We start from the raw sequence: 144,179 nt of genomic DNA, 5'->3' as shown, positions 1-144,179 counted from the left end.
GCAATTTGATGGAGCAGTTTTTGGCCATGTGGTAGCTAGAGTAAATAGGCTACATGAAGGAAACGTGGCAAGACCCTTGATGATACTCAATCCCATTGGGCATGTGGCACTACCATCTAAGTACCACCTGGAAACTCACAAATAAGGAAGTAGTGAGTGGTCCCCAATTAGATAGATGTCACATATTTTACCTAAAAAGTAGAACATACCCAAGCACCTAAAGGTGAGGCTTAGCTACTCACAAAAACTTGTGACAATGAGTGGGCATTTTATTGGAAAGCAACATGGAGTGATTTGCACATGAATATCCAACATTAGACATGTGATTTCTAGATTAAATAACTAAACAATAGGAGACGATATGCACATCATCACTTGAGCCTAGTTGCCTTCTCAAGGATGGTTGTTAGACCTTCGATGTACAAATCTATTAGCAATATGCCAACAACAAATGACAAACTACTTGGAACTTCTATCAATTGGAAAGTTATGTATAGGTTACCTAGGACCAGCAATCAAACAGGGTGTATAGATCATTAGGTTCATCCTTAAAAACTTGTTGACAAACAATGATGCAACCAATAAACCAAGAATCAACGGAGCTCCATGCATCCATTGATAGTAATGGGCCTATCATTATTGATTCTAATCATGGTGATCTTTAGAGAGAGCACACATCAAACGTTAAGCTAGTAGCTTAGATGTTGATGAGATAGAAATGGTCGGAGTGCCCAAGGGTGATGACCCTATTGGGGGAGGTGGACCCCATTTTCTTATCTCTTTGTGGAAAAAAAATGATATTGTTGTAAGTTTAGATTCTTGTCGTTGTAGGATAGTTTTGATTTTTCCTTCTTAAGGGTATGTGGAGGTTGATAAACATGGCGGTTGATTAACCTTGAAGAAGTGGTCATCCCCGCCGTTAGGATGAGGGGTCGCTTTGGCTTCATGGTTGCATCTTTGAAGAGAAGGTGATTTATTACCTAGAGAAAATTTCTTTAGCTACTTGGTCAACCATTGGTGAGCAACTTGGTTTGCCTCAGTGTAATGAGGTGGCCTAAGATAGCTTGCCTAGGATGACCAATTTGTTTGAACCATCCAGAACCCTCCCCTAAAGAGAGTGCAGTTTGTTTATTAAAATGTGTGGATTACTGTCTCGCCTGATTATTGTAAGGCAAGTATGAAGTGTTGATTGGAAAATTTGCCTCCTGGGGTATGTCCCTGAAAGATGTGAAATTTTGAAATCATTCATTACCGGCCTTCTGATGCTCTAATGCTTGATGCTTGCCTTATTCAATATGTTAAAAACTAAGATACGCATATTCAACACTCAAATGCTTTTGATGAATTAAAATCATTGATTATGGTCTTTCAATGAATGCATTATATGTGTCTTCACACAACCTTTTGCTACTCTAAAAAGTATATGCAGAAGCAATGTATGAAATCTCAAAAATTTACATGGTTTTAGATGCCACGATGTTTCAGCAAATATGGAGAAAGTATTGATGACCTGGTTGCTTATTTTGGAGCTTCATGGGGACTCTACAAAGTCCATAAATAAAAAAACAAAGTAAGCTCAGTAAGGTGTTGTAATAGTTGGCCGACAAAAGCAAAGCTCGAGAAGGGGCATCATCATCCCTCCAACCTTGGAGCAAGATTGTGAAACTTTGAAGGGTGTCCAGCTAATTTAGAGACTTTGATCTCCAAAGACATTGCTTGGACCGCCATGCTATTGCTCACCATGGAGGCAAGCTCGTACATCAAAATGCAGACAGAGTTGTATTCTCGATTCAAAACACTCTCCCTCTCTTTTTGTCTTTCTCTAGATGTAAAGCATTCATTTGTAATTTTGCCAACCTAGAATGGAAATTTTTGTTGAAACAGCAAAAAGGGCACTCGTTTAACAATAGATGGACACCAAAATGGACAGAAAAAAGAGGAGGTTTAGTACCAAGCATAGGAGGAGCCATGCGTAACCCGAACCAAAATTGCTGGATTAGGAGAGGAAGAGCACACTGTCATTAAGCTCCATGCCCTGATGGGAAATCGCTGGGCTCGCATTGCCTCGCATGTAGGAATTCTCGTCCTCTCTCTGCCTTGGTTTTCATCGAATCATCATTGCAATCACATGCCTTTTTCCCTTTATCTTTTGATTCTTTGCTCGTAACTAACTTTGCCATGTGGCACAAAGGAGCAACCCTTTGCACGACATATGGCACAACCCTTGATCGACACCTTAAACTCTAAAATAAGGAATATCTCCATTATTCACCACCACCACTGCCACCACCACCAGACATCGATTGCAAATGAAATAGCTTATGCACGACGTCTCTTGCTCCACGATGGCAAGAGCTGTTGCCTGCAACAATGGACAAACCACCTTAAGCCTAATCTCAAGAAAGACTCGCTCTTGCTCGAGGAAGGTCGCACTGTCATCGAGCTCCATGCCTTGATGGGAAATTGTTGGGCTCGCATTTCTTGGCATGTTGGAATTCTGGTCCTCTTCGTCTTCATTTTTGTCAAATGGTCATTGCAATTACATGCCTCTTTCCCTTCGCATTTCGATTCCTTGCTCGTAACTAACTTTGCTATGTGGCATAAAGGAGCAACACTTTGCATGAACATGACACAATCCTTGATCAACTCCTCAAATTCTAAGAAGTCATGGTAGACCATTAAATTATCATTACTAGCAAGGAGTTGCAAAGATCTAAATCTCACAAAATGTAATAAATTAAAGAATAAAATGCACACCAAGTAAAGCTACCCCATTTGAACCAATGAGACCTCTTCTATTCCACATGGATGCGTAAAAACAAATTTGAAGTCTCAACTCATATAGATTATATCATACTATATGAAATTTATATTAAAGTCACTCTATGCAAAACAAAGAATGAAAAATTATAAATCAAATGCAAAGCAATAATTAATGACTAGCTTTAAAATGAGGATCCTTTAGTCCTCCATCTTTAGACCACCATATTGTTGTCACTCTCCATACCCACACGCTCTGTAGATCAATTGGCCTTTCAAAATGAATTGAAACAACATTATAAGAATTCTAAGCATTCATATACCATTTAAGGCTCTCAACAAGATTTAGAATCAATGAAAGTTCATGACTAGTAGAGTCAGAAAGTTTATATAAACCATTGTCATGATAAAGCTATAGACCAAAGACATAAATCCTACATCATCTAATTATACTCTGATACTATTGTGAAGAAAGGAAAAAGGCACTAAGATTCTATATATAATAAAGAAGCATACCCGCCATGTAAAACTAACTAAGTTGAAACCATGAGAAATCTTCTATAACACGACATAGAAAACATTAATAACTAAAGACTACTAAAAAATATTATAAAGAAATTTATATATCAATGAAAATCTTTAAGAAGACATAACAATGGCACATGATATAAGCGGGGGGAAAAAGGGCAATTATCTATATATGAGCATGACTATATAATCTTCTATCCACCAACAAAAACACAACTCACACACACACACACACACACACATAGACACAGACATAGAGACACACACACACACACACACACACACACACATGCACATGCACACATGCACATGCACACATGTGCATGCATGCGCACGCGCACACACACACTCCTCCCCTCGGGGACCCTTGTGATCCTAGGGTGTGCCTTGTGATTGGTGGCATCATATATAAAGGACCACCATATGTTTTAGAAAGGAGTTCATGAGAGAATGAACCTTTATACGTACGGCACATGTCGAGTGCAAGGACTACCTTGCCCACTAAAAAGGGATAATGGCCCCTAGTAACAATAGAAAATGTGGTTAATGGGATAGTGGACCACGAAGTGGATGAGTACCATTGGAGCACCATGTTTTTAGGCTAGTAATACAATAATGGGGAAGATAGCCAATGAGTGGCCAATTAAGATTTGGGGACAGAGTACTCTTTTCCCTCAAGCATAGGAGGGAAAAATGGCTCTCTTTTACTCTAGAGAAGAAAAACGAAGCATTTGAAGGACTAAGTAGATTGACTTACACGAAGCCATCACGGGAGGGCATTTGCATGGCAAGAGAATAGTAGAAATGTGGAGAAGATGAAGCAAATCCCCTCGACTAGACATCAAGATCAATTGAGTTATAATTCAAGTTTTCTCTATTTATTTGAAAAAAAGATGCTTGATACAAATGTTAAAAGAAAACAAACTCTTGCATAGGGCTCAATTTAAACATCTAATTCATGTCTAATTCTCATGAGGATTGCTCTCTAATAATGGATCTTGTCAAAAAAATTGGACATTAGTATCTTGCGATGCATGTATCGGATTGATACTATTTGAAAAGGAGAGAATTTTGGAAAAATATAATAAGTGGTTGTGTGAATTTTAGTTCAAAGATTTACATTCAGTTCATCTTATTGCATCATGTGAATCTGCCATGTTGAATCTGTCAACGTAATTCTCAATTTTGCCCATACATAACGGCGTGTATATCTCATTTGAGAGTGTATGGATTATTTAGTTGGTTCATAATGATTATGTAGCATATTTGCTTGTAACCTCCCTTTTTGCATGTTTGCAGTTTATGCTCTAGGCTTATGAATAGCCAAGGTTATGACTTGCATCTAGGATTGTCCAATTGCCTTAAATACTTGTGAATATCATCTAAAGATACGCATGTTGTGATCTTACTAAATGTGTAGATTTTAAATTGGCCCGTCTTAGCATTTGAAAGATGTCCCTATCGTGGGTTCCTCAAATTTGTGGATGGCATGAGGTTTGGTCTTTTGAACATATGCAGTCTCTACACACTTGCAATCCCAAGCTAGAAGATGCATGTATTCTAACATAACCTTCTCTTGGATGGATGCAGGTAATAGTCCCCAACATTGGAGTATGTTTCCAGTACAGTTGCCAATATGATCAACTCCTTCATTGCTCATGTTGCTCTTCATCTCTCCAAATGGAGAGTATGATTGCTAAGAATTTTCTACTTTATATATTTCGTACTTCATTCCATTCCACATACAATGGGCTCTTCTTTCCTGTTGCACCCAATGGCAACATAGTCTACAACAATTGCATAGCACTTCTACTCTCCACAAAGGGGAGCATCGACATATATATGGTCCATCACAAAAATGAAAAAGGAAGCTCTTCTCAATGTTGGTTTGCCCATCACCACTGCAAGGAGTCTACAAAGTTTATTTAAACTGATACAAAACATAAAATTTTTAGTCAAAACAGTTTTAATGTACTCACCTTGCCACCTAACATAGAGTCTCCAAAAACATACTCATTTGAAGAGAATGCGCCCTTGTTAATGTTATGCATGCTACTTGAAAGATCATTTTCTAAATTTACAAATGGAAAACCAGGAAAGGGAAAACAACACCATAGAAGCCAAAATGTAGCATTGCTAAACCTGTAATGTGAGGAACACTTGTCCTTTTAGGCACTGTGCTCTTGCATCTGCCTTTGGTTCCTTATTGGACTTGACCATGCTTTGTGTAGTTACCTTGGAGTGCTTACGCTTACCTTGGTTCCTTATTGGACTTGACCATGCTTTGTGTAGTTACCTTGGAGTGCTTACGTAAATCTTGTGTAGTTACCTTGGAGTGCTTACGTAAATCATCCACAAATTTCGTACTTCATTCCATTCCACATACAATGGGCTCTTCTTTCCTGTTGCACCCAATGGCAACATAGTCTACAACAATTGCATAGCACTTCTACTCTCCACAAAGGGGAGCATCGACATATATATGGTCCATCACAAAAATGAAAAAGGAAGCTCTTCTCAATGTTGGTTTGCCCATCACCACTGCAAGGAGTCTACAAAGTTTATTTAAACTGATACAAAACATAAAATTTTTAGTCAAAACAGTTTTAATGTACTCACCTTGCCACCTAACATAGAGTCTCCAAAAACATACTCATTTGAAGAGAATGAGCCCTTGTTAATGTTATGCATGCTACTTGAAAGATCATTTTCTAAATTTACAAATGGAAAACCAGGAAAGGGAAAACAACACCATAGAAGCCAAAATGTAGCATTGCTAAACCTGCAATGTGAGGAACACTTGTCCTTTTAGGCACTGTGCTCTTGCATCTGCCTTTGGTTCCTTATTGGACTTGACCATGCTTTGTGTAGTTACCTTGGAGTGCTTACGTAAATCATTCTCCCTCTCAAGAATGTATTCAGGCTCCATGTTCATCCATCAAGGACAATTATCCATCTCATGCTTATTGAGACCATGCATAACGGGTGGATACATGCAAGTGTCCTCTTTGCCCAAAACCACCAGTTCTTAGCAAGTAGGGGATGGATGCTACATGACCCTCTTCCCTCAAATAAATAAAAAACCTACATAGAAGCATATAGCCCATAGAAGTTTTCAAATTCCCATAAAACAAAAACATGAAAGCACATACTAGATCCAGTACAAACTAGATTCCTACAAGAGGGTTGAACTTACATGAACTCCATCCTCTAGGAAACTAGCTAAATTAAGCCTAACTTTTTCAAGGTTAACATCTCATCACTCTATTTGTTTTTCTCCGCTCTACTCTCAAGAGGAAATATATATTTCCTGGCCTCTATCTTCACCTCCTTGAAGCAATCATACAATGTACAATCAAGAAGGACAACTACACATTTAGGGACCTCTACAAAATCCTAAAGAAGTTGTTGGGCTCTTTGCCATACTTTGTCCAGGAAGCCCTCCCTTCTTAGACAACTAGGATGCATGGCATCCAAATCAAAATAAACACTAGAAGAAATTATTCATTACATGCAAAATTACATTTCTTTAAAACCACAAGTACTCATTGCTTGTGGACATGATCTCACCCAACACGGTCAAACAATCTCTTTGTTGCCTTGTTTGCCTCTAATATGGAGAGCCATAATAGCTTGATCAATTCCTCAGAGCTAGATATATCACTTTGGAGTGGTCTATACATAAAGTGTGAGTTGAGGAATTAAGTTTCAGATTGGACTGATGCAAAGCTGGGTAGGTAGCTGGACAAAATGTTATTTAAAGCACTATCTTTTGGGTCAGGCTTTGTTGTAAGAATCATACCAAACCTTAAGTGCATGTATGAGAAGCAATGTGTGCGACCAACAAACAATTCCTTGCAGTCAGAATTTGCCAAATTATAGTTCACAATGTAACTCACTAGAGCGTTGAATTATCAATTCAGCAGACCAACTTAGATCTATTTCAACAGGGACTAAGTTGCCAATTTAGCGGGGCACTAACTTAGCCTTAACTCACTGTGATGGATATAATCTCCTAGTGATGACATCCCAAGACAAAATTTTCAAGTTTTGATGATTTTATAAGTGATTCCATTGAATTTTGGAAAATTTGGAAGCACTTGGGGGCAATCTCTATCTCAACTTCTTGGAAATAATCATCACTGCATTGAAATAGGGTTTCAGATGCATTTGAAAAGAACACTGCCTTAGCAATCACATTACCTACCTTTCCCTATGATTTGACAAGTAAAACACTTCAAAAACACCCAAACTCACTCAAAAACACTCCAAAATAACTATTTTCAATCACATGCTATACTCCAAAATAACTATTTTCAATCACACACTTGCTATACTCCAAAAGCAATAGCTATTTCTTAAGCTACTAAGCATTGGGAAATGGGTACATAATGAGAAGTAAGTGCTAGCAAAAGCACACCTTGAGACTCCCTAGCAACTATGCATAAAATGTATAGTCCTTGGCGGTGGTAACTCACGTATCATGGGGATCATATCAGAATTTTGTTGAAGAGCTTACCTCCAACCAAACCTCATCGAGAGCAATGTGAGCAAAGACTATCCACATGTGTCATTCTTGTAGCTCTCAAGTTGCTGCAATCATGAATGCACAATGGGAAGAACGAGGAGACGGGAGGGGAGATGAGAGGGAGAGGGAGATAGTGAACCCTAGAAGAGCAAATAGGAATGTGGCATTCACAAGAGGCAAGAGAGGGAAACAAGTGCAAAACTCATGTAAGAAGAAGAGACCTTGTATTCCTCAAACCTTGCATATAGCAACTGAACACTAAATACAAATATCTTCCCTTTTATACATGCCACCTTTTGAAAGGAGGACCAACCCTCCCTTTTATAAGTGCCATCTTTTGAAGGGAGGGCCAACCCTAAGCTCTGTTCCTAATTTCTACACTCCTACTTCTAGTCTCACAATTTTCCTGGGCCTAATGGGCTCCAAGGCAAAATCCTAATGCTATCTAGCTACTCAAATATATCAACATGTCAAAATGTGGTGATGCTAACCAATGTGATTAACATCCATAGGAAGGTGTGGCATACACCATATGTTGGGGACGAATCTACATGCTCCTTTATTTTGTTTTTTTCGTAGAAATGAGCTACATTTGACTCTATGTCAAGGTATGCCATTTGCAAATATGTTCTTTAAAAAAATCAAATATTTTCAAAAATTCTCCTTGCTTTAATTTGGTATTTTTAAAGAAATATGATACATCTAAAGAAAAGTATAGATTTTGAATCTTTTCTAAAAAACAAGGGTTCCTTATGTAGTAGATTAGTTAGTAAGTATTTAGTCTAGTATGTGACTAAATTAGTTAGTAAGAAGTTAGTCTAGTTACAACCCACATGTGGCATGCAACACATGTGGGATTTAGCTAGTTTAATAGTTTGTAGTAGTTAGTAAGTAGTCTAATTATAACTCACGTGTGGTGCTCACCACATGTGGTATTTAATTAGTTTTTAAAATTAGTCCTTAGTTACAAAGAACAGGTTTTTAAAATTAGACCCTAAGTACTTAAAACATATTTTAAAAATATTATTTTACTAGGCATTTGAATAATAAATAATATTGTGTTATATGGGCCTTTCAATAGTATTATGCTTTATAAAATTATAGCATTTTTTATAAAAAAATAAAAAGGTATTCTTATGAAACATGGTAGTTTGATAATGACATTCACCTTAGTGGCAAAGTGTCACACACAGACATTTTTTTTAAAGAGAGGAAAAGTATGTCCCATTCCTTTCAAAGAGATGGATTAGACCATCCTGATACATGTAGGTTCCCACCAGCAATAGGTAAGGGTCATTGCACTAGGCAATGCCTATGGTGGTACAAATATTTTAAACAACAATCTAACCTTGCTATCCTTGTTAATGAAAAGAATATATCAACAAAACTCATCCCAACCCCTGGGATAAAGACCATCTTGGTATATCTAGGTTCCTACCATCATGGTGGGTAGGGGTCATTACACTAGGCAATGCCCATCATGGCCCAAATGTTTTAGACAACCACAATCCAACCAATTACCCTTGTTGATGGACACCATCTATCAATGAAACTCATCCCAACCCTTGGGATAAAGACCATCCAGGAACATCTGGATTCCCACCACCACAAGGTAGGGGTCATTGCACTAGGAAATGCTCTTGATGGTCCAAATATTTTAGACAGCCACAATCCAACATCCTTTATCTTATTGAGGGACACCATTTATCAACAAAACTCATCCCAACCCTTGGGATAAAGACCATCTTGGTATGTCTAGATAGGTACCCCACCATAATCCAACTCTTGTTACTCTTATTACCCTTGGGATGAAGACCACCTTAGTACATCTCGAATCAAATAGTTTAGACAACCACAATCGAACCCTTGTTACCCTTATTTATGGACACCATCTATCAATGAAACTCATCCAACCCTTGGGATAAAGAACATCCTAGTACTATGTCAGGGTTCTCACCACCATGAGATAGGATGAAGCAATGCTAGTGGTGGTTCAAATATTCAAGACAGCCACAATCCAACCTTGTTACCTTGTTGATGGACACCATTTGTCAATGAAAGTCATACAAATCCTTGGGATAATGAACATCCTGATATGTCTAGGTTCCACTACCATGGGGTAGGGGTCATTGCACTAGGTAATGCCCATGCTGGTACAAATATTTGATGCAACCACAATCCAGCCCTTCTATTGATAGACACTCTCTGTCAACAAAAAATCACACCACCCCTTGGAAACAAATACCATCCTAGTATGTCTCAATCCTTAGTAGAATGTAGTTCCCACTACCACTGGGTAGGAATCACTACCCTAGGAAATGCATATGGTGGTTCAATCTAAATTTGAGTTTTTAAAAAAAGAATTAATAAGAAATTTGAAATGGCCTTCTATTAAGGGGGACTCCAAGAACCTTAAATGTATTATTTAATGCTTTTTAAAATTTTAGGAATTTGCAATGGCCATTGAAAAATAACATTACATGTGCCCATAGATGGGTTCATGAAAGCCTTATGCAATCATAACATGAAAGGCAAACAAGCACTAAAGTTGTGGATAGGTGACAATAAAATTTGGTAGAGTATTTAGAAATAGGTGATGCCTTATGTTCCTTGAAGTCTATATGGGATGAAATTCCAGATATCTACACTTGGAGCATCTATTGAAGGTTTTATAGAACCTTCACTTTTGCTGCAACTATCCAAATGAAGGTGCAACACTCATTCTCAAAGATCTAATCAAAGAGTAACCAATCACAACAAGGTAAGAGGGTGGATAGTGGTAATGATAATGACAGATAGGACGATGAAGAATCTATAGAAGCTGTAGTTATAGAATCACTTCTATGACTACAGCTTCTATAACTATAGTTAAGAGGGTGGATAGTGATAATGATAATGACACTGAGGAGGATGAAGAATCTATAGAAGCTATAGTTATAGAATCACTTCTTGTAGATGCTTTTAGAACCACATAGTTACACTTTGAAGGAGATGAGGGGTACAAATGGGAAAAATCACAATATTATGTGCTGTTAGTGCATATCGATCGAGCTTCTTTATTTACCAATCAAAGAAATCTTGATGAGTAGTTTACATGGAAGATATATGAGGATGCAAGACAAACCAAGACTCGAGCTCCTAGTAGTACCACTTTACACTTGATTGTCATTCAAGAGTCTTCCAAGTGATGATCCAGTGCTGCATGATATGACTTTTTGAAAATGTGCAAACTTCTTTGCAGCATTTGATGAGTTCAGATGGATCGAAATAGTTTGTGAAGTAGCACTTTATGAGATCTAATACAAGGATGATGAAGAAAAAAAGTACAGCTCTCCCTAGTTTGAGCCCATTGATGGTTGGGCAACACTTCCATGAAGCATGCAAATTGCATGTCGATGAAGTAGAAAAGGAAACTTGCCATTTGAGAAATACATGAAGAAGCTTGCACGAGTCATAGCTCAAAATGTCTATTTGAAGATGGCTTAAATACATATTTGAATCTAAGATGCTCACTAATAAACCATTTCAAAATAATAAGAAGTCAACTCTTTTAGAGTTTCTCATCAAAGGAAGGCACTTATGTTTCGAGTGTGGGAAGCCACAAATCTCAAATGGTAAGAGTCCCATTGCAGAGCTGTGGAAATGTGGACGCAATTTTACAAATGCTTGACAGGTGTTGTGAATGATGTTTAGCTAGGCCCCAAAGATTTAAAAAGAGCCACTATGAGATACATGGATTACACATACATCACGTTTCATGATGAACAATTCTTTTGATGTATTCTAGATCTATGCATTGTATATGAGTCACCTGAACATAAGGTGGGTAAGAGGCAAAAAATTGCAAGGGTTATGCCTATTATCTGGTGGAGGCCATTGAGATATTATATTGGTAAGATAGTAAAGATGGTCTAACAGAAGTTATTAAGGGGTGAATGCTTCTTTAAAAAGAAGAAGAACAAGCAAGGGAGCCTCAAAGAAACAGTCAACCAAGTAGTGCAGGTTGAAACAATGTCCAAGGCATAATGTTTTGTAGCATTTAGATGAAGAGTTGGTGGACCAAGAATATAAAGTGGGATAGCAATGTGGCACCAATGAAGGATGTATAAGCAAAGATGCCTATATGCATGGAGTTAATGTATGTAGAGGAAAAGTTAAATTCGCTAAAAAATAGAATGCAACTTGGAGCCCACCACTAGAATTTCAGGTTTTCCTATGACAATGGTTTATTAGAGGATAGCCAAAAGTAGTATTGTCAAGGGAATTGATACATAAAAATTTGAGGCAATGGGCATTGATGCTTGGGAGAACTCATGTGTGTTATTCTTTGATGAACTACAGGAGCGTCCAATGTTAGGTATTGTTGAGCTTATACTAGTTGTGATACAACCTCGTATGGCACGACCAAAAAGAGCAACATTGGTATTGTTTATCATAAATACACAATAGGATGCATTGTTTGCTAGTTTGGCATCTACATTATGGGGAGTGATTGGAAAGGTGCTACATGGTATGATGTTGTAGCATGAGCATAATTATGTGGGCATTGGCATCTAGATCTTGCAACCCATGATAGTTTCATTTGTGCATAGGGGTGATGGTCCACCATTCAAGGTTCCCCAAAAGACTCTTGGGCTCTTTTTCCTATAGAAAGAAACATTAAATGTGAATCCTCTTCTCTTGATTATTGACATCCAAAGCATCCTTCCTTGATAGAAGGAGGATAGAAGACATGGTAGAAGCTTACTTGATGAAAGGTTGGAATGTGGTATTGTTTGGAATGGGATTAATTGTAGAAGGGTATAATGCAATTACCATCGCCAACTCTACATCTAATTGAGTACTTTGATATCTACTTCAATGCATACCTACATTCAACGATGAAGAGGAAGTGAGCTCACACGTGGACTCAAGCTAAAATGTCACAAAGGACTTGGCCCTCTCTTGATCCTAAGGAATGTAGCTCTAGATCTAGTAAATCTAAGGATGGTAGCTCTGCATTAGAGGACACACATCTAGAGTGACACACAAGGATGCTAATGGATTACATAAGGAAAGGAAGCAACTAAAAGTGTTGCAGTAGAAGGTCCAATCTAGATCATCAAACCACAAAAGGAGGTACTTTTCAAGGGACGAGGAAGTGGAGTAGTGAAGGCTATAGTATCACCAGGCAGTGATGAGCCTGCACCTTAAACCTTGCAAGCTATTCCAAAAGAACCTATAAATGGAGAAGGTAGGTTAAATAGTTTGCTTTAATATTTTGATGGTGAATATTAACATCAAGATTGTTTTTCAATTATGTGTATGAAGAGGTGTATGAATACTATTCAATAGTTTGTTTTAATAATTTAATCATGAATATTAACAATAATCTGTTGCCTATGTAAAGATAGCTTGGTTTAACATTTTAACAGTGAATAGTAACTTGCAAGATGGTATATATATACAGAGAAACTTATCTTCTCATGTGCCTAAGGATCAAAATTACTCTATGTAAGTGGGTGTTTAAAGTATTGGTTTAATAATTTTGTTTTTATATTTTAATGGTGAATATCTCTATGCAAGTGAGTGTGTAAAATATTTACTTGATTTTTTGGTTTCAATACTTTAATGTTGAATATCGGCTTGCAAGACAATGTATAGATACACCCACCTCTCTTAAGGACACATCATCTCATGTGTCTAATGGTAAACATTACTCTATGCAAGTGGGGGTGTAAAGTTTCAAGCCATCTTGTAATATATTTTTGGAAATATATGGAAAAAAGCCCATGGGACTATGATATTCAAAAAAATTGAACGTTTATTTACTCCAATTCTATTTGACTTTACTAAAGTCCAAAAATGGTGAATACAATGTTCCTATAAAGAAGGGGTAAGAATGCACCACATTGATATTTATTTGTTTGTTCATTTACTATAAAGGACAATGTATGTAAAGTGTCCAACATGACTTTTTGGTGTAAAACATGATTAGAATTTATAGTTGTAATTATACTAGAATTAAAATACTATAAGTTCAAAAATACAAAATTGAGTTTTTAAACTTTCTTATGTAATAAAGAAAATCATAAATCGTATATGTCAAGCCAATAATTTGGTACTTTCATAAACTCTTATTAATGCATTTTTAATAATTTTGTTTCATAGTTTACACTCATAGTATGCATTGTAGGTGAAGCAGTTTTTTGGAAATTATGTTTGATTAATCTTACAGTTTGCACTTTTAGCATGAGAAATTTGTTTTTCTTTCATTATTTCCTTGATTTGAGAGGTTGTAAATGTGAAACCTAGATTTTTACCTTGGTTAATGGGTGTGACTAGCATGTGGTGGGGCAGACTGATTCAAAATAAGGAATGGATGTGGCATGTATTGGATGTTTTACCCTTTTCATCCAATGTTAATAGGACTATTAACAATTAGAGTTTGAATGGTTTAAGAACAAGGAAGATTTGTGTCAAGGTCATTGCAAGTGGGTATTGATAAATCTTATTCAATCAAAACTAGCAACTTCATACATTTTATATCTTTTGCATATCGATATTTGATTAAAACGTCCCATTTTGGTGATTGCGTGTGTGTGTCATTGTGCAAGTTGCATTGTTGTGCTAATTTGCCTAGCATGCTCTCATTTTGTATTTAAAGGACAAGTGGAACACATCCCAACACAAAAAGATTCCATAAATTTCTAATGTTACAATTTATTTTTAAAGTACTAATTGCAACATTTATATGATTGAATGAAAGTGACCACACCTATTCTTGAATATGATAAAAATATTAATACTAAATTACTAAAATAATTACATTGATAATATTATTGCATGTGTGCATGCATGCATGTGTGTGTGTGTGTGTGTGTGTGTGTGTGTGTGTGTGACATTATGATTAGGATGATAGGACATGAGGAGCGAGAGGGGTTGGAGTGTGTTACATTGTGTGAGGGGAGGCATTTTGAATTGTGATTACTAAGTTGCACAGGAAATGTAACAAAGTGGCAATAGAATGCTCTCTCAATGACATGCATTATTTATTCAAATCAAGCTCTTTATATTATGCTTTATGGCTAGTAATGGAAATTGGTCTCCAAAGTTTGCAATCCTTTGCTTTACTTACTTGTGTGCTTATAACATTTTTATAGATACTGAATTCATTGGTTGGTATCCTAAGCACCATCTCTTCACATTATGGTCAACCTTGAGTGTTTTAGGGTTGTGGTGGGGCGCATATACCTTCTTATACTCTAAGGAGGCATAGCATGGCATGTTAATCAACAAATAATATCCATGGAGTTATCCTAGGGTGTAAAAGGAAGATAAAAGGTGGAAAGGCGGGTGTGTAGTGTTTATGATACCCTCTTATTCTCTTAGAAGGCATGGGGGGTATACCTTAAAGCATTCTTGGGAGCCATTAGAGGTGTCGACACCCTTAGGGCCTTAGCACATGGATGGGGCTAGCATGGGTTTAGGATGGGAATATTTTTGTCATCATTACTCCCATCCTAGACCAAGTGGTCTAGGATGGATTTAAAATGGGAGTATCCACTTTTTCTCCCATCCTTGATCACAGCCTCTAGGCCCTTGTAACCAGAATGGGTTCCCCTTTTTCAGGGATTCAAAAACAAGGAAGGATGACATGTGTCCTTGTCCCCACATGGTCCCCACCTCCTAAACACATGAAATGATGCCATGTGTCCTCTTCCACCTAAGCCCATCCCTAGTTCTTTTTTTGTTAGCACATGGTGGGATGGCAATAGGACAGAAATATGCATGAGACCACTTGGGACCACCTTTTCCCATTCCCATACTATTTCTTCCCATGTGCTAAGTCCCTTAGTCATATGCTTGCATGATGTATAGTAGCCCTTTGATATGATTCTCAAGGGTTTCTTGGTCTTTATTAGTGCCCCTTAGGGTGCATGGAGAAATGTCATATGATGGTAGAACCTTGTGATCATAATGTTCACCATATGGTAAAGTGGTTAAAAATTTAAAAAGCATGTGGTCATCGTAATTCCCTTGTTTAGAGGAAGGGACTTTCACCTAGTCATTTGGTATTAGAGGTGAAAGAACTTTGTATATGAGTATTTAAAGATTCTACATTCTAAGGTTCAGAATCTACATATATTCTAGGAAAAGAACTATTTTAAAAAGGTTATTTTTCATTTGTGCCTACAATCAATCAGATGTGCGATTTTGACTCTAAATTTTGGCTCTCAGCAACAAGTGCAACTATGAAGGAATCACAAGAGGAAGTGCACCGATCAGGGGAGTAGTTGCTGCTCAATGCGATGAATCTATGTGGTTCCCTGGATAGAGTGTGATTCACATATTTCTGCGTAACTGAGAATCTTGACAAGAAACAATGCATTGAACCCAACTTTGCCTATAGTTAATGGCGAAATTGAATCAAAGTAGACATACTCACACTACCCCAATTGAACATCATGCCAACACAACAGTTTCTGGCCCTCATGGGTAGCCTTAGTTAAGATTCTGATTGACTCCTTCTCTTTTTGGAATAAGCAATGCACCAATTGCTTTTTTTTTCATTTTTTTACTGTCTCTCTCTCTCCCCCCCCTCTCTCTTCCACTTATTTCTCTCTCTCTCATTTTCTCTCACACAACTTTCAATTCATCATCTCGAGCAGGCCTTCTGAATGATTTATTATGTAAAAAAAAGACCTTACAAGAGATTATGGGCAACTTGCCATGAGCCAGCACTATAAGCAACTCGTATGTACAAACTAACACTACCTTTTAGAAAGATACATCCCTACTTCAGTTAAGTACCTACTTACAAAGGAGTTTTTGAGCTCATCACCCAGCTTAGGCTTAGTGCACATGCCAAGGAGATGGCCTAAATTCATTCACAAGTACAAAGTGATCAACTCATTTGAAGCATTTAATGAAGGTCTCTCTCCTTTGACATAAAGCTCATGAGTTGTGTGAGTTTGATTGGCTTGCCTGTCTAAGTCTATACTAGCTCGTGAGCGTTGAAGGCATTGTAGTCCAATGCCAGCACTAGATGGTAGCTTTCTATTGGCTCCATGGGAAATGACGCTCTGGTGCTGGAAATGGCATCCTCCATTTTCAAGTTGCAAATTGGAGGATCAATGGCACTTCATCCCACCCTCAAAAACTGTGCACGTGTTAAAAATCCTCCACCAGTCGCACACCCATGGCATCGTGTGCTAGTACTAACCCTTAGGTCTCTAAGGTTGGCCTTTACTAGCACTAAGATAGCCGCACTAAGAGTTCCCACACTGCTAAGAATACCACGGCCTGCAACAAGTGTGGCTAGTATGCCGTTAAAGCAGAGGGGAACCCCTTCCATTAAAACTATGTTCACGATCTAACATTACTTTCCCATCACTAAGAGCAAACTAATTGATCTTGATATTGTACCAAATTGGCGGCACAATTGCATTAAGAGAGCCCCCCCTATTGGCTTGGGTGGGAGGCATTTTTCTTCATCTCTACCCAATAAGGGGAAAAATGTATTAGGGAATGCTTTACTACATGGAACCAACCAACTACTACACTTTATTTAATGTCTACTATGTCACCTATGGCTTTTGCTTTCTTCTTGATGATGCTTCATGCATAAGAGAAGAGCTTAGAGCATTGGTTATATGCTAAATAGCAGTTTAGAGCTAAGGCCACATGAAGGTTTGAATGAACCACATTTTTCTCCATTCGAACAATGAATGGAAGGGCCAAATCACCCCCTCAATCACTCCTTCCACTTGAGATTCCTTTTCTAAGCTATACTAGTAGCTTGCCTCTTTTAGGTTGATAGAGAGTCTCCTTTTAGGTTTAGCGACGACCCACATATTGAAGATGTAAGAGAGACCTATGAGAGTCTTGAGAGAACTCTTCTAGAGGTAAGTTAGTTGCTAGCAAAGGTGAACACCTTTAGATTGTGACCCATAGTTAGGTCTTCTGTTTTGAATTTGAAAGGGTGACATGGGGCTCTGGAATGTTGGTTTGGCATGCAATCTTAAGATGATGAAAGCAAGTGATTTGACCATGCCCAAGGGTGAGGGCCGACAACTTGTTATAAGGGACTTCTACTACCACTAGTTCTTGGTTTGTAGAGGAAATCCCCACGGAGGAGTTGTTCACCGACTACATCCAATGCGAAGTGTCTTCCTTAAGTAAAGGAGTCTTGTTGGTTAGACGCGAGGGGCTGCCCCAACCCAATCCTTGCGGAAAATACAAGCCATGGTCTTGGAATATCCATCGTTATGCATGGGGAGTCGCGACGGGAATAAAGCCATGTGAGATCATGCTTTCTCGAGAGCCAAAGAATCGAGCTATTTGACTCGACAATGGAATATTCAAAGGATATGAATATTCAAGGATATGCATGTGACCGCCCTTGGAAATAAAATAACAATCATCGTTATATAAATATCGTCGTCTTCCTCGATCACCGTCTTCCTCGTAAGCTTCACAGCTTCTCTCGAGCCGGGCTCTTCTCCCTCCCTCTCATACGTCCACCTCGCATTCCCCTCTCTCTGTCGGATCATCTCGCTCATGCAGTCATGGATTCCGCTTGCCCCTGGCGTTTCTTCCTCTCCTACTTGCTTTTCGCCGTCTCTGCATTCTCCCCCCGTGAGTATCCTCGTCTGATTAGACGTCCCTGGTGTCTCCCGTTGTTGCTTTTACATACTTTTTTTTTTGGAAACCAGACCGTAGAAAGAGATTACAAACGAAGTTCTATTGTTCACGTACTTCCGGCAGTTCGGTTGTTGTATGTCCTGCACATGCATCGTTTGGGGTTCTTACATTGCTTGATTCCTAATAGAGACCAAAGAAGGAATTCTCAATTTCATCAGGCTTTAGGTCCTGCCGGTCGACGTGCAGGTCCCTGCTTTCCTTGCTAAATTAGCGTGCGCAGCTTACAACATTCGGAGCTTTTCTCAAGTGCGTTCTGGCGTTTGGATGAACAGAGGCATCTGGAGCTACTTTCAGTTTTGTGAATAGCTGTACCTACACCGTCTGGCCTGGTGTGTTGTCCAATGCTGGATGGTCGCTGCTTGCGAATGGTGGTTTCCAGCTAGAGCCCGGTCAATCCACAAATCTCAACGCTCCCGCGGGCTGGTCAGGCCGATTTTGGGGAAGAACTGGTTGTTCTTTCTCTTCCTCTGGTCAAGGCACTTGCGCATCTGGCGATTGCGGTGGCGAGCTCCAATGCAGCGGGGCTGGAGCTGTAACGCCGGCCACTCTCGCGGAATTCACCTTGGCGGGAATCCAGAGTAACATCAAGCAAGACTTCTACGACGTTAGTTTAGTCGATGGTTTCAACCTTCCGATCGCAGTGACTCCCATTGGAGGCTCCGGCACTTGTGGAATAGCAGGCTGCAGCAACAACTTGAATGCCAACTGTCCCAGCGCTCTGCAGGTATTGGACGATGGAGGCGTAGTGGGTTGTAAGAGCGCGTGCGATGCTTTCCAAACCGCAGAGTATTGCTGCCAGGGTGCCTACGGCAATCCTTCCACTTGCAAGCCCACTGCGTACTCAGAGTTGTTCAAGGCAGCCTGCCCCAACGCCTACAGCTATGCGTATGATGATCCAACAAGCACGTTTACTTGCACGGGGGCAGATTACAGCATCACGTTCTGCCCCAGCTCTATAAGGTGAGAATCCGTGGACCGTGATTGGTTTTTGTTGCTGCAACCTTAGGGAGCATGTTGATCGTTCGTGAATGGCATTCTGACGTCTTCGTCTTGTATGAGGGTAGTAACCGCGATTTTATAGAGACACAGCGGCATTTTGTTTTTGTTTGCTTCTGTGCGCCTTTCCTCCTGTCGCTTCATTGTGCCCAGGCTGACGCCAATTCGCTCGCTACTGTGCCTGCTGCAGCCAGAAGAGCACGATGGGGATGCAGCCAGGGAGCAATTCAACGACCTACTCGAGTTCAGGACCAAAACAGAGGTGGAAAGGCGAGAAGCACGTGGGTATGGAGCCGATATCATACACAACGCTGCTAGTCGTGGCTGTGTATGCAGCAGCAAGAGCATGGAATTGTTGAAGCGGAAGTAGCAGGTGGACACGCGATTGCCAAGACAGAAAAAAGATGAAAGAATAGAGAAGACAAGTATCATCTCTGTTCTATCCTCTTTTTCCCGACCTTTTTTTGCCTTCCTGAAAGGTAGCCGTAGTGATGAAACTATTCTATTCCCCACACTTAAAAGTCTAGGTTTGGACATATTCCAATGCAATTACATGCAAGACATAATCCTTCACTCTCTCTTTTCCTTAGAAATCCTCCTATTTTTGGGGTGCCCTCTTGGTAACCTTAGCAACGATGCAATTTTGGGAAAGCAGAAATTAGGCATTTCTTGAATTTTTTGGAATTGCATTTTTCCTAGTGGCTCTTCTTCATTGGACTTCAATGAAGACTTTAAAGTGGTTGACTCTCTCTCTCTCTCTTCCCTTCTTTATCTCCTCAAGTTTTCTAGAAGATCTCCACCTTTTCTCCCCCCCCCCCCCCTCTCTCTCTCTCTCTCTCTCTCTCCCCTTTATCTCTCTCCTTTATCTCCTCCTCCACACCATTTTGAGTGGATTCCTTTTTTATTTACTTTTTTGATCTTGGACATGCCTTATGAATGATTGAATATCATTCACCTTGTTTGTCCTCTCTCTCTCTCTCTCTCTCTCTCTCTCTCTCTCTCTCTCTCTCTCTCTCTCTCTCTCTCTCTCTTCCCTCCTCTCTCAACATTCCGTCCTATTTTCCACGTTGCACATCTGAGGCAGGCCTTATGAATGATTTATGAGCATTCACCTTGTTGTCCTTTTTTGGTATATGCCAAAGGCAAAGCCACAGCGTTTTCTCTTATTATGGGAATTGTGCAAGGGCTTAAAAGAATGCTATGAAAGAAGGATAGCTTTAAGGGTTGTCATAATCTAAGGATGAGATGTGAAAAGAGGTTGTCACACCTCATGGCCTTTGGCAGGCCGCTTACTGAAATTTTCGCCTTGTTTATTGGAACTCCATTTTTTGGTCTCCACTAAATATAATCCTCATATAATCATACTCCTTAGAGATATGCTATGGATTGTTAGAGGGCTGCCTCCCCTCAATCGATCATTTTTTCGCCAATTAGGATATTATATTAATTTGAATGTATTCAATGGTCAGCGGTCATTCTTTCCATAGACTAACATTTTCTTATGTTCATGAGGATGTTACATTAATTTGAATATTTCCTATGATCAACAATTAGTTTTCTTACTTCTTTTATAAATTTCGTGATGCTTGAGTTTGGAGTCACGTTTATTATCTTAAGGATAGGTTCAAACACTCTTCATATAATATGAATGGAAGGGGGTAATATTATCATTTATAGCTAGTGGGGAACCGATTGAATGATTGTTTGATCAAATAACATTAGTAGAGAACTATATATATATGTGTGGGGGGTGTGTGTGTGTGTGTGTTTGTGTGTGTATTTGTGCCTACATGTATATGCTTAAATAATATTAGTAGAGAACTATTTATATATGTGTTATGTGTGTGTATTTGTGCCCGAATGTGTATGCTTATGCACATTGTGCATATGCACCTATGTGTGTGTGTGTGTGTGTGTGTGTGTGTGTGTGTGTAAAGTCTTACTAACAAAAGTATGTGTTTATGCATCTATCTACATGTGTGACAGTGTGTGCATTTACACACATACTTGCATGTGTGTATAAGTGTATGATTGAGTGTTTGTGCTTGCATGTGCGTATGTATTGTTGTGCACCTAGGTCCTGCACCCCTATCTATGTGTGTGTTATATACACGTGCTTGTGGATGTATGTGCTTCTACGCTCATGTGTGTGTGTGTGTGTGTGTGTGTGTGTGTGTGTGTATGTGTACACCTTGTGCCTATATTCACACATGCATATGCATACTTCTATGTGTGGTGTGTGCATGTGCCTCGCATGTGCATGTGCATGTGTATGTGTATGTGTATGTGTATGTGAGCATGCATGTGTGTGTTTTTGTATGCATGCACAAATGTTTTTTATGTTTGTTATGTATATGTATGCAAGCATGTGCTTATGTAAATGTGGTTCGTTGGTAGTCCAAGAGTCCAAGGGTGGTATTACAAGAGCCCATGGTGGTCTAAGAGTCCAAGGGTAGAGCTTGTGGTAGTTCTAGTGATAGTGGTAGTTCATGAGTTTGTAAAAGTCCAAGAGCCCAAGGGGTAATCCAAGACGTGATGATAGTGAAAGAGTCCAAGGGTGGCACCTTCTCCTCCAAAGTTGCCAAATGGAAAAAGTTGGTAATGGCAAAATAGATAGAACAAATATATAGTAGGCAACATAGTGGCCAATGTTAGAACTCTTCATTATGTTAGAAATAGAGTGGTTACTAGACTATATATAATATAAGGATATGGGTGATAGGAAAAGATGGGTTGGTAACTCTAAATGGGTTTATATACACGAGTTCACACTTTGTCGATGAGAAAACGTCTCTCCTCCTCATCCTCTCCCACCCTTGTATACTTATATCCTTGCTTGTCTATAGATTTTTTTTCCTAGTCTTTGATATGGTTTCAATAAAATGTTGTTCTACCTAGACTTCGTTGCTAGTTGAAGTTGTGGTGTGTGAAAAAACCTCTTTGGAAGACTGAAGTGTGTGGGTGGGCTAACAACCCATTAGAAGGGGATATAATTTTAGAGAATTAGAGTATATATTGAGACTCTTGGTGCTTCTAGCGACCCATCATCAAAATACCTCACGTAAAATGTTGGGAGGATGGGTGGCCAAACAATCCCATGGCCATGTCATCTACATACTCTCGAATGATGTCTTTTGCACATTATTCTCAGTTTTGCGATGGTGTTCCATGCCTACTCATCCATTCCCTCGCATCTTTGCAAACTGTAATGGCACATCACCATGGCGGGGCTTAACAAAATATCAAGAGGAGAGCTAGTCGGTGTTTCTCGAAAAACTCTTTACTGAGTAGTTTGGTAAAGATGTCTGCAACATTCTCTTTGCTATCACAAAACTGCAGTGTGATGCCACCAAGTAACACTCTTTCTCTGATGAAGTGCTCTCTAACATCAATGTGCTTTGTCCTAGAGTGATATACTAGATTCTTGGCCAATGCTTGAGCTGATTGATTATCACAGTATATTGTTGTTGGCTTTGACTCATCAAAGTAATCTGTTTCTAACAATAGTCTTCTGAGCCATATAGCCTCACATGCACCTATAGTGAGTGCCCTATATTTTGCTTCAATCGAACACAAAGAAACAGTTGGTTGTTTATTTAACAACCATGATATAGCACCTTGACCAAGGAAAAATGCATATCCCTGTGTTGATCTCTGACATAGTCACTATTATAGTATCCATACAACCGTGGACGACTTTCCCCTGTATTCTATCCCAAACTGTCTTGTACCTCTGATGTATCCCAAGACTCTTTTGGCTGCATTCTAGCGAGACTGTTTTGGATTTGCCATAAACTGTGTTAGTGGCATAACAAATATCTGGCCATGTGATAGTTAGATATATAAGAGATCCGATGAGCTGCATGTAGTATTTGTCATTGGCTATAGGCTTTTCTAAATCTTGTTAAGTTTCAAACTCTATTCCATGGGAGTGGCTGCAATCTTGCAATTTGCCATATGAAACTTCTTTAGGAAACTGTCAACATACTTGAGCTGACTCATGAATGTGCTATCTGAATCTCTCCATAACTCAATTCCAAGACAATAGTGCATAAGTCCAAGATCTGTCATGTTGAACTCTGTAGCAGATAAGTCTTGTTTCAGCTTTCCTATGAAGCTATCCTTGCTTAGAAGGTCACAATCAGATCATCTACATACAAAAGTGTAATAGTAATGTCTTCCCCTTGAACTTTGTAGTAGAGAGTATGATCTGCATTGGACTTCATGTATCCCAAATCAGTAAAATACTTGTGAATTCTGATGTACCAACTTTTGGGTGCTTGCTTTAAGCCATAGAGACTTTTCTTAAGATGGCAAACCTTATTCTCCTTTCCTGGTTCAACATAACCTGCTAGTTGTTGCATGTAGACTTCCTCGTCTAGGTAACCATTGAGAAAAGCATTCTTAATATCGAGTTGATACACATTCCATCTGTTGAGTGTCACTAGTGATATCAAGAACTGTATGGAATCCATGTTTGCTACTGGAGCATAAGTCTCATCATAATCCTAACCATATTGCTGTGCAAAGCCTTTTCCACAACTAGTCTAACTTTGTATCTTTGAATTCTTCCATCTAGATTGTACTTCACTTTGTATACCCATTTGTTTGATATGGCCTCCTTTTCTTGGTGGAAGGTCGCATAATTCCCAAGTATTATTCTTATACAAAGCAGCTATTTCTTCATTCATAGCAGTTTGCCATTCTAGCTTGTCTCCTGCATCTTTGAAGTACACTGGCTCTTCTGTGGCCATGATGGTTGTCATAAGAGCATAGTTGGTAGTTTCAACCTGAGTCGCTTTGCCTTTCTGAGCATGTGTCAATCTGGCTAGAGGTCTGCTTTCCCTAGTAGACCATCTGAGTTGTTGTGGCTCTGCTTGGGGTGTTTCTGGCAATTCTTGCTCTTCTTCATCAACTTGGTCTATAGATAACTATGAAGTCGATGCTTCCATCTCCTGTGTATTTGAGGTTTTCCATTCTAATTCCTCATCAAAGATTACATCTTTGGAGATAATGACCTTGCGGTTGATGGGGTCATACAACTTGTATGCCTTGCTTTCTTCATTGTAGCCAACCATAATGCATTTGCATGATTTCGCATCCAATTTCCTGTGATGATCATCATGTATGTGGGGCATATGCTATGCAACCAAATATGCGGAGATGCCCAATGTGTGGCTTGTGTATAGTGAATGCTTCATAAGGAGTCATACCTTGAATCGGTTTGGTCGGAAGCCGATTAAGCAAATAGTTTGCAGTGGCTATTGCTTCTCCCAATACTAATTCGGAAGATACTTTTCACTAAGCATTTCTCTAGCACTGTCTGCTAAAGTACCATTCTTCCTTTTAGCTCTTACATTCTGCTGAGGAGTATCTCCACATGTGAATTGTCTTCAAATGCCGTGGTTTCTGCAAAAGTTCATGAATGCTGAAGATATGTATTCACCTCCTCTATCTGATCTCATGACTTTGATCTTTCTGCTTGTCTAGTTGCTTTGAATTCTTAAAATCTAGAAAACACTTCAGATTTATCTTTCAAAAAGTAGACCCAACAATATCTGTTGTAGTCATCGATGAAAGTCAAGTAGTAAAGTGAACCATTGATGTTGCATGTTTGGAGATAACCCCATACATCTATATGTATTAAATCAAGAATACCTCGTGCTTGAGAGGTGCTTCTGCCAAAGTTGATTCACTTTTGTTTGCTGAAGCAGCATGCTTTACAAACTTTTCTAAGAAATTGTAGCTTCAGAATCCTGATTGCCATATTCTGATTCCTGAGATCTAACAAGTACTTGAAATTGACATGACCACATCTCTTATGCCATTTTGCAGATAGTGGCATCTGGTGCGGTTGAGCTGACATGGCATGCTTTTCTGGTAATGTAGTTAGCATTTTGTGCAAGCGTCCTTCTTTGACACCTTTTGCTACTAGGCTGACATCTTTTGGATTTATCTTTGATAGTGAATTCATCTCCATCGAAGATGACTCGAGGAGATTCCATCCGTCAATTTCATCTATAGCTTTGTTGGTGTCCATTGGGGCTATTGTGCTATGAGCAGGTCACGGCCATTGATGGAGGCCCGTTTGGAGAAGGCACTGCTGCAAGTCCACTATGGGTGTTGATCCATAGGAATAGGTAGTAGAGATGATTGCTAAGGTGTGTATGTAGTCCAAATCCACAAAAATGACTAAGACATGAAGTCACAAGTAAATTTCAAAGTAGTTTGAAGTGTGTTGATAGTCACTCTATGGAAAACATCTCAGTTTACACTCTTAAGTTGTTGTTTTTTGTTATTTTTTGCTTTCTGTAGGTAGAATAGGTAGAGTAGTGTTCCATATAGCCTCCAACCCCTGCACAAAAAAATCAAAAATCTAAAAAATTAATAAAAACTAGTCAACAGATGGATTCTATTTTTGTCAACTCCTTCCAAGTCCTGATTTCTGTCTCAATCTAGCAAATATCATAGAAAGACAGATTTTTAGCAGTGCTGAATAGATGCAAATGCTGAATAGATGCAAAACTTTGTGTATCTTGTTGGAGATGCCAAAACTCGTGAAGCTGTGGTCGTGGATGCAGCATGGGATGTGATAGCTACTTGTGTATAGGGGCTTGTTGCAGAGCCGTGGAAGTGAAGGGCCCTTGCTAGCACTAGCTAAGGTTGGCTATGCGTGATGTAAGGATTTCAGGAGCTTAGAACATGGAGCCATGGATGGAGCAACCTAGAACTTTGCCAAAGGCTTAGAGCCTTAGAAGTGCAAGGCTACAGGAGTCTGAGTTGATGAAGGTGGCTAGGCTTGCAGTAGTAGATTACAAAAGACCAAACTTCATTGTCGAAGCTTGACAAAGGGAAAGTAGACACTTGTTGCCTAGTCTTGGGAACCAACAAAGGGTAGAGAGTTGCAAAAATTCTCATCTCTTTCTCTCAAAACACTCTCTCTCTCAAACAATAGGATCTCTCTCAGAACTCAAGAAACACTCAAATGAACTCTCTCTCAAATGACGGAAATCTCTCAAGAACAAATGAGAGAAATTTCTTTCAAGAGCAATGAAATGAATGGAGGGAGATTAACGGAAATCTCTCAAACTCTCACGGACGGAATTCTCTCATCATTGGAATGAAAGAATGAAAACACTCAATCTCTCAATCACTTTCTCACACTCTCATAAGCCAATCACAATGCCTCAACGGAAGGCAAAGGAGCTCTGATACCATGACAAAATATGAGGAGGGGAGAGGAGAAGAGTGGAGATGAGGAGAGAGGGCACAGCTAGAGAGCACACCACAAATGACTAGCTGTACACTAGATTTAGTTGAAAATGTAGAATATATACAAACCCATTTAGGGTTAGGGTTAGGGCATTAACCCTTTCCTTTATAGCACTCTATTGGGTTAGTGCTATGCACATATGATCACATGATGGTGCTATGCACACATGATCACATGATGTTGAGCATGAACTCTCAATAGGGCTCTCTACCATATACATCAAGTTAGACTTTGAGTGGTAAGAGTTTCCACTCTTCCATGTCTGGTGATGCTCAACCAGTTGAGTTGGTTGAGTTCCCCATCCTCCTTAGGGCTGCAAGATAGAAGTCTTGTGCTGATGTCTGATTTGACTTCCCTCTATAGCATCCTAAGATCTCATCTTTTGACACCAAGTGAACCTTGATGTCTTTCTAATACATGCTAGTAGGATCCATGCATTCTGAGGTCCATTGGATCGTGTTTGGCAGAGATTGTGAGGCTATGATAGCAATACTATAGAGATGCTCAAAGCATGCACACACTACCCAAGCATGGCTCCCTTTCTCTATGGTCTCCTATTGAATCATAGTCTCTTTCCTACCCTTTGTGCTCAACTATTCTTATGGCATGCTATTGATGGTATCTAACCTCGAATAAAGCATGAGTAAGGCGCTTGCGTAAACATGTGAGTGGGGGGCAACAAGTAAGCAAAGTATTCTGTATGCATGAATATAAACATATCGATGTTTTAATTTCAATGCATCAAGCATATTATATTTTAGGTTTTAAAGTTTTTATTCAAAAAAATATCCAGCTTGTATTATAAGGTGGTTAGCTAAAAAAGAAAGACCAATTACAAAATTTTGCTAATGACTAAGGGGTAGCTACATTGCATAGCAATCTAGTCAATATAGAGAAAGGAAGTAACTAATGCCAACGATGGATGAGCATGTTAGGGAGTGTTTCTACTTGAAAATTGTCATAAACTCTTAAGTAAGATTTTCAACACTTGCAGTATCTTATGGTCTCATCAATATACACTAGCCTGCCTTTGAATATCAACTTATTCTGCACTCCTCAAGTTGATAGAAATGCTGCCACTCTCAACTATGACTAGTAGGTAGCTAGGGCTAAGGTGAGTTCTGTGAACCCTCCTATAAATCTATCTTCAAAGAAAATCCCATCATCACTCTCAAAGTTTTGATGACCGTTCCAAACATCTCCACATTGCACTAGCAATTTGACATTGCTAGAATAGGTTTCAAATATCCTCAATGGCACATGCACGCAGTGGGCACACTAGATTAACTTGCAAGCATTTAAATAATCAACAATCTCACATGGAAATATTGCATGCATGTAAATTTTATTATTCTAACATTAGGTATTAGAGCAAAGTTTCTTGAGAATCTATAAGCCTTGGTCAAGAGAAGTGAGGTCCTCATGCACTTGAGAGCTCAAGAGTCCCATTATGAAAGATATACAAAAGATGGTAAGGCTTGTACCTGGTATGCTCAATTGCATCTTGGATTGATAGCCAATTGGCAAAATTTCAAAGATAATTCAAAGAGAAATTTGGTACAACTATAATTGTGCAAGGCTTGTTTTCACATTGGCACACTTTGAAATAGGGGCCTATGGAACATATGGAGGATTATTTCCACAAGGTTCAAGAGTTAATTTGCTAGAGTGCTAGACAAAGGGTGCCTTTTAGCAGCCTTTGTCTTAGTGTTATGCACATTATGAACACATGATATTGAGGTGAGCCCTCAACACCCTTTGCTAAATATAAACAATTATGCACATTTTGAACACATGATATTGAGATGAGCCCTCAACCCCCTTTGCTAAATATAATGAATTATCAGGTGACTATGCACTAAGGTTTCACTTAGAGAGGTCTCATTCTAACATAGAAATATGTTACCACCAAGTTTCACTAAAGCCTATGGTAGATATAAGGTCATAAGGAATTAAGAAACATAATAAAGGGTCATTTAAGTCATATCAAAATATTTAGATCCTTCGAGACTTTAGGTTCCATCAACAAAGTAGATGTAGGGATCACACATCTTGATAGTCAACCAACTTGTTCTAGAGATAAGGGTCAATTTTTTAGCATATAGGCTATTCAACTCTTTGAGGAAGCCTCAAATGACCACTTAGAAGTGCTCATGTCAATTTTCCGTAGTGGTCTCCAAAAAGTTAGACTACGTGTCAATCAACATGAGTCTAATTAGTTCATGAATGGTATTTTGCTTAGGTCTATAAGTGTTTAAGCCTGCTAATGGAGAGTGTAACCTTTGCAAGGCTTTTAAATCCTACATGAGAGCAATTGGCTTAAATGAGATTCAAAGCAAGCTACATGATAAAGAAAAAGAAGGCAACAATGTAGAGGCTACTTTACTTGCCCTTCAAAGGCATATAAGGCCTAAAGCAGGCTTTAAAAGCCCACAAGAGTAGCAAGGAAATATGCACAAAGATAATGCAAGGCCATAAGAAGCTCTATGGCATATGAAGAGTAAGTGTAAAGCTTATGAAAAAGAAAGGAGATTAAGGGTGCTATGATACATGGAAAAATAAGGAAGGATGATATGACATGGGAGCAAGAAATATTATGGAAGAAGAAAGAAGGATCTATGACATGTGGTAGTTTCTACAAATTAATATTTTTTACCATGTAAACCCAACAAGGGTTCATTGTTCCAAGGTTGAGTCTTTCATGCGGTTTGGAAACAACTTGCCACGTGGCTTGCCCTTGCTAATGTGTGGTGAAATAAAAGATGGTATTTTGGAATAAAGGCTTGCATATCAACATCATTCATGGCCCACAGTAGTGACACCTTGTCAACCTCCATGCTAATATCATGTCTACTATGATTGCCACATCATCAACATTGACATTCCATATAATCAAGTGATGCATGGAGTTTTGGAAAATAAGACATCACATGTGGCACACCATGTGAGTAGGGGCCATTGATAATTTGGCATCTAGCATCATGAACTAAATCAAAGAAAACCAAGGTATTAAATCCCCAAGGGTTTTTTTACGTAAATTGACATGTGGTAGACCTAGGAACCCAAGGTTCACCAAAGGGTAAATTAACATAAATTTCTAGTTAGGTCACCCCAAGGTGACATGTGGCCTTTGACCAAACCATAAAGCAAAACTAAGGCCTTAAATTGGTCCAAGTACATAGATTGGTGCTAGGTAAGGTCAAACCTATATTTTGTTCAAGTACATAGATTGACCCTAGGTAAGGTCAAACCTATATTTTGGGAAATTTGCAATTTCATTGTGCCAAAATTTTGAAAATTCAAGCCTTCTAAAGGCTTAGAAACGTGTCTATTTTCAAAAAAGCATAACTCCTAGCCATCTTATCATAATTGAAATCTATAAACATAGCATTTACTATAGGAGTTGCTCCTCTTGTTCCCATCGCTCCCTTGCCATAGCTCTCTTCTATCTTAGCTCCATTGCCTTCCCCTCCACTTTGCCTCTTCCCTCCACCCCCTTCCTTCTCCTTCATCCACCTTTCTCCTAGATTCTCTCCTTCGCCTTTGCCTCACCATTTTGCCTTGGTTGCTACATCCCTAGCCTACTATTTAATTCAAGGTTTCTAGGACCCTTTTTGCACCCCCTATGTCTTCTTTGGAATTTAGAGCCCCCCTTTCTAGTTCATAGTAGTTTCTTGAAGGCGAACTAGAGTTGAGGTCCTACAATTCTACTTGCACCCAATCTACAAAGTCTCCTTGCAAGTCGCAATGGTCCTAGCTGCCTGTAGGATTGTTCTTTTAGGGTGCATTCTCACATCATTATTTTGGGAGCCCCAGACTCTCTCTATAGCATGGTTGTTTTGAGCCATGTTGAGGCTTTCTCTTGAGCCTAGATGCCTCTTCTTGTAGTCATTTGGAAAGATTTTCTCTAGGCCCCCCTTTGCAGCTTGCTATTACAACTTTGAGTGGTGCCTTTTAGCCCTTTTTTGCTAGACTTCTCTAAAGTGCTTTGGAGCAGCATCTCTACCCAAAATGGTGGCTGGCCCTTCCTTCTGTTTCTTTACCATTTTCTTTCTTTTACACTCCCTGTTTTCCCTCTTTGTAGCACTTTGTTTATTACCTTGACTCAAAGAGGAAGTTTCTTGGTGGTGACCCTTAGTTTTTGGCCAGAGTGGCTTTCATGGCAGCTGCCTTGACTCCCCAGTAGCAGTTAAGGTCATTCTCTCTCCATTAGACAAGCAACAGGTGAAGCAAGCAGCTCACTCACTCCAAGATGAAGTAGTGGTAGGCAAGATTGTGGGTCTCATTGCTACGAGGCATCAATTACATGATTGGGATCTTAGCATTAGAAGGTGATCACATCTAGGATGTCACCATCTATAGGAGAGGTGTCTTCTTCCTCTAGTTAAGGCCTTGTGGAGAAGAGTCCCCTTTTCCCCATCCTACACCTTGTGTACTTCATTTCTTGTTACCACAACTTCGCAGTAGATGACATGGACTTGACTCATCACTCATCATGTCTCCCACTTGTCGAGGCTCCCTAGGGAGTATTGTCCCATCCTTCATTTCATTGGGAGGACTTTTGGAATGATGCTTGAATCCAAACCCCAGAAAATAGTGTCAACAATAGTAGAGGATGGTGTTCCTTGTATTAGGTTGATAGATGAGTGCTCGGAGACTCTACTAGATGAGATCATTCTAGAGACTCTTAAGGGTAGGGAGCTCAAGGAGTGCATTGAGATCTCTAGGCTACCAGCCTACAAACAAATGGGGCACCTGGCATGACATTGTCAAAGGAGTTTGGAAAGGGCTTCTTATTAGCTCTTCTAGGACCAAAGGGAAACATGCTTGGAGAGCTGCCAACACATAGCTAGACATTAGATGGAGTCCAAAACTCCCTGAGTAGATCCTTTTGAATGGACTTGGTTGAAGGTAGAGTCTAACAAGCCTAGCAAGAAGACTTTGAAGAATTGCATGTCTTTGCTAAGATTAATATTTACCATTATTATCTAGTGTCTTGATGTATTTGCTATTTTGTTTTTGTTTCTTGATAAGGGATTTAAAAGCTTAAAAGTATCAAAAGATTTAGTTTCTCTCTATGAAATAAATCCGAGTCTTCCTTTAGTAGTCATTGATAAAAGTGATATAATACCACTTTTTTCCAAGTGATTAATTATGGGCTTTTGCCCAAATATTGATGTGAACTAACAAACATCCATGATTTTGATAGTTGGAAAAGACTTTACTTGCCCATGCAATAGTATTCACATACTTCATTGCAATGGTAGTAGTCCTTGAGCTATGTTATTTTGCTTCATGAAGATGAGTATTATAGTTAAAATGTCCATTTTATTTGTGTCAAAGAATCATTATCACATTTTATCTATGTGCCCTTCATAATTGGCCTGATATTAATTACCTAATATGAAGGCAAAGTAGTGGCAACTCACTACCTAGGGGATATTTGAAACAAGGGAGGGGGACTATACAACCATGAATCCCTCATGACATGAAAATATAAAATAACTTGTAGGCCAAGCCTTGTAGGAATGATCTTGTATTTTGGTGGTTGCTCTACATTTGATGTGCCACACTCCCATGTGTTGTGCAAGGTGTAGATAATATCATATAAAATGGAGACTACAGTGGTCATGAGTGGAATAACGTGCTTGCCTATTATCAGGCTATAATGCACAACCATGCCATAAAGCTTGCTATTGTCTCCCTCTGGGGAAGGGAGGGGATGATGTTGAGATGGTTGGATCAACTCATGTAGCTCAATGTCCATGTATCTTATAGGCTAGGGACACCTCAACGATTGAAAGGAATGGCCCCCTTTGGGTCAACTAGGCGACCATGCCCCAAGTGAGGTCCCTTTAAATCCTCTATGCATGAGCTATAATTTGAAGGGGTCCCAATCATATCCTTTGTGCATGAGGGTGGCTCCATATGTAGAACCACATGCTCTAGCAACTTAATATCACTATCTTTTAGTGATAATCAAAATAGAACTTTCACTAATCTTTAAAGAATATTAACAAAATTCTTTTCTTTAAAAAAGTAGTAAAAGAGCGGGTTATACTAAAGATTCCATGTTATTCTTCCTCCTGGGTTCCATAGGAAGTAGTTTTAGACTAAATATTATTTAAAAGATAAAGTAAAGAATAGATCCATTCACTTTGATGTGTGTATATGTTAGACATCTTCTATAACATTAGAAGTAATAGAGGGCCATAAACCAACGAGTATGAACACATAGGAGAAGGTCTCCACCAACTATGTTAAAGACCAAAAAATTTTGCGATATACCTATAAAGTGTAGAGTATAAGCTTGAGATTGAAAATATTTCCCATTCCTATCATTCTATACAAAGAAGACACTTAAGAACACTTACTAGCATCTTGAAAGGATCCATATGTGATGTCCAAATCGCACTAGCAAATGCAAAATAAAATGATCCTATAGGAAAACTTATGGTGCAGATAAATATGCAAATTTTGGTCAATTAAACCCCTAAACTTGATAGATAACATATTAAGTTAAGAGTATCTTTTAGATATAAAAAGTATACATCCTTTCCAATTGGAAACATCCATTTAAGTGGGATAAAAAGTGCCTACACTAAGAGTGTTAAATAAGAACACTTGGTATTAGCCTTTTACCAAACAAAGGATAATTAAAATAAAATCCCTAAGGGCCAATATCAGCCAAATCAATTTTCTTATGTTAAGGCATTCTTCTTGTGACCATCACATCATTTGTAACTTATAGCATTTAGTATCCATAGACCACTATGGGATGGTTATACATAGTAGGAGAAATTATATTGAGTGTGTTTTAAAGGGGATTATCCATACATATCTAGGGCACCAAAAAGATGGCTAGCCAATGCTAAATTTATAAAGTAATTAATCTCTAGATTCCATCACAAATTCAGTCATCATCTCCAAGAGAAACCACAAAAATTCACTCCCACAACCTGCCATTACAATAGACCATTGAACTAATGACAAAATCTAGAATACCCATATCACTTAAGGGAAACCAAATGTAGCTATTATGAAAATACACTCAAAGAAGTGTACTAATAGAACAAAATCATTATGAAAAGGTTATAGGACTATAAAGCACTCAAACGATTAATTGGTTGTATACTAAAATATTTAAAAAGGATACCTTTTAAAGGGGAGAGTAGCGACACTTAGACAAGTAGCATACACCCACAATGTTGAGTTCTAATAAAAGCACAAGCTAATAAAATAGTACCCAAATTTAAAGCCTAGTTAGTGCTTTGGATGGGTCTATGATACACTAAGGGAAGAATCTAGAAGTATAGAGAAACAACATACCATTTTGTTGGTATGAGTGTAGATAGCAAGGGAGGAATTGTAGGTATCAAATTGAGCATGCATAAGTAGACAATTCAAGTGGCATCATGTCATATGGAAGTGGGCTTCCTGCAATATTATAATGCTTCATCTTCTTCTTGTTAGTAGGAGAAGATGATGATGAGATGCCAAATGAAGGTTAGGCTTACTATAAAATTTACCCCCTTTACCTTTTCCCCTATGATTAATGGCTAAGGCTTAATCAACATGAGTAGAAATCCTTGGTATGAGTCAAGGAGCCCATCAACTGTTGTGGACACAACTTTGAATCTAGGACAGTGTCATCAATATTGATGAGCTTCTCTCTAAAATCCTTAACTTATGTAAGGTAGGCATCCATGCCACCCCCTTTGTCATCTTCATGCCATCTAATTGCTTGTGGAAATAGGCAACGTTAGCCTCATTCTGAATCTTATAAAGATTGGCCAAAGTGTTCCAACATCTTTGGTTGTCTTGCAAGACCAAATGTGAGGTATAACAACCCTCTTGCTATTCGTAGCTAAGAAAACTTAGCCTAATTCCAAATCTAATAGAGATTGGCTAAAGTGTCCCTGTAGCCTTGGTTGTCTTGCAAGACCAAATATGAGGTATAACAACCCTCTTGCTTTTAGCAATGATTGCATGTGCCTGTGCATTTCTCTAATCTCAACCAATCTACTCAAGTGTAGGAGGCAATGTAGCAGCAACAACAGGCACTACGGGAGCACTAGCAGATCAACTAGAAGTGCTAGTAATAGTGGTTGCAAGGGCAATAAATTTCTATGCTCGAGAGACAGTCTAGTCTTAGATCCATATACAATATGCCAGAAATTCTTGGAGACCAATGGGTGGCACATTAAGAACTACCACATGGGATGGTCACTACCATCAAGCTTCTCCTCAATAGCAAGCATTCCAAATGACTCATTGGTTGCCATTGCAAATGGAAATCTCTAAAAGAAGAGTGCCATGCAAGTGTTAAAGGCTCAAGGCTACAATGCAATGAGCTAGCTACTCCAAAGCTACAAATGCAAACCCAAAAATGATAGCAAAATCTTTACAACCCATAATAAATGCCAAGTAGGCTACTCAAATAGTGAGCAAAAATGCACAAGTCTCTTCCTTAAGTCTACCTACAAAAATCACCCCCCTGAAAGGGTTGTCCTACAAAAGTGCTGCACAAATTTGCCCCAATGTATGCACAAATCTACTCTAATAAACCCTAAAATTGATGTCCCCAAAGCATGAGAGCCAATGCAAGATAACGAGAGAAAAAGTCATAAATTATTGCAAGTTGAGTGTGTAAATTTGAGAGGACAATGTCTTACTAGGCAATCTAAGAGTTGAAAAAGGAATTTTGGCAAAAGCCCCAATTTTTGAAGAGGGCAAATCTAAAACATCTCGAAAATGTACCAAATAATCCCAATGTCACTGCAAACTTGAGCAAATGTGACTCAAAAGCCACAAATGTCATTTGTACTAGACAAGCCCAATTCAAAAATTTACAAATCTGGTAAAATCCCAAATTTTAGAAAGGTTAAATATGCCAAAAATAGGAAAAATCTACAAAATCCACAAATTTCATTGCAATTTTGCACATGACTACAATGTGCTATAAATATGCAATTTTGCTACAATGTACTTATAAATGTGACATGAAAGTCCACAAAATTGGCCTGAGGTAGGCAACTGACTACAAGTGCAAGTTGTATAGTAGAGTTTGGGAGGTTGTATGCCAATTTTTGCAGGTTGTACATCAAATCTGGGTGGTTGTATGGACAAATTTTGCAAACTACATGGACAAATTTGGGAGTAATTTTTGACAGTCACATGGATGACTTTGAAAAGACATGTGCACTAGTTTTATATAGTTGTATGGGCAAAATTTATACAAACATACAACTTGATAGTAGATGTACAGATGTAGCACAAATGTATGGATTGCATGGCATTAACATCGATTGTGTACGGTATTGATGCAAGCTATATATGATACTGTCATAGGTTATGTACGCACAAGGCTGTATGCATGTATAGTGAACCACATGCTAAGTATACAAACATAATGACGTACACTCTGACTATACAAACATTAATGATTGTACAATGCTAGAGTGTCATTGTATGGTGATGGTCTTGTTCAACTCTATAGCAAAATATAGTAGCCCTAGCTAATCAAAGTGGCAACAAATACTAAATCTGGTCACCAGGGAACTATTAGATATCAATGCTCCACTCTCATGTAACTATGCGGAAACCAGCTAACTCTACTTGTAAGCCCCCCATATGAGAAGAAGGCATTTGAGTAGCTCGGTTATTTGGTAGGTCCTAGTTTGGACACTAGATGGGGGCCATGTGTGGCCTGATGGCTAGACGGCTCCAGATAGAGTTGGCACACTACCCACTAGGCTACATGCAAGTGCAGGAAGGCATCCCTTGACTAACCGCACTGAGGGTAGACAGAGCATTTTCTGGGGCAGCCCACTCTCGGGTTGCGAGGCCCGTTTGGAGCCTCAGATGATCCCAGATAGCTCTGGGCCGAATGGTGACCATAGGTCAGTTGCTCTATTTTGCACAATGGTTTTATCATATGATCGGTGGCCTATTTCGAGACCAACCCCCAGTCGACTGTTTTGGGCGAACTGGATCGGTCACCCAATTGACGACTGGTGGCTATATAAGAGCAAGCCCGTGAAGCCCATTTCATCACTAGCTATAGAAACTCTGATTCCTTAGCATCCAACCTCCGTCTTCTACTGTTTCCAGCATGCCATCGAAGCTTCTTTCACAAGACGCATGGTTGGGAGGCAGCGCCATCTATTGTATCAGTTCTACAGTAACCAATTTTTTTATTCTCCATACTATCTTGTTTTCTCTCTTGCGTAGAGATCATGTTATTTGTTGAGCATAGACGTATTATTTTCTTACATGGTATCAGAGCTTGGACTCTAGCAAGAAGATTTGGTAGTGTGTTTTCTATTTGTGAGCAGATTGTGAGAGATGGCCCAGCCTGCAAGATTGCGAATCCCACTGTTCGGCAAAAGCGAAAAGTTGGACGGCTCTAACTATCCACTCTGGAAGTTCAAGATGAAGACCATCCTAAGCACATACAAGCTTTGGGACAGTGCTACTGGGGTGGACGTGAGGCCGGTTGCAAGACCGGATCCAGCCAATGCAAGACAATAGATAGTACCAACTGCGGATGAGATTCTCGCATGGACAAGAAGAAATGCAGATGCACTGTGTTCTATTATTTGCAGTGTTAGTGATTCCATCATGGCGTTAATTCAACATGTCACCACAGCAGAGGAGGCATGGACCGTCTTGAAAAATCAGTACAAAACCACGAATCACACACGAATTCAGAATGTGGAGACTCAACTCATGAACGAGAAGTTGTCTGAGTATGAAGCGGCAGAGAAGTTCATCACTAGGGTGAAGAATCTGCGCGATCAGATGACTGCGATTGGCATCACCATCACCAGCGAGAATCTAGCACGAAGGTGCATACAGATTCTCCCACCAAAGTACGATGGTCTTGTTACAGCATTGAATACGTAGAACAGAATTCCACCCCTCAACTTTGAGGATTTCAGCGCGATGCTTCTGAAGGAGGAGATGTGTCAAAAGACGAGGACTGGAGAAGATTCGGCTTTCTAGACCGGGGATCAAAGAAAGGTAAGGGTAAGGACTCTGGTAACCCATCTTCTTCTGATGATAAAAAGAGAAAGAAGAAGATCAAGTGCTTCTATTGCAATAAGGCAAGGCACAAGCAAAATGAGTACCAAAAGAAGATTGTAGATGAGAAGAACAGAGTAAAGAAAGAGTCCAGCAACAGTGCGCAGGTAGTACTAGTAGAGCTGTTTGTCGCAATTGAGGAGATTTGCACGGAGACAGTTCATGTACATATGGATGAATCGTGGATCATTGACAGTGATGCATCACGCCACATGACCAGTCGGAAGGATTTGTATACTTCTCTACAGCCGGTAGGGAATGACATCCTGGTAGCAGTTGGCAATGATGCAAAATGTCTAGCAAAAGGGAAAGGTACGATTGCTCTCAAGATGGAGTTGTAAAATAGTTGTTCGATGTTCTTTATGTGCTAGATATCAAGAGGAACTTGTTGTCCATTTTTGCAATCACAGATCGGGACCTCAAAGTTCAATTCGATAAGAATGGTGCACAGATTTTGGATCTTCAAGGGAAGGTCATTGGTAAAGGTACACGGCGCAACAACATTTACGAACTCTCAGCTTTTATTTCTCGAGCAGATGTGAAGAACACTAAGCTATGGCATGAGAGGTTTGGTCATCTAAACCTTAGTTCTTTAAAGGAGATGCATAAAAGTGGAATGATTGTAGACCTACCAAAAATTTCAGATCTGCCCGATGTATGTGAAGCTTGCATGATGGGCAAGCAGCATCGGCATCCCTTTCCTAAAGAGGCCAGCAGGGCAAAGGCTCCTCTAAAGCTCATTCACACGGACCTCTGCGGAAAGATGGAGATGAAAGCTTTGGGTGGTTCCTACTTCCTCATGATGCTGATCAACGACTATAGTAGAAGGATATGGATATACTTCCTAAAGACTAAAGACGAGGCTTTTAGTAGGTTCAAGGAATGGCATGTAATGGTCAAGAAAGAAACAGGGAAGAAGGTGAAGAATTTGAGATCAGATAGAGATGGAGAGTTCACATCAACTAAATTCGAAAGTTCTCGCAAAAGTCACGGAATCAAGAGGCAAAAACCCCCGCCACATACATCACAGCAAAATGGAGTAGCAGAATGCAAGATGCGCATCATCTGCGAAATGGGCCGGAGCATGATGAAAGGGAAAGATTTGCCAAAGCTTTCTGGGGTGAAGCATGTAACACTACAGTTTACATCCTGAATCGTAGCTACACGAAGGCTGTGAACGGGATGACTCCATTGCAAGCATATTCTAGTAAGAAAGCTTTAGCTGCACATTTCAAAGTTTTTGAATGTGACTGTTTTGTGCATGTCCCTAATGCTACCAGGACCAAATGAGAACCGAAGAGCCGGAAGTGTATTTTCTTGGGCTACAATGAAGAGACGAAGGGTTACCATCTCTATAACCCTGTTACCAAGAATGTAATTGTAAGTCACGATGTGGTCTTCTCAAAACAGCCGCATCAATTGGAGGAGGATGCTTTCTTCCCAGACAACCAGGACTAGGATATCCATCCAATACTGCCACCAGTAGGAGACCGAACTCCCCCAATGGTGCTTGGGAGGATTCAAGACAAAGAAGATGAAGAAGAGCCTACAAAACCACAATGGCAATGGCCATTCCCAAAGTGGGTAAAGCAGCTTTTGGACGGTAGAGAATCTCTAGCCATTGAGGAGGAACCATCCGAACACCGCCGGTCCAAGAGATTAGAGGAGCAAAGAAGGGCATAGGAACACTTGGTCAACTATGCTTTGATGACAGAAGTGATCCGTGCTGACGAACCCAAGTGTCTTGAAGAGGCATATGGCAATGATAGGTGGATGGAGGCTATGCAGTCAGAGTATGGCTCCATAATGAAGAACAACACTTGGGACCTTGTGGATCGACCACCAAAATGCAAGGTAATTGAAACCAAGTGGGTGTACAAGACCAAGTACAAGTCTGATGGCACGTTGGATAAGTAGTGGCTTCCTCAACCAAACTATCTCACATGCTGCCATTGCTTGTGTACTCAGCCTCAGGACTAGAAAATGCAACTGTTGGTTGCTTCTTACTGCTCCAAATCACCATGCCACTACCAAAATTGAATCCATAGCCCCACTAGTGAACCTTTGTCATAAGAGCTACTTGCCCAATCTACATTGGTGTATCCAAACACCTCTATGGATGTTCCATATCCATAAAATAGCTCATAACTTAGTGTATCCTTTGCATATCATAGAATCCTCCATGTTGCATGCAAATGTAGCTTCCTTGGGTGCTAAAAACTGACTCAACACTCCTATATCATGACACATATCTAGCCTAGTCAATGTGGCATACAGGCAACTTCCAATCAAATTCTTGTACATGGTTGGATCCTCCAACTCTTCTCAAACATGAGGCCATAACTTCAACTAGCTTACATGTTGTCATCCCAAACTTGTGGAGCATATCCAACATATACTTTTGTTGTAGTATCCATATCCCATGAGGAGTATGGATCACTTTGATTCCCAAGAAGTACCTTAGCTCACCAAGGTCCATGTTAAATTCCACACAAAGCATGTTCTTTGCATGTGCAATCTTAACTGCATCACTTCTTGTAATTATCAAATCATCCACATAGATGACTATCACCACCATTCCTACACTTGTCTTTTGTACATATAAAGAATGATCGGCCTCACTAATCACAAAGTCTACATCCTTTAAGAACTTACTTATCCTATCTGTCCAAGCCCTTGGTGCTTGGTTCAGCCCATAAAATGCTCTCTTTAACTTTCAACACATAGTGTGGTACATTCGGGTGCACATGCCCTTCTAGTTGCTCCATATACACTTCCTCTTGCAAGTCTCCATTCAATAAGGCATTCTTAACATCAATTCGTTGGAGGCTGAAAACAGTTTTTTCTTTCTTAGTTGTGAAAGCCAAAAGAACTCTAAGTACAAAAGAATAGGTGAACCCTATAATTTCCATCCTTTTGATGTAGCCAATGATATCATAGCTCTCACAATAGCCATTTTGGCAACTAGGGTGAATGTCTTCTCATAATCAATGCGATATGTTTGTGCATGTCCTTTGGCGCAAGAAGCCTTGCCTTATACCTCTACTAATTGTACCATCAGCATGATGCTTCACTATATACATCCATTTATAGCCAATAGGTATATTTCCCTTTGGCAATGGCACTAGATCCTGAGTACCATATTCAAGCCAAGTGCACCCATCTCTTCATCCATTTTGTTGATTCCCATACAGCATGACCATGAGCCTCTTTATAGCATGGAGGCTCAACACTTTGCATTACTTTTATCATGTATGCATAATGATGTGTTGCATAATTCTCAAATCCAAATCTACACTAGATATTTCACCCTACTTGATCTACGTATAGGTTGCTCATTTGTAGGCCTCATGTTCCGCACACCAAGTGTTCTTACTTTTGGTATGCCAAACTCATTGCCTGAGGACTCTTCACCACTAGATTCATCATTCACAAAATTGTGACCAACATTATTCTTAGGATTTGCATGTCCTTCATCAATCTTTACTTTCCCTTGTTGAATTTTCACAACTGACAAATCAACACCTGCTCTCAACCTCCCTAACCAAGGGTTCACTTTATAGCATTACTAGAGGACTCTCCTGGTCCCACTCAAGCTGTATGATTCCTACTATACACTAGTTCCAACAACATCCTTTCCATTCATCATTTCACAACTCCATTAGGCGGTGCATACCAAGGTTCCCCTATTTGCATACAACATCCCTGCTCACTCTACACTTTCGTGTGATAAGGTTGTAAGAACGATACCCCTTTTGCTCTATTGAGTATCCCAATAGAATGCATGTTTGAGCTTTGTCCCCAACTCATCTGGTATATGCACATATGCAACATATCCAAAAACTTTGAAGTGTGACATATCTAGTTTTCTACCAGTATACTTCTCCTCTAGTTTCATATCATGTATCGCTACAGTGGAGGTTCTATTCATAATATATACAAATTTGTAAACTGCCTCAACCTAATAACAGTTGGGCATATTTCTCTCATTTATTAGCATGGCTCTTGCAACCTCAGCCGTGTCTTTATTCTTTCTTTTAGCAACCAGATTTTGTTGTGGGGTGTACCTGCATGAAAACCTTCTTATGCCATGATTCTTCAAGTAATTGTCAAACTCATGTGAGAAATATTCACCTCCACTATCTAATCTTAGGCATTTTATCTTCCTACCACATTCGTTTTCAACCATGGCTTTAAAAGATTTAAAATGATAAAAACCTTCATAATTTTGCTTCATAAAGTATACCCAAATCTTCCTTGAGTAATCATCAATAAAGGTCACATAAAGCCTACTCCCACTCAATGGTTATGTATTTGTGGGACCCCATACATCTGTATGTATTAAATCAAGTGGCTTTAACATTATATGTCTTTCTTGTGGAAAGGATTTCTTTGCTTGCTTCACGAGCTGACAAGCTTCACACACCTTGTCCATGTTTTCAACTATGAACTTAGGCAAAATTGCAACTATACCTTTGGACTACATTGACTTCAACTGCTACACATTCACATGGCCAATTTGCTTATGCCATATCTCAATGTCTACAACAACTCCCGGTGCTTTTGCAAACATTGTAGTATTCAACAAACACATGCTCTTTGCTAAACTTGACAAACTTGACTTGCAAACCTTGCTCCAACATTTGACCAGTAGAAACAATGTTCATAGTAATACTTCGCACATGTAATACATTAGCCAAATACTTTGTTTGCCCATTTTGCATGTTCAAAGGAACTCTACCAACATGCTCAATTGAATGACAAGTATCCTCTCCTGTCTCAATAAAGCCAAGCCTCTCAGGCTACTACAAATCAACAAGCCACTCTCCATGATAGCTCATGTGGTTTAATGCACCTAAGTCCACATATCATATATATGTGACCCTTTCCTTATGCAAAATGGGATTCAACATATGTTGCATTACAAATAGATTTTTTTTCTCTTCATTTTGCCTATTGGATGATGAATAATTGCCCTAATGTTATCTACATTTATTTGCATCTTCTTGTTCTTGTAACAAAACTTTTCAATGTGATATGGGTTCCACCACAATAATAGCATCCACTTTGATTTCCACTATATCTATTATTATGCCATCCACCTCGGCCTCTATTGCTCCCCCTGCCTCTATAGTTTCCTCTTCCTTGACCTAGAGACCTCTCAATATAGTAATACTGACCTTTGTAGTTTTGTTGGTGTCCACCACTACCAGATCTTCCGACACCATGACCTCTCTGTGATCTCCCCTTGCCTCTACCAGATCTGAGTAGAAAGCACTAGCATGTTCTCTCTCATTATTTCTTCATCCACCTTGAACCAACTCTTCAGTAATCATGAGAGATGTTAGCTCCTCAACATCGGGAGATTTCCTCATACATAAACTGAAGTTACAAATGACTTCCACTTCTCGTCTTCATTTAAACCATTCAAGGCTACATACACTAAGTCATCATCATCTTGTTCTTCTCCATTAAATCCCAAGGCATCGGGAATCTTTTAATTCTCAACACATAGTCATTCACAAACACATTTTTATTCTTGAGATTATTGAGCTCATTCTTTAATTGTATTTGCCTTGCCTTTGTATTGCTACTGTACATCTTTTCCAACATGTCCCATGCATCTTGTGCAATCTCCAAGTCTTGTATGTGGCCAATCATGCCATCTATTACATTTGTAGAAATCAAATACATAAATTTCTCATTCTTTTCATTCCCGTCTTCCCAAGCCTTGTGTTGATCTATAGAAACCTCTCCTTTAGGGAGCACGGGTTGCTCTATCTCTCCACTTACATAACCCCAAAGACCTTTGCCGGTCAAGTAGTTGAGCATTCTAAACTTCTAGGGCTGATTGTTGGTCATAGTCAACTTCTCAATGCCTATTTTCTCAGCCATTATTAACCAAAAAACCTTGGGTAGCAAGCACCAAAAAACAACCGAACACAATCTCACTATTCACAGAGCAAATGCCTCAATGTGGGCATGAAATTGCCCCAAAATGCATAATAATGAGAACATGGCAAAAACTGAGCAAAACTGAGTTGAAGCCATCACAATGCAATCTAGGGCCCTAACGCAGTATCGACACCCCTCTTTGGGTTGTAGTGATTTGCTCATGTTCTTCTCAAAAACTATACTCCTGAGCATACAAAGTGCATATTAAAAAATAATAGTATAAACAAGGCAAAAAATATGAGTAAGGAGCTTGAAAAATAAATAAGGGGCTCAAATTATCACATCATGATACAGGCTCTTGGGATAGATCTAAGAGTCCCTCCTCACGTTGTAGTGATTTTTCAACACTTCTTCCAGAGACTATAGCTTTTGCTCTTGGCCTTAATGTAAAAACAAAAAATGTAGATGTTAATCTTCTCTACAATGTTCTTCAATAAGAAATCCAAGATTCATCACATATCTTTAGATATTTACCAAAATTCTTATAGATCTCTAGGGGCTATACTTTCCTTCTGCCTTTTGACATAGAGTGGCCTTCAACTTTTAAAAATGCAATAGAGAAACTTGTACAGCCTTGAAAATGCAAAGCAAACTTCTCTTGAGGGAATGTGACTACTTGCAATATAAAAATCCTTTCAACACTCCACACTGTCTGTGGATCTAAGCTTTTAAACACTCCACACATTGACTGTGGAGTCCTTTATATTGGCGGTGGATGAAATATCAATCTCCACAACACTATGGACAAAAAATATTTACCTCTTGATTGAGGAAGACGTGCAATTTTCACTTGTGCTAGATGTCTAGCCATGTATGCTCTGATATCATGTCACAAAAGATGCAAGCACATGTAGTACTAGGAAACAAAATAAGACAACAACAATGATGCAGTGGAAGAGGGGGGAGCTTGGAGCTCTACAATCGCTCTAGTATTCACACAAGAGAGGAGTTCTTCATTCACAAGAGAGGCGGAGGCATACATAGCTCTTTGGTCACAATGCAGTTGCTCAACATTGGCTCCTCTACACACACAACCACTCCACAAAAATACACCACCTCAACACAACAACAACTCCCCCTCTACACCAAACAATTGTGAATGACTAACTATGTAGCTGGCTATTAGGTTTATGGATAACATCAATCACACTGCAACCACTTAACCTATCATGCCAATGGCTATAGGGTCCACTACCCAAGTGGGCAATCATTTGGTGAGCTCGCTATTTCAATAGTAAGTAGTAAACTGCCTAGCATAGATAGAAGATAGATGCAAAACCGTTGTTGCTAGAGCAAACGAGATGTCATTCAATGTTTAAAGTGGAGATACTAATGCCTTAGAGTAGTCGACTATTGTTGAAACTTTGATGCCTAAAGGGGTTGTGACAAAGGCTAAGCAACCTACAAAATAAGACACCTAACAACTAAGGAGAGTGGTTTTATTCCAATGCTTGTGATGAATCCCAACCATTTTATGCCTCTTGCTAGAATGCAACTAAGATATGCTTCAAGGACATGTGAGGATGCCTCTGTATGCAAGAAAAAAATATAGTTTATGTTGAGCTAAATTCAAAAGGTTTTTGTGAGGATAGGTGCTCAAATATAAAACCAACCTCGATGATGGAAATGCATATAGACAGAAAGAGAAGGAGGTCTATTATGCTTTAGGATACCAATATAAGAAATGCATCTACACAAATTGGTGGAGCAAATTACATAAAAGTGACACTGAAGCAGGCCTAGTGGGTGAAAAGATAGTTGATGACAAGTAAAGCAACGATGAACAAATTTACGATAGAAATCAAGATGGAATTGTTGACCAACAAGATAAGGATTTGGATGTGCTCACCCTTGAAGCTTTCAATCATGTGTGAATAAAGTTATAGACTAGGACAAAAATCAAGATGGAATTGTTGACCAATAATGAGATGACAATTTGGATGTGCTCACCCTTGAAGCTTTCAAGCATGTAAAATTTGAGAACAAAGTTTTAGACTAAGATATTATAAGAACTAGTCACAATGCATGAACTAGTCATGATAAATGTTGATCACATGCCTATTGTAAGATTCCTATTTAAATGCTTTGAGACTAATGACTCCCATGGTGCATACCACAAGGTTACATCTATCAAAAGCCATAAATTCTCATAGATTGCCTTCCCCTCTTTGTAATCTCTTTAATGTTCATCGTCCTTGGGAGACTTTGCATACCCAAGACCCCTATTCTCCCACTCTTCTATTGACCTTGCTCGAAGGTCAATCTATGAAATTTCAAGTTGAGATAGAAGAATCAAACTTTTTGAATATTATAAAGGAATCAAATTCAAAAGTCCACCATTTGCTATTAGGATAGAGGGACTCTCAAAATAGGTCCTCCTCTGATTAAGCCTATTTTTATTTTTCTTCAAAAATGGCTCCTCATGCTACAAATTGATGATCATTTTTTTGGCTTTCTCTTTGCATCCCTTGGATCCTCTATTGGTGTTTCTTGTTGAGCCTCAAGGTTATCTAGCTGGTACAACCACCACCTTTTAAGAAGGAAATCCTTAGTATTCTCTTGGTTGCAAATGATGTCCTCAAAGACCCCTTATAGAGAGTTAGGTCGATAACTTTGTTCTAAACCTCCATTGAAATGCCACTTGGATAGTTTTTGTACTTCCATATGCCACAATTTGGTAGCCAAAAACCTTATGGCTTAATAAATATAATTAGATTGTAGTAGGCAAAGAAATAAAAAACAATATGTTCATTTAACTTCCAACCTCCCAATGGCTATGATATCCCTCCTCAGTCATTTATTTTGGCTACTAGGACCATGTATTTGATTGTTGCCTTATCTATTTAGGTTGTCCCACTAAGACACAGGAACATGGTGACACCTTGAGTTGAGATGCTAAGCATACATGGAATAACAACACTATTGTGGATGAAGTGAGAAATTTGCAAGGGTTCTCCAAAAAAAAAAAATGCAAGGGTTCTCAAAAAAACATTCCATTCAAAATCTTAAGATTATTGCCATCTTTTTAAAAGTAGTCTACATTTTCAAAGGTCTATCTCCACAAATGATTGGTTCTACAAAAGATCACAAATCTATGTAATGCAGCTTTTCAAAGTGAACTAAAAATATACATAGTTTAGTCTTGATACTTAGCTACACATGGATGTTGTCTTCAAAACACGTGCTATGATTATCTATTTTGGATTGCAATAAATATTTTACATCCTCAAAATTACCCTAAGATTCCATCATTGTCAATGGCATAGAAAATATTTGTTCATGAGTCTATCTACAAAAACAATTGATTCTAAAAGAGAGCACAAATTTATGTATTGCACCTTTTCAAAGTGGTTTAAATACAGCAAGTTAGGTCATACTTAACTGCACATGATTGTTGTCTTCAAAAAACACACCAAATTTACGTGTTATTTTTTGGATTACAATGAATATTTTACATCCACAAAAGTAGACTAAGATTCCATCATTGCAGATGGTATAGAAATTTGTTTGAAAGCAAATTAGCATGAAATAGATTTTTGTTTAATAACACAATGATGATAACCGCTTCCTTCATTTGCCAATGCTTAACTCATATGCACTTGATTAGCTAAAACCTTCTACCGTGAGTGATTTCGTGATGATTGAGTAGTTGGAGACTTTGCATCGGTAGATATCCAACAATTCAAGTATTTAGCAAGAGTTTTTGGGAGATGCATGAGGTTGTTATGGTTCCGTAGAGTGTTGCATCAATTGAGCTTGCTCAAACCTTTGAAAATCATAAATCCTCTCATTATTTTATCATAATTATGACATAATTTGATGTTGTTATCGAGTTGTGTCATAAGTTTGCCAAAAAATAAACTTTTTTCTCCCCCCCCCCAAAAAAAAGGCAAATTCTGCCCCCCCTCCCCAATAACATCATGATGCAGCTCGATAACACCAACAAGTTGCATCATCACTGCACACACACAAAAAAAGGTACATTAATGATGCAACTCAATGCTATTATCAAGTTGCATCATAATTTTGATGCTTTGGGAAGGGCCAAAGGGGTGGGGGTTTGTCGAATTTTTTTAATAGAGAAAAAGTTTTTTTTATAAAAACTTATACAACTTGATAATAGCATCGACTTATGTCATGTGTTTATGATCAAATAATGAGTGGTTTTTTTTTTGGATAGTGGATGCAACTCGATGTTGTTATCGAGCCACATCATAATTTTGATGTTTTTGGGGGCATTTGTTTGAAACTTATGACAAAACTTGATAACAGCATCAAATTGTGTCATATGTTGCTTTTTTAAATATAAAAAAAGATACGATGCAATGCAAAGTTGTTATTGAGGTGTGTCATAGGTTTCTATTGTTTTCCTTTTTTTGAAAACTTGTGACACAACTCGATAACAACATTGAGCTGTGTCATATGTTTATGATAAAAAAATGAAAGGTTGTACAATTTCCAAAGGTAATAATTGTGGATAGACAAAGATGTGTTGATGCAATGTCTCTAATTGCTCATCGGTCATCACCAAACCATGGGTGATTGAGTTTGACAAAGGTCATTGTATGCAAGTGGTTGAGCAAGTGTATCTATGTCAAGCATTGATAGTGATGAAAGCACCAACTATAGCCACAATACATGCCATGGCTGTGCTACCTAGGATTACTCTATTGTCTAACCTGGTTGAGGCTCACATTGTAAGCAAGTAGGGAGTAACCCAATCTATTTGTGTCTTAGAATTGTGCTTGATTTTACTTGGTATGGATTTGCTTGTTAATTCTATGCCATGTTTTTGAAGCTTTCAGAGGATTTTGTAACAACATTCGGGAAGTACAAAGAGAAATGAGGACAATGTGATTGTCAATTATATCAAAGAGGATGGATAAACTACTTCATCTCCTAGTGATCATGATGTTAACTAGGAGCTTAGGGGTGCTAATATATATAAGGATGTTACACATTATGATTTCTAAGATCTTTCGGGTAATTGAGTCGTAATTGTTAAACTAGAAATATACACAAGTGCTTCTTTTATTTTGATATGAGGGTGTATAAGAAACTAAGATCATTTTACCTTTTTCCCATGTGCATATCATGCTTCAATGGAAAATATGCTTTTTTAATTATAAATTTATAGATTCACTAGAATAAAAAACTTGAATTTTTTTAGGTTTTTCTATTTGGACTTATGATAGGAAGCCATGTTTCTTAAAATGATTTAAAAATTGGCACTTTTTAACGATATAAAATGAATATCCCATTTAGTTCTCGTTTTTACCAATAGTTCTTACTTCATCTACAATAGTGTTTAAGATGTTAGAGATTAGGTATTGACCTTCTTAGACCACATATATGGCTTATTCTCTACTTTTCACCTTTGTAAAATGAATATCCCATTTAGTTCTCATTTTTACCAATAGTTCTTACTTCATCTACAATAGTGTTTAAGATGTTAGAGATAGAGTATTGACCTTCTTAGACCACATATATGGCTTATTCTCTACTTCTCACCTGTGCTCCCTGCACATGCCATAGGTTGGTTTGCAAAGGGAACACTCTTTGCTCTTCAAGCAATAACAAACACTGTAATACCTAATTCCTTTGTATGCCGTGAGAGGGAGGGGTGGGCGCCTTGAGTAGGAATTAGGGAATCGGTAACCCCTTGGCAACACCCATAAGATACAAGTGATGAAGTCCCATGGTGTTGATGCTCTTGTTTGCTCAAATCCCAACATGTTCTCATAGGCACTTGGTGCTCATGAATAGACCCAAACCCTATGCAATGCTCGAGTGAAGATGCTCACTCTTGCAATTCTTAAGTGTTGATTGTGCGTGGTTGGGGGTGACGAAACAAATCTCAACACGATAACTCGAAGGATGGGGTTGCTGTTGAAGGGAAAATCATGTGGGACCGAGCTCTTAACAGCTAGAAGTATAGCACCACAGTATGCATTCACAATATAGACAAATGGAAGGAAAACCAAAATTTTTATTAAAGAAATCTGTTACAACCAAGCCGCCTTGGCTTACAGTGCACAATTAGTAAAAGCGAAATTCCTAACCTAGCAAGCTAGGTGAGAGGGAGAGGGTGAAGTACACAATATCACTCTCTCTCCCTGCTCCATGTTATAATGCTTTCTAAAGTCTACTCAACTTCCTTCTGTAGTTGCCTCGTCGGACTACTACTCACCATTAGTCTACCACACTTAGTCTCTGGTTACCTTTACTTTAAATGCAAGGTCACCACCCATGCTCGCTATTCAAAAGTTAACAAACACATGGGTCATTGTTACTCACCCAGTCAAATTGGAGGGGGTTTCTAAGTTTGTAAGCAATTATAAATAGAACACATGTGTGAGGTAGTGGCATGGAACTGGGAGCTGAGAAAGTTATTGTATATGATGGTGGTGCATCAATGGTTATAGATGGATGCCAAGCTTGTGCACTAGTATCTGTAGGAGAGAGTAGAAGCAATACCAAAAAAGTTTCTCAATAGGAGAGTTGATAATAACTATACAAACCCCTTACCCCATTGTGCTAGTTTAGGTAGGGATGATACCTTGAACTAGAAGAGGAAATGAAAATTTAAGTGATAAGTCCTATGCTGAAATATGGGAAACAAGATTATCTTAAAGAAGATAATCTTGGGAAGCGAAAAGCAATAGGTGGGAAAAAACAAAGCTCCCATGAGAAGATAGAATATGCAAGATATGCCCAGTAGGTCAAGTAGAAAGTGAAGAACACACACTTTTCTATTGTCAAGCTTATTTTCACATCAAGGAGAAACACGGTACAACTAACAATAACTTTTCTGGTAAACTTACCAAACAACTAGAATCATGTTTTGGGGCATTGACACAAAATCTTGGACATGGTAGAGATGCTAGCCACACAAGTATATAATCCTAGAACATCTAACAGATTATTGGAGTAGTTCCTAGTGGATTATTGGATCTATTTGCCTTGCATCTTGGTGGGTTTCCGGTGGTGGACAATAATCTAATTGCCATGTACCACCCTTGGACTCTTGGTTACTATCTCTTGGATTTTAAGGGACTCATGAACTACCACCAGCTCTTGGACTACCACCCTAAGACTCTTAAACTACCATGGGCTACCATCCTTGGACTCACACACACACACACACACACACACACATTCCCTTGTTAGATTCTCTCACATGATGTGGCTATGGAAATGATTGTCTAAGATGCCTCTTTCTCTTACTCCATCATCATTAACCTTGGCTATGGCTTCTTAACTACAATAACATGCCTCTCCATAAGGTTGACTCTAAAGGTTGGTTATATTTCTATCTCTCCCCATCCCCTTTGGTACCTCATGACTAATGTGATCTAGCTAGATAAAAGGCCAAAAAATGCCCTTAAGATTGGATATCTCCTAACCTTGGATTTTCAGTTATCATTTGGCAAGCCTTGTCCTTCGGCACCAATTTATCATATGTCCTTATGTTGTATTTCCCTTAGAGTAGGGATAAGGCGTCATTTTCATCCTTGGGGTCATTTTACCATAGGTCCACTAAAGGGACTATGGTAATATAGTTGTTACTTTGAAATTAATACGTTTCATGCTTACAGGGGCCCTATGTTGAACAAAGGACCTCACATTTCTTTTGGACCACTCACTTAATTATACCCTTAAGAGTACATAGTCCTATTTGTGGCACTTATGAGGAAATCGGTTGTAACAGCAAAGCCTAGATTCCATTACATGTCATGTAAGGACACTCGCCACCTTACATCTCTCACAAGCATGCAATGCCTCTACCTCCTTGTCGTATGAGCTCGATTCTCTCAGGCTTCTATCTATCTTCTCCTTGCCCCATGTTTTTCCACTTTTCTCCACCTAGCTCCCATATTCTTTCCTTTCCTCTCCCCATCCTCCTCTTGACTCTCCACTATTGAGCTGAACCCTACAAGCATTCTTGGGTTCCTCTTGTCGAGTCGTCCTGTGCCTTAGCTAAGGCTATGCTACCAGCCACTCTTCTTCTCGCAACCAGCAGTGATGCATCCATCTGATGCTAACCTAGCTAGCATTAGCTTTCACGCGGCTCCTATGGCAACCTCTTCCTTCTTGGATAGTTGGGCGATGCCATCATTAGGTTAAAATCTTATGGCTTGCAAAATTGTGCTTGTAACCTCTCTTTTGTATGTCTCTAGTTTGTACCCTGGGCTCACAGATGGACTCTAGGATCGTCCAATTGCCTTAAGTACATGTGTGTAAGTTGGTATATTTCAGCTTGTTTTCATGGTCTGATATCTTTTACTGGGTTCTCCATTTATCTTGGGCTTGCGTAATTATGGGTGGAATTCATGCATGAAATGATCTCTGAACAATCATTGAAAATATGGTTAAGTCCCTCTTTGAATATGGTGGTGTGCATGTTGGTGGCTTTGTAAGTTACCCTTTATGGCATGACTCAAATATTTTGGGTGTACGAACTACTATATATGCAACCCTTATCATGGTTCCCTTGAAGGTGTGGATGGCCTGATGTTTGGACCTCTAAGCATGATAGATTTCGAACTCCATGCTGCTTTTCTATGTTCATGAAATAAGATGTTTATCCCCTTTTCTTTAAATTATTAAGAGAAAGTATCCCTTACATGGTACTAGTCAACTATATTCTTAGTCCTCTAGTTTTTCTTTTTTCTTGTACCTTATCTTAATGGCTCCATTTTTTTTAGGCAATCTAATCTCAGGCTCATGGAATTTAGACTTGTAAGCTTTGCAACTCCCTCTAGCTTAGAACCTTTAGCAATAATTCACTTTTCAAGCTAATTGTGATATAGCTAGGTCTCTTGATTGACTACTGGGTCATATTCCAGACTGTGATAACAAGCAGTTGGGGTCTATGACACTTGCAGTCCCAAGCTAGAAGATGTATGTAGTCTAACATAACCTATGGATGCAGGTCTCAATCCCCGACATTCGAGTGTGTATTTAGTACCGCTGCCAATGAGATCATTACCTTCAATGCTCTTGTGGCTCTTCATCTCTGTAAATGGAGAGTGTAAATGCTAAGGGTTTTATGCCTCTTTATGTTTTTCGTACTTTGTTATGTTGCAAAATTGTGCTTGTAACATCTCGATACCAGTATCAATAATTCCAAGATTTGTTTTCATCAGCAATACCAGGATTGGAACCACTACCTGCTTCCAGGGTGGGTTTCTATAGGCCTATCACACACACACACTCACACATACAAGTAAACATGCACTTGTACATATACGCACACGATGTGCAGACATACACATACACATGCACATGGATACACAACACATGCATAGGTAAATAGAGACAACACACCACACGTGCGGCGGCCACCACACCACAGACGCGCGGGCGCACGCTTACATAAATAGTTCTCTTAACTCTTAAGAGACTCTCAAAACATGCCTATTTGTGAGCTGTGAGGCTCCCCCGATGAACCATGGCTATGCCTCTCAAACAAGATCATGAGCGGCAGCACCGCGTCCTCATGGTGTCCGATTTCTTCTATCCCAACTTCGGAGGCGTGGAGAACCATATCTATTACCTCTCGCAGTGCCTGCTCAGCCGTGGCCACAAGGTTTCATATTTTGCACTGAGTTTTGTGGCTTCGTATCGAACTCTGTGTCCTTGATCCCATGAATCCCGATCGGTTTCCTTTAGAGCGATGTTGATAAAATTCTTCTGCATTCCTCGTTTGTTGACAATTCTTTACCGTGTACCCTTCAAGTCATATCTCCATATGATCACATAATAAGTGAACATAAGTGTTTTTAAGGGTTACCAAAGTGTAGACACGCCTAAAGTCCACAAGGGTCCCCGAGGGGATGTGTGTGTGTGTGAGAGAGAGAGAGAGAGAGAGAGAGAGAGAGAGAGAGAGATTGGCTCATCGACACCTTGCTTATCATTGCTAAGCAATAGTGACTTGCCCATCCATTTTCAACGTCGACCAGAGCCTTGACGGATTGAAATTTACTCAGGTGGCAGTCCTTGCTCTTGCAAAACACACCGCGATGGTCTCCATCGAGAGATCAGTGATGTTTCGTAATGAAACTTCTATAACGTGTCTTGTGAATGACAGGATCCGCTGGATTGAAAAGGACACTCCAAAGCCTGAGATTTAAGGCTTGGAAGTGGGACATGGTAATGAAACTCTACAGATGCCAGGGCTTAAACTCCACCACTTCTATTCTGGACAACTTATTTGTTTGATGGCGTTTTAATATCTATGAATCCGACGCCAAAGAAATAATATATTGTAGCTGCCTCTGCCTTTAGCAGTTGTGTGTTGAAGTTATTGTGCATGGAATGTTGGATACTGTGCTAGAATTCAAAAGAGAGAAAGGATGTGCACTGTATCGGATTGCAATAATCAATGAGGTTAAATTGTGATGGCAGCGTCTTTATGTGCCGTTTTCTTCAATGAATCAGGTAGTTGTGATGACCCATGCCTATGGAAGGCGATGTGGAGTGCGGCATATGACAAATGGATTAAAGGTCTACTATGTACCTAGGCTTGCCTTTTTAATGCAAAACACTCTACCTACAATTTATGGGACTTTCCCAGTTCTCAGAGACATTTTGATACGCGAAGGCATCACGGTGGTGCATGGCCATCAGGCTTTCTCAACTCTTTGCCATGAAGCTCTTCTACATGCAAGAACAATGGGCTATAAAGTTGTTTTTACAGATCATTCACTTTATGGTTTTGCGGACCTTGGCAGCATACACATGAACAAAGTACTGCAATTCACCCTTGCAGATGTACATGAAACCATCTGTGTGTCCCATACTAGCAAGGAAAACACAGTCTTAAGGTCTGGGCTACCTCCACAAAAGGTCTTTGTTATACCAAATGCAGTAGACACAGCCATGTTCAAGCCCAATCCCAGTGCCCGTTCAACAGATGAGGTGGTGATTGTAGTAATAAGCAGGCTTGTTTATCGAAAGGGTGCAGATCTTCTGGTTGAAGTCATTCCAGATGTTTGTCGCTTGTTCCCAAATGTATGTATTTTGACTTTTGGATTTATGTTCCTTTCACTGTTGATAAAATATTTGGTTTGGAATTTATGGCGTTTATAGTGTGAAAAACATATACATATTGTTTGGATTATGTGAAGGTTCGCTTCCTAGTTGGTGGAGATGGACCTAAAAGGGTTCGATTGGAAGAAATGAGGGAAAAGCATTCCCTTCAAGAGCGTGTAGAGATGCTGGGAGCTGTTCCACACACACAGGTGCAATCAGTGCTAGTTCGTGGTCACATTTTTCTGAACAGGTAAATCGAAGCATTCCTCAGACATTTATATTTGGCTTGTTTTTAGTTCTTGTCAAGCTGCTTTTGTACTCTTCATACCTATTAACAAAAATGACATGTTTCAATGTGAGCTGCCAATATAAGGTTGCAAGACACACAACACCAATCAGATATAGTAAGCATGTCAAAGCCGGAGGCTGCTTATGCTTAATTACTAATGGGATCCTAAGGGCAGCATTGCTTTGCTTGCTTAGTTTTGATTTTGCTTGTTGCTCTGTCCTCTCTCTTCTTCTCCCTCTTTCCTCTGTTCCTCTTGTTCTGTGTACTTTGTTGTTCACAGGGTCAGATGTATATGGAGGCATTTATACTACAATGTGCTAATTAATCGTCTTGCTTGATATGTGTTCCCCTGTTATTGCCAGTAGCAATGTGTCTCTCGTGGTATCTTTTCTGAGTAGCTTGCTTGAAATGGTGAATAGGAAATGCTCAACTTTGCTATGGTTGTTCCTTTACAGCTAATGGGATTTGTTTTCTTATCTTTTTGAATCACTGGGTCCAAGGGATAGGCTTCATTATGTGTAAATTTACCTTTTTTGGTCACGATACTCTTTATATGTTGAACGCACGTGACTGATGTGAAGTTTTATTGCATTATATCGTGAGTTGTGAGTACAATGTGTAATACGCATTTGGAAAGGCGATATCTAACCGTACATGTTATTTTCATCTATTTGGAGCTTGTATGGTGTGACTTTGCTGGTATAACGCTTCTTTTTCCCATTTGTAACCTGTTCAGACAATAATCTCAAAATTTCATTTCGACTTTTCCACAAAAGCTGAGGTTTGGTTTTAACAAGTTTTTTTGTGACTGTGCTTTATTTGTACAGCTCTCTTACAGAAGCCTTTTGCATTGCGATATTGGAGGCTGCAAGTTGTGGACTTCTGACTGTCAGCACTCGTGTTGGAGGTGTTCCAGAGGCATGTACGGAGTTACCTGTCTTTACTTTGTGATTTAATAATATTTCTGAAGTCAAGTGTGTGAGGCGGCTTCGCAAGATGCCCCAAAGTCCACTTTGCTACATTAGTCTTTTTAGGCTTGATGTTATTGGATTGATGGTTCTTATGGTTGTTCTCTTTCTTGGGCTTTCTACTGTGTCCGATTGTCGAAGGTCTTGTGAAACTTAAGTCATCTTTTCACAGCATAACTCAGCAACTTAACCACAAACTTCAATCAAACTCTGGGAATCATGTAGTAGGGTTTGGTGCCCAAAGAACTCAATGGAAACTCGAACAACAGCAGCGATTCACTTAGCAATAGATTCGCAAGTGAAGGGGAAAGAGGGAGAGAAGAGCACGCCACACTACGGGCCAGAAGTAAGGGCTGACCCCCCGAAGGTCTTATTGCAATAGAAAATTGTTAACAAGCTTGCTCGCAAAGGAGCATTAAACTGATACAACTCTTGAGTTCTCAAAGAGCTTAGAAGCTCTACTATATATAAACTAGAGCTTTTGGCTTTTCCCTAAAAGGCTGGAGCTTTCAGCCAGGAAAAGATGGCTGAATTAGTCTCTTTAGGAGTGGCGCCCATAAAGCTTGCTGAAACCGGCCTCTAATCACTTAGAGGGCAGTGGAACTAAACCTTTAATCACTTCAGCACTTATTTACAGCTCACAAAGCATATATCACAACCATTAACCATTGCATGATCACCATTTGGCATTTACCCATTTGTTCACAAACAAACCACTGAAAAAGGGATGGAGGCTAGAATGCCCCTGCTCAACAGACATAGACAAGTGCACCCGATTGGCCCCAAACACCGTGGCGCCCCTTTTGGTATTTCTTTATATTTCACAATGAAATGATTACAAGTTGCATCTGGGAGACCTTCCCTGCAACTGAGCACGCAGTTCCAATTCACTAAGCCTTCGCAAGGCTTTCAAGCATAGAACACCATCACATAAGTGCACTTAACCCATAGGCTCAACCCAAAGGCATTCTCTTTTCGGAGTGCAATTCCATTGGAATCACACTGCACCCCAGCTGCACTCTCTTTGAGTGGTTTACAGATGGCATTCACAAAGCTTTTCAAAGCTCCAAAATAAAATCAGCAAAGTACCCAACCAAAGAATGACTCATGTAGCACTGCCTGGGCACCTGTGAGCCAAAAAAAGAGGCGGCACACGAGGCCAACCAATAGCTTATGGCAAAAAGAAATTGTAGTAGCAAAATCACAACTCACCAAGCCGTGAAAACTCGAACCAAGTCCTCAATCGCCAAGAGGACATAGTAGCCAATGCCCAATTGCATTCTCAGCCAAAGAGGAGTGCAAAGACATGAAGAAAGAGCATTTACAAGAGCCAACCAGCAAGAATTCCACTGAAAAATGCGAAAAGAAGCACTTTTATCGCGAAGAAGTGGGAGTTCTTGGGCTCAAAAGAAGCGTGCTTCAGAGAGGAATGCATTGAGAAGGTTTTGGAGAAGTTTCATCGTCGGAAAGTCCTCCAAAACTGAGAAAAACGAGTCAACCAGCGCGTGGGACCACTTGAAATTCAACAGAAAGCTGTAGCTCTGCAAGAGGAGAGGCCCAGGAGGCGGTAGAAGCAAAAAGGTCCAAAAAAAGCCACTTTTGCAAATTTGACCGGCAAAAGAAGTGCTCAGTTCTGCCCGTTTTACCAAACGCACGGAGGGAAAAGCATATCACTACGAAGGGGAGGCAGAGGGGAAGCCATCGGGCCAAACGAAAGTCCAGGAATCCAAACGGGTGAGGAGTTATGAAGAAAAACGGAATTCAGCTGAAGGAGGCTGAAAAACCAGTCCAAAATCTTAACAAAGGGAGAAGATGAGAGAGAAAACCACACATGTGAAGTTTAGAAGGCCCAGGAAGGTCTAGGAATGGCAAAGGACCATGTAGAAGGCACTAGAGCCACCTAGAACTCTAGGGGGGCCATTGAAGGTACATGGCTCTCTAGGGGGCCCATTAAAAATGCCAAACAACCACTCTTTTAATTCCTTGGAATGCCTTTGGGCCTAGGGATTAATTACGCTTATGTGCTAGGCACCATGCCGCGTTTAATTACACATTATTAAGCCCACGCTTGGACTTTTAAAACGAAAGTTGTCACGGTCTTGTAGTACATTAAAGTACTTAGAATTTCACGCCCCCGTGACATACCCCTCTCTTGAAACAACAAACCACAGTTTACTGCCTCAAAACACAGGAGCGAGCATGAAATATAGCATAAAAGAGTATACAGGAAAGCCGTAGCTATAGTATACAGAGACAGTGAAAATATGGCTAGGAGAGGCATGCATCCATCCATATACACTGCTCAAAATCTATGTGATCCTCGGCGATCAATAGTCAAGATGCATCAATATCATGAAGTCTCACAGCAGAAATACTGTCAGCTCAGTATCTCGAATGAAACATACAGTGTCATCAATCGACCTCATGAAATCACGATGAGCCCGTCTGTACTACTCCCCTCTCGAACACCAGGTAATGCTCCAGACGCTCGCTCTGCTAAACTATCTGTAGGAGCCCGGACCGCAGTCTCGGCTCTAATTGGAAAGCATCAAGGTAAAGCTGCAATATCCTAGGTGAATCTGCCAGTTCACCTTCCTCCATCCATTTCGCATCAAGTGATGGGTAATTTTGAAATTTTACAAAGTAGCGATGGATAACTTTACCCTTTCGCTTTCTATCCCTGTGTGATAGAATCTGCTCTTGGACCAGAAGTTCATCTTGTCCTTCCACTTCAGGCTGCACCTCATCAGGTAAATCCTCGGGAATATCTCCATGATATTGCTTTAATAAGCTCACATGAAAGGCATTATGTATCTTCCAATGCGGAGGCAACTTCAGCCTGTAAGCTACCTCGTTTATCTTTTCAGAAACGTGGAAAGGACCATAGTAACGCATGTTCAGCTTTGTGTACAACCTTTCCTTGCCTTTCTTATTTTTCAGCCTTGCCTTCTGAAAACGCAGCAAAACCCAATCACCTTCTGTGAATACCAATTCCCTGCAGTGCTTATCTGCTACTCTTTTTCTGCTTGTCCTGACTTCTTTGCAAGGCATATTTCATCTTCTTGTAAGCCTCTTCAAGGCTTTCCACAAAACGATCAGCTTCGAAGATTTTCTCTTTTGTATGCAAAATGGGAGGTATCTTCCTGGCACCTTCCACTATTTCAAAAGGTGCTTTACCTGTGGATGTGTGCACCGTATTATTGTAAGCACATTCCAGCAAAGGCAAATAATGCTCCCATTTGCTTTTGTGGTCTGAGACATAGCATTTAAACATATCCAAGATGGTAGAGTTTTCCTGCTCCGATTGTCCATCAAACTGAGGGTGAAAAGATGACGAAAAATTCAGCGTAGTGCCCATATTTTCAAACAGTCCTCTCCAAAAGAGGCTGGTCATCCTCGGATCTCTATCACTGATTATGGATTCAGGCATCCCATGATACTTGAAGACATGCCGCAAAAACAATTTGGCCATTTGATTCGCTGTAATTTTCTTTCTTACTGGCACAAAGTGGGCTTGTTTGCTAAACCTGCAAATTATTGTCCACAATCCATCATGTCCAGTAGGAGTACGTGGAAGATCAAACACAAAATTCATAGCTATGCTTCGCTATGGTCTATCCGGAATTGGCAAAGGGTGTAACAACCCAGGTGCCTTCTGCCTGTCAAACTTTACTTTCTGACAAGCCATGCATGTTCTCACATATTCTTCCACATCTTTCCTCAAAGATGGCCAATAAAAGTATTGCTCCACTGCTGTAATTGTTGCAGTAATTCCTCTATGTCCTGCATATGGAGGAGCATGACTTTCCATTATGACTTTCTGTCGCATCTAATCAGTGACACAGAGTCGTCCATGCATCAAAATTCGTCCATGCATCAAAATGAAACCCTCTTTCAACATATAGTGATCATGCCTTTGACCATCAGAAAGCTGATCATAAATAGTTGAAAAATCAGCATCATTAACATACTGATCTTTCATCATATCTAACACATTGTTGTAAGCAATGCTCACTGCTGAAACACTGGGTTTCTTGGAGACTGCTTTAGGCTGTGGTTTCCTGGAAAGTGCATCAGCCACGACATTTTTGTTACCTGGCACATGTACAATTTGAAAATGAAACATTGAGAGGAAGTTAGCCCATCTCATGTGCTTTTCAGATAATTTTCTTTGCGTGAGAAAATATCTAAGTGATTGATGATCTGTCTGCACATAAAAATCAGCTCCAAGAAGGTAATGTTTCCATGTGGTCAAAGCATGTATCACTGCTCGTATGTCTGCAAGTACAATTCAGCATCTTTGAGAACGCTACTCTCATATGCAACCACTCTGCCATCCTGCATCAAAGTGCCTCCTATGCTGTTTCCACATGCATCACAAGTTACAGCAAAGGGTTTTGCAAGATCTGGCAAGATAATAACGGGTTCAGGACACAACTTTTGCTTCAGCTCTTCAAAAGGTGCATTTTCCTTTGGTCCCCACTGAAACGGTACAGCTTTCTTTTGTAAAGCATGCAAGGGAGAAGCAATTTCTGCAAAGTACTTTGTAAACCTCCGATAGTATTAACACAACCCAAGAAAGCTTCTGACTTCATGCAGGTTTTTTAAAATTGGCCAACTCCTTATGGCCTCAACTTTTGCAGGATCCATCTTGACTCCATCCTTTGACACTATATGACTGAGAAAATGAATCTCATGCATAAAGAACTCACTTTTCTTGGTGTTTATTAATAGCTTGTGTCTTTTCAACTCTTGAAACACAATAGTGAGGTGTTTCCTGTGCTCTTGCTCATTTTTAGAGAACACAATGATGTCATCGAAGAAAGTGCCCACAAACTTTCTGTATGCTGTAAAAATTCTGTCCATCATTCTATTGAAAGTGGCAGGTGCATTAGTCAAACCAAAAGGCATCACAAGGAACTCATATAAGCCAAATGAAGTGCGGAAGGCAGTCTTGTAGACATCTTTAGGCCGTATCCTTATCTGATGGTATCCACTTTTAAGGTCAATACGACTGAACATTGAGGAACCTTCCAACCGATCCAATATATCATCAATGCGTGGAATTGGAAAACGGTTCTTAATTGTGACTTTATTCAAAGCCCTATAATCAATACACATTCTCCAACTGCCATCCTTCTTTTGCACAAGCAACACAGGGGAACAGTAAGGAGAATTACTTGGCTGTATTAATTCCTTTTCCAAGAGTTTCTTCACTTGTGACATTATCTCTTCCTGTTGTGCCTTACTGACACGATAGGGAGGTATATTAGGCGGTGAGCTTCCTGGAATTATATCAATTTGATGATCCTCGGGCCTCTTGGGAGGTAATTCTTGAGGAAGTGCATCTGAGAAACAATCCGGAAAATCTGAAATAAAAGCAGCCCTTTCTCTATCTAAAGCAGAAAGAGTAGAGCCTTCCTGAACTGGTTGGCTGTCCTCTTTGACAAAAATCAAGTACGCTGAAATATGACGCTTTATTACATTGGAAATACAAGAAGCTGAAACTACAGGGATGGACTCCCCTTTCAACTTTACATCAAGTACATGATTTTTGCCTCTATGAGTTAAAGAAATCTTCTTGTTTCTCATCTGCACATCAGCCCCCACCCTGTACATCCAAGGCATCCCAAGCAAAGCATCACACTCTGGCAAAGGCATAATGTAGAAGTCCTCTGCATCCTGGTATCCCTGGATATGCATCCTCAACTTGCCAATGATAGGAGTGACAGGTGTGTTGAGTTTAGGGTTGGCCATATCACACATGCCGGATGGCCCCATTTCCTCAGGCTTGATGCCAAGCCTTCCTGCCATATCAGGAGTTATCAAATTTGCCTTTGCCCCAGAATCAAAGAAAAACAAACAATTCTGATTTCTGATTTTTCCCCATGCTCTGCACATCTCAGTCTTTTTCATTTCCTCTTCATCATGTGCATGTGGCAAACTCCCAATCACATCTGGAAGAAGTCCTGCGGAAGGTTTAGGCTTTTTGCCCTTCCGATCAGCCTGTTTATCACCATTCTTATCATCAGCCTGTTTATCACCATTCTTATCATCATCTGACCTGTCTCTTTTCTTGAATGGGCAATCATAAGAGCGGTGTCCCTCTCCTTTGCATATAAAACATTTGTTTTGCTCCATGAGTGACTTTTTCTCTTCATCAGATAACTTGGTACGGGGCTGTTTATTAGGCTGTCCACGCCTTTGACCAGCTTTGAATTGGGCTTTCCCTCCCTTTTGAAACGGTCGTTTGCCATAATTTTTATTTTCAGATTTGATGTCCTTATCGTGGTGTTTGGCAGCCCGTTTGTTGTCTTCTTTCTTGCTGTCCATAAAGCCCAAATTCTTCTCCTGCATGCATGCATATGCTGTCCTTGCATTCTCAATTAATTGAGTCATAGAACCCACCTTGGTTTTGATGCAATAATCACGTAGCTCACTAGGCAATCCACAACAGTACCTCTCTATTTGCTCTTTCAAAGAAACATGCCTGTAAGAGCTCAATGGCAGCAAAACATCCCAAAACCTCTGGGTGTAATCATCAAGATTCTTGCAAAGTTTGTATGACAAGTCATGCCAGTGTGAAAGTACTTAAACTTCAAAAGTTGGAGTAAGCCAAGTGGAAGAGAACACTTGCTTAAGTTCTAGCCAAGTAGCAGGTGCATCTCCATGAAGCATAAGGTTGGTGTACCACTTAAGTGCATTGCCTTTCAAAAATGTGGCAACCTTCCTCATCTTGGATGCTTCTGTATACAAACCCCCAAGAAATGCAGCATCAAACTGTTGAAGGAATGTGAGGGCTTTGTACCTGTCCTGTACTCCATTATATGTATCAAACTTGACATGAGAACCACCATCCTTAAATTCTTTATATACATTTGATATTGGCTGTCCCAAAGATGGCTGTATATTTGCAGCATTCCCTTCTACCAAACGCACGGAGGGAAAAGCATATCACTACGAAGGGGAGGTAGAGGGGAAGCCATCGGGCCAAACGGAAGTCGAGGAATCCAAATGGGTGAGGAGTTATGAAGAAAAACGGAATTCAGCTGAAGGAGGCTGAAAAACCAGTCCAAAATCTAAACAAAGGGAGAAGATGAGAGAGAAAACCACACATGTGAAGTTTAGAAGGCCCAGGAAGGTCCAGGAATGACAAAGGAGCATGTAGAAGGCACTAGAGCCACCTGGAACTCTAGGGGGGCCACTGAAGGTACATGGCCCTCTAGGGGGCCCATTAAAAATGCCACATCATCATTTCCCAACAACCACTCTTTTAATTCCTTGGAATGCCTTTGGGCCTAGGGATTAATTACGCTTATGTGCTAGGCACCATGCCGCGTTTAATTACACATTATTAAGCCCACGCTTGGACTTTTAAGACCAAAGTTGTCACGGTCTTGTAGTACATTAAAGTACTTAGAATTTCACGCCCCCGTGACACTTGCATTTGCAATTACTCCATGTGGGCCCTTCCTAAAAGCTGTTCGTCCACCTTGGCATACTTTTTCCCATGAAACATGGGACTTTTTGCACTCTTCAAGGTCCTATCACAAATAAAACAATATCTAACACACTAGTTGTTGGATTAATCCTAGTCCCTTGTGGGCGTCCCCACGATGCACATTAATTAATGCAAAACAAAGGAAAGGAAACTTGCTCTAGTTGTCTAAGTCAACTTTCTTTGACCGGAGTTAATAATAAGAAGATTTCTCTCTATTTCTCGGGATAAGTACAATTTCGTGACATCTTGTCTCTTTATTTGTGAAAGTACTATCATAGACCTTTGCAAAGTGAATCACCTGATGGAACTCTAGGAATTTAGCACTTATTTTCTTGAACTCGTGAGTAAAGGAATTCAGGGACTTTCCACACATTGTTTAGGGTTTACTTCCGAAAAGAGTCAATTCATTTGGCTCTAGAAGGAACTCTTCTGTGAAAGCCTGACAGAATTCATTCTAAGTCATGAGTGCGGGGGGCGTTTCTGTAAGATCTCGCCATAGGAAAAAGATTTCTTTGGAGCTACATCTCTATAAGGATAGCTTGAATATGGTCAAGATTGTTGGTTATGGTGATATGCACTTCATACCTACCAAACCAGGAGCGTACATAATCTGATACGTGCTTCTTCTCCTTGGAATACACTTCAGGTGAAAAGGATGGCATCCCATTGTGAACATGTTGGGGCTCCTGATTTTGCTGCAACAAGAGAATCTTTTTCTGCGTAGTTTGCATTACTAAGTGACTTTTTTTTTTGTTGAAAGAATACATGCATGAAGTTACAATTGAAATCAGAGAGTCCATTCTCCAACAATCATCCACCGTTTGACCAACTGCTGCAGCCTGCAAGTTGATCCCTAGAAGCTTCCACGTTCACAAGGAAGTTGTGGGCTGACTCTCCTTCCCCCATCATCATGATGAACACCCTGTATTTGTCATTTGATAAAGATCCTTTAAGATTTTCCATGCTTCATGTGCCGTATCTGCCAGCTGGATATGGGGTATCTAAGTGTCCCTAGCCGTCCCAATAATGATGGAGAGAGCGACTGGATCCTTCAGGATTTCCCTGGCCACCAGATGACTACGAACAGCCACTTTCCAGATCGGATAGTTGGGTTCATCCAACTTCTCAGCCTCACCAAAATTCAGAATAGTGAGCTGGATCCCATGGCAGGGTGTAGATGACCTGAAGTCTTTGACACGTTTCTACTCTCACTACAGGCCTCTTCCCTCAGTCTCGGCACATGGAATGAGAGAGCTGGAAACATTGCCATTAATGGGATAAAACCATATTCATGACTTCAACTTAGAACGTACTACCCTCAAGTGGATCTTGTCCTGAAATCTCGAAGGTACTTGTTCTCTTTTGTATGAGAACTCTTTGAGCTATGCTTGAATCATATAAACTGGGGATTTTGGACTAAATTGAGAGACCTTTTTTTTTTGGGGCACGTAATAGGACCACGGATCATATAAGGTCCAGAAAGATATCCATATTCCTTTGCACTGAGACTGCAAGTCTATAATCTTGATTGAATAGCAGAAACTAGTTCCATAATGGAGACATCATAACTTAGATCTTCCAGGGCCTGAGATAATATAACTCAGAATAAATACCTGTGTGAAAACTGATTTCATACCTTCTTTAACTGAAGTCTTGGCCTCGCCATAAAACTTTCCAAATCATACTTGAACTATTAATATTCTCCTATATTCATAATAGACATGCAACTTGCTGGTCACAGAAATTAATTCCATAGCTCTATATATCTTCTGCATATGTTCTTGCTATGTCCGATACTTGGACGAAGAGTGCTTCGAGATCCATGGGAGTATAACTGTGATATCTAATCAAACCAAGTGTGTGTACTCCTTTGTTTTCTTGAAATAGACAAAGAGAAACAACACATTTCTTTTCCTTGTATTCTAGTACAAGGGTTAGATCTCAGTCTTAATAAACATGAAAGAAAATACTTGGCTTTAGATGTTCATCAACATCTCTGAAACGACGCGTCCAATGACAAGCCGGCATACTTTTTTTTCTTAGCACTTCCGCTCAGGATCTTTGAAAGAAAACGTAAGGTCTTGCATGAGTGACCATAGAAAACTTTGGATCTGTATACCATAGCATGAAGAAAAAGTTCATCCTTGGCTGATGATTGCCCTGTATATATATCTATCACAATACTTGAACATAATATGCTCTGAATATATGTTTCTTTTGTTTCTCTAAATAACAAAAGGGGGAAATCGATGTCCAATGTCCGGGTCAATCCCATTCTTTAAAACCATAGTACTATATAGCTTTGACATATATATGTCTAGACCAAACCATATATCAATTGTCACCAAGTTGTAAATACTCCAAGTCAAAGTTTCAGTTGACCATTTTATTTGATCATAATTATGGAGTTCTTTATTATTTAATTATGGTCAAAGAGTTATTTTATATTGGTCAAAGTACTGACTTTGGTCAAAGATACTTAACTAAGCCTAACCTTGTTTAGGGAGACTTGGCTTAGGCCAAGAGGGTTTAACCAAAGAACCAAAGAGCTGACTATGGTCAGAGAGTGTTGGTTTCGGCTAACAAAGCTTGGCTTTGGTCAACCAAGTTATTCCCGACTCCGGTCGGAGAGTTTTGCCTTTAATTGAAGGTGCATTGACCTTTGGTCAAGACTCAAATCTTTTTAATTATGGTCAAGAGGGTTGACCGAGGTCAACCAGAGAATATTTTATGTTATGTGCGCACATGTGTTTTGTGGGGACGCCCACAATGACTAGGAATAGACCAGGGGTTTATTTTGCATGCAAAGCGCTAATGATTAATGGGTGCCATGGCTATTTGCATTTAATTAATTTTTGCAAGTACAAGAGAGTGGTTTAATATCCACTAAGTATGGAGCCTAGCAGGCATCCAGGAGGTGTCCATGTGACTGAGGACAACGAAGACCCCAGAGCTGCCCTATGTGGCATGTAATCTAGAAAGTAGCCTGGAAATATGACACATGGCACTTGCCAAGTGTGGAGAGCTGTCCTCTCCCTTGTATTCAGATTTAGCACGTTTGTATTATTCCGCTTCGAGCTGCAGCCTTGATAATAAAAGCTTTCAGGGGGTTCAGCCCAACAAATTGTCCTAGGCCCTAGTGTGTTTGCACAAAGAGTCGGGGGGAGAGAGTCAGAGACAGAGAGAGATAGTGGTATGGATGGAAACATTGCAGCAATTCATTATGGAGAGCATGGTAATAATGATGAATTGAATCGGGATCTTCCTTCTTTGTTTGGTTGTATTGGTATCAGAGTGCATACTAGCTGCCTTCTCAGGTGGCGACAGTCCTAGCAGGAAAGAGATTGGATGTAATGAAGGGGTAAAAGAGGCCAAGTTAGAGGCCCTTTAGGGGGAAAATGTGGAGGGACTATATAAGTCTCCATCCACCCCCTACTATGTACTTTTTGATGTGACATCTAATCCTATCTACTCTCCCTTCCTCCTTCCTGCCTACGGTCACTCTTTTTCTCTTTGTCTCTTTCCTACTCCCTCTCTTTCCTACCTCATTCTCTCTCTCCTACCCCTTTTCCTCTCCCTCTTCCCCTCTCTCTCTCGCCCTTTTGCTCCTCTATCCCCCTTTCTCCAAATCTGTCCCTACCCCCTTCTCTACATTGGTATCAGAGCCCGATTCTGGCACTTTTGCTTCCTCTTTCACCTTGCATTCTGAGCTACATCAGCACCCCTACGACAAACTACTATGAGGGCATAATAACGTACAACGACTGGCTGACTAGCGCCACAACGCAAAAAGCCTACATGTGTCGCCATCAGCTCTTTGTAAGTTGACTTGAGCATGCCATACGAGCAACATGAGCCTACCAGCAAGCTCTAATTCGGCTGGGGCAAAAGGCTGTCTTCACATCCATCTGACATAAATCCATGTCGTCATGAGCAACAAGAGCTAACACTGCTCTCAAAGTAGTCATCTTGACTACAGGGGAAAAGATCTCATCAAAGTCAATGCCCTTCTCCTGCTTAAATCCCTTGGCAACCAATCTGGCCTTATACCTCGGTAAAGCATTTGAATCCACTTTGACTTTGTAAACCCACTTGCATGGCAAAACTTTTCTGCCTGCAGGTAACTGCACCAAGTCCCATGTATCATTCTGAAGTAGGGAGTCCATTTCTGACTGCATGGCTTTCTCCCACTTCTTTTTCTCTGTTCTTCCCATAGCTTCCTTGAAGCTGGAAGGCTCACCACAATCTGTCAGCATGATAAAATCAGCCACATTATTGGCTCCTGGAACAAACCTGGCAGGAGGCCGTTGTGCACGGGTGCTCCTCCTAACAAAATGTTCCGGATTAGGCTGCTGTCCAGCCTGTTCTTCATGCATGACGGGTGGCTGTACCACCATATCTGGCTGTTCTACAGCCCCATCTGCAGGCATATCCAATGGTGCATCATTGGCAAAATTATCTGGCTGATTTTCAGCCTGTATACCCTCTTGAACAGGGTGATCTGCAGCAGCCTGCTGCTGCATATAAATGGGCATTCTTTGCTGTCCAACATCATCATAAATAACCCTCCTGTATTCCACAGGTTGCACGGGTTCCTTGTGTACACTATCCTCTTTAAAGATGACATCATTGCTGCGTATAATCTTCCGTTTAACGGGATCCCATAACCTGTACCCCATTTCACCCTCGTCACCATAACCCATAAAGATGCATCTGATAGACTTTGGATCCAGTTTGGTGCGTAGGTCTTTGCGTACATGAGCAAAGCACTCGCAGCCAAATACACGTAAGTGCTTATATGAGGGTGGCTTGCCAGACCACACCTCCTCTGGCACTTTCAACTCCAAAGCCTTGTTTGGCGACCTGTTAATAATGTGAACTGCTGTTTGCACGGCTTCTGCCCAAAAGCCATGGGGTAATGCAGCATAAGACAACATACATCGAACCTTCTCCTGAATAGTTCGATTCATACGCTCACTTGCACCATTTTGAGATGCATTATGAGGGGCTGTGAGTTCCTGTTTGATGCCCTTAGCTTGGCAAAACTGCACAAAAGCATGTGACACATACTCACCCCCATTATCGGATCTGAGGCATTTCAGCCTGCGACCTGTCCGATTCTCAACCTGAGCGACAAACTTCTTGAAAGCATCTAAGGCATCTCCCTTATGCTTCAAGAAATAGACCCACACCTTACGTGTGGCATCATCAATGAAAGTAATAAAATATTTTGCACCCCCTAGTGATAACTGTGGCATCTCACACAAATCAGTGTGCACTAGATCAAGTGGTGTTCTATTCTGGGGAGTTCTCCTCTTATGAGGAGTGACAGAGTGCTTGCCAAATATACAATGATCACCAGTAGGCAAATCTGAAAAAGAAAGAGGCGGCAGATAACCCAAACGTGACAGTTCTTGCATTCCTTTAACAGACATGTGTCCCAACCGGCTATGCCACAATGAAACCTTTGGCAGCTCGGTTATGGCAACAACATGATTACCCACACTGGAAACATAAAGAGGGTACAAGGTATCACTCTTAAAACCCTCAGCCACTACACTCTGGCCATCAGTAATCACCCATTTGGAATCCCCAAATGTGGTGTGGTAACCACTGTCATCCAATAAGCCAGTGCTAATCAGATTTTTCTTGATTTGCGGCACATGGCGAACACCATCAAGCATAAATGACCATCCATCAGGAAATACTATCTGTATACTGCCAATCCCTGCAATCTGACATGCATAGTTGTTCCCAAGATGAACAACTCCATGAGTACCTGTGTAGGAAGTAAACCACTCCCTATGAGGAGTAACATGAAAAGAGGCACCTGAATCCAAGAGCCAGGTGTGCATGTCATGGCCATCAATAACCAAAGCATGTGCTATTACAGTAGAAGAGCATAAAACATCATGTATGTCACTGTCACTGTCCTCTGCTGCAACATTCACTGCATCCAAGTCATCTGCCTTGGCCTTGCCTTTGCCTTTGCTTGCATTTCCTGCATCCTTTGTTTCAGCCTTCTTGGCTTTCTGATCCCGTATGAACTTGAAGCACTTAGACTTCACATGTCCCTTCTTGCCACAATAAAAGCATTCAATGTCCTTTTTGCCACGGGACTGACTGCGGGATTTGGACTTACTAGCAGATCTCCCCTTCTGCTGAGTCCTGCCTCTGTCCTGTACTTGCAAAGCATTTGAAGACTTGCTGCCCGCATTATTCTTCCTGCTCATCTCCTCCATAAGGAGAGAGCTCTCTACATCAGCATAAATAAGAGTGGCATTCGAGTTTGACAGGGTGGTCTTGAAAGTGTCCCAACTCTCGGGGAGGGTACACAGCAAGAAAGTAGCCTTGAACTCCTCATCAAGGTTCAACCCCTGTGCAATCAGCTGTGTAAAGATGGCATTGAACTCACTCAAGTGTGAGGTCATAGCTGTACCTTCCTTCATGCGAAGATCGACCAGCTTCTTCAGCCAATAAACCTTACTGGCTGAGCTCTTTTGGGCATACAATTCTTCTAGTCTTTGCCATAGACCATAAGAGGTCTTTTCAGCCTGTACATTGAACACAAGAGTGTCTGAAATAGTGAGCATGATAGCTGCCCTCGCAGACAAATCAAGCTCTTCCCAGTCATCAGCTGCCATGTCAGATGGCTTGACACCCTTCACCCTTATGGGCTTAGCAATCTTCTTTAACAGAAGTACATTCAAGCACTGTTCTGCCCATAATGCATAGTTGTGTGCTCCTTCCAGTTTCTTTATGTTCAGAATTGAAGAATCACCTCCCCCTGATGCCATATCAGATGAGGAAAGTACCTGACTCCCTGGAAGTAAAAAGACTGAATAAAAATTCTGATTTCTCAGAAAAAAAAAAACTTGCTCTATTCAAGAGCCAGAAGCACTCTCAATGGTGCTGTTTTTACTGTCAGGAAAATCTGCAGCAAAACAGTAAATGACCCTGCAAATACTGTACCTTCTGACACACTGTACTGTGCTCAAAGAGGCATAAAAACAGTAATTTCAGACTGCTGCAGCTGCTCAACAAGTGCTTAATAGTGCATAATCATCTGACTAACCACAAACACTGCTGTAAACACTGCTGTACTGACTGTACTGATCACTTCTCCCACCTCAGATGAGGTATTGCACTGAGTTAAATTGCAGAAACCACTTGGCAAACTCCCAAAAAAAAAGACACTTCAGTCTGTCACAAAACCTGCAACAGTAAATGGGATAAATCCCAAGCAATCACCCTTATACCAAGGGGAGAAAATGCATCTGAAGATCTCTGTCGGTAACCCAAGTGCTATCAAACAAAGTCTGGGCAAAAGCCCCTTGATCTGACACCTGAATCAAGTGGAGAACACCTCAACACTGAGGTAGCATGCAATATGAAAATCTCTCTGACACTTTTACCTGACAATGTGCAATGCATAGACTGCCCCTGTGTACTCAGTAACAACACAAATCACAACGTACAAACACCAAGAAGAAAATCTTTTGAGCACTGTCAACGATGGGCAGTTAGGGACCGAGTAAACTCGATGCGCCCTGACCAAGCGTGGCTCAACTGAGATTTTCAAAGTGCGTACAAAGAATGTGACCTGCAACAAATGTCACCAGATGCACTGCGGAAACAAAGCAAATGTGTGCTCCCTGGCTACACACTGCCTCAAGGCATATACTGCAAACACATCCAGGCAAAAGCCCTTTGAAAAGGTCACCCAAAACTGAGAATTACACTCAGTAAATGCATAGAAGCCTCTGCAAAACAAGCATCTGACCTTCCTGAATGACAAGTAACTGCGCAAACACCACCACTGTGGCACAAGTCACCTCAAACGTGAGGGACACGAGAGTACCTGCTGTACCTCAACAGATGCACAATATACAGCTGAAATGCTTCAGGAATGCATCAGGAACGCTTCATGTACTTCCGTACTTGCGCGTACATGCATGTACCACGCACAAAACAGAGTGCTTCAGTACTATTTCTCTTGCAAAAAATTTTGTGTGCCTGCTGTACTTTTTTGTACCTGCAGAGTACCTGCTGTACTTTTTGTACCTGCAGAGTACCTGCTGTACTCTCTGTACTTGCAGTAGGCACGCTTCCCAAAAAAAAAAAGTACTCCCTGCTGCAAAAAAAAAAATCGAAAAGACAGCTCCCTGTACCTGCGCTGTGGAGATCCGTACGGCAGTACGACTCCTGTACGGAATCCGTACAGCAGGTACGGATAACCGTACCTGAGCGCGCGCTGCGCGCTCTGGTTTCGCGCAGCCTGATGCTGTGCACAGGCTGCCCTTGCACCGAAGAGCAGCTAGTAGCTGCTGGACAAAGCAAGGGCCCGCGCCAAAACGAGGCTAGCGCCCTAGCGTGGAAATGCGCCGCCGCCCTGCGTGCGAAATGCGCCGCCGTACCCTGGTCCGCTGCCCTGCGCCCTGCCTTCGCGATGCGCTGTCGCCCTGCAGCGAAATGCGCCGCCGTACTCTGGTTCGCTGCCCTGCGCAGCTCTGGCCGCTCGAGGTCCGTCCGTACGGTTGTACGGACGACGTACGGCCGTATGGCGCTGTGCGTACGTCCGTACGGAAAGGGTTGGGTAGGCTAGGGAGAGGAGGCTAGGTAGGCTAGGTAGGCTCTGATACCAGTTGAAAGGGAGTGAAGGGGGAAGAAGAGCAAGAGAGTGAGAGTGAGAGAGAGTGACACTCAAGTGCGGGTGTGAAGAATGAATGAGCCACACCACAAACTCAGTTGAGTTTTATTAGGATTAGGTTTACCCTATGACTGTCTTAAGACATTCATAGGTGTCCTATCTTTAATGAAGGGTTGGCAATGTGCCTTTACCCCAACAGGAGGTTTATCCCATATGCAATGAACTCAATGCATAGTCCCTCACGATCCTTCGCTCGGCCATTATGAAGTTTCATTACGGCATCCTTTACCCCAAGAGGGTGCAGGATGTGGGGAGTGGCATATGTGACGAGGTTAGGGACTGGCTAATTTGGGATGTCATAAAGTGTGCTTGCATAATCATTCCAGACCTGAGTGCCAGCGAGTGGTGAGGGGGACCGTCCCTCTAGAAATCTCCGCCAAAAGTCCTTAGAGTTGTTACTAAACAAAATATTCAGTAGTTCCTCCTCGTTCCGGTGAACGAAGTGTACCAAACTGTAACAATTAGATCCTGGCTGTCCAGGTGTCGGATCTGGATCCAAAGAAGCTTGGAATGTGCATCTCTCTGCTCTACTGAAATGGTCCCAAAAAGTGTGGATCTGTAAAGGACTGTTACTCCACTTGACCCTTGAACTCCCCCTGTATCCCTCGCCTCATCTCTGTAGGCAGACTCCCAGGTGTATTTGCTGACTACTGGTAGTGGTGCAGGATAGGGTCTCGGATATCTGAGTCTCATAGACCCCGCTTCCCTATGTAGGGGAGGGAGTTGCTACCCTGCGGGGGCCTGTAAGAAGTTGTCCCTTTCGTACCACTGTCCACTTTCCCTCCTTCTGGGCCTGATTCTGCTGCTGCAACAAAGAGTGCCTCTCCTCAACCTGTAGAGCGGTGTAGCCTCAGTGTGTGGGATCCTACATACTCTGATGTTGAGAGCCCTTGCTGGCTCTCTGCTGCTGCTCCATGAGGTTAGCCGAAACATGTGTGTTCTTTGTTGAGAAGGGCTCCCACCAAACATGGTAGATAGGCATCCATAAGCAATGCATGCTCTTTGCTGAGAAGGGCTCCCACCAAACATGGCAGATATGCATCCATTTCAGTTTTAAAACACTTGCACTCAGCTTAGGCCTGTTCTAGCAACCGATACTTGGTCACACAATCCCCCTTTGCTGCCTTGAGTGCCCTCTTAGCCATTCACTTGCTCACGAGGTAAAGGTAAAAGCATGGACACACAGCTAGCATCCATTGACAATGCTTTACACTCTAATAAGCCTCAGTATCCCAAGGAATAAGCCTGCTGGGCTCTGATCTCACTCCTAGTGGCATCCAACACTTTTCCGAATGCTTACACGAGACTTTAGAAATTGTTACTAGCAACCCGTATGAACTCTTTTGATTGTCTCAAATGCCTACTAAGGAAGAGAGGTGTTAGGCATCGGACGAAGAGAGATGGAGGACGATGATGGAGACAGCGATGGTGACCTATGTCCTTCGCAATCTAGGCTCCCTCTCCTTCCTCTTAGAGCTGAGTACGGCCTCCTTCCCTCGACATTTTTGTCTCACTCAACTCTCACTTCGCCACATACGACACTCATAGAGAATCCCTCGTTTTGCATGCACGACGTGATAGTGGCTGCCCCCCTTCGATCTTCTTTCGGAAGACAATACTTCGGTCCTGACTTCACTGATCTCACTTTCTTCCCTCCACTAGTCGACAGCTTTCCTGCTCCAACTCCGCAAAATGTCGGAGATGGAAGTAGAGAAATCTAGGCTTCTCCTGCTGGTTCCCAAGAAGGAACCCAAAAAGGAACCAGCGATCAAGGAAACGCCTTTATCTTCTTAGGCCGCAAAGGAAGCAAGCTAGGCAAGTCCGCAGGTCGCGGTTCTCTCAACTCTGGAGCAACGGCTCCCCGCACTCCGAACAAGCTTCAACACCCAACTCCTCGTACGCGGAGGCTATCCAATAGAGAGCAGAGGGGGCTTCTTCTCAGCCCCTTTCAGAGAAAGAAAAAACCTTTTGGCAGCTCCCGGACAAGCGGGAGTACAAGAAGCAAGGAACGGGTCCCAGACCACAGCTGCGAAGCCGCCCCAAGAAGATGGTCTGCCATCCTACAAGAACTCCCACAAAGCTGCTGCCCCTGCCGCCGATGGCACAGAGTTAGGAAACCGAGCACCTGATGCTCCACGAGGCGTTCAAAAGCCGATCTCAAGCCTTCTAGGAGAGAGGACGCCTACTGAACTAGGTAAAGCTGTCTTTGCACAGGTTGACGAAGACCTACTTGACGAATCTGTCGAATGGCTTTAATCGCATGCTCTTGTCAAGTATCTGCATGGTCCGCGACCTCCAGCTGCTTTTCTTGGGAACTAGTTTAGAACCAACTAGAGTAGGAGAGGCAACTTAGTCACCAATGTCCGTTTACTCTGATAAGGATACTTCATTTTTCTCTTCGAGAAAGCCGAGCATGCTGCAAGAGTGTCTCTGGACTGTGCGCAACCAGCCGCTGTATCTAGATAAGTGGTCTCCTTTCTTCATCCCAGATAACCAACGCCGGTAGAGCTTCCTGATTTACCTTTCTCGCTTTGTAACCAAGCCGCCTCAATTTGCTGCAGCCTAGGAGAGGTAGTCAGCGTAGAAAGAGAGGAGTTCATTAATCCCAGAGGTAATCCCCAGGTCTGCGTTCAACTAGATTTAGCTGAGGAGTTGCTTGATACAATAATGGGCTGTGTAATGTCATTGATGCCAGAGGGATGGTACTTGTATGATTGTCATAGTTTTTGTTGTGTTGAGATGCAAGTTCTCCTATGGGAAACAATTTGATGTCTCAGGATTTATGCTGTTAATAATGTGAGAAACGATTGATCATGGTAGTCCTGGACAGTGGAGAAAGCTCTTGTATGCTTTTTTTTTCTGCTTTGAGCAAATAGTTAGTTTTTTGGGCACTAGTAACAGCTATCGGGAACTGTGTGGCCAAGGGTGATTACTAGTGACAGTTCCGGGCTGTGTGCAAGCTTCTTGGATTAGGGGTGGAGATCTACTGCCAAGTTTAGTGAGAGCAATGAACAATAGAGGTATGTGGATGCCTATTGGGATGTGGAATGCCTCAGATGTAAGAAAGAATGTATCCCTTATGTAGCTTGGAATTCAGGATCTCTCACTTAATTAAAGAAATACCAAAAGGGGCGCCAAGGTTTGGGGCCAATTTGTGTCTTTATCTTGGTATAGGGGCACTCTAGCTCCCAATCTACTAGCTATACTTATGCTAAATTATTAATGTAACAGTGTTGGCTGGTTACTTGTTAGTTTTACTACCCTTTAATTTATTGAAGGCCGGTTCACAGAGCATTGGAGGATTCACAATGCCTTTCATGTGAGTCTTCTTAAAAGAAATATCAAGGACCGGAGCCTACAGGGCCAGGAACAACAGAAGATCCACCGGAAGTGGATGAGCTGGAGGAGGTCCTTCAGCCAGAGCAGATCGTGTACCATACTGTACGCAAGGGCCCTCAGGGCAAGGAATTTTATAGGTATCTTGTAAAATTCAAAGAACTATTCGGCATTGAATGCCAAGTGGATGGATGAAGACTACTTGATTGATTATCCATAGCTCTTGGATATTTACAAGGAAGGTTTTTAGTTGAGGTCAACTAAATAGAAGCTGAGGGGATGTCACCAAGTTGTGAATACTCCAAGTCAAAGTTCTAGTCGACCATTTTATTTGATCATAATTATAGAGTATTTATTTATTTAAGTATTTTCAAATAGCTATTTTCTATTGGTCAAAGATACCCACCCCATTTAAGCATTTCAGAAACCAAACCTTGGGTGTCTGGAGCCTTTCCATTTGCTATTTTTTTCAGCCCTCTTTCCACATCTTCTTCCGTTATGGCATTGTATGCTGCTTTGACAGAAAAATAGTGTCTAACCTTTTCCTCTCCTTCTTTTTTGTATAATTCTTTAAGAAATTGTTTCATAGAGAGAGAGAGAGAGAGAGAGAGAGAGAGAGAGAGGATTAATTTTTTGCTTTTGTTACAGGTTTTGCCTCCTGATATGATTGTGCTAGCAGAACCTGTCCCAGAAAATATGGTGGAGGCTATTGGAACGGCTATAAGCCTTCTTCCAAAAATTGATCCTTATTACCTGCACAATAGGGTGAGTACTTCAAAGGGGATCCTTGTGTTTTCTTAGATCTTAGACTTTCTCAATCTACCATAGGATTAGAGGTTGATATATGCGATAAACGTGAACAACCTGAATATAGTGGTTTACACATTATAAAAATGCCTCACATTTGACATTTTTGATTTGGCAAAATATGGAGTCATTTCTTCCCGATTCCATAGATTTTCGTGCCTTTGTAGAACTAAGGAGTCTTTTATCACTCAATGTAGTAATTTGATCACCTTACCATTATGCGAGGTATAATCCAAGGAAAATAATGAAAAAAGTACACAACAATCTTAGATATGAAGTCTTTTATCTATGGTGTATCGGCCTTAGGCATGTTTAGAATGATTTAACATAAGCTGAAAACAAAAAGCGGGGAGCTGAATAGCCTGTTTTTATTTTAGTTTCAAAAGAGAGTTTGATCGAGTATGCTTGTGCTTTCTAAGTTAGGAAGTTAGGAATGTAATTTTGCCTCTTTGTAGGAAGCGATACATAAGTGTAAAGGGTCCATTTAGCTTTTTATGTTTTAAATAAAAGATAGATAGATATATATGTATATATATATATATATAGAGAGAGAGAGAGAGAGAGAGAGAGATTTTATTCCTGTTTTTTGGAAGATTTTGTTTGTTGACTTGCTTGTTTATTTTTGCTTAGTCACTTTCTTCCTTTCTTCGTTATTTCTTGTTTTCTTTCTCTTTTGTTTATTTGACGTATTTTAGTAAGCACTGGGATTGCCCAAGAGACTTTAGAAACCCAAGATAGTTGCTTATGCTTGGGCACTGATGACGACTTAAGTGTTGCTTTGCTTGCTAAGTATGTCTTCCTTTTGATTTTCTTAAAAGTTTTTGTTTACCTCTTTTTTCTTCTCTTTCATTTTCTCTTTTATTTTATGTGTAGATTTTGGTCTTTAGAACAACAAAAAAATGATTGGACATATTCTAGTCTTACAAAGGTATATATGAGTACTTGCTTTGAGCTAACTATGAGGTCCACGGTATTTGAAACTGAGTCTTACTACCTTTGGAGGAAGGCCAAGAAATATCTATTTCTACTTTCGACTGTCTCTAAGGAAGAGAAAACCGAGGACAATCTTGGGCTAGTCCTCCTAACTACGCACTACTAGGCCGTATGGCCTACCAACTTTGTGATCACTGCCTAGTGTCCCTAGTTTCCTAACCCATGGCACCCTATTAGTAATGTAACACCACACTATTATTGATATATTTCCTCCCCATTAAGAAGAGTTCACTCTCGGCAAAAATATTAGGAAACTGCTTTCTGAGATTGATTATACTTTCCGAAGGAGCATTTTCTGAACCATCCTTCCTTTTAACGAAATATTCTTGAATATAATTGTAGGGCGCATATGCTATTGGTTGTGCACCTGCTCCTTGTTTGTGTGACCATGTGCTTGTCTACACGTGGCAATGGGTGGGTTTAATCCCACATGCAAATGATTAATTGCCCCTCTTTTGAGTGGCTTGGCTGCTGCCCGGCGATGTGCTCTTCACCTCTCCAGATTTCTAACATGATGTCAGAGCTTGGTGGTTGGGTTGATCTATGGCATAGCTCAACATTTGTTGTGAGGGGGTGTGTTGTGGTGCAGGCCGCCTTCTCACATGTGCATCAGGTATGTGCTTGTTATATGTGGTGATGGGTGGGTTTAATCTCACATATAGATCGTTAATTGACAGTGGAGCCTATATATGATGGGCTGTCGTTTAATTGTATTTCTCTCTCAGAGCTTTTTGAGCGGCTTAGCCACTCAAAAAGGGCCCCCGAGAGAGAAATACAATGAGAGCACTTGGTGTCCAGGAACTTTTGGGGAATTGTATTCGGATCAATAGAGACTAGACCTATCTCTCTAACACATGCATCTGTTGCACGTGCAACCACTACTATTGCCAGTTCTGGTTCATCTACCACTGCTCTTGCAGTGCCTGCCGCAATGCCTCTCATTCCTGAACATATTCGTTGGGATGAGAGAGATGCACAGGCACATGCAATGATTCCTATGAATAGCAAAAGAGAGGTTATACTTGCATTCAGTCTTGCAAGACATCTAAAGCTGCATGGGATATTTTGGCCCTCTATCAGGTTCGGAACGAGGCTAGGGCTGCCGCAGGCAGCTCGATGGTGTTCAGATGAATGAAGGGGATAGCATGGATGCGTTCCTCGTACAGATTAAGGATTATAGAGAGCACTATCAATGTTGATGAGATTGTCCAAGATTCACAGGTAGGCATGTGATGAATTCTTCGGACTGAGCTCTTGCTCCCTGGCTGCTCCCAGTGCCTCTCCTGCTTGCCTTCTCCCTCCACCCTTCCGCCTCTGCTCCGCCTGCTCTCTGCCTCTGCCCTTCTCTCCACCTCCGCCTCCTCTGCCTCCTTCCTCCGCCCTTCTGTCTCTACCTCGCCTCCGCCTCCTCTTTGCCCTTCCGCCCTTGCCTCTGCCCTCGCTCTTCTTCGCCTCCCCTCCGCCCTTCCCCCATCCCTCGCCTACGCCTTCCCTCCGCGACTTTTCCATCCCCCCTTGCCTCACCTCTTCCTTCTCTTTGCCTCTTCTTCTCGTTCCTTTCTCTCCTTCATTCGCAATAGGAGCATTTGAGGAAGAAGATCTTGGTGGTGACCTTTGGTCTGGTCAGAGGGGCTCTATGGTAGCACCTTCAAATCCCACAGCCATTAAGGTCCTCCTTTCTCGAGCTGACAAACAACAGGTACAACAAGCAATTCAGTCCCTCCAGGACAAGGCGATTTTGGGCAGAATTGTGGGCCTCACACCCACAAGGCGACAGGTGCGAGAGTGGATCCAGGCGAGCTTGGCACTAGAGGGTGACCACATTCAGGAGGTCACTATCTATGGAAGAGGCGTCTTCCTCATCCATCTAAGCTCCCCCGATATTGCCTCAGCACTTGTGGAGCAGAGTCCCATCCTCCTTGGCCCGCATTTGATGTACCTCTTTCCTTGGTACCATGGCTTTATAGTGGAGGACATGGACACGACACACCATGTTTCCCGTTTTTCGGTTACGCTTCGCTTCCCAGGGCTCCCAAAGGAGTAGAGAGCCATCCTCCCCTTCATTGGTCGGGCATTTGGCAGTGTGCTCGAGTCTCCTCCAGATTCGGTCGGGGTCCTCAGAATCAGATTGGTGGTTGAGAGCCCAGAGTCCCTCCCAGAGTTGATTCTCCTAGAGACCTTTGAAGGGGGTACACTTCGCCAACGAGTGGAGATTTTTGGGTTATGAGGCCAGTGTCTTCGCTATAGATAGATGTATCACCTTGCCAGAGATTGCTCCCGTGGCCAAGGCCGAGTGCCTTCCCCCCCACTCTCGCAGAGCAGGCAAAGTTAGCAGGCTAGATCTCAGCACCCCCGAGATAGGAGCAGCAGGAGTCTCAGACCCCCTGGGTGACCCCCTCAGAAGGGGACTGGACCCAGGTTAAAAAGAAAAAGAAACCAAGCAAACAGGTTCGGAAGCGTCGCAGGCAGAGGGCTAGACGTAGAGAGAGAGACAAGTTCGAGAGGAACTTGAGGAGAAGCAGCAGTAGGAGCCCTTACGTGGAGACCCCCTCCCCTAGCGAAAGGGGCCTCTGCCCAGCCAGATGATCCTCTCGTGTTGGTGGTTCAGCATTTGCATTCACCTTTGCATTAGTAGCGAGCCTCAAGAGCTCCTGATGCTGTGATGGCAAAAGCTGTGGACGTTAGCCCGACAACGGTTGAGGAGGAGCGGATCTAGAGCCCCGATGAGCGTGATCAGCAAGGGGGCTTGTGGTCGCCCGTACTCCCCCCGTCCTCTCCCCCCTCCCCCTCCAGATCCCTCTCCCTCTCCCTCTCCACTTCCCTTCCTCCCTCTTGGATTCCTCCTGCCCCCTTCCTCCCCCCTTGCCCCTCCTGCTATGATCACCCTCACCACCCGCCCCCCTCCCTCCGCCTCCCTCCCTCCTCCCTCCCCCTCTGGCTTCATCTTACTGACATCATTTGTGGCTTCTGGGAGATCATCTCCACCCCTTTCCGACTAGCTTGCTAGGAGATTTTTGACACGGGCTTCCTCCCTCAGTCCGTGAGGAGGGGTTGGATTTGCTTGATCCCGAAAGGGGGAGATAGGTCAGATATCCGGCAGTGGAGACGTATCACTTTGCTTGATACTGCATATAAGATCCTCGCCAAGGTCTTGAGTTTGTGGCTACGGCCCCATCTTACTGACATCATTCACGACACACAGACTAGATTCGCAGCATCCTGGACAAAATCTTCACGTTCTGGGAGGCAGTGGATTGGTCCAGGGAGAAGTCAGAGTCGTTGGCCCCCCTCCTCTTGGATTTCGAGAAGGCCTACGACAGGGTGGAGTGGTCCTTCCTGGAGGATATTATGCGGAGACTGGGTTTCTCAAATAGATGGGTCAGAGGAGTTTCTGTGCTTTATGCAGGGAGCTCTAGCCAGATGCTTATCGGAGGACACACGGGTGAGGCCTTTCCTCTCTCTGGCTAGGTCCGTGAGGGGCTGCCCACTCGCTCCCTTCCTCTTCTTGTTTGTGGCGGAAGCTTTGGGCTATTACTTGAGATCACAGGTGGCGGGCCTCACAGGGTTGAGGCTCCCAATCAGGCAGGAGGAGGACTTGCTAGACTCTGAGTTTGCAAATGACACGGCCTTGTATGTAGAGGGCACCACAACGAGTTTGGAGAGAGTCAGGGGAACCCTGGCTATCTACTATGAGGCCTCGGGTGCACGGATCAGCTGGACAAAGTCCATAGGTTTCTCTACAGACTCTGAGGAGACACATGAGATTTGTGAGTCAAATGGATGCCGTGGGGCCAGATAGTGAGATGCCTCGGATGCCAGGTTGGTAATTGACATTATAGCAGAGCAGCAGATCGCCCTGGTCCTTGAGAGTGTTTGGCGCAAGCTTCTCTACTGGAGCTCGGCCAAACTCTCCCTAGCAGGTCGTGCCTTAGTGGAAAACCAGGTCCTTTTTTCACAAAGGGTGCATTGGGCAGCTCCGATGGTTGGTTCGGAACTTCCTTTGGGCAGGTTTAGACAGCACGAGGAATACTAGAGCTCGGGTCGCTTGGCAGATGGTGATCATGCCGGAGGCACTGGGAGGCTTGGGTATCATTGATCCGGAGATGCAGAGCAGAGCCCTCTTGGGCAAGTTGGTTGTTCGTGGCCTCACCCCAAGTGCAGAGCCTTGGAAACTCCTCTTATAGCGAGGGCTTCTTAGGAACACCCCACGCACTGGGGGCAATGGCAGCTTTCACATAGATGGATCTTCTCAGAGGCTCCCCTTACGGGCATAGTTGCACGAAACGGCCGTTTCGTGGTCGGAAATGGAAACGACGAAACGGAAACGGCGTTTCGTCAAGAAACGCCGTTTCGTAAAACCTGCTTTGCCCTAAACCCTAAAAACGTGATTTCGCCGCCTCTCTTCATCTTTCGCCGCCTCCCGCCCGTTCCACTCCTCCTGTGCATCCTTGCTGCTCTCTCCACCTTCTCTAAGCTCTCTCCATCCTTTGCTCTTGGACTCTCCATCCCGTTTTCCTTGGACCTCCATCCTTCTCTCTCCATCCTCTTCATCCTTTGCTCCATCTTCTCCATCTTGCAAGCTGCAGCTTGACAGCCTGCTCTCCAGACTCCATCCCTCCATCCTTCTTCTCTCCATCCTCTCTTTAATCTTACCTTCTACCTCTCCATCCTCCTCCTCTCCATCCTCCTTCACTTCTACCTCTGATCCTCCAGGCTCCTTCCACCTCTCCATCCTCTTTTACCTCTGAGCTCTTCATCCTCCTTCTACCTCTTCATCCTTTCTCACTTGTGACCTCTCCATCCTCCTTCTCACCTCTCCATCCTCCTCAATGCCGAGAGATGCTTATTGGGTCCATGTCTCCCTCCTGGATAGTTATAAAGGAGGCGGTGGCTCCAAGAAGTGGAGATGCAACTATTGCGGCATAAGCAAAACGGGGTCTGTCACACGGGTGAAAGACCATCTAGCAGGTGTTCCCAGCAAGGATGTAGGACCTTGTGAGTTCGTGCCTACTCCAGTGGAAGGTGGCCTAACAAAATGGAAGCGTGTGCGTATGGCAGCCTTGGCTGCAAAAAGTGGAGGACAAGGGCTGCAAGATGAAGAAGAGGCTACTGACACTGAGCCATTGGATGATGCCAGCACATTGGGTTCTGCAAAGAGAAGTAGAGGGGCATCAACTACATCGAGTGCGGGTCCTAGTGCTACAAGAACACCCTTGCCACATGGATCAATTAGTGTGGATGCTAGTGCGGGGAAAAGAGGATCACTGCAAAGGTCTGGCATTCAAGCACGCTTGCAAAAGCAAGCAGTGAAGGAGGCCACTAGTGAGCTCACAAAGCTCCTCATACAGTGTGCAATACCCTTTCATGTGGCGAAGACTACATGATGGAGGAAGGCCATGAGAGCCGTAAGCCGCATTGGGTATGAATGGTACATATGAGGCCTTGCGGACAAGAGAGCTAAGAAGAGAGAGGGAATGTGTGGAAGACCAAATGAAGCCCTTGAAAGAGACTTGGAAAAAATATGGATGCACACTCTTATGCGATGGATGGTCAGATGCACGCAAGAGGAATGTGTACAATTTTAGTGTCTTCTTGCAAGGGAACCATGTTCTTGAGAGCCAAGACTGTAGGGTTGTACGAGTTTATGGACAAGATTGGAGAGGCCCTCAACAGAAACACTTACCTATCGCCTGATAAGTAAGACTTTTTAGTTACTAAATGGCAATTTGTTATCATGAAGCCTGGAATTTTCAGATATATGTTATGTATGTACTATTATCTATAGTCTATGAAATTTGCATGCATAATGCATTCTAATTTCTTGTGGCATGAGTTAGGGTTGAGTCCATCCGTGCTATATGGAATTAGCGGTGGAATTGGTTCCACTGCCTAATCCATGCGGTGGCACATGTATTGCATCCGCTCTGGCGCAGTCAAGAGCAATATGAGAATGACGAGTTGGAGGAGGGGATGCAACAATATCTACAAAATTGGACGGGTGGTGACTTGGAGATGCAACGAAGAATGGAGGATGAACTTCTATTGTTCCGCAATCACAGCCTCTTCTTTGGTCGACCTACGGCTAGGCTGCGAGAGAGACAGTTGCAACCTGTCTCCTGGGGGGAGAAATATGGCAACTGTACTCCTACTCTGGTAAGAGTCTAAGAGACAAGTTCCAACGCCACTAGCTAGAGCTTAGTCGTTAAGTAATTTGAAGTTTTATCTACTACAAATATGTTTAAAGTTATCAAGTTCCTGATACTTATCTCGGCTTAATTGGCTTATGGTAGAAACGCCTTGCTATACGTGTTCTCTCACAGGACTGCAGTTCCGGTCCTTGTGAGAGGAACTGGAGCACTTGGGCCCTCTTTCACACAAAGAAGAGGAACAGATTGAGCACGGCTCAATTGGAGCGGTTGGTGTTTTGTCATTGCAACCTCCGTCTCCTTGAGTTCGCCGCCGGCTGCCCCGAACCTCGCCAAGTGAATGTAGACAAGGTGGACGTGGAGAAGATGAAGGCCATACCAGATATCCCACGGGAGGAGCTGGACATATACACCATGTTGTATGAGGAGCTGTCAGCACCAGCACACCACACATGATCATACACTCAACCATCTGGAGATGGTGCTAGTACTTCAGTTGCACCCGATGGTCCTGATCCTGATGTTGATGATTCTTCTTCAAACAGTGACACAGATGCCTCAAGCTTATCTGAGGACGCAGAGGATGACGATGACGAGGAGTCCATGGATGATGCAGATGATCACTAGTCCTGTTGCTTTTTTTTATATCATCCATGGGCGCTTTTATTTTGAGTCTTGCATGACTCATGAGTCATGAGTCATGATCATGAAATTTGTGGATCATGAATCATGATAATCTATGGAGTCTGGAATTGGATACTTTCAAGTTTCAAGTTTCAACTTGTGTGCTAAGTTTAAACTTTAAAGTACTTCAAACTTCTAAATTTCAGATTCTTGTAATGCCAAACTTGTTAGTCATGACTCATGATACATGTTGATTTTAGATTATTGAAGCATCATTCAAGAATTTAGAATCTTAGAGGCATGAATGATGCGTTGATGCTTGAAGGCTGAAGCTTCAAGTATAGATAATTGTATCATATTGCCGTTTCTTTCGTTTCCGTTTCGGCGGGGCCCGGAAACTCCATTTTTTTCGTTTCTTCCGTTTCCATTTCGGCTGGTAACTATGCTTACGGGGAAGGGTTCCTTCTTGATGAGGAGCCTCCATAGGGTCTGACAGAGACTAGCAAGGGGCCTCATTCGTGCTCAGTCCAGATGCAGAGAGGAGTTTGAGCGTCACCCCCTTGTTTGGCACCGAGAGATCCGAGATCAGGAGGGGCGTATGCTCGGACAACAGACTCACATAGGTTGGGCACAGTGGGACAGTGGATCGACCGGGTCCTTTGGTAGATGGAGCAGATTACCCATGGCGGTAGAGGCGAGGCTTGGCACCGTAGCGCATCTGCGAGGGGCAGAGCAGCGGATGAGAGAGATTGACCTAGCCACCCTTGAGTCCTGGTGGGAGGGACTTCGCGTGTGGATGGACAGCAGGTGGTTGGGCCAATTCTCTTGGACCGGTGTCCCCTTGAGGATATTGGCCATCTTCTCCTAGTTCTAGTGATGCCCTATAGGCTGTAGTATGTGCCTTGTAGGCATTGGTATAGGCACTTAGTTTATTGTGTGCCTTTTATGCCACATAGGACACTTAGTCCTATGTGACACCTAGGACACTTAGTCCTAGGTCTAGGTACAAGTACTATGTACTTTGTTTTTCACACACTACTCAAGATTGACGTGACGGCTGTGACTCTTCGACTCTTTGTACCTTGCACTCTCTTTTCATTCAATGATCCTACAGTGGTATCAGAGCTGCATTTAGATTCGTCTCCTGCACCCGGACTCGCATCAGCTCCCTTCAGCTTCACTGCTCCTTCATCTGTACAGTCGTACCGTATGGACAACCATACTCACAGCTCCGTATAGTCGTGCTTGCGCTGTACTTACCTCGTACAGCTCCGTACCTATTTTCGTACTGCACTACGTACGTCTCCGTACAGGGCTTCGTACCTTCGTCGTGCGTTCCGTACAATCACCGTACAATCATAATTCCGTTGTACTTGCATCACCGTACTTGCGTTGTACTTGCACTACCGTACAGCCGTACAGTTTCGAATCCACATCACCGTACAGCATAGTACCTGCATCCGTACAGCGTATCTGTACCCGTACAGTCAAGTACATGCATCCGTACACTGCACGTACTTGTTCCGTACATTGCAGTCCGTACTTGCTCAGCACGTTGTACCTGCAGTCCGTATAGCTTGTACTTCACAGTACATTATCAAAATTTGGGGCTTTTGAGGATTTTTGTTATCCTTATCTTCCTTCTACTGTTTGAAATCATTTCAAGACATTTCAATGGATTGGAAAGCCTACATTTTGAGCTCCATACTTTGGGACAGGTGCACTTTTGCAGTTATTTTGTGGACAGCAAGTCCTAATTTTGCAGTTGCAAGCCTTGAGGCTATTTTTGGGATTTGGTCTGCAGTTTCGCTTTTGATTGCAATACATTGGGACAGATTCAAGAACATTGAGTCACATTTGCAGGACATTGAGTCAGATTTTCAGACATTGAGTCTTTTCTGCAGGACATTGAGTCAGATTGGCATACATTGGGTCACATTTGCAAAAATTTCAGCAAAATTTGGGGCTTTTCTGCATTTGCCCTCTTTTTGGCCTATTTGCCCTCAATAAATTTGGGGCTTTTGCCAGATTTGCTGTTTTTGCAGTGAACATTACTTGTCACAGTCACATTTGGTCAGATCTGCATTTGCTCTTTGATTTGGGTCGGAAATTTGCAGATATTTGCTGTCATTTTTGGACAGCCAGCTTTTTGCAGTGATAGCCTTGAGGCTTTTTGGGTTTTCAGGTCTTTTTCAGGGTATCACATTTGCTATGGCTGGGAACAATCAAGATCTATTTGGCATTCTTCGTGAAGATGATAAGTTGGATGGCACCAACTATCCGATGTGGTCTTATCTCATGAAACATATTCTTGTTGCAAAGCAAATATTGCTTTATCATGCAAGAGAATTATTATTCCACACATCCGGTCTTGCAGGACAGCAAAGGATGCTTGGGATAAATTGGCTTCTCTATCAGATTCGCAATGAGGCTCGTGTTGCATATTTGAGAAGGCAATTATAGGAAGTCAGCATGAATGAAGGTGACTCTATGGATGCATACTTGACAAAGGTTAAGGACCTCATGGAACAACTTGCAAACATTGATGAGGTGGTGCCAAATTCACAGCTTGTCAGTACCACATTGAATGGACTGCCAGATACATATCAAGGGTTTGCTACAACCCTTCGATTAGTGGCCATGGGTAATCCAGATCACTATTCTTTTGATCAGCTAGTTACTTTGCTTTTGCAAGAAGAGCAAAGTAGAGCTAGTAGACAAGCCATTATTCCTGATCATGCATTTGCTTCATAGCAGACAGGAAGAGGCAAGGCTTCCAAGCCTATGGGCAAGCCAAAATCTGCGCATAGAAGCTGCAATTCCTCCCATGCATCTAAAAATATAGTAGATAAGTCAAAGAAGAAAAGATGCAACTATTGTCGCAAGCCTGGACATGACATTTCAGAATGCAGGAAGCACATTGCTTCGGAGAAAAAGAAAGCAGGATTGACAGTTAATGCCTCTCATGCTATTGAATCCCATGAGCCAGAAGATGCTTCACATGCACATGCTCTTTAGGATGATTGGGCATGGGCTGTCCATTGCTCATTTGATCCCTCCAAAGCTGATGCATTCTTTACTGCTAATGATGCTCAGTCCTGGTACTTTGATAGTGGTGCTTCCGAGCATGTCACATCTTGCAGACAGTTGTTTCATTCTTTAGCTGATGCACCTCGAGGGGGGACTGTCACATGTGCTAATAATGCTTCATATGCTGTAAAAGGAATTGGAGATGTGCAGCTCACATCCATTTCAAGCCATCCTGTCACTCTGACAAATGTTCTTTTTGTGCCTGGAATTGAAGTCAACTTGATTTCAATTTCAGCAATTGCCACTTTAGGTTTCAGAGTGATTTTTGATGGCTACAGATGCCTAGTTTATGATCTTCGTGATGACAATGCCATAGTTCTCACTGGCACTTTGCAAAAGGGGCTTTATCACCTTGATCATCTCTCAGCTGCACTTTCTATTGAAGCATTTGCAATTCCAGATTCACAGCTTGCTGAAACTCACCTTTGGCATGAGAGAATGGGTCATCTCAATTATAGAGCTCTTGCAAAGCTACATTCACAGTAGATGGGAAATGATGTACCTCAAACTCACACAGTTTCCAAACATGTGTGTGAGGGTCGTCTTTTGGGTAAGATGCATCGGTTTCCTTTTCAAAAGAATTGTCCAAAACTCTCACAACGGAAATTGCAGCTAGTACACAGTGATGTCTGTGGCCCAATGAGGACAAATGCCATTGGGGGGTATAAGTATTTCATGACTCTCATTGATGATTTCACAAGATATTGCTGGATATATCCTTTAAAAGCCAAATCTGAAGTTTTCTTATGCTTTTAGAGGTGGCTGAATATGGTTGAGAATGAATCAGGATGCAAGCTTGTCACCCTCAACATAGATAGGGGGGGGGGAGTATATGTCAAAGGAGTTTGATGCATTTCTCTCTTCACGGGGCATTATTCACTCATGTACTACTCCTTACACTCCTCAACAGAATCCGGTTTCTGAAAGGAAAAACAGGTCCACAATGGAGATGGCGCTTAAGGCCAAGTCTTTGCCCAATAAATTTTGGCTTGATGCAGTGATGTGTGCCAACTATGTGCTGAATAGATCACCTACACGGGCATTGAAGACTGTTACACCTTATGAAGCATGGAAAGGCAGGAAGCCTTTACTTTCACACATGAGAGTTTTTGGGTCTCTTGCATATGTTCATGTACCATCTCAGCTGAGACATAAGCTTGATGATAAGGCAATCAAATGCATATTTATTGGTTACAACGAGGAGAGCAGCCTCCCCGCCGCTCAGCCTCCCCGCCACTCAGCCTCCCCACCTGCTAGCTCTTTGTCGCCGCCTGCTTGCTAGCCGTCGCCCTGCTAGCCTCTCCACCCGCTAGCCCCTTCCACCTACAAGCCCGTCAGCCGCCTGCTAGCCGTACCTCTTGCTGTATAGCTCGCTGTACAGGGGGGGTTTCGTCAGTTAACCCAGCCTCAGGCTGAGCTGAGTCCTTGGCTCAGTCTGAGGTGTTAGCTCCAATAAAGGGGTCACTGATTGCGCAGGTCATTTTCAATATGGACTTCCCAAAAACAAAGCTTTTCCCATCAACTCCAGCCACCAAGAAGCCATCCTATGCTGCCATCACATCGACGCCTTCCCCCAATGCTCTGACTTATATCACAGATTTCAAAGTAAGCTTGATTCATACGAACGGATTTATTTCCTATAGCAAGCACTCAGAGATGCATTCTCTGGAGAAGATAGTTTCAGAAATGAAGAATGAAGGCAGACAAGAGGTAATACAAGAAGTCCTACAGCAATGCAACACGGCGGCTCTGACACCAAAGCTCGTAGTCAAGGTCCAAGAAATGGTCAACACTCAGCTCAAATCCACGGGACAGGAAATTACAGCAGCAATACACAACAAGATCGACAAATGTGATCTCTATACTGAGGTAAGAGAGCAACAAACCATAGTAAGTAACAAGAAGATTTTACGCATTGGAGGATTGCAAGACAGCTGCCTTAGCTGTTTTGGAATGGAAGAGCTTCGAGGAACACATTGATGAGAGCAAGATCATTCAACTCAAGAAGGCAGTACCACAAGTCGATTGGGATGAGAATGACATAAGCTTCATCACTTGAAAGGGTAACCAGGCAGGTATTTACTTCAAAGAAAAAAGCTCAAGGGTCAAGATCCTTAGACAAACCAACAAGTTGAAAGGTACTAGGATTTGGATATTTGAAGAGCTCAATATGACCCAACTCAAACAACGGGCAAATGAACTCATCAACGTGAAAGAAGCAAGGAAGGAAGGTAAATGGGCGGTCTACCGAGATGGGCAAGCACTGATAAGAGATTTCAAACCTAAACCCAAAGACTCTCAGTCTTAAATTGATGTTATTCAAATCACTCTTACAGAATACGTGAATGTATTTATGTTATGCTATTATAATAATCTGGGGCTGAGTTGTTGTAACTCCCCCAGAGACTCACAGACTCTCGGTCTCTAACTGATGCTGTAGTTTTTGGTTTGTGTATTTTGTCCCATAGACCTGCGAGGTCTTCCGAGGACGTTAATATATCTTTCTTTCTTTCTTTCTTTCTAGGCACTCACTTTAGAGAGACCTAGAGATGGATGGGAGTCTTGATGGGATTCACAAGCAGATGGTCAGAGTGGTGGGACCTTTGGGGAAGGAGTGGCACATTGACCCTCCCAATATCTCAGAGTAGGATGCCCCGAGATGGCGCCTCTGGCTTTGGGAGGGTAGGCTCTTGAGGGAGGTCCAGTGGGATTCGGGATAGTGGTTCTGGCTCTTCAGGGGCAGCCTTGCCGAGCAGGTGGACGAGGTGCCCTTCTTTTCCTACACCACATGGATTGGCAGGAGGCTTCAGATGGACTCTTCGATGTGGACCTCTTCGAGGGAGAGGCATTGGGTGGGCCAGAGAGTGCCTCAGGATGTCCGTTCCAGGTTTTGGACGCGGTTATACAGCAAGACCAAACCTTCATCTAGTACCTCTTCATCTTCTTGCCTTGCTGATGGGAAGAAGCAGCAGTGCTGTAATTATTGCAGGAAGCCTAGCCATGACATCTCTGAATGTCGGAAGCGCATTACTTCGGAGAAGGAAAAACACCAAAATGGTCTTGCAGTCACACATGCTCATGCTACCCATGATCACCCTGATGAGGCAGCAAACTTGGCTCAAAATGAGTGGGCATTTGTTGTGTCCTGCCACTACAGTCGAGAGATGCATGCTTCAACTTTATCTTTCAAATTCTAAGTCAGCCTCGTATTTTGACAGTGGTGCTTCTAAGCACATTAGCTTTTGCAAGTCTCTATTTCAGTCCTTGAGTGATGCTTCACATGGTGGCATTGTCACTTATGCAAACAATGCAGCTTATCTCGTGAAAGGGATTGGATAGGTGCAAGTCACATCAGTGTTAGGTGATACAGTGACACTTCAGGAAGTTTTGTATGTTTCCGGTATCGAGAAGAATCTGATTTCTATTTCAGCCATCTCCAGAAATGGCATTAGAGTTTGTTATGGTCATTGATGTGCCGTGTACGGTAACTAGTACGATAGTTGTATTGTATTCATTGAGACACTTGTTAACAGGATTGATATCTTTGAAAAATAGGTTGCTATAGAAGGTAATGCCATTGCTGAATCTGTAATTTTTTATACTCATTTACGGCATCAGAGATTGGGGCATCTAAACTTTAATAGTTTGGTGAAGATGCATTCAAAGGACATGTTGGTAGATCTCCCACCCATGCATGCAATTACAAAACATGTATGCGAGGGCTGCTTATTGGGAAAAATGCATGGGTTCCCATTTCCAAAAGAGGGGGGGGACCCTTGGTGCATCCAGGAAGTTTCACCTTGTATAGAGTGATGTATGTGGGCTGATGAAAAACATCATCGCTTGGAGGATACTACTACTTTGTTACTTTTGTGGATGACTTCACTTGGTTCACTTGGATTTATCCCATGAAATTAAAGTCAGATGTCTTCTCTAGCTTCAAGCATTTTCTTGCCTTCTCAAAGAATGAGAGTGGGGGAATCTCTTGACCCTCCGCTCTGACAGGGGGGGTGAGTACTTATCCTGTGAATTTTTTTATTTTTGGCAGCCTGGGGTATCATACATCAGTGCACAGTGAGTGCCATACACTCCGCAACACAACGGACTTGTAGAGCAGAAAATAGAACAGAAATGAAAATGGGCAGGTGCATGCTTAATTAAGGGCAAGTCTTTTTGGTTGGATGCCGTTATGTGTGCCACCCACTTGAGCATTGAAGACTATGACTCCTCATGAAGCATGGACAGGCCGCAAGTGTAGCGGGAGATAGATTGACTTACTCTTGTTGAGTATGAAAAAACTGGAAAAGGCTGAAAGAAAAACCGGCCTGTTCAGAAGCCCAGCTCACTGCCTAGGGGATCTCTGGAACTGGGGCTAACAGCCAAGTGGGGGGACTATACAGCCAGCGAATCCCTCGCGGAGTGAAGATGTAGAAAACACCTGCAGGCCAAGCCTTGCAGAAACGAGCACGCCTTTCAATAGTCACCCTGGAACTTGGAGTCCCACGCTCCGAGGTGGACCGTAGAGTGTAAATGATATCCTGCCAGATGGCAACCAAGGTAGCCGAGGGTGGAACTGGGTGCTCTCCCATCACAAGACTGCACCGAGCCACCCAAATGTTACAAGCCGTGATGCTGGCTACCACCTCCCAAACACTGTTCTCCTAGGAGGAGGAGCTAGGGTGTCAGGGGGGATTGCCTCGTGGAGTGCAATCCTCTGAATGCTTTGACCCTATATCCGGTAGGCCAGGGAGATCTCATCAATCTGAAACGCATGTCCTTCCTTTGTCAACCAAGCCACCATCCCCCAGGTGTAGTCTCAATGTGCCACTCCTTTCCCAAGCGTCCTACCACTTTGATCATCTGCCAGTGTATCCCATCAAGACTCCCATCCATCTTAGGGTCACTCCCAGTGAGGGGCTGAAGCATGCCTCCAGAACCTACACGAAAGAAGCCGGGGTGCATGCTGCCGCACTGCATCAAAATCCTCAACGGGAACGCCAGTATGGGAACATTGCCCCAACCATCTGCTGTCTCTCCAAATGTGAAGTCCTTCCCACCAGGACTCAGGAATGGTTAAGTCGATCTCGCCCATCTATTGCCCTGCCTCTCTCAGATGTGCTAGGGCATCAAGCCTTGCCTCTGCCTCCATAGGTAGTCTGCTCCAGCGACCAAAAGACCCTGTTGGACCACTGTCCCACTATGCCCAGCCAATGTGAGTCCGCTATCCAAGCATACGTCCCTCCTGATCTCTGACCTCTGGGTGCCACATAAAGGGCTGGCGCTCAAACTCCTCTCTGCATCTGGGCGGAGCATGGATGAGACCCCCTGCTAGTCTCTGCCAAACCGAGTGAAGACTCCTCATCAGGGGGAGCCCTTCCCCGTAAGGGGGGCCTCTGAGAAGATCCATCTATGTGAAGGCTGCCACTGTCCCCCAGTGTGTGGGGTGTTCCTCAGAAGCCCTCTCTGTAAGAGGAGCTTCCAAGGCTCGGCACGTGGGGTGAGGCCACGAACCACCAACTTGCCCAAAAGGGCCCTGCTTTGCATCTCCGGAGCAATGATACCCAAACCTCCCAGTGCCTGCGGCATGATCACTGTGGCATGATCACTGTCTGCCAAGCTACTCGAGCCCTAGTGTTCCTCGTGGTTCCTCGTGCCGGCTGAACCTGCTTAGAGGAAGTTTCGTACCAACCGTCGGAGCTGCCCAATGCATCCTCTGTGAAAGCACCAACATGAGGCAATATACCAGGCAGTGGCAAGGACCTGGTTTGCCACTAAGGCGCGACCTGCGAGGGAGAGTTTGGTTGAGCTCCAATAGAGAAGCTTGCGCCGGGGCAATCTGCTGCTCTGCTATGATGTCAATACCCACCTGGCATCCGAGGTATCTCGTTGTTTGGCCCCGCGGTATCCATTTGAAACCAAAGTCACTCCCCCACTCATGGATCTCACGTGTCTCTTCAAAGCCCGTGAAGAAGCCTATGGATTTCGTCAAGTTGATCCGTGCCCCCGAGGCCTTACAATAGATAGCCAAGGTGCCTCTGATTCTCTCTAGACTCGCTGTGGTGCCCTCAACATACAAGGCCATGTCATTTGCAAACTCCGAGTCAAGGAGCTCCTCCTCCTGCCTGATTGGGGGCCTTAACCCTGTGAGACCTGCCACCTGTGATCGCAAGTAGTAGCCCAGAGCCTCTGCTACAAACAAGAAGAGGAAGGGAGCTAGTGGGCAGCCCTGGCGGACTGAGCGAGAGAGAGGAAAGGCCTCACCTGTGTGTCCTCCGATAATCATCTAACTAGAGCTCCCTGCGTATAGCGTTGAAACTCCTATGACCCATCGGTCTGAGAAACCCAATCTCCTCATAGTGCCCTCGAGGAAAGACCACTTCGCCCTGTCATAGGCCTTCTCAAAGTCAAAGAGAAGGATGGCCAGTGGTTGTGACTCCTCCGTGGACCAATCCACTGCCTCCCAGAACGTGAAGATGTTGTCCAAGATGCTACGCTCCTGGACAAACCCAGTCTGTGTGTCATGGATGATGTCGGTAAGATGAGGCTGTAACCGCAAACTCAAGACCTTGGCGAGGATCTTGTATGCAGTATCAAGCAAAGTGATTGGCCTCCACTGTCGAATATCTGACCTATCCCCCCCTTTTGGGATCAAACAAATCCACCCCCTGTGCAAGGACTGAGGGAGAAGGCCTGTGTCAAAAATCTCCTGGCAAGCTAAACGGATAGGGGTGGAGATAATCTCCCATAAGTTCCGGAAGAAGGCTGGAGTCAAGCCATCCTCCCCCGGGCATTTCTGGGTCGGGAGAGCCTTGAGGGCTTCCCAGAGCTCCTCATCTGTGAAAGGCTCCTCAAGTCTGCTTCATAAGTCCCGCGAGACTACTGTTGGGACGTGATCCCAAACTAGCTCTCGGGCCACAAGACTGATTGGGGTCATCCTCTCTATCTGAAAGAGTTGGCTATAAAAACTGGTGGTCATGTCAAGAATGTCCTGCGGGTTAGTGTGCATGATGCCCTGCGAGTCCCGGAGGTCCCGGAGACGCTGTAGCTGTGTGCCTGTCGATCGGGGCCCAGTGGTCTGAAAGAACTGCTTCGTCATCCTATCCCCCTGCTATACCCATCGGGCCCTAGAGGAATGATAGGAGAACTCAGCCCGCTGCAGCTCCGTGTCTTGAAGCCCGAGACGAGCGCTCTCCAATCTATCACTAAGCCATTGAGACACTGGGTCCTGCTCCCTGAGCCTCTCGATGGAGGCGAGATCTCTTCTCAAAGCCCGTCGTGCTCCTGAAGGGTGCTCCTCCGCCTGAGGGCGTGAGCCTGCAGCTCCACACTACTCCTCTGAATCGCATCGGCAACCCACGCAGCCCAGCCCTCACTCGGTGCCATCTTTAGGTGCTCCCAGATCTCTGCCATAACCTGCTGAATCTCCTCGTCGTGCAAGAGGTCCTCTGGGATGCGGACCCCCTTCCGAGGGAGACCTCGGCGGGGCTGATCCAAGTGAAGTACCACTGGAGAGTGGTTGGACATCGTGGTACCTGCCAGAATCCCGGTAGCGTCGCCTTTGTGTAATGCCTAGTCCTCAACATAGAAGTGATCTAATCTCTCGAGCAATCCATCGTGTCTCCTTTGTCCAAAGGAGAAGAGAAGGCTGCCAGGAGTCCTGCTGAACTCTGGCTCTCTCCATGGGTCTCTGCCATTGATCATGAAAATGAACTGCTCCCAAGTACTACGCTCTGCTGCTGGCATCTCAGAGAACGAGGCGCCACCCTGCTTGTCTTTCCCAGACTCTAGGTTGTTGAAGTCCCCTCCAACAATCCAGGAGTCAACATCCGAAAGATACTTTGACAACCTCCTCCAAAAAGCTAGGCGATGTTGTCTACACGCTCGGGCATACACGTTTTCCAATCCTGGACTCTCCCGTCCGAACTCCCATCCAAACTGCCCGTCCTGGAATGAGCTCGCCCTGATCGTAGACCTCTGGAGCCAAGGTTTGTGAGATTGAGATGCATACCCCTCCACTCCGTCCTATTGCGGGAGACCACTTCTCTGGACCTCTCCCTGGAAGAAGGTGATGGCGTCATCTGATGTCTGCTGCTGAAAACATGTGCTCCTGAATCATAACAAGTCCACTGCTCGCCCTATCACTGCTCTCTGAAACTCTTGCCGGAGCATCAAGTGCTGCAGCTGGCTACGAACACGGTCGTGGAGCCCATGTACGTTCCAACTCACGATGGTACAGCCCATGAGGACGGGGGAGTTGGGAACAAGGCTCTCTTGTGGGTGGGTGCTCGTCCTAGAAAGAATGACTTGTGTGATTTTGCCAGGGGTTTGGAAGCCGAGTAGTCAGTGTCTGTGCGGCTTCATATTAGGGTGGATACCTACTCAATACCGATCTTTCGTGCCCACTTCATCATGAAGGAGGCTTCCACCTCGAACAAATCCGCACACGTCTAGAGGGGCCAGAACTGTGCCTGCTCTACCTTTGCCTCCATCGGCAATCTGATAACTCTCGTCGCTAAACCACACACCGGCTTCTCGCGCATGAAGCTCAGTTGAAAGTTCACCTCCGCGCCATGGGCATACCAAAGATCTAGTCCGTGTGGTCCCATCCACTCGTCCATCATGAGCATAAGTTGATTACCCAAAATAGCATCAAACACCTCCGGGGACCACTTCTCTAACCCTGTGGAGACAAACGAAAATCTCCAAACAGGGTGTGTTTGAGATCCCACTGCATTGATCAAACCCCCCTTGCGGGGCTGAAGGACCATGAGCGTGATCTCCAATGGTAGAGGGTATGAGTCCGGAATCTCCAGATAGTTTCAGGGTCCTAACCTCCAGAAGTCCCGCGGTAAGGGACATCCAGGCTGGAGGTTCGGAGCTGCTGGCCGGGGGGATGAGCCTTGTCTCTCAGATCCCTTTCTGAGCGGACTTGCTGCTGCGTTGAGGAAGCATAAGGGGACGTCGTCGTTCCCTTGCCTGATGGCAGGAGTGTCGAAGGGGAAGAAGCTGCTACTAGAGCGGAGAGAGGAGCGGCGGGAGAGGGAGAGGTCGGGACGCAGGGGACAGAGGGCTTGGGGCGGGTGGTGAGAGTGACCATCGGAGGGGGGGGGGCTAAGGGAGGGGGAGGGGGTGGGGGGAACCCTGGAGGGGGAGGGGGGGGGAAAAGGGGGAGGAGGAGGGAAAAGGGCGACCTCAGGCCCCCCGTGCTGATTAGGCTTGTCGGGGCTTTGGATTGGCTCCTCCATGGCCCTCGTCAGGCTAGCGACTGCGGCTTCTGCCATTGCCGCATCTAGAGCTCTCGGGGCTCTCTGCTGCTGCAAGGGTGGGTGCCTTTCGAGGCCTCTCGGTCAACCCTGTCCCTCTCCCTGCGGTTGGTCCTCTGTCTGCGGCGTTTGCGGGCCTGCTTGCTTGTTTTCTTTTTCTTTTTAACCTGTGTCCAGCTCCCTTCCGAGGGGGTAACTCATAGGGTTTGAGACTCCTGCTGCTCCTGCCTGAGAGGGCATTGAACTCGGGCCTGCTGACTCTGCCTACTCTGTGGAGGAGGGTGAGGAGGTGCACGAGGGAGGCCATGGGGGCAATCTCTGGCGAGGATGCCCGCATCGAAGACACTGGCCTGGTAACCTGGAGATCTCCATCCTCTGGCAAAGTGTGCCCCCTTTCAAGGTCTCGAGAAGGATCAACTATGGGAGGGACTCCGGGCTCTCCACCACTAGTCTGATCCTGGGGACTCCATCATCTGCTAGAATGGAGGCGGTCATCTCTAGCGGGGACTCAAATCGTGCCAAATGCCTAGCCAATGGAAGGGAGGATGGCTCGATACTCCTTGGGGAGCCCTGGGAAACGGAGTGTAACCGGAAACTGTGGAACATGGTGTGTCGTATCCATGTCCTCCACTGTGAACCCATGAAACCAAGGAAAGAGGTAGACAAGGTGCGGACCAAGGAGTATGGGGCTCTGTTCCGCAAGTGTCGAGGCAGTGTCCGGGGAGCTCAGCTAGTTGAGGAAAACGCCTCGTCTGTAGATGGTGACCTCCTGGATGTGGTTGCCCTCTAATGTCATGCTCGCCTGGATCTACTCTCGCACCTGTCTTTGTGTAGGCGTGAGGCCCACAATTTTGCCCACAAAGCGCTTTGTCCTAGAGGGATTGAACTGCCTGCTGTACCTGTTGCTTGTCAGCTGGGGAAAGAAGAACCTTGACGGCTGTGGGAGTCGAGGGTGCTGCCATAGAGCCCCTCTAGCCAGACCAAAGGTTGCCACCAAGATTTTCTTTCACTGTAACAAACACAATGCTCCCACTGCAGGGAGGCAAATGAAAAAGGAAAAGAAAGAACGACGAGGCGAGGCGGAAAGGTGGAGGAGAAAGAATGGGAGGGCGGCAGGGAAAGTAGAGGGGAGGAGAGGAAGGAGGGAGAGGAGGAGGAGGAATGAAGAGGAGGAAGGAGGGCGGGAGAAGAGGAGGAGGGGGGAGGCGGGGTGGCGAGGGGGATGCACTGGCGGGAGGGGGGTAGAAGGGCGGGGGGAGGTGCAGGGCGGCAAGGAGGGGGAGTGAGAGGCAAGGAGGTGGAAGGAGGGGTGGAGCGGGGGAGAAGGCAAGGCAGGGGGCGGAGCAAGGGGAGGCAGTGCGGGGGAGAAGGCAAGGCGGGGGAGCAGCAAGGAGAGGAGGCGCGGGGCGGGAGAAGGCAGGGTGGGGTGCGTAGGTGGGGCGGGGAGGGCAGGGCAGAGCGGACAGGGAGGAGGGGCGAGGCGGAGTGAGGGCAAGGTAGGGAGGAGGGGCGACGAGGAGGGGGCAGTGGGCGGAGCAGACAGGAGCCGCGGGCAGCAGGGGGGAGCTCACCGAGCAGCTTCTCCATTGTCTCTGTCGCCTTCATCACTTCTATCAATCGATCCTTCCTTGGCAACAGGTGACTTACTCCTCAACACTAACTGAACTGATAGAATGATGCACTTGCACAAGTGATGCTATGGATGTGAGTGAGATAATCAGAGGGAGAGAATCGAGCGGGCCTCTGAAGAGGGAAAGAATATATAAACAATGTCTGGCCCAGAGTGCTGAATACAACTGTATGAAGGGGCTAAAACCCTCTCTACAAAACTGTGATAGAGAGAGACTGTATAGAGGAGGTGAATCCTCACAGTATGATCCTTGTGGATCCAAGGCTACCCAGCTGGTCTGCTGCTGGGCATTCTGGTTGCTGAGTTGAGCCACTGAAGGCCCAAGTAGATGGATGAAGAATGAGGGCCAAGGGGCTGCCCCCCTTGGGCCCTGAAAATGACCGATTGCTGTACCCAATTCTTGCTGCTGCTGTACCGACTGGAAGAGGGATGCACCGACCTGGTATGTTGACGCGGCAGTCAGCGCTGACTACTGACATCAGCACTGAGGTCATGGCTGCCAAGTGGCCTGCTCCTGCTCTGCCTGCACCTGCTCCTACTCCTGCGTGGCAGCCCTGTGCTGACGTGGTTGCTTGTGTGGCAGTTGACGCGCTGGCTGTCCAGCATGTCCACGGGCTTGTGGATGCCTGTGACATCCCCTTCTGGCCAGAATTCACATTGTAGCTATCAGTCTACTTGGGGCATTGCTTTTCTCTCTTGCGTTTTGTGAGCCTTATTTAATGTTACAATAGATAAGGTTCCTTTTTGAATTAAGGCTAAGAAATTCAAGCATACTTTGGTTTTTGGTTTAAACTTTTAGAGGTGTGTCATACCATGTAGTGATGGATGTCAATTCAGAAGGAGTTGTTGTGTAAGTGTTTAGGATTTAAACTTTGAAGTCAAATGTTGGAAACTTGTCAGAAAATTCAGTATGAAGGCCCTTGGTAGTGCTCATCTTGTTGGGACTACATGAATATGTGTACAATTGTGAGAGCATACATCAAATAATGATGCACAGTTATTGCGTAGTGCCAATGAACTCATCAGCGGGGATATCCAGTCATGCTATAGGGTAGAGTTGATTGTTTGTAACCTTGCAGGCGCCTATCAAGCATGAAAATTGTTTTATTTAAACTTTTACATGATGGCTCTTAGCATTCTTCAGCTGAAGTGCATGTTTATGTGATATCTAGCTTCATTTTAGACTAAGGTATCTCCCTTGGTTTCTTTGTTAGATGAAAACTTTATACAGCTGGACAGATGTAGCGAGGAGAACAGAAGTAGTTTATGATCATGCTATGAATGCAAGTGATGATGACCTTTTACGACGTCTTTCCAGGCAAGCATGCAATTTAGTATTGATATTGTTTCATCTTGCTTCAGCTGATTGAGGGCACTTTTATTAATTTAGGTGTGTCGTGGGCAGGTATTATGAATGTGGTCCTTGGGCTGGAAAGTTGTTTTGCTCTATAGTGATCCTAGACTTTATAATATGGCAAGTTCTCGAGTGGTGGAAGGTGAGATGCATGACAAGCACTCTTTGTAATGACCCTTGACTATCTCTTAGACCAAGACAACATGTATTTTGCAATTATGGAATGTAATATTATTACAAATTTCATGCCATTCTTTTAACTCGATCACCTGGGCGGGGCGCTGCTAGTATTTGTAGTCTTTGAATATAGTAGTGGCCTATCTTTTACTTGAACCGCTCACTTTTAAGTCATTCTTGATCTCACTTTCTTTAAAAAAAGCAAAAAGAAGTGTCTATATTGTACTTCGAAAATCCATACAAGAGTAAGCTATCTGTGGGGCGCTGACAAGGAGAGCCTGGATGTTTGCAGCCTGCTTTTCAGTGTTTCGACTGACTGCCTAAGGAAATCAGAGAGCATCTCAATAGCTAGTGTGGTGGACTATACATCAGATGGATTGATAAGCTTGACGTTAAAAGCACTTGCAAGCCAAGCCTCATAAAAACGTTCACTACGCTCACAAGTCTTTTAGAGTCCTTGTTACCCTATTATTAGAGGTCAACAGTTGAATGAGCCTTGCTTGCTAGGCCAAGCCCAAACCACTTTACACAGTGGAAAATAAAGATTACTAATCCACAAGATCACTTACTGATATGAATCCTACTCGGTTTATGTGCATAAGCATGTATGCAATTCTGAAAATAGACAGCAAAGTATAGCAACCAAAACTGGAATGGATATGTCAAAAGATAGGACCAAAGATGATTACAAAAGGGTGGCTCATAACCTACGTTATGTGGATAGTGGGATGCCGCTCAGCTGCTGCTGCTGGATCTGAGGCCACAATGTGTTGTCCAACCTCCTGCTCTCTCCTCCTTCTGCATGCCTCCAAGTGAGGTCTTTAGTGGCTTAGGGACGAGCCTCAAGACACCTTGTCAGCTGCCCGTCTGCTGTAAGTGTTATGCTCCAATGCTAAGATCTACACCGATGGCTAGGGCCTTCTGTAAAGAGAGGCCATGAACCTCTACTGTAGCTGCATGTATCTCCTCTGGGGGCTCTTCAGGTTCAGCTTCGTCTTCAGCGAGAAGATTGGCATGACGCTTCTCTTGTTCTTGTGCTTTCTTCTTGAAGCAATGGGCTTCAATGTGTCCTTTCCTTTTGCAAAACCTGCAAATAATGTTCTTGTCGGTCTTCCATTTGCTTGTGGAAGCAAATGCATGATCAATAGGAGAGGTAAGAGCTGCTTCCTTATTGCGACAATCCTTCTCAATGAGGAGGGCCACCATATCATCAAACATGGTAGTGGCAAGACGAAGGATCTCAAGAGTGCGCTCAAAGCGAGAAATGCCATGCATACTCTTCAAAAGGACGGCCATCTTATCTTCATCATTAGGAACACTCTTCAAACTAGAGAGTTGTTGAACAAGAGATTGAAACAGGGCTAGATGATGACTCAACTCATTAGGTTGGTGATTTTATTACCAAAGAAGTTCTCAAGGCGATCCCAAATCTCCTTAGCAGTTGACTTGAAGTCCACATGATGAATGAGAGAGTCGGCCAAGCAAAGACCAATAAGAGCAATGGCCGTGGCATTCTGCCATAATCTGCGTTGTTGCTGATCAGTTGTCTCAAGACGCTCTTCCTCAACAACATCCCAAACTCCTTCACGCATCAGCAATAGTTGCATCTTGGTTTGCCGCGTGGGAAAGCCTTCCCCCTTGAACTTCTCCACGAGTAGGGAACTTGAAGAGAAGGAAGTCATGATGAAAGAGGCCTTCGAGAAGGCGTGCAATATGCTGAGGAGACCAGCAAATATGGCGGCTGGCAGAAGGCTCCAAAACACGAGCAGTCCTCACATGGACAAGTTGGGTGAGGAAAAGGTCTTAAATTCGATGGCTTGGTTTGCTCCGAAATGCACACAGCAGCAGGTGGAGAGGCTGGAAAAGCTCCGAATTGAAGAGGCTGATCACCACGCGGCACTTGGAGGCTGACAGATGGTCGGCTGTAGGGCTGGAGTCGCTTGGAGGTGCCGACTATGAAGCGAAGATGGCAGCAGCAGCAGGTTGGCCTAGGGAAATGACCCGACGAGCAGGCAGGAAAGCTACCAAGAGCACCTAGGAATGAAGGTGGCTGGCTATGGAGAAGAAAAACAAGGTGAAAACCAAGCTATGGAGGGCGGCTGTGCATAAAAGAGGAGGCGAGGCAAAGGCGACTACAAGTGGAGAAGCAATGAAGGTATGTGGTGCAGAAACCTTAGGCGGGGTGAACCAGCAGAGATGAAAATAGGGCAGCTGAGTAGATTTAGGGTTTCGAATTAGGGTTAGGGTTAGGTCTAGGAGGATGTGGCAGCAATGGCTATGGCAAGGCTAAGTGGCTCTGATACCATGTTAGAAACATGGTGAAGGGAGAGAGAGAGAGAGTTAGGGTGTGAGGAAATAATGCATAAATGAAGACATAATGGAAGGCTCTCATTCATTCATCAAGTGTATAATGACAAGTGAAGTACAATCCTTTATATAGGCTACTCACACACACTCTAGCACCTAGTGCATATGGCACGTGGTACTCACACAAGACTCACTCACATAGACTAGTACTAGATCACCTAGTACTACACACACATCACATCACCACACTCTTTGACTATGATATCTCCAACACTGGCTCATGATTTCTTCTTGCTGAGCCGCACTCACCCTATAAGGTGCCTTGTTTGGTGGACTACTGCCTGGCACTATATCAATTGCATGATCCTCAAGCCTCTCATGTGGAAGTTCACCTGGCAACAGAAAAACATTCTCTAAACTGATTTAGGAAACCTGTCCGCTCTTTATCAAGCTTAGAGATTACAAATTGTGGATCATCAGACCTAGTATCCTTTGCAAAAATTAAGTACGCATAAATATGATGTTTCATTACTGAGCATATAGCTGAAGCAGATACAAGAGGGATTGCCTCTCCCTTTAGTTTGGCATCCAAAACATGCTTCTTCCCTCTATGTTCCAGGGAGATCTTCTGATGATATGTGTCTACCAAAGCGTGTACCCTGTGACACCAAGGCATTCCCAACAAGACATCACAGCCCTCAAGAGGCATTATATAAAATTCCTCGCTGTTCACAAAGCTCTGTATATGCAATCGGAGCTTTCCAATGATAGGGGTAACCGGAGTGCTAAAGCCAAGACAAGCCAATCCTGCTTCACTCATAGGCCCCATCTCCTCTGCACGGATTCCAAGTTTGCCTCCCAATTCAGGAGAAATAAAGTTTGGACGAGCACCTTGGTCAAAGAAAATCAATGGCATCTGATTCCTGACTTTGCCCCATGCCCTGCAAAGCTCTGTAGCATCATCATTAGGCTGCTCACTGATAACATCAGGCATTAATCTTGCAGATGGTTTAGGCTTCTTGCCTTTTCGCTCTTCCCTATCATCCCCTTTCCCTTTTTGCTTGCATTTTGGGCAATTTCGTGCCATATGTCCCTCTTCTTTATAGTGAAAGCATTTATTAGCGTCCATCAAGGCTTTCCCTTGCTCACGTGACAACGAATTACAACCTGGTCTATCATGCTTCTTCCCTTTGTTGAAAGGAGGCTTGAAAGGATTCCCTTGCTTCCCTGCTTTCTTGAAACCCTCAGACTTACTGTTTTTATACCTGGCCACTGGTTTTTCCCAACAATAATGCATCAGCTGTGGTAGCATTCTCAATGAGCTGAGAGATGTTGGTAACCCTTGTTTTAGTAAAGTAGTCCTTGATTTCCTTTGGCGGCCCACAACACTATTTTTCAATCTGTTCTGACAAGGGCACATGCCTATAAGAGCTGACCGGCAAGAGAGCTTCCCAAAACTTTTTGTTGTACTCTTCCAAGTTATGACAGTGAGCCGCATCCAACTTGTGCCATGCTGTCGTAACATCTACCTCAAAGGTAGTTGTCAACCAGGTAGCTGAATACACCTGCTTAAACTGAACCCAACTCGAATTTGTCCACCACTGTAGAGCAAGAAGGTGGCTGCCTTTCGTATTTTAGATGACTCAGTAAAGTTCCCTCCTGAGAAGGCTGCATCAAACTGCTGCACAAAAGTTAAAGCCGTCAGCCTGTCTTGAGCCCCATTAAAGGTCTCAAACTTCACTGCTGCACCACCCTCTTTGTAATCTTTTACCTTCCCTTTGGGTGCCAGATTATCATACACAGGTTGCTGCAAAAATGGAGGTTGAATTGCATTCCCTCCAGCCTGTCCCACATTACGACTACCCATTAGAGGGTTTGTCAAACCTGCCCAGGCATACCAAACATACTTGTAGGAGCTCCAAAGGTTCGTGTTCTTCCACTTTGCATTCCTGGCTGCATGCCAATATAGCCATACATCATGTTGGGCATTACGGGCTGCATTTCCCCAAATACATTGCCTTGCATCCCAGGCTGTAAACCAATAGGGTAATTTCCAAGCATTCCTTGACCATCATTAACTTGACCAGCCATTGCTTGAAATGCTGAACCCCCACCAAAATACCTTGGATGCATAAAGGGTTGGGTAAAAGCTTGCTGCCCTTGATTTAAATTCTGAAAATCAGCCCCTTGGCCATGCATAACTATACCAAGACCTTGATAGGGCTGCTGCCCTGCAACTCCTTGTACATTTGGCATTACTGGAGGCTGTCCATCCAATGGATTCACTCCAAATGGCTGTTTTTGAACCCCACTAGGCTCCCCTGAATGAGAATGCTTCTTTCTCTCCTTGGACCTCAAAGGAGTATGCATAAACTCAAGGAACCTCGAGTCCTGCGTGAGCTGTGTGAGTGCTCCCACAGCGCTCACTAACTTTGTCTTAAAGATAGCATCGGCTTCCTCTGCAACCTCAGCATCAGCCTCACCACCTCCATCCTTCCCTCCCCCTCCCATCCTTCCCTCCCCCTCTCCTCCTTCCCTACCCTGCTTCTCCCTTCCCTGGCCCCCCCTGGCCACCCTCCCCTCCCCCCCTTTTCAACTCCTTCTAGGAAAAAGAGGTGGCAGCAGGTTTTCGGAGGGACAGAGCATCTTCATGTTCATGTCGGCCATTCCACCTTGATTGACGAATGGGTTCCCATTCAGCCAATCCTCGACCGCTTCCACCAACCGCAAAAACAGTTACCTTTTCCAAAGACGAGCTTCAGCAGCTCAAGACAGATTTAGAGCATGAGTATGCCACCTCACTCTTTGCTCGCATCCACGGTTCCCACCCCTCCAGGCTTTAGACTAGGGATTGGATGCTTTTGGCTTTACCTGGAGACCTCGCAGGGCACCTCACCTATGTTCGTTTGCTTGGACGAGGGTTCTTCCAGGTGATACTCTCTTCCTGGGGAAGCAGTGGCAAGCCTTGGAGGTAGTGATGGCCTTGATTTGTGTGGATGCATTGCTTGGTATGATGTTGGGTTATTCCGCTTGTGATATGCTTGGCTACTACAGGAAACCAAGAGGATAGCACTGGGAGTTGGTCACTTGCACAACCACTGGTTGGCATTGTACTGGGCTGCACCTGTGGGTGAGTTTAGGAAGGGAATCCCTTGTAATTGAACTAACTAGTGAATAAATAAATACCGCAAGGGGCGCTAGGTGGTGGGGCCAACGGGGGTCACTTTGTATGCTTATTGAGTAGGGGCATTCTAGCCTCCAATGTTTTTGTCATTCAGTGATGCTATGCTGTGGAATTGTATCTTCTGAGATGGTACATAATCCAGCTCTATTGCCGAGGGCGGTGGCACAGCCCATACAAGATCCACAAATGCATGTGGGACAGCCACTACCATAGCCACAGACACCTATGGTACAGCCACTTGCAGTTCCACCAGGGCAAGGACCAAATAGGAATGAGCATGGCAACAATGCTCAAAATTTGCCACAAGTGCAGCAAGCCCGACCACAGCATGTGATTCAGCCAACTCACTTTGGTGGAGGATCTATATTCCAGGCCATGACCACACAGCCAGCCTTAAATCCTATGTATGCTAATGTGGGGATACAGCCTGGAATGCAGGGAGGCAGTCCCATGGTGTCTCACAATCAAGCAGTACCACCTGTGCCACCAAATCTTGCTGTGGGGAATGTTATTCAAGCTAACCCAAGCCAAGTGCTGGCCACATTCCTGATATCATTGGGGTGATCATGATGAGAAGAAGACAGAGATGTGGAGAGCATGGGGCAAGCTACGGGATCAGCATTGTTTGTACTTCTTTGACTCAGGGGCCAAAGCAAATTTTATAACTCCTGAACTTGCAGCTCAGCTGGGTCTTCGACTAGAGGAGATTGGCTCTCTTTGTGAGGCCAATATGGCTAATTCAGAGCTCAGTACCCCTGTCACCCCAGGCCTTTACCTGAGTGTGATGTTTTGCTAGGGATGCCTTGGATGTACCGTGTTCATGCTATCATTGATACGCATGATAAGAAGCTCACTTTGACTTATAGGGGTAAAACCTAAGTCATCGATGTAAAAATGAAAGAGGTATCAGTCCCAGTTGTATCCACTTCGGCGATTTCCTGCTTCGGCTCTATGCTTGACTTGTGGTGCATGTGTGTCCCATCTGGAAGCACCTGGAAGGTCATGGAGCCCTGCCCTTTTTTCCCTGCTGTTTTGGGTCTTCGTCCCTACAAGGGGTGTCTTTTGGGGAGGGGGGCGGATTTTTGCAGCTCTCCCTTTGCTGGCAGAAGACGTTTTTGCAGATTTCTCTGCGATAGATATTCTCCTGTTGGTGTTTCCTGCTGCTGGCATACTCTCTGGGCCTGGGCGTCTCCATTCTGGGCCTTTTTTTCTGCTTTTCTCGACATTCTTTGTGACAGAATCATTGTCTAAGGCCATATTCATGGATGCCTCTCTCCTGGCTCCTACCTAGTGCTGTGCGCACTGAATTCTGAGGTGTCTATGGGCTGAAATCCTGAGTTTGGTGGACGATTTCAAGGCGGTTTGATTGCTGATTGCTGGACGACTTCTCTTGTGACTTTTTCTGGTGCTAGAAGGCAGTCAAGGACAGCCCCCTCCTACCAGAGTTTGCTAGCTGCTGGTCTACCATCTTTTGGGGTTGTTTCGAGCTGAAACCGGCTCCATCTGCTGGTCGAACTCTTATCTTCTTCTTCTTCTTCTGTTGTGTGCATTTGCTACTCTTGCTGGGTTTTGGAAGGTTGGATGCCCTGCCATTGGCCCGGAAGAGGATTGGGGCATTGGTTGTGATACTCTCTTCCTGGGGAAGCAGTGGCAAAGCCTTGGACTCGGTGATGGCCTTGATTTGTGTGGATGCATTGCTTGGGTTATTCCGCTTGTGATATGCTTGGCTACTGGAGGGAACCAAGAGGATAGCACTGGGAGTTGGTCACTTGCACAGCCACTGGTTGGCATTGTACTAGGTTGCACCTGCGGCAGGTGAGTTTAGGAAGGGAATCCCTTGTAATCGAACTAACCAGTGAATAAATAAATACCGCAAGGGGCGCCAAGTGTTGGGGCCAACAGGTGTCACTGTGTATGCTTATTGAGTAGGGGCATTCTAGCCTCCTTTGTTTTTGTGATTCAGTGATGCTATGCTGTGGAATTGTATGCTCTATGTATTGTTTTTGGGCAATGGCAATGGAACATGGTGGTTGTATTTTGGTGTTGTGAGAAAGTAGAGTAGGATATACTGCCCTTTGTCAGTCAAAGGCCGGTTACACATAGCCTCATGTTGGTGCTTTCACAGGGGTTGCATGGGACAGCTCAAGCGCTTGGTGTGTAACTTGGCCAAGATCAGATGGCACTCGGAACACACGAGCCGTGATTATGCTACAATCCCAAGGGAGCCTTGGCATCACGACCTAGAGATGTAGATTGGGCTCTGTTGGGCAAGCTAGTGGTACGTGATCTCAGTCCAGGCTTTGAGCCCTATAAGCTCTTGCTGCAGCGAGGGCTTCTCACGAACACACCCCGTACATGTGGTAAGTGGTAGCTGTCGCACAGATGGATATTCTCAGAGGCTCCCCTCACCAGAAAGGGCGTTCTTTATTCAGGCCAGCCCTACCTGCCCACGAGGAGTTTGATCACCAGTTGCTCATGTGGTATCTAGAGGTACGTGACTCGGAGGGATGCATGCTCGGACACCAGACACATATTGGCTGGCCCTCTAGACGACGACGACAAGGAGCAGGCACTCTCTCACTTGAGGGGGGCAGGCACCAGGTCGGCAGAGATAGATGCAGCGATCGTGGACTCGTGCTGGGAGGGATTGAGCACCACTTGGGCCCCACATCTTTGGTTTGGACAGTTTTCTAGGACTAGAGCATCTCTGAGGGTGCAATCTCTTCTGGATGGTAGCTCATGGAGGCTTGTCCATCGGCCCTTAATTGGAACATATGCGGGTGGATTGCAGGTGCCATTGCTGTACAGACGGAGTGATCAAGTTGATACCCCATTGTCTCTGGGGATGCCTAGCAACACAGAGAATCTGGTCATTAGCTTTGAGGGTAGCACCCATCGGATGTAGAGAGACTTCACTTGCGCGTGTCTCACAGAGGGGGGCATGCTTTCTCGATAGATCCCACCGCTCCAGCCTTCCGGATTTAGGGCCATCATGTAGCCAAGATCTAGGCACATGAAGCCGTTCCCCCCAACCGCGTTCGCCCTGTACCTTTGGCGGAGGATAGCGTGTGGGAGATTGTTTCCAGCATCACTGCTTGGAATATTTGGGTTTCCCGTTGCACTTGGTGACTGGCGGCCACTCCGGTGGCCATTCTTGTTGCCATTTGGTAGGAGATCATTTACACCCTTCCGTTCATTTGGGAGTGTGGGACTCTGGGTTCTAGAGCGATCGCCAAAAGACGGGTGCGTTTCTGCAAGGCATGGCCTGCAAGCATTTCCTATATCCTCACCGCGAGAGGTATTTGCTGTTTGTATAGTACGCCACCTTGGTCCCTGTTCTGGAGATTCCCTAGCCAGTGTACCGGGTTCTCAGGGAACAGGCTGGTTCTATCGCGGCGACAACCGGTTTCATATTTTTCTTTTATTTCCCATGGCGAGCACCTATTGGTTTTGTTTATTTATATGGTGGTTTATTTCAAGCATCTGGAAAAAGAAAAGGAAAAAAGGCAAGATTGCAGATGAACTCACAAGGTTTGGATCATTACATCCCTTAGTTTAGCGATTTGAGTGCTAAAGTATCAAGTACGGATCTAATTATGATTCGTAATATGTTCATACGAGAGCTTTAATGGGACGATTAAGATGGTGCTCAACATTAGAAGATGCAATGCATTTTGCAAAGATTTATGATCATACAATTGCGGCCACCCACGAATCTTCTAATTCTCCGATAAAGACAGAGATAGAGGTTGTAAGAACAAATGAAAGTATTATCGGTTGATAAGAAAGATGGTGGGATATGTGATATGGGCATTATGAATTCCTAGTCTTACCTTCAGCCACCTTTTAGCAAATGATGAGTGATATATTTTGTGACTTATTTGGGCACGTCTGTGGTGGTATTCTTAGAGGATATCCTAGTTGGTACCCGTGCTTAATCCCAATGGTATTGCTCACTCTCCGGATAACCCGTATGGTGTGGAGTGTCTTTAACCCTCTCATACAGAGCCACGATTGCTGATAGAACATTGTCTGCAATGTCCAAGGCTTGGAGTTGTGCAATAAGGCGAGCCATGGTATTGAGTCTTGGTGGACTCTGATTGGTACATTGTTGCCGGCGAGCATGAGAAGGCGGTGGTTCTCTCCAGCTTTTAGGTCGTCGTCTCTGTGTGTGTGAGTTAGTCTTTTGTAGAGAATGTTTGTGTGGCAGAGATTCGGGGTGTTTGTCGCCCATAGTCTAGAGTCTTTTTAATAAGCCTTTGTGATTTAACATATTGCCTTATAAGCTACAACAAACCCAGTAGGGGTGAGTAGCATTATCTTGCAATACCAAGTCTTTTGTAGCTTGTCTTTGGCTTCTTGTTTGTCATTTTATGTGAAGCTATTGTCATTTTATGTGGAGACTTCTAGTTGCATGCAATATCCAACATATGGAATCAGAGCAGGCCGTTTTCTGAGAGTCTACAAGAATTCAAAAAAGGCGTTGTGGTTCATACATGTCTAAGGGAGCCGTCAATAGAAAGTCGAGTGTTCCAGTTGTGAGAAGATGTAGGAGCAGTCGAGGTCGTAAATCGAGATCATCTCTTGATATTTTAGCTGAAAAAAAACCTACTAGAACCTTCTCCCACACATAGTGATAATGCACCTCAATGTGCTTTGTTCTAGCATGATAGACTGGGTTATTTGCCAAGTGTATACTGCTCATGTTGTCACAATAATGACAACAAGACCATCTGTAAACTGATGCATATCATAAAGTAGTTTATGCAACCAAGCTACCTCACATGCAGCCATTGCTGCACCCTGTACTCAGCCTCTGTGCTCGACAAGGCAACCGTAGGCTGTTTCTTGCTACTCCAAGTGACTGCAGCACTCCCAACCTCACTTTGACCATCTATCTGGGGATGAAAGGAAGAATAAAAATTCAGATTCGTCCCCATATTATCAAATAAAGCTCTCCAGAATAGACTAGTCATTCTAGGATCTCGTTCACTGACAATGGACTTAGGCATACTATGGTGCTTAAAGATTTGTGCCATGAAAAGCTTAGCCATATGATCTGCCTTTATGGTTAATGAAATGAGCTTGCTTGCTGAATCTGTCAATGATAGTCCAAATCTTATCATTCCCTGACTTTGATCTTGGCAAATAAAAAATGAAGTCCATTGTATTACTTTCTCACGGTGCCTGAGGCACGGGAAGAGGCATAATTTGGTCAGGTGCTTTCCGTCTATCACATAGTTCCATTCGTACGTGTACGGATGGTTTTTTCGTACGCCATCCATACGTCCGTACGTACAGCTGTCCGTACGAGGAGTTTTTTTGTGTGGTGTGGTTTAATTTTTTTGTTGTGTGTGTGTGTGAGGGGGGGGGTGGGTGGGTTTTGTTTTGTTTGGGGATTTTGTGCCTTGCCAAAACCTTGGAAAACATATTTTTTAGCACTATTCTAATCCTCAATCCTAGAATGTTCTAACAACGGATACGTCAAAGAAGGAGAGTCGTGGAGCGATACTGGTGACCTTCAATGGTCAGAACTTTCCTTCATGGCAAGTTAGCAACACGCTTGTTATATATGCAAAAAGGACTTTGGGGAGTGGTCTCTGGATCAAAAAAGAAACCCAAAGAGCATTCTCATGATGCTGAGAAGATTCCTGCATGGGGAGCCAAGGATGAGAAGGCCTTGGGATATTTGGGTCGTGCTCTAGGTCCCGAATATTTCCATCATCTCGATGTGAAGGCCACCACTGCTGAGAATTGGAAGATGCTAGAGACCCTCTTCGGTGTACGCATGAAGCACTCAAAGTTCAATTTGAAATAGGATTTGTTCGACCTCCAAATGAACGAGTCAGAGACACTTGGAGTGTTTTAAAACCGCATGCAAGCTCTTCTGAGGCAGCTGAGTGATGTAGGAGCGCACGTCGAGGATGAATATAAGAAGGCTATTTTGCTTAGAAGCTTACCTACGGAACAGTTTGGTGAAATAGTTTGGATATTGTCGCCTTGATGATGATCTGGAGTTCCTAGACTGTGTGGGGATGCTGCTAAGTGAGAAGAAATGTACTTGTTCATCTATCTATGATTCAAGAGTACATTCTAAAGGTGGAGAAAAGTAAAGACAAAGCACTGGCAGTCGATAGCAAGGAGGAAGATAATCTTCTCAAAGATCAACATTGGGCCTTCTGATGAATGCATGCTCTTCGTGAGCAGTCGGGTATCATGTTCTTTGTGAATAGTCCTACATTTTTAGCTCTTCGTGAGCAGTCGGGTATCATGCTCTTTGTGAACAGCCCTACATTTTTAGCTCTTTGTGAGCTACTAGTTCTTTATGAACGTTATCTCTGAGACACTCTTGTTGTGAGCGTATGATTCTATTGTGATTGCCCTTTGTGAGCATTAGTAGATTTAGTATTATGGTTTTATGCTTCTCCCCATTTTGGCCGAGGGAGGGCTTGTAGGAAGTTTGTGATTATAAGGTCGTCCTTATGAGCTAATCAACTCTAAGGTTGATGGAGGGGTCGAAATGGACAAGTCATGTGGCAGTCTTGCATGCACTGTTCTACGTAGTTCTTTTGAGGTGAGCTTTCGTCACCTTGAGAAGCTCTCTTCCTCGGTCGGCTCGTGAGTTCTTGCCTCTCCCATGAGAGTCGGTTGTGATGCCTCTTGGCAGTGGCGATTCAGCAGGCTGGAGGCGACTCTTGGTGGACTCTGATTTGTACGTTGTTGCTGGCGAGCATGAGAAGGCGGTGGTTCTCTCCAGCTCTTAGGTCGTCGTCTGTGTGTGTGTGAGTTAGCCTGTGTGGCAGAGATTCGGGGTGTTTGTTGCCCATAGCAGAGCCTTTTTAATAAGCCTTTGTGGCTTAACATATTGCCTTGTAAGCTACAACAAACCCGGTAGGAGTGAGTAGCATTATCTTGCAATACCAAGTCTTTTGTAGCTTGTCTTTGGCTTCTTGTTTGTCATTTTATGTGAAGCTATTGTCATTTTATGTGGAGACTTCTAGTTGCATGCAATATCCAACATTGAGTCGAAGGCCTTCTTGAAGTCTATAAAGCAGTAATACACTCTCTATTTCCTGTGAGAGGCCTCCTCTATGATGGCTCTAAGGATAGTCCAAAAGTCCATGAAGAAACAAAATACTCCCTGATTTCCGGTGATGAGCCTTCCGAAACAGAAATATACTCTTTGTTTCCTTTGACGGGCCTCCTCTATGATGGCTCTAAGAGTAAAGATGTGATCCAGTGTGGATCGATCTCTCTAAAACTTGCATGTCTCGTCGCTCGCATGCCTTCGTTCTTAACATGTTCATTGATGTGTATCTTCAGAGAACTTGGCCAAATGGCTGGCTAGGGGCTGTGGTTCGGGACCCTGACCAGGATTGGGTCAGCTGACCTGACCAGGTCAGGTTAACCCGACCAGACCCTGTCGGCTCAGCCAGCCAGGTCAGCAGACCTGGTCGGCCAGATCAGCAGGTGGGGGGCCCCCTATATATAGGGTTATTTGACCCTGGTTTTTAGCAGTTCTTGCGGCAGTCTTTTGTGCAGTCTCCAGCAGATCTTGGACAGTTGTGTTTGCCAGGTCCAGCCCTGGAGTTGTGACCAAACTGAAGCGTAGTCTCTTACGTCAGTTTGGAGTATTCTCAGTTTCCAATCCACCAGAGGCTCAGTTCAGCCAAGGGGTTGTGATCATTCATTGGAGGTTTTCTCAGCAATATATGCAAAGTTTTTCCTCCATTCTCTTGCAATTTGCTGTCTCTCTCTATTCACAGATCTGCTCTATATGTGTTAATTTATTCTGCTGCATTTTGACATAAGAGTCATGCTTTGAGGGCCTCCTTATCCTAAACTTTCCCATTCTGATGCTTCTTAATCTCCTCTTTTAGATGTGCCATGGTGAAGAGCATGGATGCGGTAGGACGAGGGAGGAGTCAGGTATGGGTTGGTTAGAGACGTCGTACAGTGTGTGTGCATAACTGAGGGTGCTTGATAGGACATGGTGACGACCTTTCCAGAAGCTTCATTTAAAATTATTTGGAATTACTGCTTACAAGACACTTAAGAGCTCTTGTTATAACAGGCAAAAACTATAATTTCTTTCATCGCACCAGACATCGATACTCCTTTCCAGTTTGTTCTTCGTCTGGGTGTCCTTGTTGGGTCTCAGAGTGCCAGCATTGCCTAAGTGCCAACTATTTTGAGCTATGGACCTGTTGAGTGGCTTTCCTGTGCTTTTTATTGTGCAAGGAAAAGAGTGTGATATGGATAGAATTAGTGAGAAAACAGCTTTGGCATACACGTCAGGTTGTTCATCTATGTGCTAACAACGTGGTGAGAATAGTCCCCTAACCCAAAGAGTGATCTTTGAACATATATGAACTCCCATAACTACTCAATCGCGTGTTTCAGGTTTGGGTATAGCAGGAATATGTGGTCTAGAGAGTGGTCTAAAATCATACTGGTAGTATGTGGATGGTCTGGTTTTCTGTGAATCTTGGATGTGTTAGGGAAGTTTTAGATCGAAAGATAGATGGGAAATGGTTTGCTCTTGGCATGAGGGGTGAGGTAGAAATTTGTGACGTGAAGGACATCATCCAAAAGTAGCAGTCGTTGAATGACATTTGCCTTGCTGAACATGCAAGCAAATACAAAACAGTGAAAAGGAGACAGGTCAAGGCAAACCAGAAACAAATTATTTGGTTTGTGCACTTCAACCAACATAAGGACCCTACACGACTCTACCATGAAAACTATCTCCTTTATGTGCCCTTCCAAGAAATCAAAAACACAATCATAACAACAGGAAAAACATGGGCGGATGCACATCACAAGCATATATTGACCATTAAAGAAAATAAGACAAAGACGGACATTATGCAAATAATTGTCCAGAAAAGAAGAAAGCATCAACTGCAAATATTAACATGATTGACGACAATACTCCAGGGATCCCATGAGGTAGTCCACTAGGTTGTGACCGCCCCCGTGTGGCAACATGTGTATCTCTCTATCCCGGCCATCTCTGTAACACATTGTAGATGAGCATCTCATGAGTAGTATATACGTCTTAGTAAATATCTCCCATATTGTGTGCTGTGTGTATCTCCGGCAATCCTAGCGTAGTCAGATGTCTGTGGTTGGAAGTAGCATGCTGCAATGTATACATCTACGGATGGGGTCTCACCAATCTGATGCACATGTAGCGGGCATGCTTATTTGTGCGTATGACCATGATGTGTGTTTGGAGGTGTGAACGGAGGAGAGCTGCCACTCCCTATCCATGCACTCCGTTGGCAGTGGTCTCCGATTGGTATGTGGGACAGCCATGTGTACCCATGTACATTGGGCAGTCCCCTCTATGGGCTCCGATGTGTTTCGATGTACACTACAAGATCTTTCCCTCGAAAAGGCTTAGCTTTGCTAAATTACCTGGAGAGGACTATAAGGTCCCGTTCCTGTTCTAAAAAGCAAAGGACAAAGCACTAGTGGTCCCCTAGGGTATATAGCCCTATTTGGGATGGGGTGGGGGTCGCCGTTCTTGAATGACTCTGCTGTCCCTTTACATTGCCCGTTTACTCTTTTCCCTTGCATCCATCACCCTCTTGATGCCCTCTTTCCCTTTCAGTCTTGCCCTCTTCATGAGAACCTCTTGTCTTGCCTTGGCATGTTAAAACTCGTATAGAGAGAGAGAGAGAGAGAGAGATTGGAGTTGCATAAGCCCTAGAGAAGGTGGAGGGTTACCCACAACTTTCTTGCACAAACCTAGGTGACACTCAAGGGAGCGAGGGAGGGAGATGCCATTGAAACATGAAGGATATTTGGAAGACGTAAATGTGTAATCACCTTACGGTGTTTGATGGTCCCAAAGACTGAAACATGCTCTCTCTTTGGTGCTGACTATTGCTGATGTGATATTCTCACTGTCATGTTTGGCCCCTCTTCATTTCTGAATTCTTGCAGAGACAATCCTTCCATGTACTGCATCTTAATCATTGATTCCTTTTTTCTTATTGGTTTAAGCTTTTCTTAAACGGCTAAGATAATTTAAGACTGGCACAATCATCATGTCTGATTTCTTTAACATATGCAGGCACTTTAGTTTTGTTCAATTTTTTGTTCTTGTAATGTTTGAATCAGCTTAACGTGTGCATTGTTTTGGCTTACTTCAGCCAGCAAAGGAGGTGGAAGTGGCTCCAGATGTGGTTCATCGCCAAGCAGCGAAACAGCATTTGTTGTAGATCTCATAAGGTGCCTATGCTCTAAATGAAAATATGGCAGTCCAGGCAGCTGCCCATTAATGAAGCAGTGCTTTTGACGAGGCAGTACACAGATTATTTAGCAGACAATATGCCTGCCTGAAAAAATTCTTGATTTGAGGTCCATTTTCCTTTTTTTTGCTCTCTCTCGAAATAGTTTTTCTCAACGTTTAATCTGCTTTTCGTGATATGAACAGTTCTGGTATGGTTTAACCATCATATGGCAATTATAAGTGATGTTGTTTGCATCGGCCCACCCCACATACATCACTACGCAAGAGATGCAACTTCCTGGATGCACCCACCACCCCATCTTTTGGAAAGGAGAACCAATGCATTTTGTCCAACATGAAGCCCTCACAAACATGATTTGTAAGTGCATGCATGGGTGGGAGGTCTAGTACCATGTCCTTAGAATGCATTTTCACCAAACTGCCATAATTAAGACATCCTAATCTCTCGTGGGGAAAGAAATTATATATGCTTTTCCTTCGTGGGAAGAAGTTGTGGGACTAGCCGTTCCTTCGTGGGCAAGCTGTATTTGCTTCTGTAACATTTGTTTGTCATATACATCAAGGTGGTACGATCATATGCAAAGTGTGCTAGTAAGTACTATACAATTGTCATGCCGATTGTCATACACTACACAATGATAACCGTAAAAATTAACCAAAAGCCATTTGTGGAGATGGCTGAGATAGAAATCAGATTCGTTTTTACACATGGAAGATATAACACTTCCAATGGAGACACTACATCCTTTGACATAGAAGTGACTTCAACCTGCCCAATTCCTTGCATGGGATAAGATGCAGTATATGCACAAGTGACAATGCCTCCTTGTAGAGCATCACTCAAGGACTGAATTAGGAGGTAATACGTTTAGAAGCACCACTGTCGAAATAACAAATCTGCGAATTGACAAAGCATGCTTCTCCAGTTTGTAATGACAGGTCATAACAAATTTCCACTCACTTCCACAATTCTATAAGGTCCATCATATCTCAATTTCAATTTTCCTAGATGAGGTTTAAGTTTGGAATTGTACATGAACACCAAATCACCTTTTTTAAATAGTTTGAATTTTATATTCCTATTAATCCAAGCTTGTCTTCTTATCTGAGTTACTTCAGAAATACCTGAAATGATAATCCGATCCTCATCCAACTTCAACAATTGCTGAATTCTAAAATTTATGGATTCTTCAAGAGATGATTTATGTTCTATAGCAATTCTCAAGCTCCCCACAATAAACTCCATTGGGACAGTTGCCTCTATGCCATACACCAATCTGAAAGGAGTCATACCAATGGTAACCTTGAAAACTATTCTAAAAGCCCAAAGAACTGAATCCAACTTTTGATTCCAGTCCTTAGGATTATCCTCAACTATCCTTCTAAAAATCTTCATAATAATTTTATTGGAACTTTTAGCCTGTCCATTACCCTGTGGATAGTATGTTGTAGATTTCTTATACAACATCATATGAGTCTTGGATAGTTTTGCAATGAACTTATTGATAAAATGAGTATCAAATCTTATCATGATATTGTGATACAAAAAATTTGCAACACTTCTTCACATATTATCTTTTAAAGCAACTGCTTCAACCCACTTAGTACAATAATCAGTAGGCAACAAGTATGTACTTATTATTTGTGTACCTGGCAGTTGGCTTTATCGGACCAATAAAATCCAAACCCCATTTTTGAAAAGGTTCAAGTGGAAGAATAGGTTGATGAGACATCCTCTCTTTTGGTGAAGGTTTACCATCTCTTTGACAGGCTAAACACTCCTTTGTATACTGATGAGCATCTTTAAATGCTATTGGCCACCAAAGACCAGCTTGCATAATCTTTCTGCCTGTGACCTCCCTTGAGAAATGTCCTCCAACACTTCTAGCATGTGCCTCTGTCAACACTGTCTGCTGCTCATGAACGGGCACACATCTTCTAATCACTTGATCAATGCCTCTCTTATAATAAAGAACACCAACAATAACCAAGTAAGGTTTGCTTTGTAACACCATTTTCTTTTTCTAATCTCTTGTCAAGAATGAGGAATCAGTCCATCAGTAGAAAAAATAACATCCAATCATACCAATCTTTTGGATCCTCCATCTTGATGACAAACATGGTTGCCTCTGATAGTTGATTTGGAATTCCAATAGAATCTTCTCCTGAGATGAGCCTACTCAAGTAATCAGCAATTGCGTGCTGTCTTCGTAGTGTATGAATTACTTGATAGTCAAATTCTTGCAACAACAACATCCATCTTGCAAGTCTTTCAGTTTTTTGTGGTTTACTCACCAAATAGATCAAAGCCTAGTGATCAACATGGAATATAACTTTATTGCCAAGTAGGTAATGTATGAACTGATGTAAAGCATATACCATTCCTAAAGCTTCTCTTTCAATGTGACTACATAGTTCCTTTCAGCCTTTGTCAACACTCTGCTGGCATAGTACGCAGCTTGACGGAACCACTTTTTGTGCTTATTTTGCATCAAGATTGCTCCAACTACCACATCTGAAGCATCTATAAACACATGAAAGGGTAATCCCAATTTGGAGGTTGTAGGATAAGAGCTACTACCAACATCTTCTTTAAAACATCAAATGCTTACTGTTGCTCCAATCCCCATACATATTTTACTCCCTCTCTTGTCAATTTAGTGAGTGGCATGCACATGTGAGAGATACCTCAGAAATCTGCTATGCCATTTGATCTAGCCAATAAACCTAGACAATGCTTTTATATTCTTAGGAAACAAAGCTTTCTATATGACAGATACCTTTCTTGGATCAATAGACATTCCATCTTCGAATATAATATGCTCCAATAACACAACTCTTTCCACAGCAAAAGCACATTTGCTTGGATTTAAGCTTAGTCGAGCCACTCGACATTTCTCAAAACATAATCTGAGATGATCTAAATCATATGATCTCTCACCAAAAACTGTAAAATCATCCAAGAATACTCTCATGAAGGAAGTAAGGTAGTTTACAAACACCTCTTGTATCCACTTCTGAAAAGTTGGTAGAGTGTTCTTTAAGCCAAAAGTCATTACATTGCTTGCATATACTCCCCATTCAGTAACAAATGTAGTTTTGTCCTTGTCTTCCTGAGCCATCCTTTTCTGATTATAACCACTAAATCCATCCAAGAAGCTATAAAACTCATGGCTTGCTACTACAGCATCCAACATGGTATCACAAAGAGGTAAAGGGAATGGATCAGTAATAGTTGCTACATTCAGTTTCCTATAATCCACACATATTCTTAGCTTGCCATTCTTTTTTGGAACTATGACAATAGGTGATAACCAAGTGACTTTATCCAAAGGATATATGAACCCAACTTTCAAAAGCTTATCTAACTCCTCTTTGACTTGCTTAGCATAGTTAGGATTCATTCTATATCTTTGTTGAACAACTGGAACTGCATCTTTTTTAAGATTTATCTTATGTTGACCAAAAGAAGGATCAACTCCCTTCATATTTGTATAGTGCCACGCAAAGATGTCTTTAAACTCCAGCAATAACTTCTTCAACTTTCCCTTGAAAGATTCTTTCAATTTAGTGTTGACAAAAACCATCTTTGGATCATCCTTGTCACCAAGATTCATGTCTTTTTATTGCTTTCTGGATAGTAATCCTTTCAGCTCCCCAATCTTGCTTAGCCTTTGCAGCACGGAACCAGGGTCTGCCAAGTAGCATAGAGTAAGAACTTTCTCTTTTATCCATTCTCAGTACCACAAAACTTATTGTAAATGTCAATCCCCATATAGTGATTTGTTGACCTCTCTATACCTAGTAGTTGAATTCTTCTCTGATCATCCATTCTGACCTGAAAAGGTGCTTGAACCAATTCATTCCCACAAAAGCGCTTATACAAATACCAGATCCCCCATCAATAAGTACCTCTGGAATTATTTGTCTTTTATACTCTACACCTACTGTAGGTACTTTACAATCCACAGCTTCTTCACCCATTCTTACTCCCACCTCAACTACAGAGGGTTGCTTCTTATGAAAATCGTGGCACAACTGTTCTTTAAAAGAAGGGACTAGGTTATGTTGGGGAGTCATGGCCTATGGTACTAAGTGTGCCTCTCCTACAAACACACACACCCATATGACTGCTAGTGGATGCACACATGCACCTAGCAAGCCCTTGATCACACATATCCCAACATACCCCCTCTCAAGGTTTTGCCTCTTGCTATGTCAAGGATACATCTAGTCACATAGTTTCACAAGCTATGTTATGGTGGTCAAGGATAAATCTATGGCTAGGATCTCATGCTAGCAAAGGTGCCCAAGGGTCAAGGTTTACAAAATTGGGATAGACCCCCCAAATGGTTATCTCCCTTGCATGTACAAGGATTAATCTTAGACCTTTGTGTGGACCTAGTTTCTCAAGTCTGCAAGAGGGACCATGGAGGCAAACACATATAACATGGCCTACATCATATGGTGACCAGAGGTGATTTCCAAAAGACAAAACACATAACATTCTTTTTGGAGTACTATTCCAAGCAGAGAAACTCAAAAATTTGACCAAGTGATGATAAATAAAGTTCAAAAGACAAAGTGCTCAAAAGGCAAAGTCTTTATCTTCTACCACAAAGTTTGATTCTTCATTTGTTGATGGAGTTCTCTCTTCAACCATATTTGCCATGTTTTTTCTTCTTCTCATTGAAAAACTTCTCTAAATGATTGTTCTTGCCACAATAAGTGCAAGGATTGATCTTGTAGTAATCTTTTTCAAGATGATTGGTCTTTCCACAATGCTCCTTTACTTGTTCTTTGATGTAAGCTTTACTACAAGTGCTTGTGTGTGCACTTCACCCATTCTTGAAGTGTTCTTTCTCTCTTCCTCTTGTAGAGCACTGATGATGCCTTCCAGTGTGGGTTGGGGAAGATTCTTTAAGGTAGTTACAACATAATCATAGTCTTGAGGCATACTCTTCAAGAGCACATAGCATCATCTTCAGTAATTGGAGAGTTGATTTAGGCCAATTGTGTCATAAGAATCCTCAAAGGATTAACATGTGCTGCAACATTTTCTCCATCCATCTTAAGTTCAAAGAACTTAATTTTCAAATTCAACTTAGAAGTATGAGAGCTAGCACCAAATAACACATCAAACTTATGCCAGGATTCAGAAGGGGACTCTAAATCAGAAATGTGATGCATATAATCATCTCCCAGTCCTAAAGCAATGACTGCATAAGCCTTTTCTAGCCTTTTAGCATCTGCAGGTGTAGTGGAAGAAGAGTCACTTGCCTTCCCTTTACCTTTGGTTGTAGTAGATTCTCCTTCTTGAGATGATTAGTTCCCTGGCTTGACCAAGTCCCACAAATTCTCTTTTATAAGCACAAATTTGATTTTCATTTGCCAAGTGTGAAAATCTTGGCCAATGAGCTTATCTATCTTAAAGGTGGCCATTGAGAGGGTCTTACCTTTAACATCAGGAAGTGTCTACTCTCTTACAGATGGTCAATCTTTTTGAACAAAGAAGTCTCCCTCACCATGCAAATGCAAGTTATTTGCTATGTACTCAGAAAATCCCAAATTCTTAGCATAGAAATGTCCAGTAGGCTTTTCCTAAAGTCTCTTGGAAGGAGTTTTCTTTACCTTGATCTTTTCCCTTCTTGCTAACTTAGATTTCTTCACACAGTTCTCATTAGAAGAACCACAAGAGCTAGTCATGGTTACAACTCAAATGCTCATCAATAATCATAGTGCATATGTATCATCTTCAAATCAAAGAAGATACTCACAATGGAATGAAATACTATAAGAAACTATTTGAACAAAAAGTCTAGCATTAACTGAGAATATGCTGTCAATGAATCATCCCTAAGCTTGCATCAAGCATTCAACAATAAAAAATGCCCAAAACTGTAGAGTAAAATATAGAGTAATTTGGAGGGCTTGATTCAAGCTCTATGAAGCATATCTGAGAGGGTTTTTAATGTGCATTTGAAGACCTTATACCAAAGATTGTTCACCTAGGAGGATTGCCCAAAAAACGTGCAGAATTGCTCATGAAAATAGTGCCTTCTCTAATTGGTCTTTTGCTTGTTTCTCCTCACTCCAGTAAGCATTTGAGCTCAGATTTCATCAAGAGCAAGCTCATAGTCCCACCCATGGCTCAGAGGAATTGATGAATGGTCGCATCTGTGGGCAGAATTATGTGAAAGATTGGCGAGCAGAGAACGTGTTGGCACAGGCAAACGAGGCAAAATTTCAGAGAATGCTTGGTGTTAGAGGTGCATCCCAAGTAGAGGATACTTTAGCTTAGAGGGCTCTAGGAATGGTTGTGAAATGGAAGAGAATGGAGCTAAGAAAAATCTGGAGAGAAAGAGGGCAAAAATGAAGAAGAAGGTGGAGAGTGGAGAAGAAGATGATGAGGTGGCATATTGAAGCTAGAATGGTGGGCTAAGGGCTCAAGGATGCTCTGATACCACATGTTGGGGAGTGGGAGAGAAGATGGACATCATGGAGAAGACTGTGGGAACCAAATGGCAAAATGTTCCATTGAGTTGAAAGGAAGTCCCCTCTTTTATAGAATGGGCGGCAGGGTGGCCTAAATCAATGGCACCTCTCCTACATCAAAGGAGGTAGCTCCTAAATCATAGGAACACCACAATCATAGGAATCACCCCATGTGGGGGCCTTTGCTACATCATCACCTATGTCATGGCCTATGGAATGAAGTGTGCCACTCCTACACACACATGCACAACCATATGACTACTAGTGGATGCACACATGCACCTAGCAAGCCCTTGATCACACATATCCGAACAAGTTAAGCAATTGGTCAAGTGTTATGTGGATCTTTGAATGCACTAGTTTCCTAAAGAACTCCTCTTGTCCTTCTATACCTTTAAGGTTCACATTAGGTTCTTGTGCTTCATCTATGATCAGCAAAATCTGCTCACAATTTCATTCTCTTCTTCCTCATCCCATCAATTTTCTCTATACTGCTTCTAACTATTTTCATATTCTTGTCTGATCCATTAGGGCTGCATGTTGAACTTCCTCCTTCATTGGGTCACTTTGAGTACTATCTTCATGAGACTGTACTTGTTGGTGGTTGAGTTGTTTGATTTCCTTCATTTTGGTATAATTATTGGCAAGAACATTATGCTCCTTCATCTGATCTGCATCAGAACGGTGCTCTGACTGTTTTCTATTGATCGTCTTCAGAAGTGGGTCGGATCTTTGTTTCCGCTACTCAACTCCCCTTTTCCATCTCTTTTTCCTTCATTTGCTTTATGTATAGCCTTCAAGGCTACATCTCTGACTTCTTGCTGTTCCCCCTAATCCATCACTTGCTTAGGATCAAAGGTCAACACATTTTTGGTTTGCACTGGAGCCTTAGCTCTTGCTCTTGTGACTACCAAGGCATCAACATTCGACTGAGCCTTGTCCATCCTAGCTTCCTTCTGACACTTTGAACAATCACACTGAACTTCAGGATATTGCATGTCATGTTGACTATGAATCTTTGTAACTATCCTTACAATGTCCTCTTGGAAGGTCTCTTTAGATTCTTCCACAATTGTCTCAAGGACGATATCATTTACACTTGTTGGTGGTTGTGGTGCAGGGTTTGCATTGGGTCTGGAATTAAATTGCATAATAGGAATATCTCTTTCATTTCTATGTTTACACCACAATTTACAATGAGGGCCTTGGCGATGTCCATCATTAAGCCCACAGTAAGTGCATGCTTGATTATTTTGTCTTGGCTGAGCACTCCAGTTCTGATTTTGTGGTCTTCTAGGGGCTGCATGTTTATATCTTGGGTTAGCTTGTGCTCCCACTTGATTTATAGTTGTTGCTTGGGCTGTTTGCCCTACTGGCTCAATATGAGGAGGTAACCTCCCCCTAAATTTTGGATTATACCAACATCTTTCTTTATCATGATTATCTTTTGAGCAAAACTCACATGGTACCTTCTCTTTCTCTGACTCCACTCCCATACTCTTCAGTTGTTCCTTGATTATCTTCTCAAGCTTAGAGTCTTCTTTAGGGCTCTTTTCTTATTTTTTCTTTCCTTTAGTTTTAGATTTTGCTTTAGATTTCTCATCTTTTTCTTTTTTCTTCCTCTTTTCCCCTTCTGCTTCCTCATCTGAATCTTCATCAGAACTGTCATCCTCTGAACTATCACTTTCCTCAGTCTTTGAGTTGGAATCCTCCTCCTCATCAGACTCTGAGTTAGAATCACTATGCTCTTTCTTCTTGAACTTCTTCTCTTTGTTCTTTGTCACAACAAATCTTCTCTCTGCCCTTTGAGCAGTTTCAACCAGGTTATTGAAATCATTTACTCTAGCAAGTTGGTCACAGCCTGCTATTGTAGTCCGCAACTCCTTATCGAGTCCTTTGCAAAAATAGTCTCCCAACTGTTCTTCACAGGGTTTTTACCCTGTTGCAAGTGTTCTATTCAGGTTTCTAAAATTTTGTGCATTGTCTTTCACCACCAAATAAGTCTTTTTGCTTCATGTTGCAAAGTCTTTTAAGCACTGCCTCTGGTGTCTTTTCCTTTTGAAATATTCCTAAGAATGATCCCTTCAAAGTATCATATGTAGTAAAGTGCGCTAGCCCATACTGCATGAACCCACTCATTGCCTTCCCTTCCAATGTGGCTGTAAACTGCTCCTTATTTATTGCATCAGTTAATCTCTATAAACCACTTGCAATCCATCAGGTTTCAAATCGCCCTACATGACTGTGAGGGTCTTGTCCTTTCTTGCCTGCAAACTTTGCGGCTTTAACCAGTGGATTTGGGATTGGGTGTGGGTTTGGGTTTGGAATTGGAATTGGAATTGGATTTGAGTTTGCCATGATATGTCTAGGTCCCTATACAAAAGAAATTTTGCCAATACGCATGGGATTTAAATGAGAATTGGGCCATTGTGGTTGAAATAGATCCAAGGGAGATAGGAACAAGTTTGAAAGACATTAGATTTGTAGAGTGGGAGACCATATTTGCATGTCCCAAACCAATTTTTGGGTAGAAGAAAATAAATTCATACCGTGTATGTGATGAATTTGCCAAGAAGCTTGGGCTACATCCTATCAAGGAGGGCTACCAAATTATGAAATAGGGCTATCTTTTACAAAGGCTCTTGCCTTGGAGAGCTGAAAGTCAGTGAAAGGACATGCATCCTTTCACCATTGCATGGGTTCCATTTGCTAAGAGTGTAATGGATCATGCTAAGACCCTAAGGCATATAGGTGCAAAGCACAAGAGGTGGGAAAACGATGTGTGAAACCATGAAAATAGTCTTATATAAGCCCATAATTCTAGAAAAATAAGATGGGATGATGGGTATAGCTGAGGTTAGATTGGGATATCTAAAGTGTGCACTTGATGATGAATGCATGGTTCTTGAGAACACTAGTTGGGACTTGTATAGGACACATGGAAATCATATAGAAATGAATAGGTTGGAAGCTAAATTATGCATTCTTGGAGAGGATGTTGATCAAGAATGGTTTCTACAAATGTTCAAGATTGGATACCTTATAGGAATTGCAAAAAACAGTTGATAATGCCAAGTTGAGTCTCTCAAATGATGTCATCGTATTTTTTATTGTCTGTAGCTGTGCATAGTACATGTGTTACTTAGCTATCTTCCATCTACTATATAACATGTTTATTTGTTATATAGCACTATTGAGCATAATCTATTCAACATAGTATGGTTGATGTGCAATATAGTGTTAGTTGTGCCATGAAGCACTTGATTTGAGCTATATATTGGGTTGTGCCTTGCAGCTTAATTTGTGCTAAATAGCATACAATTTACTCCATATAGCATAATTAATTCACTTAGAAGCATATTCTATGCTATATAGCTCATAATATGTTAAGCTTTTATGCTATGTAGCATTAAACGTGCTATATAGCACCCAAACTAATGTTTCAAACATTCTAAATGGCATGAAAAGGCTCAGTAGCATCATCCAAGGAGAAACGAAAACCAGCTTCCAAAGGTATAGAAACTAGTTCAAATCCTCAAGTTGAAGTGTACAATGTATTTGGACTGACTCATCATAATACCCCTCTCAACATGACCAAGCTGAATTCCATTTGTTATGTGATATTATCATCCATGTAGTTTGATAGATTGCTATACCCTTTGTGCAACCATGGCATAAATTCTAGGCATCTCATAATGTACATGCCAAACTGGCAAACAATGCATTCTATTGTCTATTTATGATAAACAATACCAATGTTGCTCTTTTTGGCCATGCCATACGAGGTTGTATCACAACTAGTATAAGCTCAACAATACCTAACATTGGAAGCTCCTGTAGTTCATCAAAAAATAACAGCATATGCTTTCTTTGGAGATGATTCCTAGACATGTCTATGAAGGGGCATTTTGAGAAAGATGATGCATAGAAATGCCTTTCCAAGAGATGGATCTATTAGAGCTGAATGAAAACTACAGCTTATACACAGTGATGTGTGTGGTCTTGTGAGAACACCATCTTTATGACATCTATATTTTGCTACCTTCATAGATGATTTTTCCAAATTCTCATATCTCTTCAAAGAAAAATCAGATGTCTTTCAATGCTTCAAGAAGTTTGTGGGTATGGCTAAGAATGAGTAAAGGTACAAAGTGCACACTTTGAGAATAGCTAGAGGTGGGGAGTTCGGGGCATATATGCCACATTCCTTCAAAGACTTCTTGAAGAGAGAAGAATTATGCATCAATGTACATCGCCATATACACCTTAGCAAAATGGTATTGCTACGAGAAAAAATAAGTCTTTGATGGAAATGGCGAAATGCATGATTAAAGGGGAAAAGGTTGCCATAGATTTTGGATGGAGGTGCTAATGTGTGCAACTCACATTAAATAGATACCAAACCAAGGCCTTGAAACCATAACTCCCGTTAAGGCTTGGCATAACAGAAAACCTGAGGTTAACTATCTCAAATTGTTTGATTGCACATCCTATGCACATATGCCTAGTCAATTGATAAGCAATAAGCAACATTAAGTGCATTTTTATTGCCTACAATAGTGGAGTAAAGCTTACTGTCTCTACAATCCTCGAGATGTGATTTTTGCAAAAAAGATAGATCAGCCCCAGACTGAGTTGGATATACACCTACATATAATTCTCGGGATTTATTTGAAGGGTTTCTCCACTGGAAATTAAAGGCACTTTAGAGCAGCTACTAGTAGAATATCAGATATGCAACCTGCACATCCTAATGCACAGTAGTCTTTGGATGCTCTCAATTATGTTCAAGATTAGCCTATCACATATGAGGACGTGCAAGAGGTTGTCAGAGAGGAGAGAGATCTTTTACACGAAGCTAGAATAGTCCCAAGATGGCTCTTACAAACTCTACAGGATAGGGCTAGTTCGTGTGTGTGTGTGTGTACATACATACATACATACATACGTACACACACACACACACACACACACACACACACACACACACACACACACACACACACATATATATATATATACATACATACATACACACACACACACACACACACACATATATGTGTGTGTGTGTGTGTGTGTGTGTGTGTGTGTGTGTGTGTGTGTGTGTGTGTGTGTGTGTATGTACGTATGTATGTATGTATGTATAAAATAAATATTTAGAAAATTAGAGGGTGTAGATAGATGGGAGGAGAGAAGACATAACAACGGTTTTATAATTAAAGAAGAAGAAATAAGCTACTAACTAAAAAATGCCATATCAATGAATGATAAAGAATTACATAATCTAAATAAAACAGGGGACGGGAATAGGAAAGGTGTAAAGTGCATGTAAGGAGGGGGTTAGGGTGTGTGTGTGTTTAACATTTAGATTAGAACCCCTCAAGAAGGTCCAAGAATATATGAACAACATTTTAACATCAAATGATATACGAGAGAAGGTATTACTAGAGACAAAACTATGGTTGAATCCTAGAAAGAGAATATTTCTAGGATTATAAAGAAATTTATAAAAGAAGCTTCAAAATCTATGAAAGCAATTGCAATAGACTGTAGAAGTCAGGAAGTATTTACCATGCAATATAAAAAAGCTAATGTCATTAGAAAAATATAGGTAGTTACTTTTTTATACTAAAAAACTTTTTCTTCAAACTTAGTAATGCCTTTTCTTTCTAAAATTCTAATTTTCTAGAAGATCTCATGTTTTGCCTAAAACCCAATGAAAAAGGCATTTTAATAAGAAAAAAAACCAAAAGACAATAAGGTACTTAAGGCATAAAGGGGTCAAAAATGGCCAAAATGGACAACTGTCCAAAGGTCCGATGGTCCAGTTTAAAAAGTATCATGGACTTAAGGTATAAGTAAAAGGTTCTAAGGTGATACCCGCTCGTGTGCTCGGCCAATCCAATGTACCCAAGGGGCTCATGAGTCAGGACTCCCACACTGCATGTGTTGTACTATGTATATGACTATGACCATCGTTGTGCTACCCTGCGCAAGTGCTATTAATGGCATAACTATGTGCATTGTGCATTACGCTCAGCATATCATGTGTGCGTGGTCAGTGTTGTGGTCACGCATGTGGCCTAGAGATGTGGCCTAGAGACCAACGACTCAGCGCTATGCATGGAAGGCTAGTACAAGCCATACAGAATTGAATAGAGGTGCCCATGTACTTAAGCCACTACCAGTGGATTTAAAGCGCCATACTTCGTCTTGTGACTACGTAGGCCCATGGGGTTTAATGAATAAGCATTTCCCTATGCATCATTTATCAAGTACTTGTATGAAAAGAAGGTGGGAGGTAGCATCCACTTACCTTATGAAGCCGTCCACATAGCCAATCATAATATCTTATGCACACACTTTTCAATGCTCCCCTCTTGAAGTAGAGGTGGTATTTATAGCAGTGCCCCCCCAATAAATGAAGGGTTATCTTGGGAAATGAAGGGTCCTTTAGAGCGATTCATTTTCCCTTATGTACATGAACCGTCTCAGTCATGGGATCTCCTAAGAATTTCAATAATTACACAAAGGCTAAGCAACCTATAATTAATTGTCCAATGAATATTGGCCTTCAAGTCTTTACATGTTAATAGCATGACTGTTCATGCATATCAAGCAACCCATTCTTGATCCAATACCCCGTGATCATAGTACACATTTTTTTCCCTTTAAGAGCCTCTTTTAACTGCTTTTCTTTATGATTTCCCCTTTATAACAAGGCAAGATCCATAATCCCACAATTCTCTTGAGTCCTTTTATTTTTTTAAAAATCCTTTTTAAGGGTTAATTTCATGTAATTACCAGGTTATGGTCAATTATATGCCCATTGGAGTTGTTAGATCTTTGAATAAACATATAGGTCATGTGTCATTCAACCTCTAGTATAGAAGAAAAATCCTTTTTATACATGGGAAAAAAAAAACCCAATCTTCCTGACCAAAATTGTCAGGAAGGTGTGTGTGTGTGTGTGTGTGTGTGTGAGAGAGAGAGAGAGAGAGAGAGAGAGAAAGAGAGAGGTGCTAGCCTTCGTGCTTGTTTCTCCCTCAATTTGACACTCTCGAGGTTCCGTTTGATGCCCGTTTTGTGTCTGTACGCTCTATTAGAAAATTCAGGAAAAAAAAATCATACTATCAAAAATCGTACAATTTTGTCCATACAGCCAAGGAAAGTCCATATAGTTTTGTCTATACAGTCAGGAAAATTTGTACAATTTTGCTGTCAGGGGAAAAAAATTTTGTACTGTCAAATATCCGTATGATTTTGTCCGTACATCCAGGAAAAATCCATACAGTTTTGTAACTACTGTGCTTTCCTCCTTGTAAAGCGTTGCTGCTTCCAAGCCTTTTCCTTAACTAGAATGGCAGATTATTCCTATGAGAAAACCTCTCACAAAGACAAGTCAGTTTCCAACAAGAAACAAAAACAGGTGATGGATTCAAATGATTCCCTTCATGACTCTGCTAAGGCTTAGCTTGTTTATGAGGTTATGCATGAAGGGTTTGAAGACACCCACAAAGGTTGGAAAGATCCACTTCCCACCACTAGCATTATGGTGGAAGTGGATGATATATTTGATCTAGTTAAGGAGTATCAAAGCATGCCATTATAATTTTTTTCCCAGGATAGATGCCTGCTGCAGCAGATGTTGGGAATTGGTTGACTCGAACCCTGAGTGGTTCTTATGTCAAAAAAGTTCATTATGCAACGAGGGGCTTTTTGGAGATCATCATGGCTGATGAGGAGCACCGTCAGGTTTCGCTGGAACACTCTCCTCTCTTCTATGGCCAGCAGATGGTCCATGTCCTGCCTTGGTCTCCCACTTGGGATTATCAAGCATTGATTCAACATCATTGCCAACTTGTTTGGGTAGAAGTTGTGGATTTTCCTCAATGCTTGTCTTCTCTTCTACCTAAAATTGCAGCTTCCCTCAGTAAGGTGCTATGTCCACTGCGACCCAATGGAAATTCGAATCGCTTCTGCATTTTGTGGGATATAGATCATCCCACTCCAGCTTCATATTCGGTTACTATGAATAATGTTTCCATGGGGAGTGCCTTTTACAAGCTCAAGTGGGGACTGTTTGTAGGTGCTTGCTTTGAATGCAAGCAATTTGGGCACATGGCTTCACAATGCCCTTCCCGAGCTCCACGAATGCCAATGCAAGCTAAAATGGTTCAGCCTTTGAATGCAAATGCCTCTTCTGTGGTAAAAAACAAAGGGGTTAAACAGTTTTTCTCTGTTCAAGACAAAGGCAAAGCCTCGATTGTCTCAAATGGTAATGCTTCTTATGCCTTTGTCCTCTCCACCTCAGGAAAAGGGGGAAATTTTTTTGACTGATGGATGGCAAACTCCTCACAAAGTGATCTCCCCTAGGCGACCTTTTCCTTCTTGAACTTGGAGTGGTGCATCCTCTCATGGGAAAGCACCTACTGAAAACTCTGGTGTTGACTTGACCTGGGTTGCTGTGACTGTAAATCAGACCTTGTTTCCTGAAGAAGAAGTTGTTGCACTTTTGTCCTCTCCTCAGGCTGATGCTTCATCCTAGAGCAGAGACCTGAACATTGAGGTGGAAATGCAGACATAGACAGCCAATTAGTTGCTATACATACCTATCCCATAACTGTAAATATGCTTGATCATCTAAAGTGTGTTACTCTCAATGTACAAGGAATGTGTGATGGTTGCAAATGGTTTGGATGTATATCAAGCAATTGCAGCTTGATATAGTTGCTTTGCAAGAGCATAATCAGCATGTGTATGCTGGCGAGATAGGCCATTTTGCTGGTTATGATATCTTCTATGTTGGAGAGCAGTCCTTTTCTAGTGTTGCTTTTTTGGTAAAGCATGACCTTCAACTTGTTGTGGCTCTCAATGATCGCCATGGTAGATGGATTATTGTTCAATGCCTTGTTCAAGAGGAAATTTTTGAATTTGCATCAGTTTATGCCCCCTAATCTTCTCGTGATAGAGCTTTGTGATATGGGCTGCCATGCATACTTATCCATGGTGACAACATGCCTTCATTTGTGGTGACTTTAATAATGCCCCTCAATCGGGTGACAACACCTCAATCCACGCTCATATGTTGGCTTTTGAAACACAGGCATGGTCTGATTTTTTGCTTCAGTTGTGCCTAGTTGATCTCTAGAAGGAATTATAGCCCATGCTTTCGGGCTATACCTTTCAGCATAATGCTCAATCTTCTTATCAGGCATGCTTGGACAGATGGTATCAGATTGATCCATAGCATTATGATGCCTTTACTTGTTAAATTTGGGTTGATCATGCTTTCACACATTCGGATCATACTCCTCAGCCATTTGCATGGTGTAATAGGGTTTTAGACATTCTGGTGGTGAGATGAAGTATTGGCAGAAAGTCTTTACCACTATTAAGATTGAAAAATAGACCTCCTAGAGCTTGAGTGGAGGTGGAGGTGGAGGATGTTGAGTTAGAGCTCGAGGAAGGAGATCTAGAAATTTCTCCATGATAGCTACTCTCCTCAAGCATGCCAACACAATTGGTTGTGAGAGTGTATCCTTAATTTGCATGGCATCTTAAAGATTGACGGTGGTTGCTAGAATTTTTCTAGAGATCTTGATCCCAAAAGTGCATAGCATCGCATCTTGCCTCACTAAAATGCATTTGCGTGCCATGTGACTAAATGCACAAGGGACATAATCTTTGACAATGCCCTGCACATCAATTCCCCCTTTACGTTTGGTGATAAATTTGAGTGGATGCAAACTAGGGTGTCACTCTTAAACAATCCCATGTAATGGGCAAGTGAGGAGACACCCATGCTCTTCCCTTGACCCCTATGTTGCATGAAGGTCGCTTGAAAATTACATCCCAAAACTATCAATTTTAAAGGCATCTTAAAAATTGCAACAACATTATTAATTGAAAATCATTGAGATAAGAACATAAAGTCAAAAAATATTGTAAAAGAACATTAAATTATAGTCTCTTGTGCATATTTTTTGTCAAAGCCTCATTTGTTCAGGTCGATGGAGCTCTTTCTCTCATTGATGTGTGCTAAGGGAGAAGATGACAAGGCCTCACCAAGGCCTTTATTTCTTGGTCGTTTGGCCCTTTTTTGCATTTCCTTCTCCACAAATTCTTGCATGTGCAAAAACTCTTCCTTTGGAACCATTTCTTGCTCTGATGTAAGTATTTCTTTCTAAGTCCAAAAGAGCGGTTTCTCTAGAGCACCAATACATGCTTGTAGATCCATTGGCTGCTGCATCCCTTCCTCCTCGAAGCCTGAATTCACATTACTATCCCAAGTAGAGAGTATGTCCAAAACCTCGTCTTCCCTCATGTTCAAAATAAATTGAATGCCAATGAAGAAAAGGTAGTATCTATCTTCAATTACAATAGGTGGCAGATTCTCTAACAAAATCTCATTTGACATGCTCTCTTCTTTTGCCATGTTCTATTTGGGGGACTAGACTTGTGGGTGCTCTTCTCCCATGCTAGATGGTTAGGCTTGCTCTTCTATCTTTGCTGTGTGTTTCCCTTTCTCTAGCATCCTGTTGGACCATTCTAGGGCCAAGATTACTTTTGTATCCTCATTAATATTTTCCTCCACCTCTAGCTCTGGCTTTGGCACACAGGTAGAGCTCGCACATCCTCCTAGGCATAGGGGGATCCTCCATCTCTAGCATGGCTACAAAGAAGGCCATCTCTTTAGACAAAAGTTTAGTTCCTATAGGATAGTGTCTAGGACCTATGGTTTTGCAAACTCTATAGACTCTACTCCTAAAAGTGTGATTGCTCCTATCAGATGTTAGGAAGAGATTGCAAGACCCATTGTTTTCTCTTGACATCTAATTCTTGCCTAATTGGATGGCATTTGGAGGGATTACATTGTCCAAGTACGTTAGGGAATCCTTGGATATTTCCTTTTGCTCGTGCAATTTTGATCACATCCAAGTTGTAATCACAATTTTGTAAAGCTCATCCTCTCTATACACATAAGGAGTAGATGCCATGAAATTGTGGAAAGCATCACAAGGCATGGCCATCCGAGGAGTGGTATGAGCTGGATAAAAGAGAGTGCTGGACAAGTGGCAAGTGCAATAAGGGCTACACTAAGTCCCAAGGCCTTTATATATGCCATGGATCCCTTTAAAATCTCTTAAAAAGGCAGTTGACTTTATGATCTTGGTTCACTTTCTTGGTAATTCTCCAAGTCTATACTTGAACACAAAATCTCTCTAAATCTAATCATTGAAAAAATTGTGCAAAAAAAAGTAATAATGATCCTTTGTTTTTTGTAATAAATATCTTAAAGTATTCAACAATTCAACATCCTAAAGTATTCACCAATTCAACAAAACAACAAATGTTGAATACACAAAATCCAAAAAACATTCACAAGTGCCACCACATACAAAATCTAATAAAATTTTATTCAATCATACTATCGATGGCCAAGGTACAAGGAGGATTTCATGTATCAAGCATTGATGTTGCTCCAAGTTGCTTCTAACCTTCTTTTCATCCAACATTAAAAAGAGGTTTACATCCTCAAAGGTGATAGCAATGTATTCTTGAATGTGCTTCAACCTCCATTTACTGTAACCTCAAGGCATTGAATTTCACCATTTGGCATATGTATCTCCACCTCTATTGTGTCTATTACATCACAGTCCATACAAATACATGTACTGTGATTATTTTTCCAACACTAATAAATATATCTCATGTAATAAATACTACACACTACTAGATATTTGATTACTAAACTTTCCTTTCTAACTACACATCTAAAATGGTGCCCCTTTTTGGGCACCTTTTCTAACATCCCACATTAGGTATAGAAGATTGTCCAAGAAATTCATCTGCCACTGTCTTTGCATACCCACATGTTCTTTACTATGTGGATGAAAACTAATTGGAAGAAGTAAATTAAAAAAATGGAGGGATTGAACCAACTCACACCCACATATTTTGAACCAAATGTAAACTCATCGATGAGTGAATATCAAACCTCATCTTCATCCTAAATGCATTTAAAGAGCATGCATCAGGAAGATGCCATTCTAAACTATCAAATTTAGGCAAAGGAGGGGATGGAGGCTTTGATATGCACCCTTCTGTTCGAGATACTATTGAGATATCGAGCTCCACTCGTGATATGCCAGGGTGATTGTTGTGCATTTATGTCACTGACTTGTTAGCTACAGATGGAATTGGTACATCGCCCATGAATAATAGCTAGATGACAGCTATCTTTATGTACTCTAGTTAGTGGCTCAGTTAGTATACCACCTAGGTTAGCTGAGTTTGGTTTGAGACCCACATATAGGGTTCATCTATTCCTTTTGTACTAAGAGAGAGTTTTTTGGCTTTTACAACTAAGAAGAGGAAAATTGTTTTTAGCCTCCATCTTTGTGTGTATTCCCCCATTGTGTATGTGAGAAAGCTGCAAGTGAGATCCTTACTTCTCACCCACTCTCTTCACATAGTATCAGAGCTCGATTTGTGGTAAGAGCTCAAGAAAGCAAACCAAGTTCGCAGTGTCTTGGTAAAAGGATTAGTGTTGCTTTCCTTTTTCGAATTTGGGAGCAAATCTTTGCAGGTAGCACAGCCAAAAAGTGCAAGAGTGCACTGTCTCAGATTGGGATGCCCTTCGTGGTGTGGTGAGAGGGTAGTATATGCTATGAGTGAGAGCGAAGCCCTCGGTGACATTATTTTTTTTTATTCAAGGCCATTTCGAGGCTCGTTTTGGTGGTGGAAGTTTTTCGCAGGCACTTAGAAAAGTGCCCTATTTTTGCTGTGCGACCACTATTCTATAGGTCGGTTAAAAGTTACCACAGAAATTGAATCGTATGCTTGTGCACAGAGATATTAGGAGTGACATAATCATTCTTATTGCCTATTGATGTAAAATCTTCACTAGTAAGTGACTGTGTGGTCAAATACCACTTTCGTCAATTTTGCAGATTTGCCCTTGTGAGGTAGAAGTTGTGTTTTTTGCAGTGACAGAATATTTTGCAGTGTTTTGTAATGGCATCTAATGCTCTTTCATAGGTAGTCACTAAAAAGCTTGACAAGAACAACTTCCAAGCATGGAAGTTTAGAATGACGAATTTCCTTAAGTGAAAAGGCTATTGGGAGTTCATTACTGGAGCTAAACAAGAACCAGTTATTCCTAATGTTCCCAATCAACAGGAGTCACAGGCATTTAAAGGATGGCATGAGAGAGCCAGAAAAGTTATGTACTGCTTTCTATCAATATTTCAGATTCTATGATTGTGCATATTCAAGATGCAAGCACGCCGAAGGAGGCATGGGATACTTTGACAAAAATGTATAGCACAAATACACAAGCCAAGAAAATGTAGCTCAAGCAAGAGTTGCATAATGTGTAGAGAGAAAATATGAGCATCAATGACTAGCACATGAAGGTGAAGAAGATTGTAGATGCACTTGCTTCTATTGGGTCACCAGTGGAAGATGATGATTTAGTTTCTGTGAATGGTCTAGGAAAGGATTATGCAAAATTCCGTACATCCATTGCTGTCCGTGAGAATTTTTCTGATTTTGAGGAGTTGATTGCTTTTCTAATTTTTGAAGAGCAGAGAAATGGTGGTGCATTTTCTTCAAGAGAAACTTCAAAAGAAACTATCTTTTACTCAAATGTTGGAAGAGGTAGAGCCAGGGGTAGAGCAAGCTAATCTGGAGGCCATGGTAGAAATCAAAATATGTAGCAAATTTAGGAAAACTAGTCCTATGGAGGAGGACGCAGTAACTTTAGAGGCAGGGGGAGCCAAAGAGGTCGTGGTAGATGGCAAAGAGGCCAAAATGCAAATAGCAATGTTGAATGCTACTACTATGGTAAAATGGGTCATATGGCTAAAGACTACTATAAAAAGCAAAATGACATCATGAATGGAAAATTGTAGCAAGGAAATTATGCATCCTCTAGTAGACAGGGTGATGACAGAAATGAGCATTTGTTTATGGTGTAGCACATGACCAATTCTATGACAAGTGTAGAAGAAAGCAATGATGTGTGGTACGTTGACTCAGGTGCATCAAACCACATGACAAGTCATGCAGAATGGATGCAAGATGTAAGGAAAATGGAAAGACAAGGATTTGTGGAGACTGGTGATGATACTGCAGATCCTATTATGCAGATTGGTAAAATTCCTTTGTCTATGCAGGATGGGAAAAAGAAATACCTGTGTGATGTATTTCATGTCCCAAATATCACCAAGAACCTGGTTTCTATTGGTCAAATGGTTGAGCAGGGCTTGCAAGTCACATTTAATCCTCATGGATGCTTTGTTGAGGATATGAAAAATAAAGGTCGCTTGATAGTAAAACGGAAGAAGAAGGGTAGGATGTTTATGTTAGATGTGGACATGCCTAAATTGAGTGCAGCAATGTTTGCACATGGGACCAGTGTAGTTGCAGATATTGATATCTGGCATAAACGCATTGGTCATGTTAATGTATAGCGACTTAAATTAATGCAGGCCCAAAATATTGTTGCAAGATTGCCTAAGTTCAAGGTTGCAGAAATGCATAAGGTATGTGAAGCCTATCAATTTGGAAAATAGGTAAGGAAACCATTTCCTAGACATGTTCAAGAGAGTAAGAGGCCATTGGAATTAATCCACTCTGATGTGTGGACTTCTAAAGCTACATCTATTGGAGGCTGTCATTATTTTGTCACTTTTATTCATGACTATAGCAAAAAAGTTTGGATGTATTTTATGAAAAAGAAAAGTGAAGTGTTTGGGCATTTCAAAGCTTTTAAAGCTATGGTTGAGAAAGAAACAGCCTGCAAATAAAATGCCTAAGGTCAGATGGAGGGGGAGAGTACCTCGCAAATGAGTTTGCAAGGTTCCTGCAGGAGCATGGCATAAAGCAACAATATTCATGCAGTCATACCCCACAGTAAAATGGACTTGCAGAAAGGAAAAACAGGCATACTGGAGAGGTATCTCATGCCATGCTCAACGAAAAAGACTTGCCAGATTATTATTGGGCTGAAGCAATTGCTACAGCAGTCTACATAATGAACAGGACTCCCACTATAGCAATACATGGCATGATGCTAGAGGAGAGGTATACTGGTAGGAAACCAGATATTTCTCATTTGAAAGTTTTCGGTTGCATTGCCTATGTTCATGTGCCAGATGAGTTGAGATCCAAGTTGGATCCAAAAGCTGAGAAGTGCATCTTTATTGGTTATTCTCTATAGTAGAAATGGTATAGATGCTATAACCCTTCTAGTCGTAAGTTTACAGTGAGCAGAGATGTTGTTTTTAATGAGATGAGCAACTAGTATAAACCAATAAATGTGATTGATGATGTAGATGCACAAAATGGTAATGCTGCATAGAATTCACAACAGCAATCACAAAATATTAGTGGACATGTAGTGTCCTCTAACAGTGGTTCACATACTTTGCCATGGATAGGCAGATTGAGATCAAGAGAATCTCCTCAAAGCAATGCAGATAGTGGTATGCAAGTAACACGAAAGGGAAAAGAGAAAGTATGTGTTCTCTTTTGGGAGTGCTGCAGTCACTTGGAGCAGTAAGAAACAACCTACAGTTGCCTTGTCGAGCACAGAGGCTGAGTACAAGGGTGCAGCAATGGCTGCATGTGAGGTAGCTTGGTTGCATAAGCTACTTTATGATATGCATTAATGGGCCATTTGTCATTTATTGTGATAACATGAGCAATATACACTTGGCAAATAACCCAGTCTATCATGCTAGAACAAAGCACATTGAGGTGCATTATCACTATGTGCAGGAGAAGGTTCTAGTACGTTTTATTGATCTAGTTTATGTCAGCACAGAGGATCAAGTAGCTGACATATTCACGAAGGCATTGGGTGCAAAGAAGCTGCACAAGTTCAGAGACCTGCTTGGTGTGCAGGAATTGGGATTGAGCTCGAGGGGGAGTGTTGAGATATCGAGCTCCACTCGTGATATGCCAAGGTGACCATTGTTTTTATATCACTGACTTGTTAGCTGTAGATGCGGTTGGTACACCGCCCATGAATAATAGCTGGATGACAGCTATCTTTATGTACTCTAGTTAGTGGCTCAGTTAGTATGCCACCTAGGTTAGCTGAGTTTGGTTTGAGACCCACATATAGGGTTCATCTATTCCTTTTGTACTAAGAGAGAGTTTTTTTGGCTTTTACAACTAAGAAGAGGAAAACTATTTTTAGCCTCCACTTTTGTGTGTATTCCCCCATTGTGTATGTCAGAAAGCTACAAATCAGACTCCTTACTTCTCACCCACTCTCTTCACAGATACTTGGTAGAACGTCTCATAGAAAAAAAACCCAAACTTTGTCAAGGAGACATGACTTTGCCCTGAGAACATTAAGTCCCCAATGTTTGGATAGAAGGCTAGTAGTGTCCATGTGAGGCTCTCCAAGGGTTGAGTTTTGACTTTAGTGGAAGGAAATATCTATATAGCAAGGAAGCAATGATATGTAAGATGTGAACATGCCAATCTCTCTCTCTCTCTCTCTCTCTCTCTCTCTCTCTCTCTCTCTCTCTCTCTCTCTCTCTCTCTCTCTCTCTCTCTCTCTCTCTCTCTCTCATATAGACCACACACACATGCACGCATGCACGCATGCACATGCACATGCACGCACATGCACGCACACACACGTGCACATGCACACGCACGCACACATGCATGCACATGCACATACACACATACACACACACAAACGCACACACACAAAACCGTTAATCTCTCCCTCACATCCCTTATCCCCCCCCTTCCTTGTCTCTCTCTCTCTCGATCACCCCTCTCAAAACACACAAATATACACAACACAATGGACACAAATGAAGTTGTTATAATGCAAAAAATGACAATGTAAATGGTACATACAATGTGGAGGAAAGTAGGCTCAATTCATATGATCCAAGTTTATATCTTGAGCCATGTGCACGTGCTGGACCTTCACCTTGAGTCCATTTTTAGTATTACAAAACCAAACAATGTGAACTTTCCAATTCTTCTTTTTTTTTGCTCTATCCTTTTTTGAAGCCTTGAATGGACCTATTGTAGAAGGCTGCATTGTAACCAAGGACATTAGCCTTAACTTTGGAGCAATCCAAACATCATTGTCATCCTTCAAAGTTTGACCTACACAAGATAGAAGAGATAGCTTAGGTCTAGCTTATCGGGTTGGAAATGCTTGATGAGACCAGACTTTGAGCCAGACATTGCCTTAAGGTTGAAAAAGCATGACATCAAAAATGGTTTTATCACAACCTTAGGAACAAGGACTTAAAGGAGGGTGATCTTGCACTCTTATATAGTGTAAGAAACATGAAGAATAAGCTTAAATATAGGGTCATGGGTCCCTATTGAGTGTTGGAAATAACCACCCAAGGAACTTGCAAGATTGCTACGCTAGACGGAATGGAAATGGTTGGATATATCAATAGTAGTGGTAAGCTTAAGCAATACTACATCCCACTCATCGTCCAAACTGTTCAAGCTATACATTGGGAAAAAGAGCTTAAAAAGGAGGTCGCCTACATGGATAGGCAAGTGATGAAAGTCCTAATGACAATTTACAAGGCAACTTTAGAAAAGGCTTTCCAACCTTGATAATCTAACAATTTATCCTACAAAGTTGCCAATAAAGTTTCAGGTTCATGGACAAATAGTACATTCCCTCAAAGCTCAAGTGGATTTTGGAGCAAGCCACAACTTCACTCGTAAGAGTTATGGGAATGATTATTAGAGGTACCACTTAAACCTAGTCCTACCATATTGGTACCCCTTAAACCTAGTCCTACCATAGTATAAGCCATTAACTACCCACAATTGGTATTGTGGATATTGATGCAACTATGAATAACCATAGGGTAAGAAGTTGATTTTATGTGATGCCACATGCACAATCAATGAGCACCTAGGTCATTCTAGGTAGTTGCCAACTATGGAGCTGATACCTTTTGAGAAAACCAGCCCTCCTTACCAACTCACTCCTAATAGTTCAAGGTCCAACTAAACAAGGAGTAGAAGGAGACAACAGAGGAGTCATAAGATGTATATTTGGATTCTAATAGTAGGATCTTAGCATTCTACTCCCCCTCACCCTATAATTCCCAAACCAGAACAAGATCAATCTCTAGGATGTTCAATATAGGATGATTCAATTTTTGTGCTAGGCACTCAACAAATGTATGCACAGGGGCATTATATGGGAAGGGTGTAGCTCAGCACTCTCAAAATTGCCAAATTTAGCCAAGTGTCATGTTAACACTAATGCCCCATCTATCATGTTAGCACTAATGCCCCACCTATTGTGTTCAAACTAATGGCCCATCATTAAAACCCCACCCATCATGTAAACACTAACACTCTGCTTGTCGTGTTCACACTAACACCCCACTACTAACGCTCTGTCACTAAAGCCCCATCATCGCATTAATGCTAACACCCTACTATTGTATTATAAAATGTATATAAGCAAGGTTTAGGACCCTCCCCCATCGCATTAACAATTGGGTCCACATTTTGCCAAAATTTATGCAAAATTCCTGGTAAGCCTTCCTTCCAATCCTCCTCAAAACTTCCATGCTTCCCCAAATGTCCTTCAAATATTCCACCTCAAGTGAACAAAAGTCTCCCCCATCACTTTTTGAGGAATCTAGAGGAAGATTTTGAGTTTGATAAGGACACCCCTAGTCCATACCATAATCCCTTAGTTGTCGCCACCCAATCCATGAATACCGCCATCCCCACTTCATGAAGAAGAGCTCTACAATTAACGCAATCCTATAGTTGATCAAGAGGCCCTCATCCAAGGGAAAAGAAGAAGGAAGGACAATGTGGAGAAGCCTCAAATGGGCACATAATATTCCATTTTCCAAACATGTACTCCCCTTTGGGTGCCCAATGGCTCAATGTCATAGGCAACTATGTAATTCATTCCATATATAAGTACTTTTGGATGGGCAAGTACAACATGTACTATTGTACTACATGTTACAAAGCCCTCCCATGACTTGGAAGTCCAATGACATTTGTAGGTCCTAGGAATTCAAGGAATTGCCAACTTGCTACTACCATGTTGCATTGATATGTAATTATAGAGTTTTTGGTCAACTTCAATGCTTCCACCAATGTGACATTCATCCAAAATGCATAGGGCTAGCTCACACTCCACCACTCAACATCAACATAGTGTGAGCTGTGTACCATCTTCTAGTCATAGTAGAGGGGTACAAAAATGTCTGCAACTTGGGCACATGACTCTTGGGGGTGCTAGATTACACAACAGAGAAGCGTAGGAATGGTGTACCTTTTGATGTGATCCAGATGCCAACCTTGGTCAAACCTACATGAACATTTCAGTTCCTGAACAAGGTGGTTATGTGACGGACCTTCACAACACCATTATCCCTAATGTGCTGGCCCACCTACACAGACCCCAGCCCAAAAATTGGGCCATGTACTATGTCAAAGTGCTCCACACCCTTTGCTCTCATCATAACCAAAAGATCAACAACCCAATTATTCTCATGAGATGATCATCTATCGTATGATGAAAAACAATTCCCCAGCACCTTGAAGGTTTCTAGAATGGGATACCAAAGAAGAAGAAATAGTAAGGCCTTGACCACTGGAAGCAAAGGCAGAAGCAAAATACAAAGCTTACATGGAGCAACACAAAAAAAAGAAGGTAGAGCATGAGGCAGCTAAGTTGTGTGTAAAACATGAGGCCCACAAAGAAAAGGAAAAAGGAGGATTAATCCAAGGCCCAGTGAGAATGAACTTCAAGATGGACAATAGGACATGTTGTAGTTCCATGATGAAGCTATAATCAATGCCTACTGCTAGATGGGCCTGGATTAATAAGGGATATCAGCCCTCTTCACTACACTCCAAGGAATTAATGCCAACATAAACAACATGAAATGCTAGAGTTCCATGATGAAGCCGTCCTCAATGCCTACTACTAGATGGGCTTGGATCTTATCCCTCTTCACCACACTCTAAGGCATTGTACAACCACTATATCCCAATCTATAGGCCCATCATGTGTGTACTAAAAAACCAACCACTCAACCACCCAACCCTCTCAATAGTCCATTGACTCTACCCACATCAACTAGATTGAAGTAGAGGAAGTGCTTGCCTTCAACTCCTTGCATACCACTTATAAAGCAAGTGTGCTTTAGTATAGAAACTAGCATTGTAGAGGGGAATCGAGAGTGTAGTAAGAAAGCATACAACGCCATGCACACCAATATAAACCAGACGTCAAAAAGTGATGATGAATACTTGCATTCCATGCACAAGGGGCTTGTTTCAAACCATGAAGTGATTTCTGCAACTTGTAGACCTTGCATTCCATCCCACTAATAGCATATCCTAGATACTGTACCATGTATATTTCTTCATCTAGAAAACCATTGAGGAAGGAATTCCTCAATCCATCTAGTGGATGGGCCAATCAAACTGAGTTGCAAGAGCTATGGCTGTCTTGAAGATAGTCATCTTTGCAACTGGTGCAAAGGTCTCCTCATAGTCTATACCATACTCCTGGGCATATCCCTTGGCTACGATCCTGGCCTTGTATCTATCAAGCTCACCATCTGAGTTGAGTTTGACTTGTAAACCCATTTGCATCCTATGGGCTTCTTTTGTGCAGGAAAATCTATCAAGGTCCAAGTCTGGTTCTTAAGAAGAGCATTTTACTTTTCATCCATTACATGTTTCCACTCAAGGACTTGCATTGCATCTTTGAAGCAGGTTGGCTCATCAAATTCCATCACTTTGGCCATGAATGCATAATTGCTCTTGTAGGTCCACCTCTCAAGTGCCTTTTGATCATGAGCAGACCTTTTGAGATTGGAAGTGATGCTCTCAGGGATCTCAGTGATGATCACTGTGGTAGTTGCTATATCCACTATGTCAAGAATCTTTTATTTGCCTTTACTCTGAGTGGTCATTGTGGAATGCATACTATTTGACTCTACAAGCAAAGAAATCTAATGCATCATTGGCACTACTGGTTGAGGCGAAGTAGAAGCTGTTGTCAAATTGTCAAAGTATCATGCTGCATCATCAATGATAATATCGCTAGATATAGTCAATGATCACATTGCTAGATATAATCAACTTTACTGGGTTAGATATGCCTTCAACCTTGCAGCAGCATATCTAAGGAAAACACACTTGATTGACTTAACATCAAGTTTAGTCCTAAGTGCATCGGGAACAAGGGCATAAGAAAGAGAGCCGGATACTCTCAAGTTTAGCCCTAAGTGCGTTGGGAGCAAGGGCATAAGAAAGAGAACCAAATACTCTCAAGTGACCAATAGAGGGCTTAGTTCCTGTGAATGCCTCTTCTAGTGTCATGTTTTGCAATGAAGGAATGGGACTCTTGTTCATTAGGTACACAGCTGTGTCACATGCCTTGGCCCAATACTATCTCGAAACATTCTTCTCATCAAGCATGCATTTAGATGACTCTACAGTCACCCTATTCTTTTGCTCACCAACACCATTTTGCTCAAGGGTGTATCTAGATGTGGCTTGATGTGCGATACCATGATGTATGAAAAATGCATTGAACTTTGTGGACTTGTATTTACCTCCATTGTCACAATGGAGGACCTTTAGGTACTTGCAAGTCTACTTTTCTACCAAGGCTTTGAAGTCTTTGAAAGTGTTGAATGCATCAACCTTCTATTTTAGGAACTAGATCCAAGTCTTCTATGAGTAATCATCTATGAAGGTCATGAAGCAAAAATCCTTGCCAAGAGATACTATAGAAGTCGGACCCCATAGATTAGAATGCACAATTTGAAGGACGTTGGTACTTTGAGTCAAAGATGTTAGAAAGGGTTGTAAATAGTAGACAAAAGAAAGAAAGAAAGAAAGAAATTTTATTAGAGTCTTCGGAAGACCGATGGGTCTATGAGACTAACTAATTCCTTAAATTTTATACCATGTGGGAAACAAGCGAGCCCACTAGATGATGGCCATCTCCGGAGGCCCTTATATATGATCAAGTCATGGATAGCCCCCAACTCAAGTAAATGTCTCCCGTATGCTATCACTGGTACATCTACATCTGCTGCACGGCCTTGGGTGTTAGCCCTCTAAAATCTTCCCACTGTGTTGCTATCCCCAGCTCTGCTACATCCATCTCCAGTAGT

At 42.3% G+C, this 144,179-nt stretch overlaps 3 protein-coding genes across 4 annotated transcripts; 2 read left to right on the top strand and 1 right to left on the bottom strand.

The window, feature by feature from the left end:
• Positions 1-18,312: 18,312 nt before the first annotated feature.
• Positions 18,313-20,011, top strand: LOC147906252 (pathogenesis-related thaumatin-like protein 3.5). Of its 2 annotated transcripts, XM_087383785.1 has the most exons (3): positions 18,313-18,436; positions 18,775-19,462; positions 19,689-20,011. In XM_087383785.1, exons 1-3 carry the CDS (start codon positions 18,367-18,369, stop codon positions 19,855-19,857), a joined length of 927 nt encoding a protein of 308 aa, XP_087239911.1. In that variant the 5' UTR covers positions 18,313-18,366; the 3' UTR covers positions 19,858-20,011. The 2 variants fall into 2 exon arrangements, with proteins under 2 accessions (XP_087239911.1, XP_087239917.1); XM_087383791.1 differs by lacking the exon at positions 19,689-20,011 and having other exon boundaries at positions 18,775-19,466.
• A 33,193-nt stretch (positions 20,012-53,204) lies between these two features.
• SETH2 (UDP-Glycosyltransferase superfamily protein) lies at positions 53,205-116,043 on the top strand. The gene is made up of 8 exons (XM_087383772.1): positions 53,205-53,403; positions 54,255-54,827; positions 54,944-55,098; positions 55,965-56,055; positions 76,301-76,417; positions 99,420-99,523; positions 99,611-99,701; positions 115,391-116,043. The coding sequence occupies exons 1-8, from the start codon at positions 53,266-53,268 to the stop codon at positions 115,457-115,459; spliced, it is 1,338 nt and encodes a 445-aa protein (XP_087239898.1). The 5' UTR covers positions 53,205-53,265; the 3' UTR covers positions 115,460-116,043.
• On the bottom strand, positions 102,432-103,856 carry LOC147906251 (uncharacterized). The gene is made up of 2 exons (XM_087378677.1): positions 103,309-103,856; positions 102,432-103,265 (listed from the first exon to the last, which is right to left on the bottom strand). The coding sequence occupies exon 2, from the start codon at positions 103,170-103,172 to the stop codon at positions 102,432-102,434; it is 741 nt and encodes a 246-aa protein (XP_087234803.1). The 5' UTR covers positions 103,173-103,265; positions 103,309-103,856.
• Positions 116,044-144,179: the final 28,136 nt, after the last annotated feature.

This window comes from Dipteris shenzhenensis, chromosome 1 (genome assembly GCF_047967505.1).
Source record: "Dipteris shenzhenensis isolate YYH24624 ecotype China chromosome 1, Dip_SZ_1.0, whole genome shotgun sequence".
Taxonomy (NCBI): domain Eukaryota; kingdom Viridiplantae; phylum Streptophyta; class Polypodiopsida; order Gleicheniales; family Dipteridaceae; genus Dipteris; species Dipteris shenzhenensis.
The sequence above is the reverse complement of the archived record's forward strand: the minus strand, read 5'-3'. Positions and strand labels throughout refer to the sequence as shown.

What these genes read in the sequence shown, in the direction of transcription:
- LOC147906252 (XM_087383785.1), top strand. Translation starts at nt 18,367, where the DNA reads ATGGATTCCGCTTGCCCCTGGCGTTTCTTCCTCTCCTACTTGCTTTTC. An exon ending in CGTCTCTGCATTCTCCCCCC is followed by an intron (nt 18,437 to 18,774) that starts GTGAGTATCCTC and finishes TTGGATGAACAG; the next exon opens with AGGCATCTGGAGCTACTTTC. An exon ending in TTCTGCCCCAGCTCTATAAG is followed by an intron (nt 19,463 to 19,688) that starts GTGAGAATCCGT and finishes TGCCTGCTGCAG; the next exon opens with CCAGAAGAGCACGATGGGGA.
- LOC147906251 (XM_087378677.1), bottom strand. Translation starts at nt 103,172, where the DNA reads ATGGACGCTAATAAATGCTTTCACTATAAAGAAGAGGGACATATGGCA.
- SETH2 (XM_087383772.1), top strand. Translation starts at nt 53,266, where the DNA reads ATGGCTATGCCTCTCAAACAAGATCATGAGCGGCAGCACCGCGTCCTC. An exon ending in TGCTCAGCCGTGGCCACAAG is followed by an intron (nt 53,404 to 54,254) that starts GTTTCATATTTT and finishes TCAATGAATCAG; the next exon opens with GTAGTTGTGATGACCCATGC. An exon ending in CTTATTACCTGCACAATAGG is followed by an intron (nt 76,418 to 99,419) that starts GTGAGTACTTCA and finishes TTTCTTTGTTAG; the next exon opens with ATGAAAACTTTATACAGCTG.